We start from the raw sequence: 139979 nt of genomic DNA, 5'->3' as shown, positions 1-139979 counted from the left end.
GATATACAAATGGCCAAAAGAAAAGAAAAGAAGTTAAGCATTGTTAGTCATTAGGGAAATGTTAATCAAAACCACAATACGATGTTACCCGATACACATGAGGACAGCTAAAAAAGAGACAGAAAAAAAACCACAGAAAATAACAGGTGTTGGCAAGTATATGGACAAATTAGAATCCTTATACTTTGCTGGTGAGGATGTAAAATGGCGGCACCATTATGAAAACAGTTTTGTGGTACATGACAGAGTTAAACACAGAATTACCATATGACCTAACAGTTGTACTTCTGGGTATTAACACCAAGAGTTGCAGAGAGGTACTTAAACATGTACTTGTACATGAAGCTACATAACAACACTGTTCACAGAGGCCAAAGATGGAAAGAATGCAGCTATTGCTTGGGAGGGACAGGAGTGGCTGCTTGGGATGCATGAGATTTTCTTTTGGGTTGATGAAAGTCTCATTTATTTTGGAAATAAATGGAGTGCTTGGACAGCGTTGTGAATTTAATAAATAAATGCCACTGAATTTTACACTTTTTTTTTGTTTGTTTTTTGTTTTTCTGAGATAGGGTCTTGCTATACAGTTCAAGCTGGCCTTGAGCTCAGTTTGTAGCCCAGGATGGTCTTGAACTTGCAACAATGCTCCTGCTTCAGCTTCCTGAGAGCTGGGACTACAGGCGTGCACCACCATACCTGCCTGAATTTTATACTTTAAGATGATTAATTTTATGTTATGTGAATTTTGCCTCAATTAAATATATAGAGCTTTCCTACACATGTCTGCATATCTATGTCCTATGTATCTATCTCCTATTCCTATATAGTATATATGTTTTTACAAGGTTTTAACATAAATAAGCCTCTTTAAAGGACATTAGCTACTACAAATCATTTAGTTGAACAAATAATTTTATATATGTATAATAATGATAACTTTCTTGACTCAAAATGTCAAAACATGAAGGTTAATTAGGCTTTCTTTGATAAATAAATTCAAGTTTTGCAGAAATTAGAATATTATTTTTCACTTGTGTTTAAAAACAATATACTTGTTTTAAATTAAAATTTGCACCTTGAGACTATATCTTAGGCTTTTAAATAGATTTATACTTATTTACTATTATCTTTGCAAACAAAATATACATATTAAAAATTGCTTCACTGGGCATGGTGCCGCACACACCCAGCACTCAGCAGCACTCAGGAGGCTGAGGCAGGAGAATCATTGAGAGTTCGAGGCCAGACTGGGCTACAAAGTGAGCTCAAGTTCAGCCTGAACTGCAGAGCGAGACTCTGTCTCAAAAAGACCAAAAAAAAAAAAATTGCTTCAAAAATTTTTTACGGTATTAGGGATTGAAGCTAGTGCCTTCACCTGAGCTACATCCCCATGCCCCCCTGCCCTTTTTTAATGTTTATTTTGAGACAGGGTCTCACTAAATTGCTCAATTGCCCAGATTGGGCTCCAATCTGCAATCCTGTCTCAGCTTCCCAGAGTGCTGAGGATTTAGGCATGTGCCGTCACACCCAGCTCATATTAAAAATTCTTTAAATTGTGTTTTCAGTCCCTTCAGATCCCTGTGCTTTTTGTCCTATAACATCTAACAAGGTCATTATGTTTTCTCAGAGGCCAGTAGGTTTTAGAAGTCCTTTTTCTTGTACCGGAAATCAAACTCAGGACCTTGTACTTGCCAGGCAGGTGCTGTGCCGCTGAGCTATATCCCCAGCCCTGAAGTCTTTTTCTTAAAAATTTATCACATTAAAAGCATTAAATTTGTTTTCCACCTTCTAATTGTTTTAAAATTTAAGTCTTTAAGATTATTTTAAACTTTATATATAATCATGTCTGAGTTTTTAGGTGCCAATCAAGACACATGCTCTGCTGAATATAAGTAACTCTATAAGTTTCTGAGTTTTCTTTCTGATATCATATCCGACTGAACTAGTTATTTCTTAGAGTACACACAAAATGAAAGATCTTCAGAATCGACTATTCTCTGAAAGTTCTTTGAGAGTGGAGGAGGCAGGAAAAGAAAAAAGGGGTAGGAGAAAAAAAAGATAGGGTAGCCATAAATGTAGAATATAGTGACCACCAAGAGTGGTTAATTATCATTGTTTTGCAAGAGAAGAAAAATAATTTTTTTTTCACACACAAAGAAAATAGCAGCTTCAGTTTTATAACTTCATTAGAGCTCAGAAGTAAGCGCAGGAGGCAGGGTCTGGTAATGCACACCTGTAATCCCAGCACTAGGAAGGCTGAGGCAGGAGGACTGTTGTGAGTTTGAGGTCAGCCTGGGCTACAAACTGAACTCAAGGCCAGCCAGACACCCTGCTTAAAAAAGACAGAAAAAAAAAAAAAAGAAAAGAAGTACGTGCAGAACATAAAGCTTGCAAGTTCAACCATCTGCCTTCCTGGGAGGCCCAGGAATTTTCTTGTGGGATTTAGGTTTCCAGAAGGATGGGTCACTTTGGTGTGACTGCTGCAGCCCAGTTTCCCCAGAAAACGACAGGGAGAGGCTAAGCAGGACTCTGTCCCCAGTTAATCTTCAACTGAGGCTCGAAAATTAGCTCGTTACAAGTGGACACATCTTTGTACAAGGCCTGATGGTCTTTTAAATCTCAAATCTTGTTGCCAGACTAGAATGTTTTAAAAACATCTCCACAATGTTCCTACAAACATTTCAGCAACAGAAGGTATCAGAATCCCCCAGTCAAATAGACCAATGAAAAAGACGGATAAGCCAGATGCTCCATTATTTGCCACACAGTAGAGACTGAAATGTGGATTTCCCACCTTTCAGCCATTAATAGGGAATCAGTTATTGCCCTTGTCAAACCAAACTTAAACCATCCTTGATCCAGAAACAAATAGAAACAGCCAGAAAACCAGAATGAGGAGGAAAGTCAAAGACAAACAAAGGCGATGATAGTACAGCCGTATTGCTGCATGAAATTTATTTTGGAAATGAAAATTTAACAGCATGGGTCTTGCTTCAAACAGCAGACAAGGTAAAGCAGTTTAGTTAGTTTGGTTGAAAATGAGAGTAAAAGAAATTTGATTCTAAAAAATTAAGGTAGTAAACATGGTCCTGTTTATTATCTTGGGGGCTATAGTTAAGTAGAGTGACTTTATTTTTGGTTTACTCTATAGCACAAACGTTTCTTTTTCATGTATTATGCCAAGTGTTTGACTCAGATGGAGATAAGAGAATGCTAGTTTTGTGGAGATGCTGGTGTGCACAGTTGTATCGTGTGAGCTCCCCAAATACCTGGCAAGTTCAGAAACTGAGGCAAGTAGCCAGCACTTGGGAGGGAAAAACAGAAGGACCGCCAGGGAAGTACTACAGTACGTAGTAGCTAGCTGGATCTTTGGCACACAACTGGATCGTTTTGGACAGTACCCCCCAACCCTGGAGCGACATTAAAGTTCCCAAGGAACGTTTAGAAAATAACAGTGCCTAGGCTGCAGCTCTGGAGAGTCAGATTTGACTTGTCTGGGGTGAGGCCTGGATATTGGTGTATCTTTGTAAGCTTCCCAGGTGATTTTCTGTGCAGCCAGGTTTGAGTAACAGCGTCTAGTGCCCCAAGTTTGTGTAGAAGCGCCAGTCCATCTAGAGCTAGTTAGCCAAGCTTCTGGGTTATAGTGTACACTCTTTAAGCTGTATCAACATATTTCCCAAGTCTTTCTGGAGACACACGAAAGAAAATTACTGCTCAGTTTGTAAACTTAAACAGAGGCATCCGAAGAGAAGTGGAAAGAGTCTCGCCCTAGGAGGGGGAGAAAATTGTTTGGCTACACATATTTTTATTTTATTTATTTTATTTTGGGACAGGGTCTCACTGTGTACTTCAGGCTGGCCTTGAACTCACTGTGTAGCCCAAGGGGTCCTTGAACTTGTGGCGGTCCTTCTGTTTTTCCCTCCCAAGTGCTGGGACTACAGGTGTGGGCCACCACTGTTGGCTGGCTACACATATTTAAACTAGGAAAAATCATTTCTCAAAATCCACCAAGTATTTTTTCCTGAGCTTTGAAATGGACATCTACCCTTCTACAGGAATTTCATATTTTCTCACCGAGATCCATAAATATGTTTGGTTATCTATTCTGCACCACTTGTATTAAGGCTTACGTCTTCCCTGGAGCAGAACATGGAGAGAGATGAGCTTTGGGAAAGCTTGAGGGCAGTACTTCTCACATGTGCCATGGTGCAGCTGTCCACTAAAAAGGAAACTGCATACAGCTAAGTCTGAGAGATATTGTATGTGGCTTTTGTAGTGATTCAACATGTACCTTCATATTTTCAGGGGTCTGAAAAATCCTACATGAATGAAATCAGCAATTAGCAGGAATTCTCCTTTCCTTCCTTGCCTCCCTTCCCTCTCCTCTCCTCCCCTTCCTCTCCTTCGCCTCCCCTTCCCTTTCCCTCCTTCCTTCCTTTCTTCCCTCCTTCCAGTAATAGCCATTACCACCGTGCAGAATGAGTGCTCTAGACAGTACTGTATTACAGGATTTTATCACCAATTTTGGGGGAAGTGGGAAAATAAGTGCCATATTTATTTGGGAGATAAACGCCTCATGCTAAAGCATTTTTGACGCTCCAAAGCCAGATTTATAGAGTATGGCCTGGGCTCCCTTCACACTCTAACACCTCTATTCTGGTGCATGTTCCTGGGCACTGTGACCCAGACATATATCTGCCTGCTATGGACTGTGAGATGCTGAAGGTCACATGAGGAACTGGTATGTATTAGTAGCAGACATGCGTTGAATATTTGTTGAATGAATGAAAAAAATCATGTCTCTTTTTGTTGAAGATCTTGTAGCAGTACCATATTCCCCCTACCATCCTCAACTTTTATGCTCTGGAAATGAATGTATTGCACTCATTCTAACAGATGATTACATACCAAGAGGCCTGATGAAAAGGAGATATTTTTTACTGGCCTGCACAGACTGGCCATAACGCAGTCCTTAGCAGAGAAGCCGAGAGAGAGAGGTGAAGCCAGGCTCTGGCCTCTTCGGACCTTAGTTTACCTTCCACTGGTGCCAAGGCCAGTTGTCTCACTGCAAATTCGATACATCCTTGTACAGGCCTGATAGGATGTACAGGGTGACATACTGATGCTAGCTTAGGATATTCCTGAAACATGTCTCACCTCATTTTTCAGAATGTTTGTACATAACACAGTCAGCATATTGCTGAAATTAGTTTTATCTTCCAAATTGTTTTGGTGACAAATGGCTTGCAAGATTATAAATATCTCAAGAGAGAGTAATGTCAGGACAACAGCAATCCTCTGAAAAATTTGTAAGTGTTGTCTGGAAGAGGTTAGCCAGTGGAGACAAAGACTTGAAGAAATGCTATTATGAATATTATCATCACTGCAAATGATTATTAAGCCACTATCTTTGTACTTTTGACATTTGTCCAAAGAATTAACTGTTGGGAATTAATTAGTTTCTATGCATTAATTCATTCACTGAGTGCTTTCTGAGTGCCAAAATCTACACTAGCAGATAAAATAATAAGCAAGATCCTTCCTGTTCTTGGAGTCTCCGATCTAGTTAGCAAGAGCACATGCAAGCAGGAGCAGTAAACGTATGGAAAAGCAGCTGAGCTAAGATGTGGAAGCTAACTGAATAATACTTTGTGTTTTAGGCTTGCAGACCAGAGAAGGGGTCATAAGAAGGCGTGTCAATCAGGGAAGAGAAAAGATGAAGGCTGTGCACCCCCCCACCCCTGCACCTTCTGTGATGCTGGGGATGGAACGCAGGGCTTTGCACATACTAAGCGTATGCTCTACTTTTGAGCTATCTGGACAGCCCCCCAAAAGATGAGTTTTAAAAAATAAGTTGTGGCATTTACAGATAAGATAAATAAACATCTAAAGAACAGAGATCATAGTTTCTGTCCTGTTAGCTAAGAGGGAGGAATAAAAGCACTAGGCTCCTAAACAGCAATATGCAGCCCAAAGCCTGCATTTCTTTCCGAAATCACATGGGAGGCAAATATTTTTCTCCAGGCTCAGAATTTAATGCACCAGAACCAGGAAGCAGTTTAAAGACCATAACAAGGAAATTGAGTTGGAGCACTCTCTAACCCTTTTGAGACGTTGATAACTTCCTAAATTTAGTCTGAAGAAGGTGAAATTGTCGTAGGAGGGAGCAGGGCTCGCTCTTCCCTATGGCTCCTGAGGTGTTTATAGTGGATGTGTTCAGGAGCATATTTGATGTTCGAGTGAAAACTGATGTCTGAATGAAGGAAAACAGTGGCAAACACCACGCAGCGAGCATGGAATGGGGAGGGGAGAGGGGGAAGGAAAAACGTTTTCCTAGTTGCATCTTTATGTCCTCACAATTCTGTTCCAAAAGGAAAATTCAGGAAGGGCTTGTGAGCCCTGAATATGTTGGTTTTGCCAAGTACATTTACATGTGAGATCCTAAAAAACAGTTCTGTGCAGCTCTCAGCAAAAGATGTTGAATCAGATGAAAAGAATTATCAGCTCTTGTTGGATCATTGCTGGGAGAAGAATGGAGACAGCAGATTACTGAGAGTTCAGTTTTTCTTTCTTTGAAGATGATCCCCCAAATCACAGACAACAGGACAGAGTGATACTTAAATAATCAGCCTGTAAATCATTCCAAGACTCCTCTTATTGTCCAGGATCCTAAATCCTTCGTCAAGGCTAAGGTTAATTCAGATTTTGGGACCACCTTAATCCATTCCCTGGAGCTTTCTCTTTGAACAGCTTCAGTACTGGAAAATCTTCCTCCTTTGAAGGGTTAGTCTGAGGATTAAAGGGATAATATTTCTAAAGCATTTCATGCCATTCCTAGCCTTAAAGAAGTAGAAAGCATTGTGGTTTCTTGACAACTATTAACATTAGATTTGAGTTTTTGGAAGCATCGAAAAGCAATTTAGAGGAAATCTGATGAATAAGGAGGGAGTGAAGCCAAGACATGGCCTTTGGAGTTTGACATGCAGGCAAAAATAGGGAGGTTGCTTCATGTGGCTCATAAACTGAAAGTGAAAGGTTATATTTCACTGAATGATGCTAAATGGATAAAAGAAAGCTTTGGAAGTATCTCGAGGAAATACTTCTGTATGCTTGGGTAACAAGATTTATGTGTGTGTATACATTTTGGTGGAATTTCTATGAAGTATCACCTGGCATTTAAGTGAGAATCCAGGGACTTGGGGTGTCATTCAGTGGCAGAACTCTTGCTTCCCATGTGCAAGGCCTGAGGTTTGATCTCCAGCTCTGCCAAAAAAAATTTTTTTTTAATTTTAAAAGGGGAATCCATAAAAGACAGAGGATCTCTGCTGCTGAGTGGAGTTGGGGCAGAGGTAAGGGTCAGATTGGAGAAATCGAACAGTAAAATTCCAAGTTGAGACTGGTGCTGAGGCTATAGATGCAACAGCTGAGCTAGCTCTCTTTACTGCTGGCTGGAGGCTTTTGGGAACACAGAGCAATGCTGTCCTCTCCGGTAAAAAAGACCGGAGTTACCGTCCCCAGAGGCAGCCTCCCTTTTGACTCTGAGAGATAAGCAATATGGGGGTCAGATGGATCTGGGCGTGGGTTCTGGCTCTACCATGTCCTAGCAATTGAGCAAACTATTTAGTCATTCTTGATTCATTTTCTAAAAATTACGGTAATGAACACATTCTTCAAAGGACTTGGGATTTTGTTTTCACTTTTTATTATGAAGTTTTTAAACATTTCAGAATGAAATAGAATAGTATAGATAATGTACTCCCAATCCTGCTTTAATACCTAGATACTTTAAGATGATATTTTCAATATTCTACCCATCACCCTCCACTCCAGATTATTATATGTTAAACCTCAGACATTGTGTCATTCGACCATGAATGCTTCAGCATGAATTCTAAAATACAGGTCTCTTAAAAAAGATTACAGCAGGCCGGGGATATAGCTCAGTGACATAAGCACCTGCCTGTCAAGTGCAAGGTCCTGAGTTTGATTCCTGGTACCCACCTCCCCCAAAAAATGATTACAGCAATTCCATTATCACACTAAAAATGTGCTCGGATATCCACAGTGTCAGATATCAGCTACCCAGTGTTCACATTTCCTCAGTGGCTGCATAATACTTTTAATAGCTGGTAAAAACTTTAACATAATACTTCTAACAATTGAAATCAGGAGTAAAATAAAGTTTATATGCTGTGATTGGTTTGTATATTTCTTACAGCCTTTTTAGCCAAAGATTTCCTCTCCCTCTTGTTTCATCTTCTTGCAATTTCTTCTTTTTTATTAGGTAACTTCTCCTACAGTTTGTCATTTTTCTTGTAGAGTTTCCCAAATCAAGATGCTTTAATATACAATTTTATTTTTAAATAAATAAAATAATTTCTTAAATTATTATTTAGGTGTGGTGAAGCCAGCAGATCAAGAGACCACTGCCTGGAAAGATGGATTTTTCCTCAGAGCTCACTAGAGGAAGGCAGCAACGAGGAAGCGCAGGCTCAGGCAGGGGGCAGACAGCATGAGAAACACAAGCCGAAGACTTGGCTGTGCTCTCCGCGGGAAAGGCAGGGAAGAGTAAGCACTTTTAAGGCTGGCAGGTTTGAATAATTTTATTGGGCTCTGGGACATAGGGCTGTCTCTAATGTTGGTGCCTGGCCTTGGGATAATTAGGCCAGGGGAATACTGGCTTGGAATAAAAGCTCAGTGGGAGACATGCGTGTGCATGCTTGCGTGCGTGCATGTGTGTGTGTGTTTAGAGTAGTATGGCTCTGGATTATTGGTTTACACATGAAATGCATTCTTGAAAGAAAGATATTTACTGTATACGGATTGGAAGTTGTTTACTGTCTCTTGGACCGACTCTCTCCTATGGTTAGTAAGGATCAAAAGATCAGAATAAAAATGCGTGTTTAATAAAATACACAGACCTGACTGAATTCAAGTTCTATTTTCTGTGACTCCCCTCATGAGGAATGTAATATCCAATCAATGAGCAATGACTAGGTTCACTGTTGACTTAAGGATCGCAGAAGGAATGATATTGTATCATTTCTTATTGGCATGGCAGATTTTTCTGTAAAGAGAAATTTGTTCTCATCTAATTTTGGAAACTCAGAGAAATGGTCTGTATAATAAAGGTAGGTAAATGCTTTATTTTTTCCTTTTGTTTATATGTTTTTTAAAAAAATTTATGTTGAAATATGCCTTCTCTGAAAATGACTAGTGGGTTTGCTTCATAGCCTTCAACATATTTGGTCTATCTCAATCTATTACAGTTATTATTCCTTTTTTTTTTTTATTTTGTGTCTTTTTGAGACAGGGTCTCACTATGTGGTTCAGGCTGGCCTTGAGCTCACTTTGTAACCCAGGCTGGCCTCGAACTCCCAACGATCCTCCTGCCTCAGCCTCCTGAGTGCTGGGATTACAGGCATGCGCCACCACGCCCGGCTTATTCTTGTTAATGATGACATTATATCATTTTTGGCCACTGGGGGCTTCTTTGAGTTGGCTCTTGACTCAGTTTGCTATAATATCAGTGGTCCTTGCTAACTGTCTGTCTTTTGGGATGAGAAGGTTCCAGGGTCATAGCATACATTTTCCATGCCAGACCTAGAATCAGCCACATCTCCAAGGGGACTTGTTGCTTTTTTAAAAATTAAATTTATTTATTTATTTTTATTGGCACGTATTTATAGTGCATAATGATTGCATTCATTGTGGGAAGTGGGTTCAGTTCATGACTGCTCTTAATTATTTTTTAAAACCGCTTTTCCTTTTCTTTCTTTCCTTCCCCACCCCTTGCATCTCTCGGACCCTTTTATTCATTCATTTAAATACATATGTTTGTAGCACATGATGATCACATTCCTCATAGGGACTTGGTGCATACACAAAATACTTCTCATTTCCCCCTTCTAAAATCTAATTTCCCTTCTCTCCTTTCCCCCTCCCTCCATACATTGGTTCCATTCCCATACGCTAAAGCCCATATTACTATTTCCTATTGCTTATCTTTTATTTTGTTCTTTGTTTATATTTTGGGGTTCTCATATCAGAGAAACCATGCTATATTTAAGCTTGCGTGTTTTATTTACTTCACTTAACATTATAGTCTCAAGATGCATACATTTTCCTTCAAAGGACTCAAGTTTATCCTTCTTTATGGGAGAGTAGTAGCCCATCGCACATAAATATATTTTCTTTACCTGTTGTTATAACTTGTATCTATTTTTTTTGGCAGGGGGGTTCCGGTACCAGGAACTATAGCTTGTATCTAGAGGTCTCCAAAGTCTCATGTAGTCATAAGTGGAGCTTTGCAGAGGTGGCTGGATCTAGAGTATGTGATGTTGGGATTAAGGATATGATGCTGGGATAGAATCATGGAAGGGAAGCTAGTATTAAGGGTGCCCTATCCTGGGTGTGAGTGCTACCTACCTAAGGGCAGGTAGCCTGGAGAAGATATAAGAGACAGAAAAAGGGCTGCTACTGCTGCTGCTGCTTGTTTCTTTGCTTCTTCAGTACTTTGCTGCCTTCTGCCTGCCGTGAATTGTTTTCTCCTCTATAATGGCTCTCTATCACATGGTACCCTGCCTTGGAGCCAGCCAACTATGAACCAAAACCTCTACAGACGGTGAGCTAAATAAAGGAGGAACTTTCTTCCTTTAACTTTGGGTGTCAGATATTTTGTCTCAGCAACAAGAAAAGTAACTAAGACACATTCATCTATTTATGGACATATGGGTTGATTCCAAGATTTAGCTATTATGAATTGCATGGTTATAAACATGAGTATTCATGTATCACTGTAACATAAGGCCTGTAGCTCTTTCAAGGAGATACCTAAAGAAGGAATATCTAGGTCAAATGAAATTTCTAGTTTTATATTTAGTTTAGTTTAGTTTTGAAAAAAGGGTCTTATTATGTATGTCAGGCTGGCCTTGAATTCACATGGAGTCCAGAGTGTCCTCTAACACACAACAATTCTCCTGCCTCAGCCTCCCAAGTGCTAGGATCACAGGTGTGTACCACCATGCCCAGTTAGTTTTAGTTTTTTGAGGAAGCCCTATACTAATGTACACAGTAAAGAATGGTTCAATAAGGAGGGTTTCTTTTTCTCTGTAGCATCTCCAGCATTTGTTGTTACTTCATTCCTTGAAAATAGCCATTTTTTTTCTTGAGTGAGGTGGAATCTCAGTTGTTTTTTTGGTTTTCTTGGCTTTTTTGTTTTATTTTGTTGGTGTTTTGAGACAGCATCTCACTATGTAGTTCAGGCTGAACTTGAAATCACTATGTAGTCCTGGCTGGAGTAGAACAATCATAGCAATCCTCCTGCTTCAGCCTCTTGGGTGCTGGAATTACATGTATATGCTACCACATCTGGCCTTGGTGTTATTTTAATTTCACTTATCTAATGGCCAGAGACATTGAACATTTTTTCATGTATTTATTTGCCATTTACACTTCTTCATCTGAGAAGTGTCTATTAATTTCAGATCCCCATTTTCTGATAGAGTTTTAAATTTGGGGGTGATCTAAGTTTTTTGCGTTCTTTATATATTCTAGATATTAGTCCTTTGAGGAGTATCTAGCAAAATTTTTTTCCCATTGTGTAGGTTGTGTCTTCACTCTGTTACTACTTTTCTGTATTGTCAGAAGATTTTTAATTTGATATGTTCTTATTTGTTGATTCTTGGTATTTTTTCTTGTGCACCTAGGGTTATGTTCAGAAAGTCTCTGCCTATGCCTGTCTTCAAGAGTTTTAGCTGTTTTGTTTCTATTAGATATTGTTTTTGCTTAATATGTAGATCTTTGATCTATTTTGATCGAAGATCTTAGTTTAGTGCATGTTGAGAAATACGGGTCTAGGTTCAATCTTCAGGATGCAGATAGCCAGTTTTCCCAGCACCATTTGTTAAACAGGCTATCTTTCCTCCTCCAGTGAAAGTATTTGACCCTCTTGTCAAAGATAGGGTGTGCCTGGAGTTGTTTCTGCAACTTCTGTTCTGTTTCATTGATACAGTCTGGTTTTTTGTTTGCTTGTTTATTTTTTTTGGCCAATACCATCCTGTTTTTTGTTTGTCTGTTTGTTTTAATCACAGCTTTGTAGTGTAACTTGTGATGCCTTTTGCCTTACCTCTGTTGCCCAGAATTGCCTTTGCTGTTCTAGGTTTCTTCTGGATCCATGTGAATTTCAGGATTAATTTCTCTAGTTCTGGGAGATACGTTGTTAGTATTTTGATTGAGATTGCATTGAATCTATATAAAAATTTTGGAAGTATGGTCATTTTAACTATATTGGTTCTGTCTAGTCAGGCATATGGTTCTGTATATTCAGAAATATTGGTTTTGTTTATAGCTTTACTTTTTCTGCTATCCTCTTTGAGCTCCTTTTTTTTTTATAGTACTGTAATTTTCATTGCAGAGGTCTTTCACTTCCTTGGTTAGCTTAATTACTAAGTATTTTATTTTTCATGATGCTATTGTGAAAGGTATTACTTCCTTAATTTTTTCAGTGAGCTTATTATTGGTGTACAAGAATACTATTGATTTTTGAGTATTGATTCCTGCTATGCTATAGATTGTGGTTATTAATTCAAGGAGTCTTTTGGTTGTTTTGGGGGTCTTCTATATGAAGGATCAAGTTATCTGAAAATAGTGATAATTTACCTTCTTCCTTTCTTATCCATATCCTTTTTATATCTTTTCTTGTCTAATTATTGGGCTTTATTTCTTGACCCATTCTGACAATCTATGTCTTTTGGCTGTGGAATTGAGACCATTCTCATTGAGTGATTACTGAGAATTATTGACATATTCCTGTCATGACATTATTTTTCTGTTGTTGGTTTTCTTATTTTTTCCTTCTGCTTAGCTGCTCATCCTGCCAGCTGTGTTCATTCTATGTGATTTATTAGCATCATTGGCTTCACTGTTTCTAGGATAGCTTTGATAATTGTTTGTAACGCTGGTTTGGTGGTCATGAATTTCTTGAGGTGATACTTGTCATGGAAACACCTTACTGTTATGTCAACTTTAAAGGAAAGGTTTGCAGAGTACATAAATTGGGATTGGAAGCTGTTATCTTTCTGGGCTTGAAACACTTTACTCCAAGCCCTCCTGGCCTTTAAAGTTTGTTTTAAGAAGTCTTCTGTAAATCTAATGGGTTTACCTTTTACGTGATTCATTGCTTTTTTCTAAGAAGTTTTAAGAGTCTGCCCCCGGGATGGGTTTCTGGTACTTGGATGATAACATGATGTGGAGAGGTTCTTTCTTGGTCACTGCTATTTGGAATTTTTATGCCTCCCTTATGTGTATGTTTATTTCATTCTCATGTTTGGGATGTTTTCTGCTATTATTTCTGTAGACAGGTTTTAAGAATGCCATTTGTGCTACCTTCTGATTTTTTACTTATTCCAATTATTCTTAATCTCCTTTACATTGTCTAGTAATGTTAGATACATGTTTCATGTTGTCTAATTGCTTTTAAGGTGTCTTTGAGTAGTTAATCCACTCAAAGTTTGAAGAGCTGCCCTGTGTTCTAATGCTGAAATCTGTCTTAACAATGGTTGCTTCTACTGTCTATATTTTCAATATAATTTGTTTCTTTGGTACCAGGAATCAAACTCAGGATCTTCCATTTACCAGGCAGGTGCTTGTGCCACTGAACTACATCCCAGGCCCTTCAATATAATTTTTAATCCCTTGGATTTCTGATTGAAAGTTTCATGGATTCTAATTCTTTGCTAACCTGGTCATTCACATTTTATATAATTTTGTTTATGTCAGCCAGCTTTTCATTAATATCTTTTGAAAGCTCCTGGATTATTTTGGTTAGTACTTACAATATGTGTTTAATTATACCTTTTATGACCCCATGGAGCACCTCTTTGATCTGTTTTCTGGCCTCCCCTGTTAGCCTTTCAAGTAATCCACTTGTGTGGCTTATGCTATTCTTCCCCTTCATCCCCCTGGATTCCCTTTGTGAGCTTTTGGAAGCATTTTGTTCCTTGTCTTTTCATGTTTCTGTTTTTTTTTTTTTTCTTTGTTTTGTGCTGAGGTTTGTGCACATAAGTTCTATAAAGCAGAAAGACTTTGCTGTCAGTACAGAGATCTCTTTAGTTAGTCTGCTTTTCAGTGGTGTGCTTTAGGCCTTGTTAACTATAGGCTTTTGCCTGTGCCTCAAAATCCAACCACTTTGGTTAATTTGGGAAGGATGCAGTAGAATTGGCCCAACACTGAGTTCTCTGGGAATGGACCCCAGTAACGTTAATGTCACAAAGGTTATCTTGGTGTTGGTTTCCAGAGAAAGCCATTAATAGTAATAATTTTGTGACCCTGGCAATATCAAGCAAGTCAACTATAGTAGTATCATCCAAGAAAATTGGATATTAACATACCATGATAAATAACTATATACCATCCTCAGCTCTAAAGAAGAAATCCACAATTATAATGTAAACACCGTGACAATACAGGTATTGAGTTATAGCTAATATGTAGGTGCAACAGCTAAATGCAATAGGTATATCTCTGCTAATGGTAGAAAAGAATTCAGCCATAATTTTATAGAGTTAACTATCTAAAGATAATAAAACTTAATGGTTACACTATTAAAGATATAAGGGTTTGGGAATGGGAGAAGGCAAGAAGAAAAATATGAAACCTTAAACTACAGGATATGAGAATGAGGAGAACAAAGTGAGACAAAGGATCCTTTGGGAGTAGAAGGATATTTATAGCATTAGGTAAAGGTAATACACACAAAAAGCTAATGAGAAATAAAAGAAAAAAGGGAGAGTTGGGCATGGTGATGCATGCCTATAATCCCAGCACTTAGGAAGCTGAGGCAGGAGGATCTTTGAGTTTGAAGCCAGCCTGGGCTACATGGTGAATTCAAGGTCAGCCTGAACTGCATAGTGAAACACTGCCTCAAAACACCAAAAATCCCAAACAAACAAAAAACAAAACAAAAAAAGCAAACAAACAAAAACTGAGATTCCATCTCACTCAAGAAAAAGTGGCTATTTTCAAGAAATCAAGTAACAATAAATGATGGAGATACTACAGAGAAAAAGAAATCCTTCTTCATTGATGAAGGGAGTGTAAACTAGTATAACCACTGTGTACAACAGTATAGAGATTCCTCACAAGGGCTGGGAAGATAGCTCAGTGGCACAAGCACCTTCCTGGCAAACACAAGGTCCTGAGTTCAATTCCCAGTACCAAAAAAAAAAAAAAAAAAGGGATTCCTCACAAAACTCAAACTAGTTGGGCATGGTGGTACACATCTATAATTGAGAGGCTGAGGCAGGAGGATCGCTGTGAGTTTGAGCCCAGCCTGGGCTACATAGTGAGTTCGAGGCCAGCCTGGACTACAGAGAAAGACTCTGTCTCAAAAGAAAACAAAGCAAAACAAAATGAAAGAAAAAGAAAAAACAGAGAACCTAGTATGAGAAGCTGAAAGAGTAAATAAGATCCCTAATCTACAAAAGATATTGTAAAATGGGAAGAAACTTCAAAAGGAAAGAGAAACTCGGTTGAGGGAATGGAGAAAAGAAGGAAGGGAAAAGCAAAAGGAATATATATATATATTATAAAAGGTAGTTATGATAGTTCTACTGCTAATTTCTCTTAGTTCATTGAAAAGACAGGTTTGTGCTAATATTGTTTGGACAATTAAATGCTGATATCTTGTACTCTGATAGCTAACGGTAACTAATTTAAAGATAACAATACACAATGTAGTAACCACTGTTACTGTCTTATCATACTGTTTTGGAATTTTTTGTTTTGTTTTATTTTATTCTTTAAAATTAAAAGAAAGAGAAAAGGCAACAATTAGAAGGAAGAAGTGGAAAGAAAGAAAAAAGAGATAGCAAAAAAAGCAAGGAAAAGGACAAAGGAAAGTACCACAAACCTCAATAAATTAGTGAAAGAGAAAGAGCAAATGAAAGGTGAAAAAAAGAAGTTTCTCTGTGATTTTGAATATGTGTTTTTTCCTCCAAGATCTGCAAGGTAGAGGTCTTGCAATTCTCAGTTTTCCTTGAGTCACCTCTGCTTTTCCTACACTATGGCAGTGTTCAAGTCCAGCTGTGTGCCTGTCCTCAGTGGTAGGGACAGAAGGCATTCAGACCCTTCTACAGGAGTCAGCAGGCAGCAGGGCGAGGGCTCAGATACCCAGTGTCGAGGTTGCAAATCTAGATTAGGGCAGGCTGTGTCTGGGCCACTGTGTGTGGGGTCTGTGTCCTTTAAGGTTCTGCACAAACATTCCATGATTCTCTTCCCAGCCTGCATCCTGGCTTCCGCTGTCTCCTGACGGGCTGTCTGTCACCCAGTCACTGTGGGAGGGTAACACTGGGAACTGGGAAGTGAAATCCTGTGATGGATACGGGTTTCAGGTTTCAACACTCAGTCCTTTCCTGGAAAGGTGCTGGAGCCCATGTCCTCTGCAGGGATATAGGGGGCACCTGGACTACGACGACCCACCAGCTATTGCCCATGGAAGGCCTCCCGTGGGAGCAGCAGTCTGTGCTATCCCGACTGTTTGCAGCAACCACTGGTCTGCTCCACTGCCACAGTTCTCCTTGGGGTCCACTGGAGTCCCCAGCATTCACTTTGTTTCTGCAAGTTTAGTCTCTCCTTCCTGCAAGCCACAAGTTTGGAGCTGGGGAGAAAGTGCAGGCTGCTGTGTTCCCTTCTCTTCATAGTGTTCTGTCTCTTCAATTTCTCTGTAGCTTTTAATTTTCCTGTCAATTCTTTCCCAGTTCTTGTGGAGCTACTTCTTTACTTCTTTTTTTTTTTCTTCCCCAAGTTGTTATTTTCCAGTGTCTGAATTCTGAATCTGAGAGAGGGTGAATTGATGCCAATCACCACTCCACCATTTTCCAAGCCAAGGGGCCTTGTTCCTTTTAATCGAAGATGTATTCAGACCATAACCTCACCAGCGCATGGTGGTGCACACGTGTAATCTCAGCATGCATATAATCCTGAGAGGCTGAGGCAGGCGGGTGGCTGGGCAACATAGTGAGTTCAGGGCCAGCCTGAACTACAAAGTGACACCCTGTTTAAAAAAAAAAAAGAAAAGAAAAAGACCACAGCTTCATTGCTTTTCCAGCTGATTGCTTCTGAGTTGGTCATTGTTTCAAAGTCTTTTTACTGGACTGAGAAAGAAAATACGTCCATAAACAATTTGTTAACATCTTCATTAAGTCTCTGTTAAGCATAGGTTTCCCTTCTGACTTTTTCCTCTTCATTCAGATATATTTTCTTTTCAGTCTGGTTGTTGAATTCAGACAGATACTTCCAACTCAACTTCTCAGCTGCTTTTCTTAGCTTCTTCAGTTGTAACTCTGCATCACCTTTCTTGGGGCTGAAAATCCTGGTTCCCAGCTCAACCCACATGTTTACTCATTTGCTTTATCTCAAAATATACAATAACAGTCTTGGAATAATAATTGCGACACTACTGCCAATAAGGTGATAACTGCAAACAGTTTAATTTTTAATAGTTCTTTTTGTCCTGAGGTTATGTTTCACTAAACGCTGTTCATTTAAATTTGGGACTCACTGAAATAACCCTTCTCTGTGTGTTCATACTGCCAGCTTGATTCCTCGCTATAACTGGCTCATTCATTTGCTTCATTTTCCTTTATCTTTCAAAGATTACACACTTTTAAAATTTATGTTTGGTGTATAGTCAAGGTATATTCAGAGAAGTTTAGCGTTATTTTTATCCCAGTCTTTTTCACCCTATTCTCTCTCCTCATTGTCTTAGTTTTGGTTTATCTTTCCTCTTTCTTTTTTAGTTTAAGAAGATTTTTTTAAATATAAGCAAATAGTCATTCTCTCTCCCCTTCTAAATAAAGGTAGCATATTATGTATATGCTTCCTCTATCTTGTCTATGCCAAAGAACACTGCACTGGAATATTTAAAGTATGAAATGAAATACAGGTCCCTTGTCCATAACTCCCAAATCCTCAAAGCTTTGGAAACCCCCAAGTATAGTATAACTTGCAGCAAACTCATTTAGCAAAAAAAAAAAAAAGTCAGATATAAATGCATAAAATTATTTGTCTTAATTCTTTTTTCATCCCCTTCCCCTCTCTTCCTTCCTCTGCCCTCCAGCCCTTGGTCCCCTTCCTTTCTGTGAAAGATCTATGCCCCTATTTCCTATCACCTAACTTTAATTTTCTCTTTAATTATTTAAGCGTTGGGTTTCTCATACAAGAATTTTAAAGAAAAACCTGTATTTTTAAAAAAGAGATGTGAGAAGGATTTATTGGACATACAGGACACACTCGAAAGCAGAGACAGGACATAGTTGGGAATTGTGGGGCTCTTTCTACGTGCTTTGAGTGGTGAAATCTGTGGAATTTGATCACCTGTAATCTTAGTATTGTTTCGTAGGTGGGAGAGGATAGCTTACCCATAGTGAACTAATGGTCTATCCAGATGGAAAATCCTAAAAGGTGGCCTATGAACAAGTGAATGAGCAACTTCTGCAAGTAAAAAGAGGCTGAGCAATCCATTTGTAGGTGAAAAGGAGTTGCCCAGGTTTTCTAAAATTTGGGAGAAGAGAAAGAGAAACAAAAAGAAATAACCAAGCAAACAAACAAAAAACCAAAACTGGTCTTGTGTCCTGAAGCTCCAGTTTCTGTATTTTCACAGAAATCCCACACTTTGTCAACCTCATAGAATTTCGAGTGGAAAAATCATAGAATCAGTAGTGGAGAACATGCAGCATGTGTGGCGCAGTGGGATCGTGGTATCATTGAAAGCTTTAAAAGCTTCACCACCATTACATATATCACTGCTGGCAAATGTTTGTCAGAAAATGTGGATTGACTGTGATTTGAACAAGAATGCTGTTAACTTTGTTGCTTTTATGAGGAACCATTGCATTTATGGTGCCTAGAGCAGGAGTGTGAACTGTAATTATTACACTGCCCTTCTTTATTGCAAAGGGGTTTTCAGAACCATTACATTATAAGCTTTATTAGAGGGGTAACAGACCAAACTGAATCTTCTTCCTGTGAAGCTTGTACTCTGCTGTACACATCCGTACGTCTCCTACGTAATGATGACATGTCTGTGTTCTTTGGACAAGACGTTGGACTTGCTCTGGGTAACAGACTGTGGTAGAGATAGCACGGGCGTCTCGTGGGGACACACTTGAAAAGCATTTGTCACTTTCCATGTGCTCTTTTTTCTCTGCCAGAAGGCTGGCCAGGACCAAGACAGAAACTTCTCCCCTAGCCTGGGTAGTAGAGTGAGGATCACATGGCACACAGCCATGGCTATGCTGTGAGGGACACCGACAGAAATAAGCCACTGAGTCTTGAGGAGCTCTAGGGTACCACAGCACAACCTAATCTGGTGACTGATGACCTAGCTAGAGTCACGCGGCCAGCGAGCTCCAGTTTTTACTAGAACAATAACCCTTTCTGGTTTCCTAAACTTCACTTTTCCTACCTGTTTGAATTTTTGAAAAACTTACAATCCTTCATTAATATTCATGAAGTGCTTCCAGATCCTATGTATGTGGAAAATATTAAGTACTAAAGCACTACTATCTTCAGATACAGCAAATTTGAAGTATTATAAATATTCTCCCTGTCAGACAGGGCATGAAAACAGGTGACTGAGAGTTTAGTTCTCCAGGAGGTAGAAGAAAGATGAAAGGAGACGAGAGCCATATCATGATGGATGAATTTGTTGGGTATTTTAATTTCCCTTGCTCTGGTCTGACAGAGAGGACTTTTGAAAGAAAGATGCTGCCATCAATCTGTCCTACTTCTTCACCAGAATTAAAAAAATAGGAAAGATTCATCTCATGGGGGGAAAAAAAAAGACCATTCTCAGGATGAAAGTTTTAAAAGTTTAGTTCAAGGATGACATCTTTTTGTTCTTACATGTTCCTACGAATAAATCAAGTATGAAGGTTGAAACCGCCACCTTTTCTTTCTCCCTTGTTTTTCTCCCCTTTCTTTCATTAAAAGAAAACTTCTAGGGCCAAGCTATCATGCGAGTGCTCAAGACCACGGAAGAAGTATGATATAGAGGACTTTGTAGCTCAGGGAGTGACAACAATTTGAATTCGAAAGCCTCAGGAAGCAGGTAACTAACTGTAAGGCTCCAGCATATTTATTCTAATATTTGTGAGTCCTTGAGGAAATCTGTTAAACATAGGAGATGGTGTGATAATCCGGAAAACAGGTTAGTATCTTCTGTTATCAAAAAGATATTGAGTCATTGTGTCACATACCAGGCACATTTTACTTCTATTTTGTATTGAGAAATTGCCTCAGTTAAAATTGTATATATGTAACAGGATTCAATAAAGACATTGAGCACCTACTATACACCAGACTTTCTAGTACTTATCACCAAAATAAGCAATTTGGAATAACTTCAGGTTTGCCTCAAGATTCTTGGACCCAACAGTAATTACAGGACAATGGAAGAGATTGGAATAAGCTCTTGAAAAGCAATGGAGCCTGTGGGGGTGTATGCTGGTACTCTTAGCACTGGGAGGCTGAGGCAGTGGGACTGTAGTGAGTAAAGGCCAGCCAGGGCTACATAATGAGTTCAAGGCCAGTTTGAACTGAATTACCCAGCCAGATCCTGTCTAAAAAAAGAAAAAAAATCCAAAAACATTAATTTAGCTTGGCTTAAAAATTTGAATTAGAAATGTGAAATGGAAAGGCAAAAAGGACCTGCAGGTAAGCATCCAAATAGAAGAGGATTCAACTGTGTACTAGAGTGTGGCTTCTGGACCTTTGGAAATTTTTGGATGATTTATCAGTTTGGGGGCAGCAAAGAGACCAGGATCAGAGGTGCAAACCCACCGGCTGAGATCTCCTGAACACACCAACTCACCCCAAGAACTTTTATTACCAGGTAAAACATGCATTTCTTTTGAAGGATAATTATAGTACGGTGGCTATAATGAGTCATGCTCTAATTGATGTGGAAGCTGCAAATGATTTGGAGAAAAAAAATTTAAAGGATATAGAGCATATACATTTAAACTCACCACCGGCATTCTGTTCTATTCTCTAGTTCTGACATAGCGGAAGGAAAAAATATCCTTGATTCTTTCCTAGTGTCAGTATAAATTCAATTCCTTAGTCACCTATAATTTGAGGACAGCAAAGTATCCTTTCCCTTCCATCAGCCTTTCTCAGCTCGTAGATGTTTGAACGAGTATGAAGAAATAAGTTCTGGCAAGCAATAACTTGCAACTGCAGCTGTTTCCTTTGTTTGGGGAAAGAAAGAAAACAGCGTAAGTTCAGTCCACCACCAGGAGAAGCCTATTGGCTGTTGTTAAGAAAGCAGGATTGAAGAGCAAAGACTGGCTCTCCACCCAGCCTAACCTACTGTTTTATTGCTTCCGTAGCAGTACTGGGGCTGTTTCTGATGCTTTTGCTCACAGGCCACTGAAGACGGGAAGGCATTTTCAGGGGCTACAACCAAATGGGTAAGTTTTGCATCTTACTGTCATTACAAGGTCATTTGGGGAAGGGGCTGGGAAAAGAAAGACAAAAAGATCATTCATGAAAATATATCAGAATAAAGGCTCAACCTAATCTGCACAGCCTCAGCCTCCCGATTCGGGTAAGAGGCTGTGTAGCTCTGTAGACTTGGCCTCAGAGGGCCATTACTGATGGGGTTTCTGTCCTGAGGGTGGCTTACGCAGGCTCAGATAGCATTGAACTTGCTGAGACTTGGGGTGAGACGAGGTAGGTCAAACCATGCACAATTCAAGGAATAGTAATGGAAAGTTCTTGATACATGATTTAGAATTTCGTTAAGAACAGAGGAAAACTGTTTAGGGAGGGAAAATAAAGTCACATGAAAGAATTCTTGTGACTTTACCACTTTCAGGTAAAAAGTTGCCAATTTGTGATGATCTCACAAGACCAACTGGTCCTGTGTGCGTTAGTTACTGATTACTGAGAGGTGAATCACAGCGAAGCACCTCAGAAAACCCCAAATACTTGCTATCTGACAGCACCTGAGGGTTAGGAGCTCAGATGTAGCTTCACCGGGGGTTAGGCGCAAAGTGGTTTGGGCTCATCTGAGACTGCCATCCGGAGGCTGGACTGGGTGGGAGGACCTGCTTTTAATCTTAAGGTCCCTTGCTCACCTTGCTCTGGGCAGGAAGCCTGAGCCCTCGCCATACGGGCTGCTCCACAGGCGACTGGAGTGTCTCGTTGCATGGCTCTCCCGAAAGGGCCTGGTCCCAAGAGCAGGTGAGGCCACAAGGCCTTTATGATCCTGTTCTTGGAAGTCTCATGGGCTCACTCTGTCCAGGCACAACCTATGTACAAGGAGGGAAATTAGGTCCCATGTTCTGAAGGCAGACTACCAAACAATGCCTGAACATACCTGAAAATGACTACAGTAATGTGTCACAGGAAAGCAATTTTGTCACTTTGTGGCAAAAAGCTGTTTTGATTATTTAATAGGAATAATTGTCCATTTATTGTCTATTACTTAGCCTTAGGTCAATCTCCCTTTGCTTACAGAACAGGTTACCAAGGAAGGACCTCCTTTTAGGCAAGAAGTGACTAGGAAAGAGTGAATATATTTGGCTTTTTAAAAGAAATTGGGATTTCTTAGTGGATTTACTTAAACTGCCTTAGAGCAGCGCCACACCCACTCCACCTGCTTTCAGGCTGAACCTGATTATATTTGTGTTATCTTCTACCTTTGATCCAGGGTAGTACTTATTCTGTGTTGTGCGAATACCTTCTGGGACCAGAAATGTGGAGAGCAGGGCTGTCGTGTTCAGTGTTAAGAAAACAATGCCCACTCACTTGATAACGAGGACAGATGTGACACGCGGGGGGCGGGGGGGGGGGTTGGCTGAGCTGCGGGCAGAACTCCGGAGAACCAGGGCATTAGCAGCGGAAAACACGTCGCCCACATTCCCATGGCCCGCACCAGTGCGGTGCAGGCGGGCTGATGTCCAGCTGTCAGCCTCTGCATCTCCTTGCTTGATGCTTTCTTTAGAAGCAGTGCCCAGCCTGCCAGTGCATATTCACACTGCTCACCGAGGCCCTCAGCGTCACTGAGGGAGTGAGTGTGTAAGTCCTCAGCTCCCTCATCCCCAGGGGAGCTAACTCAGGGAGGCAAGTGTTCCATCTTGACTTCTCAGAGTTTCCCAGAAGAATTGTGCTCCAGCTGCCCGAGGGTCATGGGATTTGCAAAATACAGTTTTTTGGCTACCTCTCCTTCTCTCTCAATTCTCTTATTTTCTTACTGGTGTTTTCTAGTACAACCTCTCAAATAAACGGTTGTGTTTGAACAAATCTTTTAGAGTCAGTTCCTTAGGGAACCCAAATTAAGACATGACCACTATCAGGATAATTGCCTTGTGGAAGAATGGTAAGATTTAGCTCTCGAAGGGAAGATTTAGGAGACTGGTGTGGTGGTGCACGCCTATAATCCTAGCACTTGGGAGACTGAGGCAGGAGGATTGCTATGAGTTAGAGGCCAGCCTGGACTACATAGTGAGTTCAAGACCAACTTGGACTACATAGCGAGATCCTATCTCAAAAAAACAAAACAAGAAAAACCCAAAACAACAACAGCAAAGGGGAAACTTAGTAGTAACAAATAATAGTTAATAGGTAGTCGTAATTTAGCCTATGGAAAAATTCTATAAAAACCCAAGTTTCCAAAAAATGGAATGATCTGCCTTGAGAAACAATAAGGTCAATGTCACAGTCATACAGCGTGTTTGCTTGTGTAGACTGAGTAACCACCAGGGATGTGTGATTGATACAGAGTCTAAACTGACTGACTTCCAAGGTTTGGGCTGGACTTATTGTTGAGCTAATTTCTGGCCTGCTCTTACACAGTACCCTTCTTTTTTGGTTGCTAGCAGTGTGTTTGTAGGGCAGGACACTCCTGTAATTTGGGCATCTTTGAATCACAGTTGATTAAGACTACTGTCTGTTTCCTCTTCAACTTAATTTTATTTATCAGAAGTTTATAGTTTGTAGTTAACACCTATGCAGCAATGCTGGAATGCTGGATACGTCTGCATGAAGTTGTACGTCTTTGTGTATCCTAACATAGCAGACTGAATTTCAGCATATCTGAGACATTTTGTCCCGGCAAAGTGCAGTGATTCTAGATGAAATAGCATGCAAAAGTGCCACCAACACAGCTTAATCACTTGAAAAAATAAGTGACAATAACAAAAAAGAAGTTCTGGAAACAAAACTCATACTCAAAACTCATGGAGAGTAATCTGGTAACAAAACTCACAGAGTAATCTGATGACACAATTATATCACTACATACAATATAACAGCAATTATGAAAGTCTCCTAATTTACTTTTTATGTTTCTGAGTTTTAGATTCATTTTTAATATTTAGTGGCAACCCAAACTGTGAAAGTAAATGCTTTCCTTCTTTTGAATGCTTTCCAAATTGTAAAGGACTGTCCCATGCATGCAACACAATTGATGATCCTGCAAACATGGTATACGGAAAGCATTGAAAAGAAGGAGAGCATTTACTTTCACTTTTACTGGTAACACACTTATAGAGTCCATTTAGTTTATAAAATTCGTGGTAGAATATGTAGGTAGGCAGCCAAAATGGCTGTCCCTTTATGTTGACAAGGGAATGAAAACATAGTGAGAGACACAGGGGCTCTCCAGCTTCGACTTTGTATTTTAAAAACGACTGGGAATTTTCTCTGCACTTCTGAGATAAAGGGTCACAGTTTTCATTATTCCACTCTACAAAATACTCTGAATAAAACAACTATAGAACATGGTTGCGATGCAGCTCTTGGAGGATTCATGACTCTTAACCTCAGAATCAAAAAGAACCAGGCAGAAATAGATTCCTAGTATATATGGGTTCTGTTAAGTAAAAGAATTAGAAAGAACACATTATTAATTCAACTTATGAATGCAAAATTTAGTACAAAAATGAATATTTATTTCTAGTGAGAAGCCCAAAGAGGTTATCCATTTTTTTCTTTTTAAAATTTTTTATTAGTATGTGTTTGTGATACATAATAGTTACCTGCATATTAAAAAAATACCTGTTGAGATGTCACTCATTTATTCCAGAAATCTGTCTGTGGAGAACAGTTAATCAAACTCATTTTGTGTTTCTTGGAGTATGCTTGGGAAATGTGCACCTCTGTCTCGGTCGCTGTTTCTGAGCTGCCATTCGCCACACCTTTGGATGAATGACAAGAAATCCATTAGCTGGGCCACTGACACCTGGGCCTTCCAAACTACATTTTTTGAACTTAAGAAGAAGATCCTAAACTCACTAAAGAGATAAAAGTCTGCAACTAAAGGGAAATTATCTAGTTCTTTTAAAATTAAGAACTGAAGTCTTCTTCACCTCTTCAAAGCACAGCTTCACTGTAAACAAAAGATGGTGGTTTATTCTTTAAGTGGCCACGGAAGCCCCCAGTGGAGTGGCTGGCCTGTGAAAGGAGTGTGCTTTGAATTCATTGTGAGAAGGAATGAGTGTGTATGGAAGTGTGAATATAGAGGAATGCCTGGTAGGAAGGCGAACTATTATGTTCAGATTGCTACCTGGTGTGTTTAGTGCCATGTTAAACAACTTGCCATGATCAGCTGCTTCTCTCAGATCATTTGTGCAGTCATGGCATCTCCATCCTCCAGTGTGGGCTGCCATTTTGCACAGCTCAAGAACCCTCAGTGTACAGGTTGATCCTCCATTTCTAACTCAAGTGAGCCAGTAGTAGGGGCATGACTGTCGAGGTGCATGCTCTCAGATTTAATTCCCAGCTTCAGAATTTACTAGTTTATTGACTTTGCAAAAGTCTTTTAAATCTCTCCAATCCTTGATTTCCTCATCTTTGCAGTGAGGTGATTACATATTACTCTATGGGTTTTTTAAAAAATATTTTATGGAAACCCATTTGGGACTCCTTTTGTCTCTCAGGAGCTATTTCTATTCCCATTCCCCATTCCTATTCTCCAACAAATGTTCCCACTCTTAACAAAAAAATTAATTTTTCATTAGTACATGTTCGCAGTACATAATGATTACATTCATTGTGTGGAGCTGGTATGTGAACATGACACATCTTAATTCCTTTTTTACCCCTTCCCTTATCACTGTGTTGCTGTCAGCATTAAAAGAGCTAAGCTTAAGAAAATGACCGATCTTAGTAAGCATGCTTTTTGTGCTATGTGCCTGTGTTTAGCTGGTATTTATGTCACTGTACAGTACTTTAGAATGGACTGGGTGTAGCTGCTTTTTGGATGAATGTCACTGCGTTAGTTTCCTAGGGCTGCTGTAAAAAATGAGCACAAATTGGGTGATTTAAACAACAGGAATTATTCTTGCACTGCTCTGGAGCCCTAGAAGTCCAGAAGCAAGGTGCTGGCAGGGCCCTGCTCTCTCCATAGGCTCTAGGAGAGGATGCTTCCTTGCCTCTTCCTAGCTCCTGGAGGCTGCTCACAATCCTTGGCTTACAGCTGTATCACTCTAGTCTCTGTCTCTGTCGTCACATGGCCTTCTTTCCTGTATCTCTGTCCAAATGCTCTCAAGGACATCAGTCATTGGATTAGGGCCCAACCGATGCAGTATGACCTCATCTGAACTTGCCTGCATCTGCAAAGACCCTATTTCCCAAATCAAGTCACATTATCAGGTGCTGAGAGTTGAAAATTGAGCTTAATTTTTTAGGGAACACAGTTCAACTCACAACAGTGATCATCAGCATATTTTGGGGATGGCGATGTGCTTCTGTTCAGAAACCTACTGTAGACCTTAGACAAGTGGGTGAGCGTCTTTTACCAGTTCCCTTATCTGAACCATTTGTAAGATGAGGAGATTTGGCAAAATGCTTTCTTAGGTCCCTCAGCCTTAACTAACATTTGATGCTTTCATAAAGTACATCCAATCCCAGACTGACAGAAGCTGAATTCTTGAGGTCTTGCTCTGACTGGAAACTGACATAACAAGAGAAGTACAGCCCCTGGCCTCCAGAAGTGGGAATCACGATGGCGGGTTTGCTCTTGGAGCGCACCTGTTCTGTGTTCTAGGGAGAGCTCCCCCAAAACAGCCTTTTCATATCAATATTGGTTCCCTTTCTTTTATTTCGGAATCACTGATGTTAAATTTTATTTCTATTTCTAGAAAACCTGCCTCTATTTTAGTAGATTGCATTAGGGTCTATCTTTATTTCAATAACTATTTTTGGCAACTTTTTTTTAAAAAAACAGGGTGTTGCTATGTAGCCCAGACTGGCCTCAAACTCATAGAAATTCTGACTCAGCCTCTTAAGTACTGGAATTACATGCATGTGCCAACATGCCTGACCCTTTGACAACTTTTGAACTCTGTTAAAAGCCAGGATAAAACAAAGTTTGCTGCTTTTTTTCTTTTTTTAATAGGAAAGCCTGCACAGAGGGCTTTGGATATGTTTGCATTTATACCAAATCTCTGGATATCCAACTCTTCCACTGGGACCATCAGTATCCATTTGATTCATTGGCTAAAAATGGACCTAGAAGGTAGGCATGGTGGTGCCCATCTGCAATTCTAGCACATTGGTGGCTGAAGGATTGCCTGGAGCTCAAGGCTAGCCTGGACTGCATAATGAGTTCAAGGCCAGCTTGAAGTACATAGCAAGACCCTGTCTCAAAAAAACCCAACGAATAAATAAATAGTTTACATACATCTCATTTGAATCTGAACTGTTGGGAGGGGGGGATCCTTTACTCTAGCAAACACTTCATAAAGATAAATATTTGTTTTATATTTATAGAGCAATTGAAAATATTTTATAGCCTGAAACAAGCCTTAGGCCCTAAGGCTTAGGGTCTCCCAAGGCTTTATTGTTAAATAACTTTTAAATCCCAGTGCTCTTGGATTCTTAGAAGTTGCAATTTTTATTATGAATGATGCCATTACCTAAGAAAGAACCACAAGAAGCACATTCTTTGTGAGGGTTATATTGAATACAACACAAAAGTACAGATTTTTCTGTATACATGTATTAAATAACCTAAATTTGCCAAATTGTTTGTGCACATTTTGAAAAATAACCCAATTAAAAGAGTTTGCTATATTAATATTTCTAATATCTGTACTCTATATTATATATTCTAAGAACTGCATTCCGCCTTTTTATTTGTAAGTGTGAGTTAATATAAGACCAAGAGTCAAAATAGAAATTTAGAATTTTAACTGAGTATAATAAAGTACATTGGAACCCAATAATGAGTAAGACTCACAAATGTTATTCACTTGATTTGTTAGGAAAGGGTTTGCAAGGTAAATTCAGAGTGTTTTCTGCTAATTTAACACTGATTATTTATTAGTGGCATCAGAAATAATGAGGTTTTATTCAGAGTATAACTTTATTTCAAAAAATTTATTCCATGAATATTAAATGTTTTGCGTTTATATCTAGGATGTTTATAATAACTGAAAATGTTACTCACAGTGACCAAAGTATCCCTGTGAGGACTGTAATGTCAGAAGCAAAGTTTTCAAAAACAGGTCTGGCTTTGCTATCATTTAGGTTGTTGTCGGTTATTTTCTTCCCAAGTCATTGGTCATGCAATCACAGGTACAAAACTTAGTAGGACAGAGTCTTACATATGTTCAAAATACTGCACAATCCAACCAGAAACTATTTTCCTTATCCCAGGGCTTTCTCATTCACTGCAAATTCTTTTTTGAAGTGGGTAAAGTACATCAAATATATAAATAAACAAATAAATACACCTCATCCTTATTATCTTCTAATACCATTAGGATCAACCTACCAAGGAACTTCCCTGCCTGCAAGAATCACTGTCAACTCCTGTGGTCCTTATTTTCAATTTGCAAACGCTTTCTCACAAGCTATTTTTTTTCAGTGCTGGGTCTGTGAAGGGAAATTAATTTACAGTATTTGTATCCTTTCTGTGGCATCTGCTCAGCTCTGTAAAGTTGGATGCTGGGGGACATGTGTTAGAATGCTCCACGAAAACTAAAAATATTTTCCAGCTTGTAAATTGCTTTTTGTTTATTTAATTGTGTCTTTCATGGACTATATATTCAACATATGCTTCCAGAGTCATTTATACATTAACAATTCAAAAACCACTGACCTATAATCATATTAAAATTCCCATTTTATCTCCAGTTTACCCATAATAGGATCCTCTTACATGACTTGGGCAGAAGCCTTGTGAATAGATCGTCTTGCCTCTATGACAGTGGTGTTTATGGAGAAGCTAGGGATGGCAAAGTCAAACTGTAGTCAGTTCATTCTTGTAAATGCTGTCTTTATCACACATTTGCAAACTATTCCAAGTTTCATTAGGGCATCTATTAGCCATCAGCTGATTGCTTTTTCTTTCGGTTAGGATTGCTGACTCTTGCAACACATGAAAACAAACCCAGCTCATAGTGAAAGAAATTGCCCAGGTTCCTGGCAGGTGACGAATGAATCCTGAAGGTCTCAGTGATTCAAAATCCAGAGCCCTTTCCACAGTAACCTAACGGGGGGAAATGCATCACTTCAGCAGCTTGTCTTCCCCCAAAGCAGTTTAAGCTCAAGACATTTGAAGTGTTTGCTGAAATCTGTTTCTCCAGCTAAAGTTTGTCCTTATTAATCTTTGAGGTTAGTCTGTTGGCCAGTCTCCAAGTGGAGAACTGCAAGTGTTTGTTTAAGACAACAATGACACTCACTGTCTGCCAGGTTTTGATTACCCAAACAAGTTATAATGTCATTTTAATAACCGCGTGATCTACATTTTGTTATTCGGTTTTATTGGGAGGGTTTTTTTTAAAAGAGAAAAAAGGGAAACAAATTTAAAGCTATAGCTACATAGGGTCCTTTAGCCAATCTCTGGGTGGCTATTTAGACTTTTCAACAATAATTATAGTTGATTTTTGAACAATTATCTGGATTATCATGTGGTTAAACCAATTTAATCATTGTGATTGCTGACAGGGCAGGCTATGGGAAGTACATTTATTTTGGCCCTGTTAGGACAAATGAGGCTATGATTTAAGGATAGATAACTAGTTTTTTGTTTGTTATGTATTTTTGAGACAGGGCCTTGCACTGTAGTGCAGGCTGGCCTTGAACTCACCATGTAGCCTGGGTTGGCCTCAAACTTGGAGGCGATTCTTCTGGCTCAGCCTCCTGAGTGCTGGGATTGCAGGAATCCACCACCATGCCTGACTGTTTGTTTTTCTTTTTTTTTCAATGTGATAATTTCAGTGGATACAAACAAGACATGGAGTTTTTTTGTGTGTGTTTTGTTTTTTCCCTTCAGGGCTTTGTTGATCTTTTTCTTGGACTCATAACTGCACCTTGGGTAGGTCTCACTGTTTTCCAGGCCCTTTCCCTTATAAGACCAGTGTCGCTTAGGTCGCTGTTACTTTCAGGAGCTAAAATGTCCCTTCTAGTCCAAATCCGAGCTTGTCTCTCATTCCTTGCAGAGCTTCCTCACTCACCCCAGCCTCACCTGTGGTTTAGAGATGCAGCGGAAAGGCTGTCCTCCTTTCTTTGTCCTCCCCTGGCTTCTGAAGACACTCTTCAGCCTCCAGTTATCTTTCCCACTGGTTCTACCTTTTATTAAGAGATACATAGATTTCAGGGAATTTTCTCACATCAGTCTCCGCACTGGGCTGTCCTCAGATCACGTGCCATCAGGAAGAGTCTCATTATGCATCTTTTCACAGATGTGTGCATTCTAGCACGGGTAGATTCCAGTGTTGAGGCTTCACGTGGTCAGGGAGCTCTTCACAGACAAACATTATCTCTAGAAGTTCTTCACTAGGAAAGAATGGGAAGTGAGTAGAAAAGAATATTCAATCCTGAACTTTGAAAATTGCTATTCTTCCTCCTAAACCCCTTTTCCCCACCTTCCATCTGAGAATGGGAATTGAACCCAGGGCCTTTGCACTGAGCTACAAGTCCAGCCTTTTTTTATTTTTTGTTTTGAGACAAGGTCTCACTAAGTCTCTAAGTTGCCCAGGGTGGTCTTGAATTTACAAACTTTGTGCCTCAGCTTCCCATAGGGCTGGGCTTACAGGTGTGTGCCACCACTTCCAGCTCTGAGCCTCTTCTGAAGTTGCCTGCTTAATGCACATGGTGAGATGACACTGCGGTCCACCTTGGCCCAAGTGGGTCCGCATCACCAGAGACAGAACCGGAGCCATCTGTCTCCTCTCTGGACCTGTCCTAGGGAGAATGTGTGTTCTGAGAGATGTGAAGAGGAGTCCTGGGCTTTGTACTATCTCTTTTAATTTGTTTACATTTTCATTTAACTACTCTGATGGGAACATTTAATGCGAATGATTTTTGAAGAATGTAATCTAGAAAATTCAATTATTTAGTGCCTGGAAGGGTTTTGAAGAATAAAATGCTGCATAAAGATGTGTAAGTATTTATTATTAAAATTAAATACATGTTTTCTCTGTGCAGTTAAATTGTGCTGTCAAAAGGGTTTATATAACTCTTCAAAATACCTTTTGTATTAGTTTTGTCTCATCTTTTCTTAATTCCCCTACGTAGAATTAGATACTATTTTCATCTGCTGCTCATATGGCTGTTTCCTTACACCCTCATGTTAGACAGATATAATTTGGTTTGATTTCATTTCAAATAACATCTATAAAGTGAAACTAGGTATTTTGCTAAGCTCTGAAGAACAAAAGGTTAAATCATAGTTCTATGAAGCATCTAGCATGTGCACATACCTCTGTGTGTGTGTGTGTGTGTGTGTGTGTGTGTGTGTATGAGCATGTGAGTGTGTTCACCCATAAACTTTAATGCCATTAGCTCCATGATAAGGACAAAACTCAAAGGAGGCAGTTGTGAGGGACACCATCATGATTCCAGGTACTGAAGAATTTAAAGAAGAATGACTTTAGTTGCATGTGAATTAACTGAAAACTTTCAGCAAAGCTGTGTTTTTCCTCTTCTTTTCCTTCCCGATCTTTGAGAAAGTGTCCTCCTCCTCATTCCCAAGTAAGAAAAATAACAGAAAACTCTCTTGGCAAAATTTTCCTTTCACTAGCTCTGTCTTTAAACTTGGTGAGCACAGTTCTGCAAATTGGAAATCTTTCGGAGGTTTCTCGGCTGTTCAAGTTTCCAGCAAATGTGCCAAGTGTGCTGGAAATGTCCTCCTGTCAATCAGTTTTCTTAACTTTCTCAGAACTCGGAGTTGTTTACGGAAAAGTTGATCCCAAATATCAAACAGTTGGTATTCAGGGGAAAAAACTGGATAGTAAGGAACAGCACTTATGCTAACACAGTTGATGCAAATATAAGAACTAAAAAAATAAAAATTTTGACTTGTACTGTTAGGAGTGTTAGCAGAGATTTTAGGTGTGTGTGTGTGTGTGTGTGTGTGTGTGTGTGTATAGATATATATATCTATATATCTGTATAGGTATATATATCTGGGGTTTACACCCAAGGCCTCATGGATACTAGAGAACTGCTCTATCATTAAGCTACACCCCAACCCCTTGCAAAAAATTTAAAGAAGGATATTAAGCCAAACTTAGCCAAAAAGTGTATATTAGTATTAAAATACAAGGGGCAAGATGATAAAATCCATTGTCTTTGTTAAAAATGCAGGAAGGGGGTCACTTACATGGGGCATATTTATTATTGAAATTTTGGATTCTGCACATGATGAGGAAAATGTCTTCCTGTTTACTTATCTATAAACATTTCATGGTCTATTAAAAGTGCCTCAGAAACAGAAACACTACTTGAGCCATTTTGGTGAGGCAGCAAGTTTGCTAGAATATGGGATTAACTCAGAGTAAAAGACCGATAACATAAATACATGATGAAAGAAAGACCAAAGAAAGTGAAGAGAAGGAGTACAAAATGAATGGAATACTTGGCATCTTTAAAATATGCTCTGGCCCAGCATGGTGGCACACACCTCTATCTCAGCACTCCAGAGGCTGAGGCAGGGGGATTGTTCCAAGTTTGAGACCGGCCGGGGCTATAAAGTAAACTCAAGGCCAGCTTGAATTGGATAGTGAGACCCTGCCTCAAAAAGACAAAAAAAAAAAAAAAGCTCTTAGACAGTTATAGAGGTTATAAATTTTCATCCTTGAGAAACTGAAATCAGAAATTCTGGAGCTTTTCTTGAGAACTAGTTCTTCAATTTTTGTTTCAGCTTGTTTTATTGTTACTGTATTGCTGTAGTTATTTCTGGTGTCAATTTTGGAACTTTATATCTCTTAAAAAATTGCCAGATTTTGAAATTTATTGGCATAGGTAGCATAGGAATTATATACAGGTCTATGTTAATCTGTTTAATGTTCCTCCATAGTAGTTGTTGTATACTTTACCATTCCCAATTTGTGTAATTTCTGCTGGTTTTCTTCATTTAGTTTTACAGACACAATTTACTTTGGTTATTTTTTCCTATAATATAATGCTCTTGAATTTGTTTGGCAGTCCTCAGTCTTAACTATATGAGGGTTTTTTAAAAATCCTTATTTTTTTCTTTCTTTTTTATTATAGATATCTTAAGGATCTTTTTACAGCTTCTACAGCCAAATGATTAGTTTTGTTTTTTTATTTTTTTACTTTTTGGTTTTTTGAGACAAGATCTCACTAAGTAGTTTAGCCTGGCCTTTAACCCACTATGTAGCCCAGGCTGGATGGCCTCTAGTTTTACTTTGTTAAACTTTTCTTGAATTACCATGAAAGCTTTTAAAACTTAACTTGTTTCTATTTCAACCTAGAAAATGTTTTCAATATGGTTCAATTTTGGTCAAATTCCTTAAGTTTTAATAAGTATTATTTTAATTTTTGCTTATTTCAATGCTTACTTTACATCTTTCATGGTAGTACAATAGGATGTGTATTATACCTACATATACATATAAGTATGTGTGATATTAACCATTAGAGTTATATATATTTCCACATATACCATTTATCCATATCCATATGTTATAAGAATCCTTTTGAACTAATTAGTCAGTTATTTTTTAAAAACTCTACTTTCTTTCCAAGGTACCCTTTAGGTTTCCACTGGTATTAGATGCTCTTCTCTCCCAGCTCGCACTTCTTTGAAGCATTCCTGCCTCCTGCCTTACCCTCACAGAAGTATTTAGAAGTGACAGCTACACTCAGACGCTCCAGTAACTTGCTCTTTGCTCTCGCCTTTTCTCCTTAAAATTCAGACCTTTAAATATTCACTGACACTCACTCTGCGGTAGGCGGCAGAGGGATGATCTGGTGAGATCCAAGATTGGAAGCAACTGCACTGGGGTTCAGTTCCAAAGCTCACATCAAGGTTCTTTGACTTTGCTTGGAGAACACAGCTTTGTCCCAAGGCTATTTCTGATGCATACAGAACAAAGGCAGAGTAATGGATTTGGGAGCAGAGGCTTCATTATGCTTTATTCTTGTTATCCTCTTTGACCACAAGGATCAGAGTGGGGAAAGGGCAGCTGGACAAGCTTGAGCATCTTAGGCCTGGAGGGTGGAAAAATAGAGAGCAAGACCAATCCCCAGGAGGCCGGAAGAGGGAAGCTGCCGGAAACCTTTGTCCTTCTAGCCGGGGCTTTTTGGAACCCAGAGAAGGCTATCCAGAGGTTTGCCTGACAACGTGCAGCTGTCAGCTTTATACCCAGGGCCGGGTCCTGTTTCCTTTCCATCTCCTTGCAGGTTGCACCACCCTTTGTCTGTCCTCTTGGCGATTCAGATAGTGAATTAAGTTCAGGTGACTCCGATAGTGTCACAGATACTGTTTTTCTGTGCACAATCTTTTCCTTCATGTGATACCAAATATTTTCAGTCAAAAATGTAATCTAAAGAGTTTTCTAATTTATAACCAGCAAATACAATAGTCAGTATATGTATTTATATGTGTACATGGTAAAGTGTTTATTGTGCTCTCCTGAGGAAGAAATGGGTCATTGTAAAATGTGTCAAGGATGGAATAAGAGGGGGTTTCCTCTGTAAAAACCCTGCCCAATACGCTACCTTCCCAGTTTGGAGTTAAGGTTTGCTCTTTCCTCTGACCTGTCCATCCTGGAGCTTCTGCTCTTTTTTTTTTTTTTCTGGAGCTTCTGCTCTTGCCATGTGCCAGGCTTCTTCCAGCCTCTGCCAGTCACGGCTCTATGTATCTGCACACTTCCCTCTTTCTTTCTGACATGGCTTTGAAGCCTGTTTACATCAACAGCTCATAAACTTGAACTCAATCTGCATAGGCCTTTTAAGGATAAGATGGGCATCGCTGAGTGTGGTGGTTCATGCCTATAATCCCAGCATTCCAGAGGCTGACATGTGAAGATCACCATGAGTTGAAGACCAACCCCAGCTGCACATGAGTTTGAGGCCCACCTGAACTACATAGCGAGACCGTGTCTCAAAAAACAAACAAAAATTTTTAAATTAAATAATATAATATAGGCAGTTACAAACTCAAACTAACTTTTAGCAAATGAAAGTAACTAAATTCAGAGCAGTTGTGGCTTCAGAGAATGCTAGAACTCAGGTAAAGTCACTAGGTCAACCTTCCCCTCTACGGTTACTTCCTTCCACGGGGATTTCAGTGTCTCTGTGTCATGGGTAAGATGGGCAGCAGCAGGCTCCCTTCTGCCTGGCATGCTCATGATCTCAGGAAAGAGCAATTCTGTTTTCTTGGTTCTAGAACAAATCTCTTAGGAATGATGCATATTAGTCTAGCTTCTATCTTGTGCTCACCCTTGATCCAATTACTATAGTTAAAGAGACATGCTATCCTGCATGTGCCTGTGTTTTTGGTGACAAGAAGAACTCATCTCTACTCAAATAATAAGAGCCATGTTACCAGAAGAGAGAGAAAAAGACGTCGGGTAGTGTGTTGGTTTGGGGCTTATTTTGCAAGGGGGAACAATACAATATAGGACTCATATTTTATAAGATTATTTATAATAGTCACCCAAAGAATGATATACAAGAGAGTGCAGGAAATCTGTCCACAAACTATAGACCAAGGAATTTAGCCAAGGGCCTGGATCCCCTGACAATGTCCTACATGAGTCCAGCCAAAAACCCGTAACATTGCCCCCCATGAATCTAACTGGAGGCTCAGAGCCCATAACAGATCTCATGCAGGCCTGTTTCACAGATCTGTGCTGTGAAGGCCCAAAGGTCAGTGGTGGAATCTAGGAAGTCTACGCCAGTGGAATAAAGGATCTGTGCTAACAGGCTGAAGGACCTGCACTGGAGCCAGAAAGAGATGCTCAGAAGAACCAGAGCTCCCCCAAAAGATACCACAGCCATCCACAGCAACAGTGAGGTCCCAAGCTCCTCTGATGATCGAGATGGCTGAGTTCCCATCAGGGAAGCCAATGCGGCAAGCTTCTCCAGGAAACCAGCAGTGTACCATCTTCCCCTCTGGAGCCAGGAAGCGATGCTCAAAGTGAAGACCAGAGCTCCCCCAAAGTGAACTGAAGCCATTCTCAGTGCCTACGAAGTCCCGAGCTCCTTGCAGAATGAACACAGCCAAGTTCATCAGGAAAACCAGCACGACAAACTCCTCCAAAACAACCAACAGCTCCTTACAGCTTCCCACCAGCTCCCAACAGCCTTTCTCCACTCCCAACAGCCTTTTTAGTTCCCTAAAAGCCTATCTTCTTCTTCTCCAGGTCTGCCTCTTATGCTGCTGGCAACAGTCCCCAGCACCCAGCACCACACGTACTCAGTTGATCTGGGGGTTATAAGTTGACCACCAGTTGTCAATCCACTACAGGTAGGAAGGAGCAAAGGTGAAACATTCCACGTGAAACCTTTTCTGACTCCTTACATTATTTCTAACTCTGTTCTCCCACTGTGCTTTCTTTATTTCTTCTCCTTCTCCTTCTCCTTCTCCTTCTCCTTCTCCTTCTCCTTCTCCTTCTCCTCTTCCTCCTCTTCCTTCCTCTTCCCCTTCTCCTTCTTCTTTTCTTCTTCTCCTCCTTCTCCTCCTTCTTCTTTCTTCTTTTCTTCTCCTCTGCCTCCTTCTTTCTTCTTCTTCATTTTTCTAGCATGGTACTTAATACATTGTACAGCAACACCTGTCTATTTGTTCTTCTTTGCTATTTGTGGAATTAAGCGCAGGTTTCCTGTCTTATTTTTACTTATTGTGGTGCAATGCCTGTACTTGTTTACAGAATAACAAAATGAGTTAAAATGTAAGAATTTGAGAATAGGGAAGGTTACGGCAAGCACATGAGGTAACAAATTAAATACATTCACAAATTTGTTAGTGCTTTTTCTTATAGAGCTTAGAGGCCAGGGGTGTAGCTCAGTGATAAAGCACTTGTCTAGCACATCTGAGGCCCTGGGTTCAATCCCCACTTAACCCTCTGCCCAGTTCAGGAAAGATGGAACCTAATTCTCTCTTTTTGAATGTGGCTTAGGCTAGTGAACAGAATAAAAAGGAAGTAAGAGTATGAAACTTGGGAAATTAGATATTCAAAAGCGCATGCATGGCCTGCTGTCTGTCTCTGTCACTCAGGCAGTGTCTGGAGGGCGCATGTGACAAGGAGCTGAAGCCTTGTGCTTCAGAGCCAGTGCGAAGCAGAGCCATCTGAACAGCCCTGTGAGAGAGTCATCTCGAAAGCAGCTCCAGTCCCAGTCAAACCTTCAGACCACAGCAGCCTCAGTAGATGCTCAGCAACCTCATGAGAGGGCCTGAGCCAGACCATAGCCTAACCCTATCCTGTATTCCGAACCCCCAGAGATTATATCTGTTTGATATTTTAGGCTGAGAAATCAGAAGATGATTTGTTATGCAGCAATAGATAACTGTTATAGCAAATAGGAGCTTCACAAATGAATGCACTGAGGGTTAAAGAAAGGAGCGATGACATCCACACAGAAGGAGCACAGACAATAAGAAAGTCTCCAAATGAGAGGTATCTCTCAGAGGACTGGGCAAATACATGCATATGGAGAAGAGAAGGAGAGATTCCAGGAAAAGAACAAAGTGCCAGAACAGTGCAAGTCAAATTCAGGGGCTGAGGATGATCTCAGTTATCTGTGTCTATGTTGTGAGTAAGAAACTCCTGTGGGGCTGGGCGTGGTGGCGCACGCCTGTAATCCCAGCACTGGGGAGGCTGAGGCAGGAGGATCGTTGCAAGTTTGAGACCAGCCTGGGCTACAAAGTGAGCTCAAGGTCAGCCTGAACTGCACAGTGAGACCCTGTCTCAAAAAGACAAAAAGAGAGAGAGAAAGAAAAAAAGAAAAGTCAGTCCTGTGGGATATGAGATAGGCAAAGCGGGTGACACTGAAAAGCAGAGCACCCTAGCTTCCTCATTGTCACCCAAGTCCCGAAGGACAGCTATTTTCTACTAGGGAGTCCTTGGACCACTGCTCTTTCTTCATGGAATTACTTTGTGAGCTAATCCATATCTAACATTTTAACCAATTTCTACTGAATTCTGTAAGATCCAACCCAGACCTAACTGGCGATTTCATCTCACCTCTCCAATTGCTTACCAATCTTCTTCACCTGCACATGCTGCCAGCACCTCAAAAAATTCATCTTCTGAATTCATCTTCCCTCCATCCTCCCTTAACTGACCACCTTAAATCTCAAAGATGGCCCTGCTACCCTGGACCACTCATCTGAGTATAGCTGTGGTAACCCAAGAAGAAAACAAATATCATGGGATGTTTCCAAGTACAGAATTTCATAGCACTAAGTGGAAGTCAATCCATACTGCTACTTTTAGAGTTAGCTACCGTTCAATCCCCACCAAAGAATATACATTTGTAACATACACATGTGCAAACAGGTTCCATCTATGAAACAATTATGTTTGATCACAACTAAAAAAGCAGCAACCTTCCTTTAATTTAGATCCTGAGTGCAGCTGTTCCCAGGTGTACATGTTGTATTTATACTGGACTAGAGAGATGAGATTGTAGAGCAGCTTTGACCTTCAGGCTAAAGACTATGTCATCACTTTGCAAGCTCTCTGCTATTTATTGGTGGGTCTCCTCAATTTTGCGTCCTCATTGTCTTTTGTCTTCAGGACCTGCCTTATAACCAGGCTGTGCTACACCCAGAGGTGCTTAACCTGGCCACAAATTAGAATACCCTGATTAGCTTTGACAGACTCCTCATCTGGGCCTCACCCAAGACTAATTAAACTAGACCAGCTAGGGTGAAGCCTAGACACTTCATTGTTTAAAAGTTTATCCAGTTTTACACATGCTGATGTGTAGTCAGGGTGGAGGAGAAACAGCCTTGTTTATGCTGACCATCACACCCATCTGAGACACCATTCACACTCTCTGAGAATCAACTTGTAATTCTACAAAATGTGATACTTCCCAAGTATTGAAGTAAGTGAAACAGTGTTGTGAAAGAGCATCAAGAGTGTAAAGAGTGAGGTGCTGTCATTGTAATTATCCCACTTACACAACTATCAGTCTAATTCTAATCCTAAGCACCTTCATACAGACCTTGGAACTGGCTTTTTGAGCTGCATTCCTTGCTGCCAGTATCTCCACCCTCCAATTAATCTTCTGTACCAGGATCAGAGCAGTGTTTTTAAATCATTGTTTTGTTCAAAATCTCTTCAGCTTTTCATTTCTACCAAACAAAGCCCATGAGCTTATACCTCTTCAAGCTACTTTTCTAACCTAAGCCCATGAGCTTATACCTCTTCCAGCTACTTTTCTAACCTTACTTTCTATTTCCTAAGTATGGTCTAGGTCTTAGTCTGTTTTCTGTTGCTATAACAGAATACCTCAGAGTGGGTAAAGAAAAACGTTTATTTTGGCTCATAGTTGTGAAGACTGGAAAATCCAACGTAAGGTGACTGCCTCTGATAAGGTCCTTGTGCACCTCCACTCATGGCTGTGATAATTAACTCCAGGAGGAATTAACCCAGTCCCATAAGAGAGGCATTAATCCTTTTGCATGATCTGATCACCTTAAAGGCCCTGCTTGCCAACACTGTGAGATCAGGGACCAAATTTCAACTTGAATTTTGGAGGGGACAAACCACATCCAAATTGTAACAGTTCATAGGCATCCAACCACTAGCAGCCAGCTAGCCAGCAAACATCTGAGTTCCCACTGTATGACAGAATCATGCTCAAAGTGTGGGAAAAAAAGCAAGGATGAACCAAGAAACTGACCATCTCAAAGCTCATAGAATTGATTCGTTCTAGTTAAACATAATTGCCTAAGTCATCTGTAATTTCCCCACGTCTCTGCTCTATGCTCTCTATTGTACAGATCAGCACAATGCACATTGGTGCTTAACTAGTTCTTGAAAAAAACTTTAAAAGATGAAAGGACAAAATGCTATTACTAAATGGAAATCATCTTCCAGGTTTCTGAAAATTACAGTAGTTGGCAGGGCTGGTTTCATGGATGAGTGACTGATATGGTCATGCAGGGCTCTGCCCTCGGAGGGTCTAATGTTTGGTAAAGTGCTCCGCTGTGGAAGCAGATAACATAAAGTTTAAGAGTAGCTTTTTAATGAGCAAAGCAAATATAAAGTTGGGAAGTTAAGATGGAACTGAGTTTATGCATTAGAAAACATGTTGGGATGTCCAATTTCCCTACTAGAAACTGCTCACAAATGTGATTTTAGGTATCTAGCAGCCACAGTTAGAAGGAAGGAATGATCAGTTATAAGATGTTAACCATGATCAGTGGTTAGGAAAAAGCACAAGTATCCCTGATAGACTAGAGAGAAATTTTTCTTGTGGATCTTCACAATTGAGACATGCTAAAATGTTCTTTAGGGACATTAGGTTCCATACTGTGAACCCAGCAACAAGTGTCACAAGGCCAGTTCTCTAAATGTTTCTCAGAGCAGTGGCCACACACAATTCAGTAAAATTGCTTAGTGCAGACTTGCACATGGGGAGGGCTCTTTACATCTGTATCACATGCTTGAGTGAATGTATGAGTATGGTGGCTGGATCAGACTGGCTGGGTCAGACTAGGGAATCTGTTTAGCTCTGATGGTCTGACTTAATTTAGGGATAGAGTTTAGAGCATTTTGAACAATGGATAGATTCCATATTAAGAGAATTCTCCCAAAGAAAGGCTCTTTATAAACTGAGCATAGCAAGGCATACCAACAATCCCAGCATTTGGGAGGCTGAAGCAGGAGAGTTCAAGGTCAGCTTGGGCTACATAGTGAATGCAAATCCAGCCTCGGCTGCATAGCAAAGCATTGTCTAAAAACAAAACAAAACAAAATAACTTCTACTTGTATATCAGAGGACAGTATCAACACAATAAAAAGACACTCATAAAAATGGGAGAAAATATCTGCAAAACACATATTTGATAAGATATGTAATCCAATGTATAAAAATATTTAAGTCAAGAAGAATGAATGCCACAACAAACAACTGACTCCAAAAAAGTGCAAATGTTTTGAACAGATATTTTTCCAAAGAATATAGACTAATGGTTAATAAGCACATGAAAAGAAGTTCAAAATTGACAATCATCAGAGCAAATGAAAACCACAATGAGATACCATTTCTTATCTATTAAGATGGCTATAACTAACACACACACACACACACACACACACACACACACACGCACACACTCCAGAACAAATTACATGTATTGGTGAGGATGTGTAGAAGTTGGAATTTGTACAGTGTGGTGGGAATTTAAAATGGTATTGCTCCTGTAGAAAGCAGTATGGTAGTTCCTCAAAAATTTGAAAATCGGATTGTCATATGATCCAGCAATTCTTCGTCTGTGTGTAGAACCAAGCAAATTAAAGTATGGATTCAAATACCCATGTGCAAAGCAGCACAGTCATAAAAACCAATCATGGAAACTCAAATGTCCTTCCGTAGAAGAGTGGGCTTTTAAATGTGGCATATTAATGGGATATGATTCAGCCCTAAAATGGAAAGAAATTCTGACAGTCGCTGCAACATGGGCCCTTGAGATCATTAGTCTAAATGAAACGAGACAGATGCAAAAGGAAAAGAACTGTAGAGTTTTAGTTTATGTGAGGTAGTTAAAGAAATCAAATTCATGCATGCAGACAGTCGACTAGTGGTTTTCAGGAGCTGGGGAAAGGCGCAGGGAATTGTTTAATAGATAGAGCTCCAAGCTGGGCATGGTGGACATGCTTTAATTCCAGCACTTAAGAAGCTGAGGTAAGATGATTGCCACGAGTTTGAGGTTAGCCTGGGCTACATAATGAGCTCAAGTAGAATATATTATATATATAATATTAGATATTATAGATATTATATATACATATATAAATATATATATTATATACATACACAGAGTTTCAGTGTGAGATGACAATACAGTTCTGAGATGGATAGCAGTTGAACAATAATGTGAATATATAAGTTGGACTGTATACTTAAAATGTGACAATGATAACTTTTATGTATATTTTACCTAAATTTTATTTTTTTTTTAATTTTAAAGAATAAAAGAAGGATAACATAATAATAGGGGGGACTTAGCAAATTACAGACAAAATGGTAGGAAATTATCAATGGTTATCTACCTAAATTTTAATAAAAAGAAAAACTCAATGCTGTTTTTCTCTGTGGCTCTTTGAAACTTTTCATGCAAGTACATTTGAGGTCATGAGTTTCTAATAATCTTATATCTAAAAACATCTCTTCCTGTGGAAAATCAAAGTATATTTGTTGAAGTGGCATATCAAGATCAGTTCAACTGCAAATAGCAGAAAGCAACACAAAATGCCTTAACAAAAAGGGGATTTATTATTAACAAAGTGAGAAACAGAAGGGAAAGCAGTTTTTGAGTTGGTCCACTCCAGCAAAGTGATATCATCAGTCTTGGTTCTTTACTCCCTTCCTGTTAGTGATCTCCTTAGGAGATGCCGTCCTTGTTAGGAGATGGTCCCCACCGCTCTGACATCATATGCAGACCAGATAACAGCCGGCAACAGAAGAGCAGCTGCTACTTTGCACGTCTCTTTTTGATAGTGAAGATCTCTTTTCTAGAAAGCTTCCAGCCAACTTCCTCTCTTGTCTCATTGTCCGGAACTGGGTCACATTTTCATCCTGTACCAACCAGTGACTCAAAACACGGTGTCACCATTACTGACTGAATGACTAGTTAGGATGCTTCAAAGCACACAGGGTGGAGTGAATACCAAAACAAAAGAAGGGATTTACCACCTGGAAGAAAAACAGAATAGAATGACCAGTAGTTCATGGTTAAACCTTAAATATTCTCAGAAGTAAGACATACTAAGCAACTTACATATATATCTCTGAGTCTCAATTCCCATAGCTGTGAACTGAGAATAACAATATCCTCTCAACTGGTTGGCAGGGAAGATTAAATGAGATAAATATTTGCAACACATAGTGTACACTGACTTATACACATTATTGTATTGAACATCATCTCATTACTGACATACATAATTTATGCTTTACAAATTAGAGTTATAACTACTGTTTTTCTTCTCCAGATGTGTGAATGCCCCATTGTATGGTTATCTTCTTCAGTTACCCATTCAAATAAGCACTCAGTGAATAAACAGCACCAAGATAATAAACCACCATGGATTGTAGCATCCAATGCTTGTGAATAAGTCTTTGGATGTACGAAGTTGCTAGGGCTGTCATAACAAAGTTCCACGAGACTGAGCGACTTAAATGACCAATTTATTTTCTTTCTCTGCAGATCAGAAGTCTGAGATTAAGGTATTGGAAGGGTTGGTATCTTCTGAGGGCTATGAGGAAAGGATGTACACCAGGTATCTCTCCTTGGTTTATAGGTGGTTTGCTGTTTCCTTTGACTTTACATCATCTTCCCCTTATACTTATGTCAATCTTCCCTTCTTACATTAACATTAGTCATTTTGGATGACCCTAGTGGTCATATTTTAACTTAACTCTGTAAAGTCTCACATCTTCAACTATGGTCACATTCCACAATACTAGGTTAGAACTTTAACGTGAATTCTGGGGACACCATTCAACCTAGAACATAAAGTGTAAGGGCTTTGGATAAGAACTGATATTGGGAAGTCCATATTTCTTTAAGGCCCAGGGTAAGAAATCTTAGGTCAATCATATGTCTTTACCCTACCTACACCCACTTCCTTCCCTGACCTTTTAAGTTAAGTGGATTTGGAAATAATCCCAAATCCCACTGGCTGATCTGGAGTAACTGGGTATAGCAGATTTGTGAAGAAACAATTTAGAGATAATTTCTTAAGAGGAGCTGTAGGAAGCACGGCCCTGGAAAGGTGCATGGAAAACCCTGATTGATCACAAGTGAACAGTGACGAAGCACTTGGCTGGCATGTGCAGAGCACGAGCACTCTATTTTGCAGTGATGCGTGAGACATGGGTACATGTGGGTAGATGGAGTGAACAAAGCACAGTTCCAGGTTTTAAGATTTTACTTATGCTACAGATGTGTGGACTGCTAACTATGATGCAAAGTAGAACAGAAGTGCAAATTAAAAGAACAAATGCTGGGTCAGGAGGATGTAAAAGTGAATTTGGTTGGAGAAATCCGAGGGGTTTTTGATTGAAGAGAAAGTCAGGTGCAAGGCAGAGACGTAAATGCCTTTAGAAACTTTGAAAGTACTGGCTTTTTGGGGATTGACAATTATAAATGTAGGTTATTTAGCTGCCTAGGAAAGGTACAAAAAATTTGAGTGAGGATAAGAAAGCGTAGACTTGCTTGAAATCTTGGGGAAGAGTTTAAAATGTGACAATGATAACTTTTATGTATATTTTACCTAAATTTTAATAAAAAGAAAAACTCAATGCTATTTTTCTCTGTGGCTCTTTGAAACTTTTCATGCAAGTAAATTTGAGGTCATGAGTTTCTAATAATCTTATATCTAAAAACATTTCTTCTAAGAGTTTGTAAAATATACATAAAAGTTATCATTGTCACATTTTAAGTATACAGTCCAACTTATATATTCACATTATTGTTCAACTGTTATCCATTTCAGAACTGTTTTGTCATCTCACACTGAAACTCTTGGGGAAGATTCTTGGGGAAGATCTTGGCGAAACAATATGATGAGCCACAATGTTAGGATTAGAAATCATGTTCTGAATCTCAGCTAAAATAAGGATGGCTTGGAAGGGACTGAGAAGCATTTTAGACCAACTCAAGTGGAACTGCCTGGATGCTGTGGTCTAAGGGAGGTATCGGTGCAACAATTAAGGGGAAGTGCTTTGGGTTTAGCAGATTCAGGGCAAGGCCGCATTCAACATTAACTGGTCATAACTCAATGGGAAAGTTGCTTAAATTCTTGAGACATTAGTTTCCTCATCTATAAAGTGGAAACGCTTATACTGTTTCTAAGGTTCTTGCTAGCATGTGTGGAAATACTGCAGGTAATGGTTAGCAACACAATCTGGTAACCAGACTCAAAAAATGTTCACCAATAACACAGCAGTTATTATAGTTTATTAATTTTAGGCATGGTTGAAATCCTGAAGTTTCCACGTCCTGGAGAGGGATAATTTGTATCCTTGACAACAATCAAGTACGTGTACAGGCCAAACTTCTGCCAACATTGTTGAGGAGTTACAAAGAGTCAGAAGGAGAAAGGTTGAGAATAGTGTGGGGGTCTTTGTGTGGGGGTCTTTACTATTGCCCAGCCACTCCACCCACTGGGAAGGGAGAAAGCAATAGCAGAGGGAGGACACTAACACAAGAAAAGGGAGAGAGTATGTGGCATGTCCTCCTAGGCATTGCTCTGCTCTGGATCTCTGCAATGGTCCAATCTTTGGGCCACGTCCAGCGGTTGCCACTTTTCCTCCTGACCACTAGAGGGTGCTCTGACCAGATCCTCTACAGCAGACGGAACAGGTGAGAACAGATGGAATCCTGACTGGGTGAAGCCAGTTCTGGACCCGGATCATGCATAGGAGTTCCAGGTCTGCTTTGGTAAATTGCAGATTAGGAAGAGAGTGCAGAAGACTGAGTCCTGCAGGGACTACATTTAGCCAGCTTCTGCGGACCAGGCAAGGAAGGCAATGGGCTCACATCTGGATCCTAAAAAACGGTGGTGGGACCTCCTGATTCTTTTTTTCTTTTTACCCTGTCTCAATGCAGTACCACTCCACTCTTATGGCAGCTGGGGAGGCAGATGTAGCAGACAAATAAAGGGAGGAGCCATATGGATGTCCGTAACCTGACTGGTGATAGAAAGGATCAAGGAGAAAGGCGGAAACACCTAGGTGAATAGAAAGTAGAGTATACACAGAAGGGAGGACACTAGGACAGATGATAAATATGGGGAACAGTGGGGTGAGAGGGGAGCTATACATTGCAACCCTTCCCTGGCTGATCACATATGGTCATTCTGCTGGTCATTCCGTTAAGTATGAGAACAGTGTCTCACATTGATTGTACCAGGAAAGGAGTTCAGCTGATGATGACTTCCTTCTACCATACATTCAGCAAAGAGAGCAGAAATTATTGGTGGAAATAAGGGTTTTATTCAACCTCAAACTACCCAAACAGAAGAAAATAGCTAATACTGCTGAGAAGACTGTGCAGAAGACCTGTATATCATAGGCTAAGCTGGCATTTAGTCAAGATATATAATGTCCATATGGGTTGTGTATGGTCAGCATTCAAACTGATGTGCAGACCTTTGATTATGATCACATAATTCTGCCCAGCTGCTTTGGAATGTGTGCTGTGTATATCAAAGATGAGGTTAGAAACGCTTTGTTCAATGCATCACTATTTTTCAAAAAGCAATCCAAGGTGTAGTTTCTATCAAAACCCTTTGTGGTTGCTAAACTACTTCAGTATTTTGTTCCAGATGAGGTTTCATTGTCCTTAAAGAGCACTGGCTTCTAAATACTGTGGGCGCATAACAGGCAATACACCAAAAGTAGTACCTCTCTCACTCAGGACACCATACCAAAACAATAAGTCTGGGGCTGGGGATTTAGCTCAGCGGCAAAGCGCCTGCCTGGCAAGCGCAAAGTCGTGAGTTCGGTTCCCGGTACCAGAGAAAAAAACAAAAACAAAACAAAACAAAACAATAAGTCTGTTGGGACTGCCTTATGCAAAGCCCCAAAATAAAAATCAGTTTTGACACGTGTACTATGTTTAGCAGTCATTATTAGTAAATCCTCTTGGCTCATGTATGCTTTGAGACCTTTTAAATTTTTTTTCAGAATATATATAGTTTAAAATGGTTAACATTACCAACAGGAAAAGTAAATTTGTAGCTCAATTTGGTTTAAATATCTATTAGGAGGAATGACAATGTGGTTAAAGACCTTTCTTTGTCTTTTCACTTGCAGCCTGCAAAAGCTCTCTAAACATGGGGTCCCATTTTAATGTGTTTAAACAATTTTATTGAGGTATCATTTACATACCATAAAACCCACTTGTTTTAAGTGTAGAATTTCTCAACTTTTAGTAGATTTACTGGGTTGTACAATTATCACTATAAATCAGTTTCACGACGCACTTTGAGCATGTAAAATCAAATACATTGAGCAGAAAGCTCACCCTCACCCTCAGCACTGAATGGGTTTGCTCGTTTCTCTCACTTCCTCGCCCTGTTTCCCTTCTTGCCTCCCACCCTTCTCTCCACTCTTTCTTGCTGAGCGCTGAAGACACAGGTTGAAAGATGATCCTTGCCCTTAAAGAGCAGGAAGACAGTCACAAAAGCTACAGAAGAGATCACCACATTCTTTTGTGAAAATGTCATCCCTGATAGAAGGACTGCCCTGGATATTATGGGGTCACACTTATCTCAGCCCCACCCCAGGTTCTGAGATTTAAGAGCTCAGCGCAATAAACATTTATTGGGTATCTGCACTCCACGTTGTGCATACAAAGATGAACTCATCTCTGCCCAGATGTAAGCAGCTTTGTAGCAGCCTCAGGTGATTCAGCATCCATCAATGTTATGGGTCTGACTGACCTTGTGACCCAGTTCCAGTGTCTCAATCTTTACCTGTAGCCACGGGCAAACCTCCGCTGGTATGGTCTCTGATAACAGGAATGGTCTTTTCTTATTTCCTGGCAGTTTGTGGCACCTCCTTTGCTTCGGGTCTGACCCCCCCAAAACATCTCATCAGGGCCCTTGCTGGCCACTCACCTAAAATACCCCCATAGACTTCATTACCTTCCCCTCTACTTTATTTTCTCTTTTAAGTACTTCACTGTCCAACACACAATTTATTTTATGCACTCACTACCTCCTGTGCTATCTGTGCATTCCATTAGAAGGTAAGTTCTGTGAGTGCGGGAATTTGGGTGGTTTCTTCTCTGTCCTATCCCAGTCAGAACACATTCTAAACTCCATTGATACTGGTTGTAGGAATTCATGAATATTTGGAGCTTTATCTTGGTCTCCAGTGCTGGGGACCCCTGCTCATAACTAGTTCTTCCAGATCTAGGAGGCTGCCTTGATTCTCTCTCCCATACAGCGGTGGTGCCTCAGTCTTGAGGGTGATGGCCGCTTTTCTGACCACATTTGCCAGCTTACAGCTCTGAAGATAGCCTGGTCCCAGCTGCCTTGTTCTGGAACTTTCTCCCTGAAGAATCTGTTGCAACATGTTCTAGCCTGTTCTTCCCCTGACTCAAACTGTTGCTGCCTGTCTGGCCTCCAAAGAATCTTAAGAACTGGCCCATCCTGGTCTGCCCCAGTTAATTAACCTTCTCTGTGTGACAGCTTTACAAGACAGGACAGAAGGCAGAACACCCATGATGCTCTGTGAATTAAAATACCAGTCAGTGGAAATGAATAAGAATGGAAGCCTTTACCCTACACATGCTGAATGCTTGCATTCCACCTCCCAACCCACTAAGAATTGCCTTAAAAACTGTTGAAAAAAAGAGTTGAAATATTTTGTAATCATTATTGAACCCTGAAATTAGCTTCTTAAAAGCAATCTTGAAAATCACTCATATAATCGTAGTATTTCTAGGCTGAACTTTTTGGTTAAATTTTGGTATGTTATGACTCTCCTTCCTCGTTCCATGCTCCTGGTCAACATCTGAGTTGTCCAATGCCCTCATTAACTTCCCATTCAATTTTTTTTTCTGCCCTAAACATGAGGCCTAAAAATGAGTCCTTACAAACTTACCTTAGGCTTCTAAGACGTGCATACAGCCTTCACGGCTCTCTCATTCGCAGTAGAGGTTATCTCTTGGTGGGAGGAGGACAAGCATCTGTCAGGTGCCTGTAAAAGGTAATGCTTTAACAGGGATCCCACAGAGCACTAAACCCTTCAAGTCTGATCTGTCTCCGTGTGGTGATTTTGTGCATTTGCTTAATAAAAACCCATTGGGAAACATCATCAACAGGTGGAAAGGGCCAGCTGAGAGCACTGGGAATTTTAGAAGCTGGCAGGGAACTAGAAACCCAAAGCAAAGAGCTTCCTTGGCTAGAGGAGGGGAAGCACGGGACCCACGACCTCAGCACAGCCCTCTTCCCTCTGCTGGGATGCGGCTGCCTGCTTAGGGGTAAGGAGGGATCGTTCGGCAGAACCCTGCGGCTGGGTGTGAGACGAGAACCCAGGAAAACTGGCAGGTTTAACTTAGCCAGAGTCAGAGTTTTAGGGTTTTGTTTTGTTTTTGTAAGGAAATCGTTTTAAAAGACACCAGAAAGCACGGAAACCATCCTCCAGTAGACACTTTCCTCCTCCATCCCCTATTATAGTAACCAAAGAAGCAGACCTCATTTTTAAATTTTCTTAAGTGGGGAAGCCTTCTAGGCGTGCCCCTAAGGCGGGGGTTAGGTTTTGTTTTGTTTTTGCTAGAATCGAATCCAAGGCCTTTAAGCGCTTTACCACTGAGTACACTTCCAGCTCGTAAGTCAGGTTATCAGGTGAATCACAGGGTGGGTCCCGAGGTCTCAGCGGTTCTTGAAATCCCCAGGACCGGCAAGTTTCCGCTCCCTCCCTTGGGGGGTGCAGGCATGCAGTCGCCCAATCGGGCCTCTTTGGATGCCTCTTCCCTTTCGGAGAAGCAGATCCCGTCCCGACCCGACCACGAAAACTTTTAGGGATAGCCAAAAAGTCTGTGCAGCGTCACGGACCTGGTCTCTCCCCCATCTCTAGCCCACCTCCTCCGCCTCTTTTCGCACCTGGTTCCGGCTCGGGTCCCGCTCGCGACTGGTGCTTAAAGAGAACAGCGAGGTGCTGGTGTGGGGTTGGCCCTTGGGGGCGAGGCCGAAGGGGCGCGCGAGGCAGGGGTCAGCCTCTCACCCCGGGAGGGCGGACGGACAGAGACCCGCGCGACCAGTGGAGAGGCTGGGCTGGGGAACCGAGGGGAGGAGAGGAGTGGGCGCAGAGGGGGTGGAGCCGCCGGAGAGGGGCGGTGTCGCGCGAGCCGAGCCCGGCCTCCCACCCCCACCCGCTCGGTGCCTTAGTCTCGGCGGTGACACAAAAAGCTCCCGCGCGGTGCCGAGCGCCTGGCGGCGGTGTCCGACCGGGGACGCGGAGGGCAGCGGCAGGTGGGGCGGCCGCCCAGAGGGCCGGGCGGGAGCTGGGCTGCAGGCGCCGCCCCGCAGCCGGGCGGGAGGAGCGGGCGGCCGCCGGCCCGCGGTGCGCGTGGGGCTGAAAGGGGCGGGCGCCCGGGACCCCCGGCGATGCTGCCGCCGCCGCGCGCTTAGCGAGCGCCCGAGCCGGCTGCGGAGGAAGGTCAGTGACTTTCGGTTTGTTGCCTTGCTCTGCACCCTCCCGGGTCGCGCGCGGAGGGAAGGGTGCAAACGGATGCGTGCGCCCTCGCGACGCCTGCATCCAGGGAAGTGGGGAAGGGCACTGCCGCCCGCTGTATTTGGAGGGGCACCCTGTGGACAGTGGGTGGGGTGACGGGGCCGCGGGAGCCCGGGGAAGGCAGCGCGGGCCCGGCGGGCCGCCGGGGAGGTGGTCCCGGGAGTTGCGTTCTCCCGAGCTCTGGCAGAGTTGGGCGCGCGGCTGGGGCGGGGGAGCGACGCTGCCGGAGGCTCCGCCGAGTCCTCGGATGCCCCCTGGAGCTCCGGCCGGAGGGAGCCGCCTCGTGCCCGCGCCGCGCGCGCCCCAGCTGCGCCCAGAGTCCGCACACGCCCCCCGGGGTCCCGTCTTAGTCCCCTAGTCGGGCACCTTCCCAAAGTTGCCCTGGATCCCTCCTGGGAAAAGAGGGCGCAGTGGCCTTGGGGTCTTTGTGCGCACTCGCGCGCCTGGGCGTTTGCTGCTGGAAGGACAGCTGCAGGACAAAGCAGGCTGGACTCTAGGGCGCTGCTTGGTCAGCGGCGGTCCCCGATACAGCCTGTGGTGGGGGTGTGGTGGGGGGAGCGTTGAGCGGTTTTAGAAGTAGGGAAATAGCCAAAACACAGTGACAGCGACTTGATGAGGTGGCGGACAGGAGCAAAAGATGCTCCTGAATGCTGCGCTACTGTGTCTGTCTGGGCGGGTGGCCAGGCGCCCCGCTTTCCCCTTTAACCGGGTTTACCTAGTGTATTTTGCTAGCGCTATCTTTGCCCCGGGGTAGTATCCTCCACCCTCTCCGATTCCTTTCTGAGGGATTACTGTTGCTACCGTAGTAGAGGCTTTGGCTTTGCCAGTGGAGAATTTAGGGGCGGGGGAGACTGCGGAGGAGGCGGGATGTGGTTATTTAACCTAGAGAAACAATTAGTCGCTTCGCCCTTTCCTTGCCCCGCCAGCCCATCACACCTCCGCCCTTTCCTCCCAGTGCGCCCACCCCGGCCCGCTGGTCTGGGAGGGTGCTTGGATTTCTTTTTGTGCTGTGCGCAACTAACCCTTTCTGCATGTATCCACTGCAGGCTGAACAAGCTCAGTCTCAAATGTGCTTCCTGCTTGTCAGCCTCTTGCTTCGCAAACGCTTGCCATTTCCACTTGATGTCATCATGCAGAAGGGGGTGAAAGGGACTCGATGACAGATTCAGGTAACCCCCGATGATCTGGGTAGCCGCCTGGGTGTCTCTGGGTCATCTGGGCCCACAGTGCTGGGGCTGCTTGCGTGGTTTTGCATCAGCGTTACTGCCATCTGTGTGAATGAGTGGGGGCTACTGAAACCCCTGCTTCGAGAAGAAATTGCAAATGACTTCAAACCTTCCTTTTGAAGAATTCATTTGGGCCAGGGTGTGGGTATCGGGGTTAGTATAAATTACCCGTGATTGATGGGAGTAATGAACCGATCAGTACATGGGCAGTTGTACGTGAATGTGGGGATTGGATATAAGACAGCATTCTTACCTATGCTAATGTGTGTGGACTTCAGTCGATAGCTAGGGTATCATTTGTTGAAAAGCTATCATGGTAAGGCTGCTATTGCAAGGCTGACTATAACTATGACCCGCGCTCAATTAAGACATTGGTCAAATACATTGACCTTCTTATGAAATAATATTTCCTCCCATTCCTTCGCTGTAATAGCGTTTACACTATCAAGAAAGCCGGGTTTGCAGTAAGTTACTGGGAGTTGGCAGGGAGCTCTGTTAGGAGAGCAGAAAGAAAACAGGAAAAGAAGCTTTAGTTAAGTTTCCATTTAGATAGCCATGAACCACTAGACTCATTCTGCGTTTTATCTTTCGGTTGTTTGTTCTTTAAAAAACAAAACAAAACAACCTCTTGCCTGTTCTTTCCTTCCCAAGGATAGTTTTGACGTTGACCTAAACAGATCTTGGGTTATCTTGAGAGCGTGCAATGAAAATGTAACCTTCAGACCTCCCAGGACACCTTGGCATTGGCACTGTCTCCTAGAGGGCAGAGCCCTGCGCATCCTACACAAGTAGCAGGGAATGAGAATGGTTATGGAAATGGACTCTGGTTTTTCTTACAGGAAGACAGATTGCTGAGGGCCAAAGGTGACTGGAGCTCTCCTTTGCACTGCAGCAGCAGCAGGAGCAGCAGCAGCAGCACAGTACAGCAAATGGCAAATTCCCTGTGCCATTTCCCCCACCAAGTGTCTTGAAAAACAAAGTTTAAAACTTAAGCGATTTGTTATTCACTTCTGGGGTAGTTTTATTTTGAAAGGTGACTTTAAAAACGGAAGTGACTCTAGCATTGATCCTTCCACTGAAAGCACTCAGGAACCACTGGGAGAAGCAGGTGAGTGCTCAGGTCCCCGCTGAGACAAAGGCCGGTGCTTTGGAAAGATGAGATTAGTGACATGGTGCTAGGATAGAGGTATTTTGACAACTGATTTTTATGTCAGCAATAATGCTGGGTGTGTACTGTTTTGCTGCAAGAAGAAAGCCCACGTGATGGGATCATAGGGACTGCAATAATGCAATAGAAACAAGGGTGTGGTTTTTTTCAAACAGAAAAAATAAATACCTCACACACAAAATTCCACATGGGAAAACAGCTGCCCGCACATGTAAATGCACGTCCAAGAACAAAGATAGCCACAGTGCAGTGTTAGCTTTCATTGTGGTTTCAAACTGTGTACCGTGGTAAGTCATAATAGAAGTGTTGTATTGAGGCCTAATTTATTTTATTTGGGAAGGAGGCTTCCCACTGCCAGATGTCTGCAGCAGTATGTTTAGGTTTAGGTTGGATGAGCACTGGAGGTATTAGACCGACCTTTGGATCCAGTGCTTTTCCGCACTGTGCATTCACTCATTCATTCAGCAGATGTTTATCGGGCACCTGAGAGCTAATGGGCCCTGTGAGAGGTGCCAGGAGATGAGGGTACGGGTGGAGATACAAAACTGTATCACCTTCAGAGATTTATAGACACGGAGAAAGGGAGAGCTGCTCAGAATGCAGTTCAGCGAAAGCTTCAGAGAGATGAATGGGGCTGGACTTCTGAGGGTGGAGAATGCTCATCCGACGTCTCCTGGAATGCCTCTTCCGGTGGGGAGCTCTTTACTCCCTCAGTGGCTGGGCCTGTAATCAGGTGTCCTTTTCTTTACTGCCTTTGAACTCTTCAGCTGAATTCCATGAGAACGGTCAGTTCCACCCTTGTTGGGAGGTCATTCTCTTTCTCTTTTTGTCTATGGCGTCAGCACCTCCTGCTTTTCAAAGTGTGCGTGGTTCAGTCCCTGTTGTACTCAAGTTTTCAAACAAACTGTGTTTCTCTGTATTATCTGATTTAGAAAATAGATTGGGGTAGGGGCTTTTACATATTTCTCTCATCTTCTTTAGATAGAGGTGTATTATCAGGAGAGGTCCGGTTATGCTGCAGTAACAACTATGTCCACCTCTCAGTGCTAAATGTAGTTTCTTTCCCAGGTTGTGTGTCCAGTGTGGAATAGGTGGGCCCTGCTCATTGTAGTCACTCAAGGACCTGAATTGATGGAGGCATGATTGCACCTGGGCATCAGCCATTTCTGCAGCACTAGAAAGGAAATGCTGTGGGGTGTCACTCTAGTAATTGTGGGATTCCATCCAAAAGTAAGTTACGTGGCTCCATCCCAAAACCGGTCATATGACCACAGTTAGCCACAATTCAATATTTCTTGTATACATACAGGTAAGCAGCACTAGGGAGTTCCACAGTGATCTGGCCCTGAAAAGGTTCTAAAGTGTGTCTGACAGGTCCTGGCTTGGTGATTGGAAGTTTTGGGTGTTCTACAAGTATTGATTAAATGAATGAATGACAAAGACATTAAAAATTTGGTCCTATACCAACCTGTAATTTACCAATATGTTAATATGATATTTACTAGCATGATTGTGTATTGGTCATCAAATAAAGACAGCTACAACTTTTTGCCTGTTTTGTCTGTTTTGAGTACTGGTTTCTCTGAAGCAATGGACAGGTAGGTATTTCCAGGACCAGTGCTAGGAGTTGCATGGCCAGCATTATGTACCAGAGAGACGTAGCTTACAGACTTTTTCTCCTTTACCGTGTGCTTCTTGTCTTAGACTTCCTGTGTTTGTTTCTAACAACTCATTGTAGAAGAAGAGTGGCAGATGGGGCTAGAGCTAAGCTGGGGATGACGGTGCAACAGCCAAAACTAGACAGAGCGGAAATAGGTTTAGGGTAATGGTAGGTCACCTTCTTGTTACCTAAAAGAAGCAATTTGGACAAGAAGCTTCTTCTGCATAGGACTAATAGCACACCAGAGAGGTCTAAGACATTCATTCTGCCATCAGCTACCAGGTTGGCTGTGAAGGTGGTAAGTTTTAAATGCTTCTTTGCCAACTGCCTGAGGACTGGAGGCCGTGGAATAGGTGTTGCTAGCAGGTGTGGGCCAAGCAGTGGGCAACTTCTAGAGAGATATCACTTTGAAGAGAACTTTATTTGCATTAAGATAACTGCATGCATAGATTAGAATTTTAAAGTTTTGATAAATACTGTAAGCATAAACGTGGAATTTAACAAAATTGCTTCTGGCTCAGTAACTGCCTTGGCAAAAATAATTTTTATAACTACCTCTCTATATATAGAAATGACACATAAAGTAAGTTAGTCTCCAAGTCACAGTGATTGCAGGGACAGTGATTGTTAGCCTAACTAAAAGGCATTTTCTGGTCCAGGTTTATTTGAGGGGTAAGATATTGCACCCAGTGGGTTTCTGATTTTAGACATAAGCAGCTTGGGGAAGCAGACAGACAGCATCCAAACCAGTTCAAGGCCCAGAGTTGGGCCGAGAGTGAGCACAGACTGAGCCAGAAAGAAAAGGAAATCCTGAAGGGCCAGGCTTAAAGTATATTTGGGAAGCTTCAAAATACGTTTATGTATTTTGTGTAGCTTCTGAGTCTTCATCTCAGGAATGTCAGGCTAACGCTGGCTGTTCAGGTAGAGGACATTTGTGGCCTAAATGTGCTCTCCCTGGCACTGCCTGTCACACTGTCACAGAAGCTAGAAACAAGGAAGGCAGTGGTTTTCCCGCTCCTTATTGTAGCTTCTCCAGTTATACTGGAAATCACAGGTCGGATAAAGTAAATCCTTGTTTTATGTTTCCGAGTTTTTCTATTTTTAATTGATCCACTGTCATTGTAGGATTTAAAGAGAGGCCTCTGGCAGGGTGTACATGACCTGCATTTCCCTTGGATGATCTTTGTGGTCCCTGGTTTCCTGGCCTAGACCACAATGGAAGCAGAGGTGTAGGTAGCATGTTCTTTCTTGGCTGTGGAGGCCACTTGTGATCTACTGGGAGTGGGAGGAACAATTTGGAAAACATGCCTTATTTACCACTTGACATATTGATTCCTACATAAATAAAAGCACAAATAAGTTTATGCTTTATCTGCATGATAAAATTTACTGTTTTTAAAAAATTATTTTTTTCACTATCTCTGCAGCATATAACATATCTTAATTCCCATTGTATCCCCTTCCCTTTCTCAGCCTCCATCTCTTTCTCATCTTCTCATCTGCAGAAGGTCTATTACCCAGTTACCTATTAGCTGTCTTTTATTTCTCTCTTCAATTTATTTATACTTTGGGTTTCTCTTTTTATACTAGTGTAGCAGAATGAACACAGGGCCTTACTCCTGCTAGTCAAACACTGTTCCACTGAGCTACATCTCTAGCCCTGAAAACTCACTCTAACATCACACAGGCTTCCTGGGGTATCAGACCTTCAAGCAGAGAAGGGTTGATCAAATGAAGATGCGCCACTGTAGGGGCAAAGTAGTGGCAAAGCATAATCTACAGATAGTGTGTTTGTATTTATGTTTTCTCTTTCGATGTCTCTCCCATCTCATTCCTACCTACCAAGAAAATACAACTTTTCTGGCTCATCGATAAAACCACACTCACTGATAATCACACTTCCCGTTGTGGTTAGAGAAGAATTGATGAGAGTTCCGTAACAGCTTTGATAGATTGTGGAAATAGGGAGCTTTATTGTTATCAGTTCTTAATAATAATCCACACATTCACTTTAATTTCCATTCCCACTGTTATATCCTAGCTAAGAACCTTATTTATCCCTGGGCTGTTACCCTGGGCACCTTCACTTCCTGACTCTTGGCACCTCCACTATCTCCTGTTCTTTTAGGCTACAGGCTGTTTTAACTGACGTCCTCTCCCTAGTTAACCTTTGGTGGATCAACCCTGGTTTTTGTTTGTTTGTTTTTGTGTTTTGTGGGAGGAGACTTATATCCCTTAGTCTTTTTTTTAGAGTTTTCCCCAGTGTGACCCCAAACTTCTTTCCCAATCTTGACTTTTATCCTGCTTGACTTTTAGTCTCCATATTACTTAGGAAAGTTAATCTGCTGTCCATTCAAAATGCTTTGCATGGCCTCATTCTTAGTTCGAGCACATTCTGTGACCTAAAATCCTGCCTTCTCTTCTATCGTTACAGGCTCTTAAGTCTTCTAAACCACTTAGGATCATGCTGGCCCTTAGCAATCCCTTACTACTTCACTATTCTCTGCTAAAATTGCCTTCATCTCTTCTCATGATCACAGTTTCTCCCCAGCCAGGTAAGTATCCCATCTCGTTTCATTCAACATTCTTTCATTTATTCATATTCATTCATTCATTTTACAAAGAGCATGTATATTATCACCTAAGATTGAAAGGTCTTTTTTTATGATTAACTGCAAAGAACAGAAACTCAAGCTAGTTTCCAGAAGAGGAGCTGTATTGAAAAGACATCCTAGGACATCTTCTGTTGTCAAGCCACAGAGTCTGTTATCAGCCTAGAGTCTGAATGTACGGGACTCCTCAACCGTTGCTCATCCTGGACATGAGCACTGGGGTAGGGGGTTGCAGTTCGACCCCACAGGTCCTGTGGCCACAGATGTAGCAACTGAAGTGCAGGATCTCATTTTCCTTGAAAGCTCCTTCTAGATGAGGACAGGGTGAGGTTTGACCCCATTTTGTACTGCTATCATGTTGATGTATATAGGAAAGATACAGTAATCACTGATGAATCTTTGACAACAGAAAATGTTCTTGAGCTACTGTGCTAGAAGAATTAAGACACTGTTGGCCTATAACCTTAAAAAAAGTTAACACAGAAACTTTAAGAGCCTCCTCTGCATTAATAATGACTCGATGTTGGCTCAAAGTTGGATTAGCCGAATATACTGTGCCTACCAGTTCAACGGTTGGGAGGTAAGTCTTCTAACCGAATGTCATTCTAACAAAATGGGTTGTTATTAGTAGGCTGTTTTTCAGCTTCTTTTTGCTGCTAGTTTAAAAACAAGCAAAGTGAAAAAGAAAAGCCTTGTTTGTTGACGTAGAGCAACGAGCATTAGGACTTCCCATAACACTAAACACCAAACCACCTCACAGTTCTAATGGAGCGAGCTGTGATAAATGTTTGACATGGCTGGGTGACAGTTGGTGCAACTGACTGTCACATCCCACCCACAGTTACCTTGTGGGCATAAATACCTTTGTGAGTCACATCTGTGCCGTCTTGATTTTGGAATACTCATTCACATGGTAGAGACTCTTTGACACTCGGAAAGCTTGATCATTGTGGAGAGTGTCATTCTGAAAGAGGGGAATGGATTCAGCTGCGTGGAAACATGGCCAGGGATGTATTAATGCCTAAAATATCCTCAGTTTGAATCATAGCGAATGGAGCTGAGATAAACATCTCAAAAACAGTCTTTGGCGTGATATCCTTCTGCAGTTGTTGCCTTGGGGTAGGTTTGCAGATTGCTTCCTTAATAACACGAGATCAAAGTGTTTGAAGAGCACCACACAGAAATGGTTGCCCCTTTGTTGCATGGGGCATAAGGATTGCTGCTGTTTTAAGTGAGTAGTAGGTAATTCACCCATACAGGAGAGAGTTAGTCTACACTGGGGTGAGAGCCCCTCCTTCCACTCCTGCTGTGTGACACCGACACTGCAGAAACCTGAGGTAAGGATCCATCCAGTCACCCACTGTAGTGGGGAAAAGTGCTTTAGAAACAGTGTCAATGAAGAAAGCACTTGTGTTTATGACACTGATTCAAATATTGAGTGCCTGTTCTTTGCCAGGCACAACTGTAGCAGAAGTCTCTATCATGCTCTAGCTGAATGAGCGTGCCTAACTCATCACTGAGTTTTATTTTTTTGTACTGGCCAATCTAAAGTGGGAAAGAATAAAAGAAATGTGTCTAAAACTTTTCTCTCAATTCTTGATTCCTTAATATATGTCTTACTGGGTCCTAATTCAATCGAGTGGTGAAAAAGGTTGCACTTTAACAGTGAGGTGGTGTTGGGTTTCTTCCTCTGCTCTGCCATTGACTGAGTAAATAATCACTGAGCGTTGGTTTCTTCGGCTGTAAAATGAGGGAGAATCAGCTTCCCTGAGTGGTCATGAGAATAAGAGCAATAATTTATACACCGTGCTTTGCGTGTCACCCACATATCATAAGCACTAAATAAAGGTCAGCTGGGTATTAATGCTTGTATTTGGCATTGTCTGTCCACAGTCACTGTGCTCTGTTGTGGAAATAACAGTTTGAATAGGCCTGGTCTAACCTGAAGCAGCCCTTAAGCTAGCTAAAAAGATAACTGCCTCTAAATAATGATAGCCCTTGGGGTTTATTTTTTTTTCTGGTACCAGGAATCGAACTTATGTCGCCCTTGCCAGGCAGGCACTGTGCCACTGAGTTAAATCCCCAGCCCTGATAGCCCTTGTTTATAGGAGGATTTCTTTTGTACTTCATGGTTGCTGAAGCCTTCTCATTGGAAATCTTCCTGAAACTTTGCTTAAACAGTTTGGAGTTTAAAATGATAAGCCTTCTAGGAGGAAGCTGGAGATAGCAGTGTGAGAAAACTCTGAAAAAGCCAGCAGGTAATCTGCACCTGATTTTATTTTTTTAACTTTTTGTCCCTTTAAGATAGGGTTTCACTATGCAGTTCAAGCTAGCCTTCAATTCACGGTGATCCTCCTGCCTCAGCCTCCTGAGTGCTGGGATTACAGGTGTGTGCTAACCCATCCTGGCTTTTGAACCTAACTTGAAAGATCCCAAATGCCTTATTCCTATGGCTCACCCTTCCCAGGCCAAGTGTAGGATGTGCGGTAGTGGACCCCCCTTTCCTGGGGTCTGGTTTCTTGGGGGTAGGGTGATCGATCCCCAGATCATCCCATGATCAAAGAAATACCAAGGTCATGGAATTTTCTATTTTAAAGTTGCATCAGTTCCAGGAACACTGGCCACCCTACTTAAGGGTCCTGTCTTGTCTTGTGATCATCGTTCAGTATCCTGAGGTGGCCTTGTTCACGTCTGACATCATGTCCAAAGCTCCAGGCATCAAAGACGAGCCAGGAGGGATGGGATAAGGATAAGAAAAAGAGGACAGGCTAGCACAGCCTGATTTGGTCAGTCCTTTGCTTTATGATCTGTAGGTTAGAGTGGACTTTTTTTTTAACCATTACTATGTTTTAAGAAAATTTTAAATACAGGCAAAGAAAGTGGGCTACGTAATAAACATATAAGTGCACAATGTACTGTGAAATTAATGAGATGTTTTAGAAGTTCCACTTATATATTCATAATTGCTGTGCTTGTCAGGGTTCTTGGCACACAGTAGGCATTCAGTGAAGACTTGTTGGTATTTATTCTTCAGAAGTAATTTTTTTTGTTTTTGTTTTTTGAGACAGGGTCTCACTATGCAGTTCAGGCTGGCCTTGAGCTCACTTTGTAGTCCAGGCTGGTCTCGAAATTGCAACGATCCTCCTGCCTCTGCCTCCCGAGTGCTGGGATTACAGGCGTGTGCCACCACGCCTGGCTAGGAGTATTTTTTTTTTCCCAGTACTTGGGATTGAACCCAGGGCTTTCATTCTGGCCCACATTTCCAACACTTTTTTTGAGACCGTCTCACTGAGTCTTGCGCTTAGGCAGAACTTGCTATCCTCCTGCCTCAGTTTCCCAGAGTGCTAGGATTAAAGACATGCACCAGTACAGTGGCTCAAAAGTAATGCTGAAGGCTGCTGCCCAGGGAAGCTGGAGGGGCCTCTGGGACCTGTGTGCCAGTTTTGCTTGGGGTGCAGATTTTTTTTTTTTTTTTGAGGCAGGGTCTTTCTCTGTAGTTCAGGCTAGACTTGGACTTACTATGTAGCTCAGGTTGGACTTAAACTTCAGCAATTCTCCTGCCTCAGCCTCCTAAGTACAAGATTACAAGCATGCACTACCATGCCCAGGTAGTGATTTTTATTTTTGAAGCGTTGTTGATTACTCTCTGGTAGGAACCAGTCTGTGCTTTCTCTCTATAGGCTCTTCCGTAGTTAATTTGAGGGGCTGGGGATTTAGTGCAGTGGCACAGCGCCTGACCGGCAAGCACAAAGTCATGAGTTCAATCCTCAGTACTGGGAAAAAAAAAAAAAAAAGAATGTCCATAGTTAATTTGAAGATGCATACATCCAAATACACTTTGGGTTTCTTGTTGCACTGATATCTGGAGTGCATTCATGTATGAACTTGTGTTTTTTTTTTTTTTCTTCTTGGCACCATGTGAGGCTTGCAGATGAGCTGCCTTGTCTTTCGTTTGCAGCCAGGATGCTTCTGGAGCCCACTGATGTTATGAGCATGGCAGGAGTGTGGCCTAGCCTGAAGGTACTGTGGACATAGCATGTTGGGCTTTCTTCCCAACCTTCCAGAGGGATTTTGTGATGCATCTAATACCAACTGGAGATAGGAAGGGAGTCAGGCTTGGCTCTATACTGTAGCAGAGGTGTTGGACTGATGAAAGCTGATAAGGCCTTCGACAAGCCATAGATTCTCCTAGTATTGTGCGAATGCCTCAAATGTTCTCCTTTGTGTTCCTTTTCTCTTGGGGAAGTTTAACTGGTTAGCTCTAAGATTGGCAGGTTCTTGCCAGCAGAACCTGCAGCAAATTGCCAGCAACAATAATTAGTTTGGTGGTTGCCAGCTCTGTAACTCATGCTCATAGCATGTGAAGGCAACTGTGAGACGCTTATGTCATCCTTTCCTGTGTAATCATCGTGCACACTGAGACACCATGTTCACTATTTTGCTGATGAGCTGGATGTCTTCAGTCTATTACTTCACCTCAAAGAGAGGTAAATAGCTGCCCTGTAGAAGAGGCAAACAGAATGCATTGAATAAATTGCTTTTATTTCTATACACAGAATACTGTATTAGTTTGAAGAGTTAGCATTTCTGTGCAGTCAGTGGTTTCCTTTTTCTACCAACGATAGATCTATTAAAATTGTTCACATACCCTTGGGCTTATAACAAAATAATAAATAAGGTATTTGAGAATCGCATCTCAACCCTGTCACCCTGCTCTACAGCTTATTTGTTAATTTCTGAGGAAAAATGTCTTCACTAAAACGGGAGAAAGAGTATCGGGTTTCAGAACCCGTTTTCACCTTATTTGTGGAGCCTGTCAACAGAGATGCTAATCCCTCTCTTTACTGTGCTTCTTAGAATGACATTCCTTTGAGGCTGAGTCTCGTCAGCAGTGGAAATTGAAAAAGAGATGCTGTCCAGACGACTTAGAATTCCTTGTAAATTAGGAAGGCAGTGATAATCCATTTCAGAGTGTAAACTGGACTCAACCTAACTCCCCTTGCTTCACCTTTGATTTGACTCCCTGTCTTTGTTGCAAAGGGCAAAGCTGTTAGAGTCTGTTACCACTTTTAGTAGAGGTGGATGTAGTTTCTCTGAGCCCCAGATCCTAAAGATGAGTTGTCTGCTTGCCTTCGGGGATTCCTCCTTCTGCATCCCAGAAAGCAGGTGTGAACAGGCCCATTGTTCTGCAGGTTCTGCAGTCAGGCTTCCCTCATTTTATTTCTTTCGAGATTCTGATTTGTAAAGCAACAAAGTTCTTCTTTTATGAGGCTTTTTAGTGCAAGTTGATTGTGTCGTCTAGAGTACTTAATAACTGAATACACTTTGCTTCCCCCGCGCTGATCAAAGTGAAAATAAGGGTAGAGAGACAGTGGTTTGAGGGAGTGAGAGTGAAGAGGTGATTGAGGGGGTAAGTGAGGGTATAGTACTTTTAAATTTTAGCTTCAAAATCAAGGACAACTGCTGTTTACTTGGTGATGTTAGCTTCGTAAGTAAAAGCATCTTGCTCAGAGCAAATTGCAGTTGTTCACTCGTGATGACATGGAAGGTTACCAGGTATTTTCTTCCCAGTATTGGATTCTATAATATGTTTCATAAGAACAGAGACAATGTTGGAGGGTGAGGAGATAACCATAGCACAAATATAACAGTGTTTATTGTATGCTGTAGGCCTTTTAAGCTAGAAGTGCTTTAGGCTCGTGGTCTGGGTGGTGTGGAATTGGGAAAGGCAGGGTGAACTGGCCCAGTTTCCTGGAGGGGTGGTTATGCTGGAGTGCGGTGTGGCCCCGGGCAGTGTGGTTTAGCCTGTCTTCTCACCTACTGTCTGTGAGCTACACTTGTCCAGGATAAAGGACTGAATGAAATGGAAACTCTTTTTAAAAAGTTCAGCAAAATTTGAGGTATGGTTAAAAAAAAAAAAAAAGCTACAGTAAATGTTTAAATCTTGAAAAAATTATTATAGTAAAAGACACATTAATCACCTCAAAGCACTCTAGAGCTCTTCGAACACATCCTACCATTCTGATCACTTTTTAAAGCAGTTCCGGATGCCCTCTTTCCCGTCTTTTGTGATGGCTGCCTCAGTGTCTTGAATTGCTTCAAAATATTTGCGTTTAGTGGTTGTTTTGACTTTGGGGATGAGTCAGAAGTGGAAGAATACCAGATCCAGTGAATAAAGTGGATGAAGGAAGGTACATCACAATGTTTTTACTTGACAGAAATTGCCATAAATGTTTGATCAGCATGAGGTGATAAAAATCTGTAGGAATATTTAAATTAAAAAACAATTATTGCAGTAAAAGACACATTGCCTTTAATCCTCCTCAGAATACTCCAAATATTCCCCCTCACTTCAAACACACTTATCCCATCGTTCTTGGCAATGTGTCTTACACTGTAATATTTAAAAAAAAAAAAAAAGCATTCACTGTATTCTCCACCTTGTAGTTTATGACAGGACCTGACTTTGGGAACAGAGGTGGATGGTTTTGGTCACCCATCTACCTGGATCAGTTTGATGTTGTCTAGATGTAGTGTTTGAAAGAACTGGTGTTGAGTCCTTCAGGGAGATTCGCGGTGAATTCCGCTGTTCCTGAGCCTTGTCCTGCGCTGATGGTGCTGTTTCTGTGAGGTCTGGGGTGTGAGTTGTTTCTGGAAGGGCCCTGGACTGAGAGCCCGTGTACGTTGTGGAGGGAGAGATCCTGGGGGCTAGGAGCTGTGACTCTCATGAATACACTATTAAGAAACTATATTAAAAGAGTTTTAATCCTCTTTTAGTGACTATTTTTCTGCATACCAGAAAGTAGAATAAATCCTGTCCTGCATCCCCATTCCTTTGTTCACAGGGTTCCCCTTTTCTGGAACATGGCTTCTCCCTGCCCGGCCTCGGTTCCCTCCCTAAAGCACATGTGGATGGGAAGCTGCAGGTATATGCTCCAGCAATTACTTTGCTTCCATTTGTTCTTTTAAATCCCATTTCCGCTGTGTAACAGTTATCCATATGGCTATTTCCCTTGCTGCACTGTGAATTCACTGACTGTTGAGACCTTAACTTTTTAAGGAGTTGCAATAAATGAGTGCAGAAAAGGAATTAACAGATGAATGAAGGGTACCTGGGTTTGCTGGGATTGATTAGTGTGTGCATTAGTGGAAAATGATGATAGAGCTAAGAATGAACATGTTATATGATTGTGGCAGAGACTGGTGAGATTCTTAACAAAATCTCAGCATGTTAACATTTGGGGCTGGATAATTCTTTGTTGTGGGGAGACTGTCCTGTGCACTGTGGGATGGTTAGTAGCATCCTTGGGCTCTGCCCGCTAGATGCCATTTGCTCTGGCTGTGGCAATCAGACATGTTCCCACACATTACCAAATGTCATTTGGGAGGGGTACTTCCCCCAGTTGATAAGCACTATCCCAGACCACTTCCCACATCCAGGTGGGGTCACAGGATTGGTTCTCGCCTATGGGATGTCTGTGGACATGGTGAGCAGTTCAGAGCGGATGGCTTCCATGCTCGCTCCCCTCTGGACATGCCTGCCTCTTGCAAGGGCCCCCGGGGAGCTCTCCGAAGTCTTAGGGTACAATGGAACCACAGAGAGAAGGAGCCTAAACCGTCTTCACCCAGGTGCATGGGATGCAGTGTGAAGAAGAGATAAACCATTCTTCCATTAAGCTAGAGACTTTGAGGTGTTTATTTGGCGAGTCGTCCACCCTAGCCTTTCCTGACATTTGGGATGAAAGAATGCAGCTGAAGTGCTTTGCCATTTTAGTCCATGTGTAAGGAAAAGTGCAGATTTCGGCCATCCCTGGGAGGAAGGACAGAGGTTTTGTTTGTTTTTTTATACTTGTAGCATCAGCCTTATTGCTATGATTCTTGTAACTTCTACATTTTATCTAAAAGTCAGATAATGATAAATATGAGGCTGTTACTCCGACTACTCTAGTAATTTCAATATGTGAATAAAAAGCAGCTTTAAGCTATAAATGCTTTTAGTAAAAAGTAATAAAACATCAAGTGTACTAGCAGTTTTTATTTTACTGTGCATGTATATGTGTCTGTAGCTTAAGATGAAGTTGAGGTATTTGTGACAGTGTAGGTTTAATGCATTTTAACCAGTTTTTGGGAAAAATGACAGTTGTTGATACCCTGTAGTCACAGCTGTTCCCCACACCATTAAGAATAAATTACTGTATGATACGACAGTCTTTGAAATGGACACTTACATGCTTAGCCCAGCTGAGCGCTGTGGATTAGTGTCCTTTAAAAACCCCAAGGCCATCAGACTAAATTCAGGGTACAGTTCTAGATTTCTTTTGCAGCAGTTATATTTGTGGCTGTGTTTCCTCCACAGAACCACTGACCAAAATGCACAAGTCAAATGGTTTTCTTTGGTACCCATCTGGATGACAACAGCAGAGTTGTTTGTGGGAGACAATGGCTATTTGTGGATGAGCTTTTCTGGTGCCTGAAAGGTTTGTGTTTGGCTCAGCGGTCTTATGTGCCTGTTCTGTTTGCACAGGATTGTGCAAAAGAGCCACCGCCTCAAGGAATTTCACTCTACCTGTCAGTCAGAATTCCTGCCAGGAAATAGAGTATTTCTGGCTAGATAATAAGATGGTAAAGTCTCTCTTTCTAGTAAAAATCCTGCGAGGCATCTGAACTGCCAAGTGTCTGGTTCTAGTAGGCTTTTTTTTCCTCCCACATAAAACATTTTCACAATAGTAGAAATAAGAATAGCTAACACTTATGGCACCAATGTGTGTGAACCTCTAAGTGTTTTGCATACAGTATGTGCATAATCCTCATACCAATCCTACAGAGAAAGGCAGAGGCACTATTAATATCTGTGTCATACGGATGAAAAAAAGAGGCATAGAAAGGCACAATGACTCTGTCAGAGTCCCAGATGAGGCACAGAGGGGCGTAATGATTTTTCTAAGGTCACAAAACAAGAAAAGCCAGGGCTGGAATTAGAACCCAGCAATGGTAGCTCCAGAGTCAGTGACAGAGGCCTTTGCAGAATATCGCTGCAAATTTTTACTCTGTTAAACAGACTCACTTTCTTGAGATTTCCTGTATATTTTTATCACTTCAAGTAACATCTGTGTGTGATGATTAAAAGGTGTTGGTTTATTGCTTTATTTTTATATGGGTTCCACGTGATGTCCCCACTTAGGTCTCAGCTGGGGCTCTTGTATCATCTATAACTCTTGGCATAGCATTTAACATCAGAACATGCAGGTTAGCATGTTGATTTATTTTTCATACCAAGAGGTTACCTTGCAGGGGTAAGAACTTGCACACAAAGGATGTAAATACCAGGCATAAAGGATGAAATGCTATTCGAATTTAGAGGGGCAGAGACTACTTTTGGCTAGAGGATTGAGAATGACTTCATGAAAAAGTAGCACCCGACAACATCTGTGAAGAATAGATAGTAAGTTGCTGGGAGATATGGCCAGGTGGGAATAGAGTTTTCAGTGTGGTCAGCAACAGTGTGGTAGTAAGAGAGGATGGCTCTTATCTTCCAGCAACAAATAATGCTGTATGCTTGGAGCACGCAGTATGAGAGTGGGAAAGGATGATACAGATTGATGGAAGGGGGGCCTTGGGTTTGCTTGGCGGGAAGCCATTGATGATTTGGGGCTTGAAGGAAAATGACTGAGTGAAGCTGTTTTTGGAAGCTTAATCCAGCAGTGATCAATACGGATTGGAGTGGGAAGGGATAACGATGGGAGGACCGCAGGACTCCACAGAAGGTGCAGCAAAGGCCTGAGCCAGGGCACTGTGGCAAGAATGAGAAGGGCAAATGAAAGCAGGAGACACTCAGAGGCAAAACTGGTGGAATTTTGGAGAGGTGAAGGTAAAGAGATTTTTAAGTCTGAGGCACTGAGTGAATAGCATGAAATACAAAACCGCAGGGACAGGATCAATTTGGGAGAAGTCAAGAGTTCGCTTTGGAAAGAGCGTTGAGTGGAGCGATCAGAGCTGCACTGCAGAGTGCCTGGCTGTTACGAGACTGAGCCTGATCTCAGTTGCCGACTGGGAGAGAGACCTTCAAGAGAGCTGGCTGTGGAAGGACACAGGCTGAAAGGCTGGTAGAAGAAAATAAACTGTTTTTAGAACCGAGGATACTTGGATGCACTGAAAATTAACAGCGGTGTGTTACTTAAGAGTTATGGTATAGCGGAACTTATGTTATTCCCAAATTGCTGATGATTTCTCCTGGAATTAAATATCTTACAGACTATGCACAGGGACCTCTCTCTATGATGCCCTGTCTGGAACTGAGAGCGTCTGATTGCCAGACTGTCTTGCCATCCAGACTGTTATCTCACCAGACTTTAGATGATGTCCAAGCTATTGACTCATTTTGAATGCCCACCTCCCCTTCTTCTTCTGTCCCATTCAAACCCTAACTCTTTTTTCAGTACTCGCTCTGAATCCTTGGTGATTTCCAGCTGGAAATGACCGCTGTTGCTCTCAACATGTTGCAGGTCTTAGCCTGCTCCCTGGGCACAGCTAGCTGCTGACCCGGGATAGGTGTGGGCTCCTTGAAGGATGGATCTACCTGATTCATATTTGCATTCCAGGCATCTAGCTTACTCTTGTCACTGGTAAATATTGGCATGAGAGATGATCTGTCTCCAGTTAGTTCTTAATCACGTTAAGGATTGCAGTGATGTTATTCTTTTTTAAATTCCCTATACTATTTTGGAGATGTTTTCTTCAGTGGTACTGATTGAGAGCTGCACCATCAAGAAACTTTCTTAGTGGGGTGTGGTGGTACACGCCTGTAATTCTAGTACTTGGAGGAGGCTGAGACAGGAGGATGAGGTCAGTCTGGACAGTGAGCCCCTTTCACAAACAAAAAAATAAACACGACATACAAATGTTCTTTCCTCTTTGTGTACAGTAATATCTATGTCTTGGTAGTTGAATCCTGTATCTGTAATCAGAAGTCTAATGTGTTGGCTTAGTTTATGTGGGTCATAGTTTGATTTCATTTATTTATTTATTTTAAATGTTTTTGTTTTTTGAGACAGGATGTCACTATGTAGTTCAGGCTTACCTTGAACTTGCTTATGTGCTCCAGGCTGGCCTCAAACTCATGGTGATCCTCGGCCACCTGAGTGCTGGGACTGTAGAACTGCGCCATCATCCCGGGCCTACTATTTGAGATACACTGATTTTATGTTTTTGGTCTTTTTTTCTTTTCTTTTCCTTTTTTTTTTTTTTTTTTGAGACAGAGTCTCACTATGCAGTTCAGGCTGACCTTGAGCTCACTTTGTAGCCCAGGCTGAACTCAAACTTGTAAGAATCCTCCTGCCTCAGTCTCCTTAGTGCTGGGATTACAGGTGTATGCCACCACACCTGGATTTTCTTTCTTTCTTTTTTTTCCGTCTTTTTGAGTGATTTTTTTTTTTTAGTGCTGGGGATCAAACTTGGGGCCTTGATTATGCTAAGCAGTTACTGTACTACTGAGTTTTACCCTAGCACAATTATCTTGGTTAATACTTCTCTTTGGTCAAAAGTGCTGCTAAAATATGGCAGCTATGAAGCAGCAGCATTGGGGCAAATATCGAGGTAGTTTTGCCTTTTTAAAGCTGTTAGGGGAAGTTTCTGCAATTGAAATAATGCTCAGCCTCAGATGTAACAGTACTAAGTCTGATATTAGTTTTTTTATTTCTGAAATTAAGTTAATTAGACAAAATTCACTTAGTGTGGTAAGAGGAATGATAATGAATGAACAGAATGAAGCAACATTTATTAAGATAGATCAGGAAAATACTCTGGGGAATGCAGAGGCTTTAATTTTCTTTTTGTGAGATTTGTTTACTAATAAATTCTCAGCTCCATCAGCCGCATCAAACTCTGCAGAGAGTATCAGTTAGGATTTGCTCTCTGCGGTTCAGCCTATTTTGTTAGAAAACAAGCACACTTTTCTTGGCTTACAGAGAAATACATTTTATTCCCTCAGAGACTGTGTTAGGCAGACTGCTGTTCAAAATTGACTTTTGAATAATCAGAGTTTACCGTGTGGTCAGAATAAGAAGCAAGTGGAAGCAGTAAATTGCAAAGTTTTTTTTTTTTTTTTTTTTAATTGAGGCAGGGTCTTGCTTTCTATATTGTATATGCTGGCCTTGAACTCACTTCTGTAGCCCAAGCTGGCCTCACACTCATGGTGATCCTCCTGCCTTGACTTCCTGCGTGCTGGGATTACAGGCATGCACTACCATGCCCGGCGATTGCAAAGTTTTGAGTAAAATTTTAAAGGTTAGATATCTCCGGGATTTTTGCTTTTATAAGTTAAAAAAAAATTGCTAATAGGTACTTGGGAACAAAATCCCAAGCACTTTATAAAGCCCTACTATGTAAGTTACCAAATTTAATTCTCACAAATAATTGAAGAATAGATTCTGCATTTATCCTTGTTTTCTGATTGAGCAGATAGAAGGTACAGTGAACTGGCATAGCTTGGTTAGGATTGTTCTAGTAAGTGGCAAAGCCAGGACAGAAACTGCAAATGAGATCGATAGGAGCATTGATATGTAGCTCATTATAATACAGTGGTCTTTCAAAACTTTGCCGAGGGGCTGGGGATTTAGCTCAGCTGCACAGCGCTTGGCCGGCAAGCGCAAGGTCGTGAGGTCAATTCCCGATACCGGAAAACGAAAAAAAAAACAAAACAAAAAACAAACTTTGCCTAAGTGCCCGGATATAGCTCAGCAGCACAAGTGCCTGCCTGGCAAGCGCAAGTTCCCTAGTTTCTTTGTTTGTTTGTTTGTTTTTGTTTTGTTTTGTTTTCTCCGGTACCAGGAACCGAACTCACGACCTTGTGCTTGCCAGGCAGGCGCTTTGCCGCTGAGCTAAATCCCCAGCCCCAAGTTCCCTAGTTTGATTCCCAGTACCACACACACACACAAAAAAAAAAAAGAAAGAAAAAGAAAAAACTTTGCCATAGTGGTTATTAAAAAGTCTTTGCCATAGTGGTTATTAAAAAGTATCAATTTAAAAAAAAGCTGTTATGGAAACAAAATAAGCTAACAATAACCTTTAGTAATTATTCACTTCAAGGTAATTATTGCTACAAAGATGAACATGGTATTAAAAATGAAGAACTAGAAATTTTGACTTTTTAGTTCTAACCACTCATTACTCTAATAATAATAGAGTTGCAATTAATTATCTTATTGCCTATTTTGTTTCTACACTAGAAATTCATCTGGAAATTATAGTGCAACAAAGAGCTGCTAAAATCATGATGGTGTTAATTATATCAATGATATAATTAGTTGGGGAAGTAGAGAATAATGAGGTTATTTTGAGGGAAGTCTGCTTCGGTGGAATAGCAAGTACGTTTTAAATGTAGGGCAAACCAGAAAGGAAAGAGGCCTAATGTGTGAGATATTATGGATTTTGGGAATATTTTGAAGGTTAAAAATTGTGCTGCTCAGTGTTAATTCAGAGTTTTTAACATTGTCAAGGTCATTAGCAATGTTCTGCGCTCTGATAATGAGTTTTCCACAATGTCAGTCTCTCCACAGAATAAGGAGGGACTTCAACCCTCCGCTTTGCTGCCAGGCCTTACTTCATGCCTCCTTCTTGAGCTCTCCTGCACAAGAAGGTTAACTTTTGCCTTGATCATATCTAGATGTGAGGCTCTTACCACTTACTTCCCAAGTACCTTGTTCCCATTTTGTAGTTGGGAAACCCTGAGACTAATAAAAGTCCCTCTGTAGACCAACATATGACTCCAAGGTGGGTCTTCAGTGGTTTCTGATAGAAGCCATCCTGTTCATGTTTTGGGAATCCACCCTGGGCTTCTAATGGCTTAGGGCCACAAGCCATAAACCTGCAGTGCGAATCCACCAGCCTGTTTACCATTAGAGATTCATGTCCTTCGGTGTGATAAAAATAACATGAATTTTGTTTTCTTCTGGGCTGAGGGTGATGTGCCTTCTCTGCTTCTTATCAGCCCTGTGATCTTCAGCAAATTACTCAGCCTTGCTGAGCCTCTGTGTCTTCATTGAAGACCTATCCAGAGAGGTCCTGGGAAGGGTCCCTACTGATAAAGGATGTGCCCCCTCCCCCACTTGCGAGGTCCCTGGGTGCTGTGTGAGTGGAGCCAGGAGATAAGGGAATTTAGGCAGATAGGGCACAAGTCCTGACTAGTAAACTTAAAGTGAACTAAAAGTCAAGACCTAAGTAAATTAGCATACCAAAACAGGCTACCGGGGCCTAGTGAAATGCATGACAGAAGAACAGGTCCTTAACCTAATGGGAGACCTTGGGGGAAGTAAAAATGCAAATGTAGCAGCTTGCTTTCCAGATATCGAAGACCTGCCCACAACCAGGAAGGTCCTTGCGTTCTGTCACACACACCAGTCCCCAAAACTGTATACTGTAAAAACCCAACAGGCCTACGGGTATCCTCCTTATAGAACACCCTTCTCCAACTAGCGGAAAGCTTCTCTGTTCTTCTTTCTAATAAACACACATTTGGCCATTCCTCACCACTTGCCATTGGCTGCTTTGTTGTTGCCCCAAAACAAGGATCCAAGATCTGGTTCCACAAGTTGTGTACCCATTATCTTCCTGCATTCTCGGAACAATAGGTGTAGGTGGGAACCAGAGCAGTCCCAGAGAAATGAAGTGATGGCCGGAGGTCAGAAGCTGGTTTGTGGACAATTCGGTGGAAATCATCAGCTTCTTTTGGGCTTTCTGTCCACGAGCCCTGTGCTGAAACGGCAGTGCTTCGAAGGGGTAACACGCTCACTTCCATAAGGTTGTAGGAGCTGTGTGAATCCAGTGTTGAACAGCCCCTTTGAAAAGCAGGTCCAGGGCCCTGGCATACTGAAACTAAGGCTGAGGGCTGGAGCTGTCTGCGAGCGTAGGAACATTATCTCCCCAGGTGGGCTGTACTGAGAGTTGGGGTGGTGGGAAGGGTCAAGTGAGCCACAGAAGAAGGTGGGCACTGAAGGACGTGTGGCACTCAATTCCACCCAGACCACTTCACTGTGGACTGGAGCTGGTCCCTTCCTTGGACTTCACTTTTGGTAGAGAATGTGACCTTGATCCTTTTTCTTTCTTGGTTATCTTTAAAAGAACTGTTCTCTGCACTCCACATCTAAAAACAGGAGGAAAAAAATCTCAAAGCAAAACCTAAAAAAGTGGTAGAACATGGGTCAAGATGCAAACACTGCGGCTGATTTTGGAGTCCCTGAATTGTAGTTTTAAGGGACAGCCAGCCAGGGACTGAAGTGACAGATGTGGTCCCTGTCTTCCTGGGGGTGCAAGAAAACTAGAGCCAGCATGGCCCAGAGTTTTGAAGAAGCCACGTGGGAGATAAAAGCAGGAAATGTATCAGACGTGAAGATTTACACAAATGCTGCGCTTTGTATATTTACAGTAATAAATCCCACGCGCAGATGCAGGGGCCAGCAAAGCCGGTTCTTCTTTCGAGCACACAGGCCACGTCACAGCTGCAGTGGAATTTGACCTCCGAAGGCTTCCGCACCGCAGCCTCTTTATTATAATCCTGAAAGCGGGGGATTAGTGATAAATGTGGGTTCAGGGAAATACTATTTCTCAAAATTATTCTTTCGATTATTAAAAAGTGATATTTCTATATTTTCAATTTATTTCTGTCCAAGAAAGGGTGAGGTTTGGAAGAAATGGGAACACCTTCCTAGGTCTAACAAGGTACCCAGTGAGCTGCTGGACTGGTCCATGTTTTCCTCCATGGACTGAACTCAGGGTGAACAGGTCTAATGAATAAACCTTGGTGCAAATGTTTCTAGTAAATTCCGCTCACACGGTCTCTCTCATGGTTTCCTATCTTTTTGTTTGTTTGTTTGTTTTTGGTTTTTGGTTTTTTTCCTGTACCAGGCATGGGAATCAAACTCATGACCTTGCACTTGCCAGGCAGGGGCTGTTCTGCTGAGCTAAATCCCCAGCCCCCATGTTTTCCTATCTAAAGGACATCTGCTTCTGAGCTTCCTCATTTTGTCTTTATGACATTGTGCCAAGGGCATGGATGTGTGGGGAGGTAGGTGGTGGGAGTGGCTTGTCTGAGGTCGTAGAAGTGATAAGTGTCAGGTATGAACCTGTGTAAAGTAAACCTGAACAAATAAGAATAAGACAGAGTAGCTTGTGAAGTGGGTTTCTGAATGCTCACTTCTATGCTGTATGTTGTGAAGGTGCCTGGGACATTCCACACTTAATTTCTTGCAGTGACAGAGTACGGTAAAGGCGGGGACAAACTGTCCTCTTTGCAAGCCACGATTATCCAAGTAGGAGTTTGTTTTTGTTTCTGTTTTGTATCCCAGAAAATAGATCTTTACTAAAGACCAGAAACATTTGAGTTACTTGGAAGTATGAAGAGAAGGTCCTTGACACTTTTTGACCGTAACCTAGTAACTTTATGTAGAGTTAGCATCATTAAATAGGGTTTTGTGGTCATTGGAATTGTTAAGACTGGATATGAAACCAGACATGGCGGCACATCCCTATAATCTCAGCTCCCTGGGAGAATGAGGCAGGGGAATTGCAAGTTTGAGCCCAGCCTGGGCAACTCAGTGATTTAGCAAGACCCTGTTTTCATAAAAAAAAAAAACAAAGGCTGGGGACGCAGCCCAGTATAGAGGCCCCGGCTTTGATTCCCAGTACCACATATACACATGTACACACATACACATACATACACGTGTGCAAAAGGACTGGGTGTTACTTTAGCTTGTCCTACTTAAAAGGAAATGGCAAAAATTAGGAAATTCAGAGAACATAAGATGACCTGCAAGATGTTTGAATATTCTAAGTATCTTTTTTGAGACTCTCAAATGCTTATGAAAAACCTGAACGACAACTTTATTTTAGTTATTAGATTTCATTATTAAAGTGAGATCCTGAAAACTTTAAGTGCAAGCAAATTGTTGTCAATTCAATTTCCTACACTTGTGAAGTTTATAGATGTTGTCAATCTTCTCCTGATGTTGACTTCGTCACACCTGGCCTCACTTCCCGCATAGTCCTCTGCTCTGTGTCTTTGCTGTGTGTACCTATAAGGCAAAGTACTGATTTGTGCTTTGCATTTGTTTGTGGATGACTTCGAAGCTTCCTCTGAAGCACATACTTAGTCTGGTGACTTGTGGTGGCCTTCCTGGATGTCCAGTGCAGCGAGTGCCCGGTAGGATTAGCTGAAGAAGGATGACTGGGCTGGGTTCACTTCTGTCTTCTGCTCTCTGAGCTGATCCTGAGCAGTTGGAGCTACTCTCAAGACTTCGAATAAACAGAAGGAAAGAGAAATATTCAGTAACATTTCAAACATGCTTTTTCCTGGGAGCAAAGACCCTGGCGTCAACCCAGGTGTGTGTTGGAAACAACACTTGCAGCAGACCTGGGTCTGGGCAGTCTGTGACTTATTCTATATGTGTGTGCTAGCTTTTAGGAGTGACAAGAGTGACAGAAAACCTTGCTCTGTGAGGGACCAAGGTATCTCAGATGGTGGTGCAAACAGGGAGCCAGTGTCTACGTTGCCCCTAGGAGGCTGATGACATTCTAAGAAGATCAGAAAAACTGATTTAATATGGTGTTTGTTTTAGGTAGCATATGAGTGTAAGGTTCAATTGATATAATAGTAATTGTATTTTTATGTATGTTTTGTGTATATTTACAGTAGAGTGGCATGCCTTGTAGAATTAATAGTATGCTGGATGTTCAGGGCTATTTTGTAAGGTTTAGGCATAGTATTTTGCATTTGTTTGTAATATGTAATATGACATTTGTTCTGAGGAATTTATATATGTATATACATATATATTTCATATCTTGATCATTTTTTATCTTTCCCCTCCACCCTCTACTTTCCCCCTTCCCCATTTTCAGAAAGTCTACCTCCTTGTTTCCTATCATCTGTCTTTTATTTTGATCTTTAAATTATTTATATTTTGAGTTTAGCATATAAAAAACCATGAAACATTTAACCTCTTGTGTATAGTACAACCACTATGGAAAATCAATATGGAAATGCCTCAACAAATTAAAAATAGAAATTTCATTTGACCCAGCTATACCTCTCCTGGGACTCTTCCTGAAAAAGTTTAATTTATCACATTACAGGGATACGTGTATACCCATGTTTGTAGCAGGGCAATTCACAATAGATAAGTTATGGAAACAGCCTAGATACCCATCAGCACAAGAACAGATTAAAAAAATGTGGTCTATTTACACAATGGAGTATTATTCAGTATGTTACATTTTCATTGGTTGCCATGAGTTATTGGCATTATTTTTCCTGCTGCATTGCTGGTGATGTCTTATCTGAAGCCAAGTTCATGGTCAAAAATGTGTCCTGGCATTATGTATCCAGCCTGGATCATCCTTATAGCTAATAGCTGCATGGATAGCAGGCACACTGTCTTCTTAAAATGAAAAAGAAAATCCAGAACTTCTTCCAAATGTCTCTTTGCTCCCTCTCCTCCTTTTCCCCTCAGGGGAGGACCTGAGTGGTAGAGACAGAGGGTGTTCAGTTTGGGAAGGTTGCAGACAGGGCAGATAGAGGGTGTTATGTCTTGTACCTACATGTTGACCCAAAGCCTATTGCAGTCAGAAGTGGGGAGTTGTGAAGGTGGCTAGATTAAGGTGTGTGAGTGTGGATTAAGGGTATGATACTGGGGTGAAGAGTGTGGACAATAAGAAGTCCTACCCTGGGCATGGGTGGCAATATCCAAAATAGTTGTAGCCTGGATGGGATAAAAGGGAAATGGAGGCTTGCGGCTACTGCTGCTACTTGCTTTCTTCTGCCTGCCACACCATGAACTGTTTCTTATCTGTGATGCCCCTCTGCTATGCCACCCTGCCTTGGAGCCAGTACTGTGGACTGAAACCTCTGCTGTGAGCTGAAATAAACCCTTCCTCCTTTAACTTTGGGTCTTGGGGTATTTTGTCCCAGTAACTAAGACAGAGATGTGGAAGTATGAAAAACTCAAAAGGACCCATGGACCCTGCGGGAGTGTGTGGGCCTCACTTCACTGGAATAAAAAAACAGTGATCCATTTGAAGCTGTGAGGTGGCATTATCAGACGGTGCAAAGTCCGGAGAAGTGGGCAGAGGGTGTGGTGTGAATCTTGGCTTTGCAGTTATTTGCTGTCCCTTTGCTGCCAGCTCCTGGTTTGCAATATGGAGATGATAAGGATGCTCCCTTGAGTTGTCCTGAAGCTAAAGAAGTCATGATGTGTAAAACTCCTGGCATGGAGTAGTGCTCCCTGAGGGCCCCCCACTCGGACTTGTCATTTGGGGGCAGTAGACAGGATGATTAGAGTCTGGGAGAGCTCGGACACAGGGGGCCTGGTTGTAGGATTTTTATGAGACTCCGAGCAGCGGTTCCCAAGGCAGTGGCCTCTGTGTCACATCAACTTTAGAGCTCCTTGGGAGGAGGGGCTGTGATCAGGAGTGTCCTTGTTGCTCCTCCAGCCCAGAGGCTGTGAACCCAGGTGGTAGAAACAGTGCACCCAAGAAGCTTTAGTATAACCTGGGGTTGATGACATTTAGGGATCATTGTACTGTTTGCTTGTTTTAAACATGGTTACTCTAGTGTGTATTAATCAAACAGAAATACATAATTGAACCCAGCTAGGTAGACTTCCTTGAAAATCAAGAGAAAAGTTGCCATCTTCCTAGAGTTTTATGAAGGTTTTAGTTAGGTAGATTTCTTAGGTATTGGAACAGATATTATGGCTATTTGCCTTCGCTTTAAACTCCTTTGGGCTGTATGTCTAAACTGTAATGTTGGGAAAACTCTTTTTTGAGGTACAAAAGTATTCATTCATTATGAATCTCTTTGTGGGCCATAGACACTAAGTACTAAATTCCCCAACAGAATGGAGGCTGCTAGCCAGGGATTATCTAGGACTTACATTTAGGCAGTTTGCAAAACAATTCAGCAAAGTCTATAAAGGCAGTGGGGGGAAATAGTACAGCTTTTTTGTACTGCCAACCAGGTTTGTCACAAGGATTAGTAATTTAGATAGGAACAGCCATGAATCACTGCTTAGAGTTTTGCATTTAATTTTATCCTGGAAGCAATTTCCTTTCAAATTCTTGCGCTGTAGTTATCATTAATGAATTAAACATTATGAAGCCCGGAGAACTACTAATTCATTCTGAAATAAGTAGACATTTAAATCTGAGAAAGAAACCCTAAATTTTTTCAGTGGTGTTTAATATTTTCAGGCTGACAAAAACTGAGATGGTATTTTGTAGATGTAGTTTTCCAGAATGGCTAATGGTAGTCTAGATATGGGGTATATGTGCCCACAACTTAGCTGCAAGTTTTAGGTTATGATACTGTCACAAAGTAAGACACATATATTTTGTCTTCATCCCCAGTTCCTGGCACGCAGCCCCTAAACCCCTTGTGATTCCTTGAGTGATAGGAGTAGCAGGAGCATTTTAAATTTTTAGTCTTTGTTCTTGACACAGAGCTCCTAAAACCTTTGGGACTTCCCTAATTATAGAGCCGAGAGGAGCATCTCTTGTTATTCATCATAAGCTCCTTTCAGATATTGAAAGTTCAGAGTGTATGCTAGTGCGGTGACTGTTGGTGGGCTCTTAGGTAGCTTCAGGATGGATTGGTCACCAGAGGAAGCATCCAACCAAGTTATTAGAACTTGAGACTTTCAGCTCCAACACTGGGGCTGCTGGGAGGAAGGAAGGGCTGAAAATTGAGTTGATCACCAGTCGCCAATTGTTTAATCAGCCATCCTACAAAGTGGAACCCCCGTAAAATTCTACATGGTAAGGTTTGCAGGCTTCCAGCTGGTGTAGATGCTGGGAGGGTGACACCTTGAGAGAGGGTGGTGGGAACTCCGTGTGCCCCTTTCTGCCACACCTTACCTTTTGAATCTTTTCCATTTCACTGTTCTGAATTGTATCCTGTGTAATAGATCAGTGATAATAAACAAACTTCCTGAGCTCTTTGAGGCATTGTGGTTTATCAAATCATTGAGCCCTGTGGAAGTTCAGGGCAGCCCCAATTTATAGGCTGTCAGTCAGAAATATAGGAGGCCTGGTGATCTGTATCTGAAGTTGGGACAGTCTTATGGGACTGACCCCTTACCCTGTGGGTGTGCAGAAACTCTGGGTACTGAGTGTCATAATTGAGTTGAATCCTTTAGATACCCAGTTGATGGCCAGGGGGTTGGTTGTGACAAAGTCTGCACAGCGAGTATCTGAGTGTTCTGGGGTAGAAACAAATCACAGTAGCAAGAGGCATGAAACATGACTGGGTGTTTTTCAGATGGAGAGAGATTAAAATATATGGAAAAGGCAGCTGATTAGAGCCAGAGCTCTCCACCCAGGTTGCTTATCTCTGGTGCTTTTCAGTGTAACCCTTTTGGTCCAGCCTGTTCCTGGGACATTGCCAGTGTGCTTTGGTTCTGCCGCCTTGTAAACACTTACTAAAGGTTACTTGGGGGAAAGGATTCATCTCATCTTCAAATTCACTGGGAACTTGCCAGTCAACGCTCCACCTTGTCAGACACTCTCTAAGTCCAGCTTCAGGAAAACCTGCAGCATGTTGATTGCACTGGGCTGTGAACTTCCTTAAGATGGTTCAAAGATGGAAGCACAAACAGAGAACACAAAGGCTAGAGCCCACATCTCGTGTCTGGGAGATGTGCTTGGCTTTTCCCCCAAACACGTTTCCATGTACAGAGTCGTTAGGAGAATTGGGGGATGGTGTCTATGATAAGGTTACCTGAACAACTGAAAAAGATTAAGGCTTCTAGAATTTAAAAAAAAATATATAATATTGAGGGCTGTTTTGTAGCCATCTTTGCCCTACCCCACCTTTTTCAAAAACATCTTACTTTGTCAACTCACCTCTTTGGGCAGGCTGTGCTCCATCTGAGCCTGAAACCTTGTGTAAGTTGGGGATGATACTTCCTGCTCTTTCTTTGCCACACACATTGTTGTAGATGGAGATGATGGACATCCCCAGTGTGTCTCCTGCTTCCTATAAGCATGGAGGTGAGGGGAAGGAGGAGGGCCTGAAGGGAGGAGGCATGCACTGGGTGTAAATAGGGAGAAGAAAGCCTCAGTTCCCACCCTTTCTACCCTGCTCTCCCCTTGGTCATTGTGTAGAACCTCCAGCTTCCTTTGGAAGGTTCTGAGGGACTCCTTCTTCCCATTGTACCCAACAGGTGACTCCGGCTGTGAAAAGGTTCCTGAGCTTAACAGGTATTTTTCTTTTCCTGTTGTTTACTGCTTTCAAATCCGGAGGTTTTTGTGATTCCTATGTTGCTTGTTTCTTCCCTTATGTTAGTTTCTGAGAGGTAAGTTAACCAGGTACCACAAACTAGGTGGCTTTGATCTTTTTCTGGAGGCTGGGAGGCCTCACTTAAAGGGACATGGGACTGTGGTCCTCAGCCCTGGTAAGAGAGCCTCCTTTTTGCCTCTCTTGCTTTGTTGGGAGTCCTTGGTGACCCCTGATTAGGAGGTGTACCACTGTGCCATCTGCCTCTATCATCCCATGACCATCCCTCCCTGCATGTTTCTCTTCTGTTTTTAAGAAAGCCCATCATGTTTGGCCTAAGGGCCCATCCTAGTCCCATATGACCTCATTTTCACTAATTTCATCTGCAGCTCCCCCATTTCTAAGGGAGGCCACATTCTCATGTACTGGGGGTTAGGACTTCAACATAACTGTTTTGGATACACAACCCAACCCACTACCAACCCTCAAGATGGTCTGATATCGATCCATACTACAGTTCATTTTCTAGGCGGCACATGCCACCCTGGGCAGGGTACAACCCCAACTTTTCCCAGACCTCTGAGCTGTGCTGCTATCGATAATGAACATGCCTTGGTGCCTCTGGAAGCAAGTGTGTGGATGCTTGCAGCACTTCTAAAGCAGCTTGGAGTGTGAATTTGCGTACCCGCCTTCTCATGCTCTGTTGCCTGTTTCACTTAAGCCAGCTAAGCCTGAACCGAGGAGCTCAGATGGTACCAGTGGGAAGTGCAGGAATTCTTCCTGTTTTATTTGAAACAACTGGGTTTAGCAGAAGTACTGAGGTGGGAATTTGATCACCCTGTGTCCTTCTGCTAGGTGAATGAGTACATAGCGTCTTCTGAATAGTGGTGATGACTGGTAGGTACCGGAGGGAGCCACCAACACTTGTCTGTAATAAGGATCATGGCTTCGGGACACCAAATGGGAGCCCTGTGGGTTAGAAAGTGCTTCTTCCGCCCTCCTGGAGTAACTGACATCACCTGGTGCATTCCCCAAATATGAATCATGAAGTAGGAAGAAAGCCAGGAGAACCTGGGGATCATGGTTTTGCTCCTTCTTTGTCAACTGAAGTTAACATACCTTTTTTTTTTTTATTTTTTTTTATGAAATTGGGATCACAGCTTCTCATCTCTATGTAAATAGGGAAATTTACTGTATCATGATGTCTTCAAGGCAATTATTAGCTTGCTGCACGGCAGACTGCAAATAAATAGGGAGGGTGACCACAAGGATGGCCACGCTCCAGCTTTATTGCCACAGGATCAAATGCTTTCAACTGAGATGGAGGGACTTAGTAAGGATAAAGTGTGTGAAGCAAGGGTCCACTGAGGGGCTGCTGCTCTTGTTCTCAGGGCCTACGAAGGAGTGTGAAAGGCTTGTGGGCAGGAGGCCAAGGGGCAAAGTGGTCTGTCGGTGAAACAGGAGAGTTGGAGTGCGGACATTCTTCCAGGTAACAAGTTGCTAAAGAAAGTCTAGGGAGATGGCAGAGGGGAACATTTTAAAAGATGACTGGATCTTAGGGACAGGCTCCTCTTCCTAGGGTGCTGGAGAGACAGGTCCAGGTGGCTTGAGGACAGGAGGGGCTGGCAGGAGTCTAATGAGCTCCATACCTCCTAGAGAGGTGATCCAAGAACACACTCAAGTGCTGAGGAGCCTCGGGCAAAAGGCCACAGCTGAGCAATAGTCAGTAGGACCCAGGTGCAATTCAGGAGGGCTATATCAGAACTATCTAGATGCCTCTGTCAGAGTTAGTTCTGGAACCTGGACTGCGTGGGTGCCTAAGTGGCTTCCAATTGTGTTTCAGCCTGGGCCAGGCGCTCGTCTTTCCCAGCTCCCGGCAAAGGGTGGCTGACTTCATTCATTTCAACAGATTTAATGGCATAGAAGACTCAAAAATCAAGCTACACTCATTCCCCACTATTTTACCATTGAGCAGGAGTGTTGTGTTGCTGTTCTTGTTTTTGGCCGATTATTTAAAATACATTATTTTGGAAGCAGTCTTGAATGTAGAATGTAGATGTCCATGACAAATTTAGTTTAAATGACTATTGATTAACAAGGCACAGGCTGAAAGGTGCTGGGTGGCAGGCTGTCACCCGAAACAATGAACAAAGGTACGCACTCCCACTTTTCATGGCTGCTGGACCCAGAAGACACGGAGCTGCAGTGTGGGGATATTTGTTCCTCCTGAGTCCTGAGTGATCAGAGCATGGTCTTGAAACAGAGGGGTTGGTCGTGTAGAAGAAGTGCCAGTGAGTAAGGTGCAGCATCACACCAGTAATAATAGACTGGGGAAGATTCTTTCGGCTGTTGCTGCTTGTAGCAAAAAATGCCACTTTTGTAACTATTGAACATTTGCTTCATTTTCCAGGATTGACACTAGAGTGTTCTGAAGCTACAAGGGTTCAAAAGCAAGTCCCAGGCAAAATATCTGACAGCTTTTAATAGAAAAATGAATTTTAGTTTTACCATGAAAATAAAATCATGTGGTTCCAGTGTGTCATTGTCCTGGAGCAGGCATTGAAATAAGCAATTTGTTGATCTGGAGTTTTGTGAAGACTTGACTTTGTGTTTTTGTTATTGTTGTTTGTTTCTTTTTCTTCTTTTTTTTGAGACAAAGTCTTGCTATGTAGTTCAGACTGGCCTTGAATTTACTTGTGTAGCTCAGGCTGGCCTTGAACTCACAACAATCCTCCTTCTTCAAGCTCCCAAGTGCTGTGATTACAGGCGTGTGCCACCACACCTGCCTAAAATTTTATTTTGAGATAGGGTCTTGTTAAGTTGTACTGGTTGGCCTTGAACTTGCAGCATTTGAATAGTTGAGTTACAAATGTGTACCACCATGACCGGCATGCCTCAGTTCTGTCAGCTGCGCTCCGTCTTACAGTGCTGATGGCAATCCTGACAATAAAGATTGCCTTATTATATAATTGATAGGGTGGAATTGTTAGCACAAAGGTAAAAGGTCAGATTCTGTTTTATGCCAGTTCCTTTGCACCTATATTAATTATATTCACTCCAGAGTTTTGACTAAAAAGTGCTTTTTTCTCCTTGTTTTACTGCTTAATTAATTTAAAATGTTGTTCTGAGTAATGGCACTGTATGTAGCTGAGGACTGCTAGGAGAGGAAGGATTGTGCATAAAGGGGTTTGTAAATAATGCGTAAGGGACGCTCTTGTGATAATTATGGCTACTTGAAGATGGGTTTTATAGCAAGTCCTCAATTTTCCTGTCACTTTTTCCCGGGCTCTTCCACTTAAGCAAGAACATTTGTCCCATGGAGTGAGCCGTTCAGGGAACTAAATCCCTAGAGAAGGCAGCAGCTCTGGGAATCCACTTTGTGTTTTGTGTTTCTTTTCCTAACTTCTAAGATCCTCGAAGGTATAAAGATCGCGGAACATCCTTAGTGAGGACATGGAGCCCGTGAGGATGACGGGAGGAAGATGTAGCAAATCTCCCGCACACGCCACTTTCCTCTGCTTGACCCTCAGAGGCCAGAAGGGTCCCAGCCGTGACTGTGTTGAATTTGCGTCCCAATACTGTGTGCCACCCACACATCCCTGCTGAGTCCGTTCCCGGAAGGCTCTGAGTGCTGAAGGCAGCGTATGTGAACAAGCCTCTTCTGCAGACAAATTTCCCCATGGGGGACTTCTTGCAAGTAAGCTCTTGGGATCCCCCGGCTTTGCAGCTTTCCCAGGAGAGAACCCCATTGTGTATCTCACCATGCTGTTTCCATCTTAGGTGTGTTCTCCAGCATTTAGTTTTTAAAAGTATTGAATATTGGCTTCATTATTATCACTTTACTCAGTGACTCAATTAGAATCTAATTTCAGGTAGAAATCAGCCAGTGAATTTGGTTAATGGATCTTTTGGAAGCTTTTAGAGTCACAATTGGAAAAGACTTTGGAAGGTCATTGTGTCCAGCATTCTCACTTTATGAATATTAACCCTGACACCCAGAGAAGTTGAGTGACCGGTCTAGGGTTGCACAGCAAGTTCATGGCAGAGCTGAGACTAGACCGAGGTCTCTTCCAGTGCTAGCATGCGGGGAAGCATCAAGTGGTCATGAAGTATGTGTAGTAATGAACTTTGGCCGGTGTTCAGTGTTTCACTTTAGCCAGTTTAGTTTTGAGGCTATCGTGATGCAAAACTGATGGATTAAAAGAGCTAGGACAAGTTGATTTTATTACATTTTTATGGTTGATTCTGGTAAACCAGAATTCTTGATGCTGCTGGCCTTATGGAAAAGCTTGAAGAAATACATTGGATTATTTTCCGAGTTAGTAACAGCACCTCTGTCTTCCTTAGATGTCAGGGAATCTTCCTGCCCCTTAAAATCACTTCACACCCTGGTTATAATTATTTATGATGGTGGCTTCAGACCATGGATTTGGTAGAAACACAAGCCACACAGTAAATTCCAGGACCTCTTCCTTCCCACCACCATTAACTTATTTATAATATTGTGGTGGTTCGGATTTTTCCAGATAACCTTTATAAGTCCTATCTGTTGTTATTGTACAGTTTTTGAGACGGAGTACATGAGTTATCTGCAGTCCAGGAAAATCATGTAACTTGCTGCTGTTATGCCTGATGCTGCATTGATTTCCCCCCCACTATTTTCACATCAGATTGAACACAGACATAGGCAAAGCATAAGCTTGGCACTGAGACTTGCTTGGCTTGTTTACTTTCTCCCATTGCTAGGTGGCTATGATTCAGCACTGGGTTCTTTTCCCCCTTATGAGCCAGTGAAAGGAGAGGGATGAAATCCCAAGTTATCGATAGAAGTGGAGCCATTATAGTAGGATATACTGTATGTAGAAAATAGGACTGTCTCCTAATTACTCCACCTAAAATACTACCCCATTTGGGAGGACACTAGCTGGTTCTCTGCATGCCCACCTCTTTAGTTCCCTTGTTGGTGAGGAGAGAGAAACAGTTGCGGGAAATCACGGAGGGGTCGGTTTCCTCTGCCATTCTCAGTAGGTTGTGTTAAATGTAGAAGAGAGCAATGTGAACTATTTGTCCTCGAGACTTTTGCTGTGGATGTCGGTGTCAGAGCAGGTTCAGACTGTTATGCTTTCCCAAAGCTGAGGGCTTGCTGTTTTCTTCCTAAACCTTCTTGCATGACTGCTCTCAGATGGACCTGGGAGTCTGGATAATGACTTGCTGGCCTCACTGGGCTTGCCGGCTCTGTTGGATCACGCAGAACAGCTTGCTGGAGGGGGGTTTACCAGTGTGGGGCATGGAACTGCTGGTTTCTATTTGGCATAATTTGCTGAGAAGCAGAGGAATAACCGAGTCTGAGTGAAAATGCTTCTCATTAACAGCATGGTAAGAGGTCGGAAAAGAAGAAATTTATCACAAAAAACAATGCCTTATCATGGGGGTGGCAACAAAGTGCAACAGAAAGAAAGTGCGGCTTCCGTTGGGCATAGTGGTGCACACCTGTAATCTTTGCATTCTGGGAGGCTGAAGCAGGAGGATTGAAAATCCAGGCCCAGCCTGAAAAACTCAGTGACTTAGCAAGGCTCTCCCTCAAAAATTAAAAAAAAAAAAAAAAAAAAAGGGCTGGGGATTCAGCTCAGTATGAGACTCTGACTGCAATCTTTAGTACTGCCACAAAATAAAAAAGGAGACAAAAATGAGACTTGGAGTTGAGAGATTAGGTTTGTTTGTCCCTGACCTAGAGAGCTGTAGGACCCGGACAAGTCCTACAACCCCGAGCCTGAGTTTGTTCAACTGAAGAATGGTCCTCTTGGGCAAGGGGATGGGCACAGCCACAGGGTGGTGATGCTGGTTTGCCTTCCTTTCTGACAGGCTGAATGACATCCTCTGAAGATGTTCTCGGCCTAATCCCTAGGCCCTGTGGCTATGTCAAAATAGAGGGCAAAGAAGTTTCATGAAAGTGATCAGATTAAGTGTCTTTGGGTGGCAAGTTTTCCGGGTTATCAGGGTTTTCTGGGTTATGTGGGTTATTGGGGTTATCGGGGCTGCCCAGGATAATCACAAGCGTCTTCACAAAAGGGAGGCGGGCAAGTCAAAGTGGGTCTAGGAGAGGGGACGGAGCAAGGGGTTGAAGTACATGCAGAAGGGCCCGAAGGCCAAGCGTGCTGGCAGCCCCTGGAAGCTAAAAAAGGTGAAGGAACAGATGCTCCCCTCAGAGCCTCTAGGAGGAACCCTGCTGATTTAGCCTGGGGAGACTAATTTTAGCGCCTTCAGATCTATAAGATAATAAACTCACGTTGTTTTAAGGCACTAAATTTGTTGCAATTTGTTGCAGCAGCAATAGGAACTAAAACATTGACCTATCCCACAGTTCTTATAATGGTTTTAAATGTGACACTGCATCCTCTATGTTTATAAATTACAAAGTGCTATGCTGATGTTATCACTTGGAAAATCAATATCTTATATTCTTCTAGATTTCCAGGTTAAAATGGTTAAGTCAGGAAGAGCAGAGAACAATAATACAGACTTCTCAATTATGTAATGCATAGATTGTGTCTGCAAGTATTAAGCCCATGGCATCAAATAATTCTTAATTGTGAAACTATTCCTGGTCGTTAGCACCTGTGACAGAGTTTTTGAGAGGAGCGGGCAGGTGTGTGTCTTGCTTTCTGTACCTGTGGATGTCAGCGTGGATGGTCTGGAGGATCACCTGGTGAGATCTTAAAAGCCCTGATGTCCAGGTCGTAGTTTCCTCCCAGACGATTAAATCAGAGGCTCTGGACGTAGAAGAACATGAAAATCGTTAAGCCTCTCCTGGTGATAGCAGCGTGCAGCTGAGATTGAGACCCGCCACAGAGGTGTCGCTGTGCAGGGAGGTTATAAATCAACTCTCACTGGAGACTGGCAATCTGCGTGCTCTTTTGAGTTTTGGGGGAAACGCTCTGTCAAGGACTCTGTCTCCTCTTTCAGTGATATACACAGATCGGTTTGTGAGCTGTAGTGTAACTCAGGCAAAGAATGTGAAAGTATTAGTTACTCGCCACTTCTGAGCATGTTTAACAAACAAATCCCTGTCCCCTGATGGCAAGCACAGTTTTAATCAGCAAACACTTTTTATTGCACAGAGGTTTATGAAAAGCACGAGTGAAGGAGAAAAAAGGAAAACAGGAGATTTTCTTCTCAAAGGGGTGAGTCTCTCGTAAAGTATTACATACTCCTTTTAGTTATTTCCTACGTCCTTATGCTTCCCGTTTGGAGGAGAAGATAATCATTTTTAAAACTCTTTCTTGGAACCACTGTTTCCAAGGGCTGTGGTCTTTGAAAACTGCCATCGCTGCCCTCCCTGGATGTTTGGAGCTGTGATGTGCTGCTGAGGCCAGCCCTGGGCTGCCTGTCACTGAGAGAACAGCCTGACCTTTGACAGCAGGTGACATTGTCTGCCTTCTGCATGTCACAGGGAGAATATTATAGACAGAATTATTTTTATAAGTGACAAGGTACTGGACAGATGTTGCTGTTACATTTTCAAAGGGACTTCTGGGTTGTAGCTGGAAAGGTGATACCCTGTAGATGAGCTTAATGTTCGTGTATAAGAACAGACGAGGGTCCTTATTGCTCAGGATTCTAAGAGAGTGAACAAGTAGATACTGGCTCTGGCACTGCGTAGCTTCTTACTAGTCATCTAATCTGCTGGGTTTCATTTTCTCACCTGTAAATAGAAATATTAATGCTTTTAAAAATGGTTCTAATGTAATTAAATCCTCCCCCTCCTCCTGCTTTTTGTGCTTGGTATAACATCAGTCTTTGCACTGAGCTACATCTCCAGCCCTTTTCTTATTTTGAGATAGGGTCTTGCTAAGTTGCTGATTTGCCAGGCTGAGCTCAAACTTACAATCCTCGTGCCTCAGTCCCCCAGAATGAATGTTTTGAGTTTTAAAAGGTTTACTGGGTGAATCTGAATGTATAGATAGTCCAGATTATATTATCTCCATTTAGATCTTGGCTCTGAAATTTACTGAGGAACACTGAGGTAATTTCCTCATCTGTAAAATGGGTGAATAAGATACCCTCCCAGAGGCCTACTGTGAAGAATAGGGAAGGCACCCTATCCCTGCTCTTCTTCCCTCTCACTGTTGAAGCTGGGGCAGTTCAGGAGCTTGGATAAGCGCCCCTTTGCCTCCTCCCTAGTGCTTTCAACAAACATTTGTTGGACTGCTCCTCCTGGTAATAAGCACACTACAGATGCACTGTGAAAATGTAGATATACAGTTTGTGCAAAGTAGACTTTCTTATCAAGGACTGTACTTGTTGGACGTTTGATCTAAAGTCATGACACACAGAGGTGAGTGGGAAGGAGGGATGAGGTAAGGCTGTCCTTGCTAGATAGGAAGTGTAAGTACTTAGATGGTCATTTGTACTAACTAGAGTCAGATCATGAGAAGTTTCTTAGAATTGTGGCTCTCAGTAGATGGCCTGGGGAATGAAGCAGAGAAAGATTTTTGGCATGTTGCTGGTGCCTCAGGTGATCCTCTGGGGAGAAACCATGGCTTTCTGACCTGATCCGCAGCACCATCAATCACGTCCCAATGTGACTGGGGTGACGGGGCTTTTCCATATGCCCGGCACTGTGCTAGCTGTTGCAGCTGTGTGCGTGGTCCTTGCCCAGATGGGGCTTCCTAGGTATCTGGAGACTTCACAATCTAAGGCTTGATGCACTTCCAGTGCTTGGAGGAGCCCGAGTAAACCTTCACCAGATTGCTGAACTTCAAAAAGAGATTGAGTAAACCATAAAGTTGTGTCTTTTAACCTCGTTTCTAGGTTCCATTCACAAACAGGGTTACTGTGGTGTCATAAATATATACCTTTTTCATAGAAAAGGGTGGAAACTCGAAAGTTTTTTCAAGATTCCCTTAGTACAGATTTCTTGCGCTCTAATTAAGTATATGTAGCTTGAGCCTGCCTTCGGTTTTATTAGTCATTAGAGCTGTTCACTAAATTTCATGGTGATCATGATAGCCATGTGGTTTATTTTTAACTCCGCTTTTTAAGACTGAATAAGAATTATTTAAAGATGCAGAATAATTCTACAAGATGCTCCAAGGAATTTTGTTCTTGCACGAGTTTCACTTAAAAGCGTTTATGAGAAATGATGAGGGGGATAGTGATAACGACAGCATTTTTCTTTAAGTGCTTTTTCTGTGCCAGACGCTATGCCGTGAGCTTTGTGCACGTTTTCTCATTTCATCCCCCAGCAGCTGTAGGAGGTGATATTTTTCTTACTTCTCATGTTTTACAGAGGAGGGGCATGAAGCCACAACAAGGTTAGACAACTTGCCCAAGTTCAAAAGGCTTGCCAGGGAAAGGTCTGCCATTTAATTCCAGAGGGCGCTGACTCTTGTGTGCTTTCAACACTATTTTATTACTGCTTCAGGCAAAACCCACAGTGAAGAGGTTAGGAGGGAAGGAGGAAGGATGTATTAGCCAATACAGTCAGGTCTGATGGAGAGGCATCCTATTTAGATATGTTAGTGATAGGGGTACTGAGCACTGAGCTCACTCAATCCCCAAGAGTACCTGTTAGGACTTATCCCAGAAGCTAGGTGCTCCTCAGACTCACTTGGGGAGGATCTCAATCACCCAGTCGGGCACTTCCAAATTACCCGATGATGGAGAGATCCGTTTTGTGTTGGGTAATCTGAACTCATAGGTTAAAAATTTGGGTTACATTCTAAAGCTTATTTGTACGTATTTCAGAAACCTTCCCAGGCTGTGGTGTTAGTTTGGCAGTCACTTGGGGAGATGACTGCAATTTAATAATTAATTCCTCCTTTGTGTGTGTCCGTTGGGAGGAATGGGTGTTAATAGTACCTAAAACTTTGTAGGTATTCCTTGTAGTTGCTCGCTTATGACACATTTGACATAATTTTAGAAAAAGGAGCCAAGTTCTCAGAACTATAATCATGGGTCCAAGGAAGTCCCTCAAGGTCAACTTCAACATAGGGAAATTGGAGGTTTTTAATATAAGGAAACTCATATGAGACAGAATTGGGACCTAGTTTTTCTGTGTTGCAGAAAAAAATATCTTGCAAAAATATTAAGCAGCGCGGAAAACTTTGAGTGATGTGGTGGGAGAGAGAAAGGGAAAGGTAGGACAGAGTCCGTAAGTGCCTGCCCTTCCTGCCGCCTCACGGGCTGAGGTAGCTGGTGGAGAGAAGCCCAGAGACACTCGTGATTTGAGCCCTTGCTGTGTGCCACGTACAGTTCTTGATTCTGGGGACAAAGCAGTGACAAGACATGTGAAGCTGACATTCCAAGGGGGCAGGGTGACTCCACACAAAGTGAAATAGGGAGATGACATTAGGTGTGAGAAAATTATACGTGTGGAGAAAAATAATCAAAGAGATGGGGAGAGGGCATGCTGGAAGACATTGCCATGTGTAAAAAGGCCACAGGGAAGGCCTGGAGAAAATGCCATGTGAGCACAGACTTGGAGATGAAGAGGAAAGACATCAGCAGAGAGAAAAATGAGTAGGCAGGCCAGGGCTTGGTGGCCAGTAAGGCTGGAGTGGAGGAAGCTGGGCAGGGCAAGTGGGGCGGCCTTGGGGCAGGATGGCCGGATGGTGTGAGAGCGGTGGAGTGCACTTCCTGTAGATGAGCGGCTGCTGTAGGGCAGAGGAGGACAGTGAGCTCGGACACGGGTTGGGCCTTCTCCCTCTGGTGCCTGCTACCAGGAGACTGGGGCACAGAAGGAGATAAACTGGAGCCAGGCCAGGCTGTTGCCAAAATTCCCAGTGACAGGAATGGTGCTTGAACTAGAGAGGAGTGATTGGATTATTTAAGGTGGAGTCTATAGGGTAAGCTGGATGTGAGAGGGGAGTCTTAGACAGGATTTTAAGGTTTCGACCTGAATAGCTGGGAGGGGAGTTGCTAATAACTGAACAGGACTATGGAAAGAACAGCTCTAAGGGGGGTTGGGAGGACACCAAGAACTCTTTTGGACGCATTAACTTTGAGAAAACCCTGGTAGTAACTTCAAAGGTGTGACCACTATTGGTGTTTGAATGGCACTTTTACATTAAAAATAATATCACTCATGGTAGCTTCTTTTCTCTGAGGTGTGTTTTATGAAAAATATTTGTTTATCCCATGGATATGGCAGTGACTTTGATTTTTGCCTCAGAGCAGAATATGCAATGGCTGTGTTTCCCACGGATTCAAAACCAGTTCAGCATAATTAAGATTCCAGGACACTTAGGGGGATTTTTTTTTTTTTTTTTACTGAGCCAGGAGAGACTTTTGCCACTTTTACTAGCTCTGACTGTAAGCACACTCAACCTTTTGAAGACCGCAGCTGAAGGTTCTGGCATTGTGCAGTGAAGGGTCCAAGTTGGCCCCAAACGCAGACCCCATGCAAATGGAATAGCACATTTAGCACCGCCCACTGTCTCTCTGTGTTAAGGCTTTGATGCCTGTTCATTTGCTGTGCTTGACTGATTAATTGAACACAGGGCTTTGCATGTGCTAGGCAGGCACATTACCACTCAGCTATACCCGCAACCCTATTTTTGCTTTTAAATATTATTCTGCTGTCTGTTTCAGTTCTTTTTCCTCTACTTCTTTCTTTTGGCTTATTGAAAATTCTGTTTTCTTGATGGCTGTACTGTAGTTAGTCCCAATAATGAAGTTATATTTTAAGTAGAGGGAAAGGACTCCAGTATTTCTTAAGCAGCTAGTGTATGTGCTACTGGGATGAACATTTTACTAGTTGCCCCTATTTTATCCTCAGGACAGTATTTTGAAGTAGGTAAGGTTATCTCTGAATTACAGATAAGGAAACTCATAATGTGGTTGTATGACTGCACAAAGCTATGTAGCTAATTTGTAACAGAGTTGAGATTCAAATCCAGACTGGGACCTTGACTGGTCAAGCAAAGTTCTCTCTTTAGGCAGTTGAGTAACTCTAGATGTCAATCGGTTGCATTGTCTAGCTTTCTTCTTGTTGAAGGAGAGAGAGGTATTATTATTTCTGTGCCTGGTGCTCCCTTCACAAATTTTTAAAAGTTTTCTAGAATATGTGCCAGGTGTCTGGGCAGTGTTGGGGTAGGTAGCAGCAGTATGTATGGGGCTCTTCACTCTAGCTGGCATCCCTTAAGGACCTGCTGGACAGACAAGCAGGAAGGAAGGTATAGGTGCCTGGTGAGGCTATATCTGTGTGTCCGAGATGCCCTTCCCCACTCACCTCTAAGTTAAAGGATTGTCCAGACCAAGCAGGTGGAGAAAGAAGCTCTGAGCTGCAGGAGTAGAGGCCTGAAGAGAGAGTCATGGATGGGCCAGAAGTAATGAAGTGACTGAATCAGAGGAGGCTGCACAGGCAATGGTGGTGAGAGGGAGGTGAGGAGGAAGCCGATTCCTCGGCAGTAAAGGACTGATGTACTTTGACTTATTTCATGATGCCATAGCAGACTCCCAAGATAGTTTAAAAGGCAAAAGTGGGAGAGTTCCTCATTGGACTTAGAAAGTGTGTGTCATATTCTGTTTGAGCTGCTGTAACAGTCGGGTAGATTGGGTGGCTTACAAATAGAGATTTATAGGGGCTAGGGATCTAGCTCAGGGGCACAGCACCTTCCTGTCAAGTGCAAAGTCATGAGTTTGATTCCCGGTACCGGAAGAAAAACAAAACAAATAGAGATTTATTTCTCAGAGTTCCATACGCGGGAAGCCCAAGATCAGGCAAATTTGACTGTTGAGGTCCCACTGCCTACTTCACATGTGACGCATCCTAGCTGTGTCCAGACATGGCAGGAGTGGTGAATAAGCTCCTTTGGGTTTGTTGCATAAAACAACTAGTCCCACCCACAAGGGCTTCACTCTCATCATCCAATCACCTCCCAGAAGCCATTTCCTGGCACCTTAATGTGGGTGAGTTAGTTGCAAAATATGCATATTAAGTGCATATTGAGCCTGTAGCAGTGTACATTGGCCAAGGTTTTCAACCCCCCCCAACTTTGTTGGTAAAAATGAACAGAACTTTGCGCATCCTAGGCCAGTGGTGGTGAACTGGCAGTACATGTGCCTCACAGGGCTATTTTTGTCATTGAAAACACTAAAAGATTCATCACCAGTGTCGTAGGCAAATGCTCTACCATTGAGCTACATCCTAGTCTCCTGGCTAAAGTTTTGAATGGCTTATGGTGCAGCTCATCACATGGAAGTGGTTACTGACAGGAGGTGTTTTTCTTATTAGTACATGTTTATAAAACACAATACTTACATTCCTTGTGAGGAATTAGTACATATGCATAATACATCTTAACTCCCCCCTCCCATCCATCTCTTGAGCACCTTCCTTTTTGGGGTGCATATTTGCAGTATATAATGTCTGCATTCCATGTGTGGCATTGGTACACATCTGAATTCCTTTTTTCATCTCCTTTCCTTCCCCTTCCCCTTCCCCCTCCATCTCTTGATCCCCTTCCCCTTTGAGAAAGGTCTATCTCCCTACTTCCTATTGTCTGTCTTTTAGTTTGCTCATTATTTACACTTTGGCTTTTTCATGTAAGAGAAACCATGTGATATTTAAGCTTGTGTGTCTGATTTATTTCACATAAAGTTATGGCCTCAAAGTGCATCCAATTCTCTATAAATGACTCAAGTTTTTCTTTACTTTAACTGGAAGTCTTGTCATTCTGGCAGTGCCTTGAAGAGGGGGACTGTGAGTACAGAGTACTCTATAGTCCTGTTTTTTTCTTTTTCTTTTTTTTTTTTTTTTTTTTTGGTATAGTCTTGTTTTGATAGAAGGTTGATTTCACATAAACCCAGCAGTGTCTTACATTATGAATATATCTACTCATATAAAATGAACTGAAATTAGAACTTTCAGAAGCTACTTTAAGGGAAGCAACCTTTTGGACTATAAATTTCAAGCTTCAGCATCTATCTAGAAGAGCTGTTTTCCAGCACAAACGTCGTGTGAGTGTGAGTGGCGGCCTGCGAGGCCTGTACTGGATGCGCAGGTGGCATGGGCTGGCATGTACGGCTGGCAAGAGATCTAGCATTCTGAGCACACTTCATTGTTTAATGAGGTTTTATCAGAGATCCTTAGCATTTCCCTTCTTAAATAGCACAGTCCGAAATGTCACCTCTACAAGTGAATAAGAAAATCATCTTAACCCAGCCTCCCTATTAATGTGAAAATCCTACAGGGTTGCCATTTTCAGTCTGCGGGTCTGCTGATGGCCCTTGGGAGGAGCAGGTGGAATAAAATGAATGAAATAGATTCTTTGTTACTTGGTCTACATGCATTGCTAATCACTAGGGTGAGCAGGTAAATAAATGCCTGTTTTGTAAGGCCACTGTGGATATCTAAAGACCATCAGAGCCTTTAGAAACCAGGTTAAAATGCATTTTACATACAGTTTCTTGAGAATTCAAGTTCATTGCTCACACTGGAGTTAGAGGTGTTAAGCTCTTACGACCTACAGATCTATGTTATTGTTACTTTTACTCTCTCATAATCTTTAGAGTTATTAGGTAGCCACAAGACAAATAATTCCTTGGTCTGTTTGAAGTCAACTTTTTAGATAAAAAATGCTGCTGTGAATATTCTGCAGTCCCAAACAATTATAAATAATACACAAACAACAATAACAATAAGCTTGCAAAAAAACTCCACGGTAGCTGGTGTGGCTTTGTCTGCCAGATCAAAATACTGAATGGTTTCCTTTTGCCATGGTGAAAGTTACTGTATTTATGATTCCTCAATACTTGATTACTCATATCTCCTCTCGGGTTAGTTGTGCAACATTCTGTGGGAGTTTGCTCCTGAATTTGACTTTGGCTTTCATGTAAAATGGTGAGTACCACTGGGCTTGCCAAAGTTTTAAACCCGTGCCTTTAGACACCTCTATGCTGTAGGAGCCCACTTTATTATTTATTTACTTGTTTTAACTTGTTTGTTTATTATGGCGGAATACACATAACATAAAATTATCAATTTAACTATTTTTACATGTATGGGTGAGTGGTATTAAAGACCCACATTTCACATTCCCTGCAACCACCATTCTATTTTCGGTCTCTGATTTGTTCGGTGCTGGGATCAAACCCAAGACCTCACATGTAATAAGCAAGAACTCAACTACAGAGGTATGTCACTAACCCTATGACTTTTGACTGTTATAATTACTTCTTATTAGTGAAATCATACAGTATTTGTCCTTTTGTGATTGGCTTATTTCATTCACTCTCATGTCCTCAAGATTCATCCCTGCTTTCATGTGTCAGAATTTCCTTCTTTTAAAGGCTGAATAATACTCCATTGTATGGATATGCCACATTTCTCTGTTCATCTGTCTATGACAACTGGATTTTTCATGTTTTGATTATTATAACTAATACTACTATGAACACAGGTGTTTAACTATCTCTTTACGACTCTGCTTTTGATTCTTCTGGGTATATACCCAGGATTGGAATTGTTTCATATGATTACTCTGTTTTTAAATTTTTGAGGAACAGCCATACTGTTTTCTGTAGTGCCTGGAAACAATAGCTCAGAATCCCAAAGAATGTTAACATCTAATTTGGTGATGTTTGAAGCACCCCATTGGCTTAAGTCATTTCTGGTGAGAACTGGCTTATCTGTACAGTGTGAATGCGTTGAAAAGACAATAGCTTTCAGAATTGCTCAACAACCTTGCATGGGGCATTTTAAAATCTTGCCATGAGGCCGGGCCTGAACTTGAAAGTGCAGGACAGTTGGGGGAAGCTCATCTAAGCCATTTCCACTCTGCAGGCTGTGGTGCAGGGGTTGCATCCAGTCGTGGACCGGAAGAGACACAGTGAAGCGCCAGGAAAGTGCTTCATAGGGAAGCACTGACCTTCTGTCATGCAGGGAAGGGCCAGAGAGCCTTGCTGGTCCCAAGTTTTGTGAAAACAATTCTTTAGGGAAATGAAGCCCTTATAATGATTGCCTGGAGTGTGACAGCTGCCAGGCTTGTTCAAGCAGTGACAGCAGGCTCCAAAAGAGAAACAGGCCCCGGGAACACGAGAGAATGTGTTCTGTTTTTCTTTTGGTTTGCGGTCAGCTGTCAATTAATAGAACTGTGCTAGAAAACGAGGCCACAAAGGGTCTTTCAGGAAATGTTCATAATGTGGAATTATTCTGACCCTCATTGTGTTGGTTAGAAAATGGAACAATAGCTTGTTCATAACAAATTCTTTAGTAGGAAAAATGTAATAAGTGGAATTGCAGCTTACCAAAGCAACTGTGAATATGATAAATGGGTTGAAAATAAATGAACCTCTAAAAACTAACTTAGGACAGAGTTTAACTTTGTGATTTGCTCTCGTGTTCTTTGTGCTAGCTGTATTTTATTTTGTGTTGCTGGGAATCAAACTCAGGGCTCATATATGTTAAGCAAGTTCTTTCACCCCTAGCTCCTGTGCTAGCTTTAAGGTGACGCCTTTTAGTATAGCGTGGAGGTCTTCCCAGTGCTCCTCCTATTTTAGTAAATCAAGTTTTATTAGAACATGTACATTTGCTTTTGTGTTGTGCCTGCTTCCTACTACAATCGTAGAGTAGTTGTAACTCAGTGGCCCAACAAGCCTAAAATATTACCATTTGTCCCTGTATGAAAAAGAGTATTGACTCCTGTTCTAGAATCTTGCTGCTCAAAGCAGCACCGAATTGGTAGCCCATTCAAGTGTGCGGAGCACCAGCTGGGTCTGTTCTTTACTTGAGGCTTCCTGGATAGGCTTCAGTGACCGGACTCTAGGATTATACACACACTTGTGTGCAAATGAATATATCTTTGTGCACTGCCACCCTCTCAGAAGAAGTGGGGACTGTACCCCACATCATTTTCTTAGTGTGGTTTGCAACCCCCAAATGTAAGAATGTTTAGGCTAGAAAAGGGAGGCCTTGTCTCAGAGCTAATCCCTATTTGAAAGGACAGTCACAAAGATCTCATTATTCCATGATAGGAACAGTCAGAACTGACCTGTGCTTATTTATTTATTTATTTATTTATTTATTTATTTATTTATTTATTATCTTTAAATAAAGCATATAGACTTGCAGCACAGGGTAGCAATGGAATCTGCCATTTTGTACCTGTCATTAATAGATTAGGGCCCATTTCATGGATATTGGTTCCTTGAGTCTTGGTGTCATATCCCATTACAGATCTGGAGATAGTTACTATGTGGTTCTCCTCTCTTGGAAAAATGAAAGGTCTAATGTCCAAAATTTCAGGCCTTACTACTGGCTCTTTATGCATACCCACTAGAAATCCCTGCTAGTTAGACTGATGGCATTATTAAACATCCATCATGCATGGATCTCTGTAGGAATTTCTAAAGCAAGAAGATGGAATCTATAATGGGCTGTGCCTGACTTCTGATCACCCACAAGTTCCTGTCCCATGCACCCCATGCTTGGTTCTCTCTCTGTACCCATATCTTGCACTAGATAGTGAGATCCCATGTGTATATGGCTCTTTTGCTACCAGGGTGGTCAGATGCTTCGGGAGATGCAAGCTGGGCAGAACAGTTAAGGGAAGAATAGTGGTGCTTTTAGAAAACTCTGCTTTCAGGGATGCAGAAGGAAAGAAGCTCAGAAATGCAGCACTAGCTGAGGAGGGTAGATATTGGGATAAAAATTTCACCCCATCTCCAAGCCTACAGATGAATATCACTTTGCTGCTATATCTAAATATCTATTACAGAGCTACTTAGATATGGAGCATAGAACTATCAGCATTAAAAATGTAATTACTTTTTGGTGCTACTTTTCGATGGGATGGTTCTCCTCTGGAACAAAAAGTTCCCTAGGGTGCTAAGCCTGCACCTTGCTGGATCCTGGATCCTGGGGCCTAGGGTGGAACTTTGCAGGGGGCAGGACTGGCCCTCAGGCTTCCTGGAATGCAGGGACTCTGAAAGTCTACCTATAAAGCCACAAATTAGAAGCAAACACAAAGAGTAAGAAAGCAAGAATGACACAATTAGATAGACCTAGGTGCTTCCAGCTGAGAGAGTGTATGTTTGGAAGAGGAAGAAGACCTCTTTGAGAGACAGAACACCATCCTCCACAACTCCTACTCTATAGTGATAACCCTTGAGGTCATGGGTTATAAGAAAGGAAAGGTCAGGATCCTAGCAGATTTCCCGGATGTGGAGGCTTGCATGCTGCATGAGAGGAAGTCTTAGTCTGCTTGGGCACCATAGAATGGGCAGCTTATAAACAAAAATACATTTCTTATAGTTCTGAAGGCTGGAAGGCCTGGACCAAGGAGTGTGCAGGCTCAGTGTCTGGTGAGGGCCTACTGTCTGCTTCATAGCCCCTTCTAGTTGATTTGCTTTCTCACATGGAGGAAGTGATTAACAGTCTTCCTTCAGCCTTTTTTTTTATAACGGCCCTGATCCCATTCATGAGGCTGAGCCCTTATAACCTAATCACGTCCTAACACTATCCTTTTCTGGGTTGGGTTTTCAACGTATGAATTTTGAGGGAATACAAGCATTCAGACCACAGTGGACATCCCCAGAGGAGCCATGGGTCACAAGTCCTTCTAAACTGTGTCCACCAACATGCCTGACCCAATAGCAGGAAGCACTCCTATTACCCAGGTCTTGGTATCTAAATGACATTTTTTTATCAAAAAGAACCAGAAGTCTTTGGGGAAATGGCTGATTCTGGGCCTGGGACAGGGAAGTACAAGATGAGCATGAAATACCTTTTTGTGCTACAAAGTAAGGAAATGCTCAAAGAATGATGAGACCCCATCAGAAAGGCACAGGAGCAGCCCATGATGGCTGTGCTGGCCAAACCTGGCACTGTTTCAGCACCAAAACAGTGGAGTAGTAATGAAGAGAACTCATTGGATAATGTGAAAACGTGAGTCCATACCACTGTAAATGAATGGGAAAAAAAGACTTCTACCCATAGTGGAATGTCAGCTAAGAAATGTGACAGAAAGGATGGGATTTAAAAATCATCCTTGTAGTTAATAACTCAGGCGAGAAACTTCAAGGAATGCTAAAATTAGTGGACAGAAATTCTTTTTTTTCTCCGGTACCGGGAACCGAACTCACGACCTTGTGCTTGCCAGGCAGGCGCTTTTGCTGATGAGCTAAATCCCCAGTCCCTGGACAGAAATTCTGTGAGGACTAGGATGTTTACATAGCTCAGTTATTCTACCAAAGACGCATTAAATACAAAGGGAGGGGGAGAAATCAGGGAGCGATACATGATCCAAGCTGATATAATACAGCCACCTGTGGGCCGTATCACATTAATTATATCTCCTGCCTCTGCCCCCAAAAAACAAAAAATAACCTGAATATATTCACAAACAAAACCAAATTGAAGGAGATTCTATAAAATGATTTCTGGTAATTTTCAAAGCTGTCAAGATTATAAAAGTCAAGGAAAGGCCAAGGAATTGTTCCAGCCTGAAGATGACTAAAGAAATGTGACAGATTAATGATCTTAGACTATTATTATCTCTTGCCTTATTTGAAAGACAGTAAAATTTGAATGGGTAGTATAGCAAGGTTGTATAGCAAGGTTGGTCTCTAAGGTAGTATAGCAAGGTTGATTTCTTGAGATTATATTATCCTAGCAGTGCCATGGCTATACAGCAATTATGTAGACATACTTTGAGCATACAGGGGTAATGGGACCTAGGATCCGCAGTTTACTGTCAGATGGTTCCACAAGGGCAGCAGGAGTTTATTTTTCACACTAAAGTGAGATCCGGTGGACAATCCTGTGTTTATGGAAGTGGAAGGTGATGGAGGAGTTCAGCTGGGATTACAGAAGTGTGCAAAAGATGAGAGTGAATTGGCAGTTTCTGATATTTTCAGCAGAGAAGCAGCTTCTAGTAGGGACAAGGAAAATGAGAGGGTGGATGGGAAGTAGTCAGCTTAGGATCAAGGTGCGTCGATATGTGGGACATAAGTGGAAATCAGGGAGCTGGGTCACGAGATGCTGGGTTAAGGTTCAGATAGGTCTGAATGTGGAGGTGAGCGCGGTGCCTGGAGTAGCTATTGAAGGCAGCTGTGTATCAATCCATGTGATGGGCCCTTTGGTGGACACTCAATGCCATCTTGGCATCCTGCCATGAAGACCCTTCCAGCCATAGGCATTAGTGTCCTGTGGGAACAGTTGGTGGCTATCTGTGGATGCTTTGAGACCAAGTTGTAGGGGAGAGAGTTAGAAGGGTTACAACAGTGCATTGTAGAAAAGGAGATTGGTTTAAGGTCCATTTCATTTCATCTTGGTTCACTTCTGCTAATGCTTATGAACAACTGGCTGATTCAAAGTATAGGTCCAAAATGTGAGGATCCGAGTATTACTCCTGTGTCTTTTGTTACAGAGCTGATCTTTGGAGTGTTTTCTATATGCTGCTCTGGTCCCTTTAACATGCCAAAGCAAATGAAACTCCACAGAAGGAGACTGAGGTGGAATTATAGAATCGTTTATGTTTCTCTTAACTTAATTCACTCTAGGTATGAATGCCTACCATGTGCATAGATGCTGAGCTTTACAAAGATGAGAACATGTGTTTCTTGCTCTAGACGAAGCAGTCTGGGTGGTAGGGAGACTTGAGAATGAACAAACTATTATAGCATAGCATGGGAATCATTTTAATAGCAGCTGATAAAGGGCTGAGGAAGTGGGGAAGAAAGCTTTTGAATCAGAGGAATGGTATGTTTGTTTCTTTAAAGAAAGGCACAGAAGTCGGAAGCCAGGAATTGGAGCGTTCAGAAGAGCCCCAGTCAGGGGCAGGTGTGGGCTGGTAGATGAGAACTGACACCTATCTCCAAGGACCTTGTGGCCACCCTGGAAAGTCTAAAGGGGACAGAGTGTGTTTGGGCATCATGACTCAGGAGCTCTGCTAGATGTTTTGCCTGTGCAAAATAGAAGATGAGTCAAGAAAACCACCAAGTGATGAACCTTTGTGTTTGGGGGTCTTCCCACAGGTTGTTCAAAGAACTGCTAGAACTTTCTGGATGTGTGATAGGCTTGCTAACCCCATGTTAGCACTTCTGCCTAGAATCTTAGAGAATAACTGAGCAGGTGGAATGGATGCATTTGTAAATATCATGACCCTTCCCCCAAGAATCCTTCAGCCTGTATCCTGAGAATGAGGACATTGTCCTACCTAATCACACCACCATTATCACACCCGAGAAATTCACCATTAATACAATAATATCACCTAATATACAGTTTATATTCAGAAAATGCCTTATTGTTATTTTTCCCCTTCTCAGCCTGGGACCGCATGTTGGTTGATGAGTTATAATTGGTGTTCTTGTCTCCCTAATCTTTTAAAATCTAGAATAGTCTTCTTTTTGTTTTCCTTCTGTGCCATTGACAGTTCTGAGGAGCTGGTGCCAGTCCTGCATATCCTATTCCCTCAGGGTGAGGTGCAAGACGCACATTTTAGCATGATCCCTACTAGGATAAAGATGACTGTTTCGGCATGACACTTCTTAAGTGACATTGTGTCCTTCCATGGCATCACCTCAGGAAGCCCGCTGTCAGTCTCTTCTATTACTGGCATGTTAACTTTGATTTTTTTTTTAATCTTTTTTTTTTTTTCTTTGAGACAAGGTCTCACTATTTAGCCCAGGCTGGCTTTGCACTTGCCTTGATTCTCATACCTCAGCCTCTGGAGGGTTCTGATTATGGGCATGCACCACCACGCCCAGCTAACTTTGATCTTTGATTAAGATGATATTTTCTAGAACCTCCATTGTAAAGATATCTTTGCTCTTTATGATCTAGTAAGCAATTTGTGACTTGATACTTTGAGATATGTAAACATAATGTCTTTCAACAACCTCTCACCCAATGATTTTAGAATCTATTGCTGATCTTTGCTTAAATTAGTCACTACTTTAGAGATGGCAGCATGGCAGTGTCCAAAATGTAATCAGTCATTTTTCATGTATAGGTTAGCATTTTTCAACTTAAAAAAAATCCTTTACATTGCTCCTTTTCTTTCCTCTTTTTTCAGTATTTTTCTTTTTTCCAGAGTGATGTTATTAAGTTCTGGACTTTTTTTCTTTTTTTGGTTAGTTCAATGTCTTATAAAAAGTAAGATCTATCTTAGCCAGTTTGGGCTGCCATAACAGAACATTATACACTGGATGGCTTTGACAAACATTTATTTCTCATAGTTCTGCACACTGGAAAGTCCAAGATTAAGGTGATGGAATGGTCATTTTCCAATAAGATCCCTCTTCCTGTTTTGTAGATGGCAGCTTCTTATTATATGCCCCTTACTTGGTGGGAAAGAGGGCTCTGATCCTTTCTTCTTCCTATAAGGGCACTAATACATCAGGAAAACTTCTTCCACAGACAAAGGACTACTATCTAGAATATATAAAGAACACACACAAAAATCAGACCCCTGCCCAAATTTAAAGACGCAAACCAAAAATGAGCCTCTGAAATGAATAGATAATTCTCAAATGAAGAAGTACATATGGTCAATAAATATATGAAAAAATGTTCAATATCATTGGTCATTTGAAAGATGCAGTCAAAACACACTGAGTTTCCATTTCACTCTCGAAAAAATGCTATTATCGAGAAATCAATGAATAACAAATGCTGGTAGAGCTATGGGGAAAAAGGAACCCTTTTCCACTGTTAGTGGGAGTGTAGACTGGTGCAACCACTGTGGAAATCATTGTGAAGATTCTTCAAAAAACTAAAAGTAGAGGTTCCATTTGACCCAGCTATTCCTCTTCTTGGTATCTTTTTGAAAGAATTAAAAGCATCATGCCACAGCGATGTATGCATATCCATGTTAATAGCAACATGATTTGTATAGCTAAATCTTGGAAGCAGTCCAAATGCCCATGAATGGGTGAATGGATAAAGAAAATGTAACTTTTATATGCAATGGAGTACTATACTACTCTGCCATAAAAAAGGATAAACTTAAGACATTTTCAAGTAAATGGATGCACTGTGAGCACATACTCAGAATTGAAATAAATCGGGCACACATATTTAGATACCACATTGTTTCTGTGGTGTGAGAAACCAAAAGTGTAAATAAACCAAAATGTATGATAGACATTGGGAAGTGGGAAGAAAATGGTCAAGGAAGGAGAACAAAGGAGGAGGGGGGGAAAGGAAGGAAGAGACAAGAAAAAAAGAATAGATGGGAAAAGTGGAAACAAAGTCTCTTCAAATGGGAAAGGGAAGAAAGGTTGAAGGGAAGGGAGGAGAATGAAGAAAAAAAGAAAAATCAAAGTATATTATGCACAGGTATAAATCAATGGATGTGCGCATTGTATGTATCAAAAGTATACCAATAAAATAAAAAGGAAAAAATAATTATAATAATGAAAGGAAAAATAAAAGATATGTTATATGCATGTACCAATTTCCCACAACAAATCTCATCAGTCTGTATCACTAATATGCACTAACAAAAAAAAGTTAACAAAGAAACAAAGGAAAGCTCCTTCTCGCAATCTCATCTAATCCTAATCACCTCTCACAGACCTGTACCTCCAAATGCTATCACATGGAGGAGTAACATTTAAATGTACAAGTATGTAGGGGACACAGACATTTATTCTGTAGTTATCACTAGTTTTTTTTTTTTTTTTTTGGATGTTCGCATTGCCAGACTTGGTCAGTGCAGCGCAAACCCCTTCTCCTGGCTCTGGCTTTTCGGCATATCTTACCATCCTCCATTCATGGCACAGTGGAGCAGTCCAGGCTCTCACTGCATCACCCCCGCCCCACAAATCAGCCATTTTTCGGCATTTCAGGCACTTTTTGGTGAGAGATAGTATTTAGAAGTGAAATTGAAGAACTAGGTGTGGTCACTGTTACCGGACGGCCTTTTAGTGAAAGCTTTGAAATACATATTATTTTAAATCATGAGTGCTGGTGTTTCTACCTTAAACTGAACACAGCTGTGTTCTGTCTCACCTCTCATCCCAATATTTTTATCCCATTATCATGGTGAGAAAATCTTGTCTCCTGACAATTTTAAAATAAAGCTTTTGGGTTTTTTTTTTTTAGTATATAACATACATGAAATTGTTTCAGAATTACTATACCAACAGTAGTATCAACACCAACAACAAGCTAAGTTCAAGTTGTGTTTCTGGTGTTAATAAAGAGTATAGCCCAGTGGGGCTCTGTGGAGTACTCATGTTCAGAAGTTACTTGGATGTGGTCCTGTTAAGTATAGTTTACTTGTTTGTATTTCTGTTTCATTTGAAGGTTTGATTTTGTTCTTTTTGGGTTTATTATTTTGATACGTAAGACACTGAAGTATGGCTCCAAAGTCACAACTCCCCAAAAGGCTCAGCAGAGAGAGGTCTCCATGTCCTTCCTTCCCATTCCCACCTCCTCCCATATTGGAAACCATTTACATTGTGTGATTTGTCCTTTGTGTGTTTATTTTTGTAAAAATAAGCAAATATAGCTGGACATAATGGCACACACCTGTAACCCCAGCACTCCTGAGGCTGAGGCGGAAGGATCATTGCAAATTTGAGGCCAGCCTGGGCTACCTAAGGAGTTCAAGGCCAGTTTGAACTAAATAGCAAGGCCCTGTCTCAGAAAAAGAAAAAACAAAAACAAATATCTGTGCTTATTTCTCTACTTTGCTTTCTTCCCCTTTCACTCAGCAAGAGAACCTGGGTGTCAGTGCAGTGCCCCTCGCGGGCATCCTCCTTTTCCATGAACATGTACTACTCCACCAGGTAGATAGCTATATGTGGGTCAGTTTTCTGTAGAGAGGAATTCAGATTGTTTTCTCCAGAGTATTGCTATTGCAAGTACTGATAACATGAATTACTTTATGACTATGTCACTTTGTACTTATTTTCAGAGTGACCACTTACAAGTAGAATGGCTGAGACAGAAGGTAAAATCACATAGTTTTGCTAGTGCCACATTCCCCGCCTACCATTTTGTCTTTCCAAGGGCAGTGTCTGAGGCTGCCTACAGTGGGGTCACTTGCTAGAGCTCTTTTTAGTGAGATTAGGGAATTAACAGTGGCTCTTAACCTTCAGTTGACATTAGAATCACCCAGGGAACCTTTTGTTTTTGCCGAGCTTTACAATGGAGCTTTATTTCAGATGCTGATTTATTGGGTTTTCACTGGGCATCATGAACATGGATTCAGATTACTTTGTGAAAGTTCTGGTTTAGCATCTAATAGGTTAGTAAACTGCCCTGTAACTCCTTCCTTTAATCATTCTTTGAGGAGATAAATAAAGTGTACTGAGAATGCATGCATCCTATACTTAAGATTTTTAAGTTGCCTACAGATACTGGTGACTATATTGACAAAAATATTTTAAATTTTTCAATAGTGGCCTTATTTCAATTAGCGTTTATTCATTCCATAAGTATTTATTGAGCACTTATTTAGGAGCACTAGATGGACACTGAGGTTATATTGTTAAGTGAAAGGGAGAAAAACAAAGTGAAGGAATATGAATAGATATCTGGGGTTTTTTGAGACAGGGTCTTGCAATTCAGTTCAAGCTGGTCTTGAACTCCAGGATGGTGCTGAATGCGTAGGTCCTGAGAAAGGAATACAGACAGACCAGGTCCTTGTCTAGGATCTTGTTTTTAGCTGATGGAGACGAAGATAAATCAGAGTTTATTGAGCACATCAGCTGGCCAAATGCTGGATGCCAGCATAAGTTTCTGTGTTTATGGAATTCACTTCCCTCTGGGAGACACAAGTAAGCAGAATCCAATCATTATAGGAAGGGGTCCTAGAAGGAAAGGATTAAGGGGAGATTTCTTGGGGGAGATTATGAGCATCTAGGTGAAGCTTTTCGATACCCTAAAAGGGAAAGACAGCGTTCCAACTATGGGAGTGAAAGGCTTGGAGATGAGAAAAGAACTTTGCTTTTAGAGAAGGACAAGTGATTCAGAGTGGCGGGAATGTGGGATTCAAAACCAAAGTCAGATGAGATGACTAGCCAGGGGCACCTTTTGCTTCACTGTCTGGTGCATAGCAGCAGATCAATAAATTATTGGATGCTTGGTTGAATGAATGATGACTTGCTGATTTGTAGAATAGAACAGTTTTGTATTAGCTTTTTGCTAATCACACATAATTATGGGAGTTGGTGTTTCTAGTGTATTTGATATTTTATCTCATGAATAAAACTGATTGTTTTTACACAAATGGCAGATTATGGAAGTAGCCATAAGAGAGTGAGGTCACTTGGAGTGATGTACTGTCCTGCTCCATTCCAGACTTCTGGACAGAAAGAACAAGATAACACTCTATAAATTGTTACAATGTCTTCTATCTCTCTCTTTTTTTTTTTTTTTCTGCTTATTATAATCCAGCTTCAGGGATAGATGACATTTTAAAAGTCTCTTTGGCTCTGAGAGTGCTTGAAATGTTTCCCATCAGCTAAAGAAAAACAGATAAGGGTAACAGACAGCCCTTGGGTTCAATGATGTTAGTGCTAGAATCACTTCCTCAGGAAATTATGTGTGTGTGTGTGTGTGTGTGTGTGTGTGTGTGTGTGTGGTCCTCTGGTCTCAGTGATACTCTATTAGCTGGAAAAACAGAGGCAGTATGACAATTAAAATGATCATGTGAAGGATGGGAGTTCTCAGTGGACTTGGGGATTGGATTTGTAACCTTTATGGGGTGGGGGCACCTTAGATTTGAATTTCTTTGAGGCTTTATTCTTTTCTCCCTCTTCCTCATGTAGGAGAAATTTGACCTTGCTTTACATTGCTCAATACCTTGAGAGCATTACAGAATTATTTTCTAAAATACACTAGCTGTCTCAATAAACCAATTTAATCTGATTTTTGTGACCTATATCAGTTAATGGCTTATGAGTAATCTGTTTTCATTTAAATCTGTATTTATTGTTTTACTGTTATTATCGCTGCCTCTCTGTGAAACATATCAGAATATGCACAATGTAGGGAAATAATTCTTCCTCTGTTGGCAAACAGTAGTGAGTTTTAGTAGAAAGAATAGAACTGGAATAAAAGGAAGCAGGCTGCTGCTGCCTGGCTGGTACAGTGGCTTAATATATTCCTTGCTGTCTTCTGCTGTGATAGGAATTTCGAAAGAAGCAGGGGAATGAGACATAACCTGGAGCAGTGAAGGGTGAGGAACCCAATCAGATACTGAGAATCATGAGGAATTGAGTGTGGGGGATTCTTTCTAAAATGACTTAGTGGTGTTCTTTGCTAAAAGTGGATTTTACAAGGAAGTATACAGATGGGCCCAGGAGAAAATTAAGAAACCTGGCTAAAGTTTGGCCAAGCAAAAAAACTTTGTCTTTCACTTTTCTCCTTTACTTTCCAGTCTTTCTCTACTTCCACCTAATCTTTAAGCCCTTTTTATTTGCTTTTCATTGTTCCCTCTGTCCCCATGCCTTCATTCTAGTCTTGCATGTCTCTCCCTTCAATCAATCTTCTGCCAGTTCAGGGGAGCCTTAAAAACATAATGCACCATTGAATATTACTAAGCCATAACAAAGGAAGGAAATTTTGATACATGCTATAACAGAGGTGGTTGTAATGACGTGCTTACTGTAATAAACTAGACAAATATTACTGTAGGACAGTGTGAAAAGACAAATAGCAAGCTGGGCATGGTGCTGCATGTTTGTAATCCTAGCATTTAGGAGGCTGAAGCAGGAGAGTGCTGAGAGTTTGAGGCCAGCCAGAACTACATAGAATCCAGGGCCAGGCTGAACTACAATGTGAGACCCTGACTCAAAAAAAAAAAAAAACCAAAAAAAACAAAAACTAAAAAAACCAGATAGTCTATGATTGTTATATGAAGTATCTGAAATACACAGATTCATAGGGAGAAAGTCAAATAGAGATTAGCATAGGCTGGGAAGTAAAAAAGGGGAGCCAATATCAAATAGCTACAGATACCTCTCTTTGGGAAGACAAAATCTAGAAACAGTGATGAGGGTTACACATTGAAGTTAATTAATGCCACTGGTACATTTTGAGATGGTTAAATATGGTGATGATGAGGATGATGATACAGTTGCAACCCTTACACTTCTCCCCTCCTAAGTCTTCACAAGCCCTATCGCCTACTGGATGAAATCCAGACTTTACATGATCGGTCAGGGAGGACTGGTCTCTTCCATGTGTGGGACCCCTACTTCTCACAAAATAAGAACCTCCCTTCTGGCCCCATCTTCTGCCTTCCTCCGCACTCCTTGGGCAGGACTGAGAAGGAGAGGACGAGGGGCTGCTGGGTTGCTTTTGTCTCCGTCCCTTCCTCCTCCTCTTTCCTCCTTCCCCTTCTCTCTCAAGCCCGTCACCCTCCTTCAGCCTGGCTGGGATCCAGGTGTCCCCTGGTGGCCTTGCCCATCCCAGCCTGCAGGGAAAGGAAGCTGCTTTGTCTTCCAGACCAGAGTGGGAAGGAGGATGTGCACTCTGGCCCAGGGGTCACCCTGTCACCCAGTTCAGACCTAGGGCAGTGTGGCCAGGGTCAGAGGGGAGCCCGGCTCGTGTCCATCTCTCCTCAGGGCTGGGCCAAGTTGGTTGGTTAGGACTGCACACACCGGCTTGGAAGGACCCTCCTGCACCTGCTGGTGATGTTTCTGTCAGCCGACTACTCACCATGTGCCATTCAGCTGCTCCCTGTGTGTTAATGTGGGTCCATCACACAGCCATGGGGCGGAGTCTCTTATATCACCTCAGCAGTCCTGAATAAAATTGAATGTTGGTTTTGTTGAGAAGTGACGGTGTGGCAGGTCTTGGAGCAGAGCCAGGAACACTTGCATGTAAGTTCCTTGTGGTGGTCCCAGACTCTGGTCCCTGTTCCTTATCACCTTGCTGTACTGCAGCAAGGTCTTTTCTTTTGTTGAGGACTGTGCTTAAAGTTCAAGTGGTATCTTCTCATGAAAAAGCTTCCCTGGCTTCGCTGGACGAGCCAGATTCACCCTCTTTCAGTTCTGTCTGTGGCTCCTACAGAAGCCCAGAACACCAATCACTGTACTCTCCCTGGGCCTGGCATGGTTGTTGTATTTCCCACCAGCCATTTCTCTTCAGATCCCCAAACCTAGAAGAGTACCTTATAGTTAATACATATTGAATGCGTACTATTTATTAAGAGTATTACAGTGGGTTGAAGGTATAGCCCAGTTGCAGAGTGCTCGACTAGCACACATGAGGCCCTGTGGGCAATCCCCAGTACTGCAAATAATTAATAAATAAATAAGTAATAGATAACGGCATTATAGTATAGGGCATGATAACACTGTGTGTTACTTGAGGGTTTTCTTGGGGAAATATGAATGTGAAACTGACTGAAGATTATTTTCAAAAGCATGGTGCTGGGTCATTTACAACTGCATTTAGTATACTGCCACTGTCCCCTAGGCCAGTACCCATGGGTAAGGTTGTAAATGCACAGGTGCAGAAGTGGAGGGCACAGCAGTGGGTGAGGGGGACGGGCGAGGGCAGGAGGGACAGATGAACTGAGAGAGGCACAGGGTGCCCCTTGGGGTGGTAGAAATAGAGCGGCTGGCGTAGACATTACATGATGAAGAATATTTGTCAAAATTCACCGAACTGTACTGTATTGTTGATAAATTTTGTTTTAAAGCTGACTTAAAAATACATTTAAGAAAGTGAGAGGGGAAATCTTTAGAATTTATTGTTCAGCTAGGAAAGACAGATTAATGATGGATGATGTGTGTTTGTACCACTGCTCAATATCTAGTTTCAGGGTTTGTACTTTTTTCTTTGCTTCTTACTTTGCCTAAAAGGAAAATCAACCCTTATTGAGTTACTGCAGCTGGAAGTAAGGAAAAGCAGAAGTAATGAGCGAACTGACAGCTGACTCCCCGAGGTGCTTAATTTTAGTGCTCATGCCTTTAAGATTCTTTGCAACTTCACTGTGATTCTTAGGTCGAGCGATGAATCATCAATATTGAGAGTAGGTGGGGAGGCTGCAGCAATAAACACATTCTGCTCAAAGAAAATAATCTTATGAATGACTTTGAGATAGACTTATTTAAAGTGGTACCTGTAAAAACCCAACAGGTTTTTAATTTGCCATTCTTTTCACCTCTTTAAATATTCTTCGAGTGATTTAAAGGAATTCTAAGAAATATATATGTTTTAAGAAAGATGTACACATATATATTTAATGTGTGAAAGTGAGTCTTAACAATTAGGTGGGTTTTATCCTTATTTGTTTTTTAATTGAAACAAGACTTTCCCTCTCTGCATCTCCTACCAGTCTTAGGGTGTCTCAAATTAGGGAAGTTCTAGTTTTTATAAATCATATATGTTCTTCAGCACTTTGAAGGAATGCTCCATGTGTTTGGGAATTTTATATAGTGTCTCATTGCATTAGAGTCCTCCAGAGAGACAGAACCAATAGTGTGTGTGTGTTTGTGTGTATGCATTTATGATTTATGAGAAGGAGGTTATGAAGAAATTGGGTTATGGTGGCTGAGATGATAAAGGTAAATCACTGTAAGATACTACTTTTAGAGCTGAGATTGATATGGCCAAATATAAATTTGTTCATCTATATTTATGTTTTGTTTTGAGACAAGGTCTTGCTGTGTAGTTCAGGCTGGTCTTGAACTCACTTTCTAGCCCAGGCTGGCTTCAAACTTGCAGTGATCCTGAGCCTCAGCCTCCTGAGTGCTGGGATTACAGAAATGCACCACCACAACTGGCTTTGTTGGGCTATTTTATAGCCTGCCTTTACTATGCAAATAGACACAAGAATTGTGTCCACATCAAGAGGAACTTATCACCATGTCTTTGTAAAGTTCCATCAGATGAGGAGTTGTCTTTAATCTGGAGCTATCATAATGACTCTTGATGGTGTGATGATTGATTTCAGGTGTTAGCTTGACTGGATCAACTAATATGTAAAAATTGAATAAAGCATTATTGTATGTGTGTATATGTGCATGTGTGTGTGTCGGGAGGGTGGGGGTGTTTACAGAGAAAGACAGCCTGAGTCAGAATGAACTAGATGAGCCAGCATCATCCAATCAGCCTATAGTCCAGAGAGAACAAATGCAAAAGGTGAATTAGTCAGCCATCCCCCCCACCCCAACATATACCCTCCCCAGCTCTGAGACGTGCTGGTTCGGTGAGGACATCAAAAGTTCAGGCCTCTGGCCTTTGGACTCCAAGACTTAAACATCAGCAGCCCACTGTGTTCTAGGGCCTCGTGACTTGAACTGAGCCATGCTATGAAGATCCCAGGGTCTCTAACCTCCAGGTGGCCTGTCATGAGACTTCTTCGTTTCCATAGTCACATGAGCCAATTCCCTAATAACATCTCTCATATGTCCACGTACTTGGCCTGCTGGTGCAGTGTCTTTGGAGAACTCTGACTAAATGGGACAGGTGAGTGAAGATCATTGTCATTGCTCTGTGTTCTCTTTTCTGTTGTCTAGAAATGGTCATTTAAAGAAATGTTTCATCCGTAAAGCTGTAATGTTGTCTCTGTCTGTGAGCCTTTTTATCTCCACTGAGCCCACAATAACTATGAAAATACTTTGATTCTCTAATTTGCTCCCAAATGTAGTAAGGTAACTTGTTAGAACAATAAGCTGATAGAGCTGGGCATGGTGGTGCACACCTGTAATCCTAGCACTTGGGAGGCTGAGGCAGGAGGATCATTGCAAGTTTGAGAGCAGCCTAGGCTACAAAAAGAGCTCAAGGCCAGCCTGAACTGCATAGTGAGACTCTGTCTGAGAAGACAAAGAAAGAAAGAAAAAAAAAAAAGCTGATTGGGGTAGATATCTCCAGAGTAATATACTGAACTTTAAAAGTAAGGAAAGAACTAGTGGGGAATGATGTAGATCTGAGGTCAGTAAACAGTGGCCTGTTTTGTAAGTGTACTTTCATTGGAACTGTTGCAGGGAGGAAAAATCTTCAATACCATCTTAGATCCAGTGTCTAGAACCTGTGAATTAAACTGACGAAAGACAAATTATAGGAGAAACTGTTTACTTAGGCATGCTGCAAACACTAGGTCATGAGTAACTCAAAGGATTGGCTGGAATTGGGAGATTATGTCCTTAGCTTAGCAGCTGAAGGAAAGAGGGGAGGAAAGGCTGATAGGAGGAGAAAAATTCAAAATTTTTAAGAAAGACAATTGGCTTTGTAGGAGTACAACTGGGAGATAAGTGTGCTGATGGTGTGTGGTTATGCGGACTCACATGGGTCACAGGACTCCCCCAGAGTGATGTATGCAGGCTCTACTCCTTGTCTTTCTTCTGGGAAAAGACCTCTCCAAAGTAGGAATTCATGGCAGTCTCATTTCTCAGCAGTTTCTGCTTTTAGTCAGATAAGGAACACTTCAACAAGGCCTCTTTCCACAGCTGGTGACTCACACATACCTTCGGCGTGAGGAACTCTTTATCATGGCTCTGAGGTCCTGAGTGGGTCCCCACAGAATGTAGCTTTCTGGTTCCTTGATACTGTGTGTCTGCCTCCACGCTTTGGCAAGCTGAGTACAGATGATCTTCCTCTTACAACAAACCCATCTTAGGTTGAAAATGCACTGTCGTATGCCTCTTCTCCTGCACACTGTAGCGAAGTAACTACACTGTTGAGTAGCGATTGTTTCTCCCATGTGCTGAGAAAACATTGAAAGAACAAATTTACTTAACATTTCAGTTCTTTCTGGAATGTGTGGTTGGGTAAACAACTAGAAGTGAGGAGATAGGCCTGGGGACATATAATCCCAGCTCCTTGGGAGGCTGAGGTGGAGTATTGGAAATTCAACACACGCACGCACACACACGTGCACACACACACACACACGAGTCAAGGGATGCACATCGGCACTTCATTTTATAGTAGAATACATTTACATGTAGAAGATGTGTCTTGGGGATCCCCATATCCTGCATGTGAAGAGTAGGGGCAGAGGAAGCACACAGTACACAGATGCCCTTGCTTTCCAAGACCTTGCTCACAGCTGTCTACAGGGCCCTTTCCATCCTTCATGCACAACAACTCCTGGTCCTCAAACCCTTAGTCTCCAGCAGTGACTTCCTGTTCATCCCTGGCCTTGCGCTCTCTTCAGATTGTACACTGTGATACCACTTCAGACTAATTCTGTTGTGAGGCCTGTGGGTTCAGAGCTCACCTTGCTGCCTGGGAGGGAAGATTTACAAGGTCGCTGAGATGCCTAATGACCTAAGGGAAGTATCAGCATCCTTCCCTCCAGCACGTCCACCCAGCTCTGCACTGTGCCTGAGAAGAAGGCAGAGAGGGCCAACTTGTTCTGAAGTCTGGTATCTTTTCTATCTCTGACAGCCAATGATAGCTCTTTGTGTAATCGTTCTGGCCAATCATTCCCTTTGTGTGATCAGTTGCTTGTCTGTGATCAGTGAGGGAGGATTCTGATTCTGATGCTCTGCCTATCTTTCCTGCTTTCCTGTGGTTATCTTGATAAGGTGCTTCCCTTTCTCCTTGAGAACGTCTCGTTTGCCGTGGTATCTTGGCTAATGCTTGGCGCATGGTGAGTTCCCTACCACTACATGATTTGTTCTAATGAGTGCCCAGCTAGAGACTTAGAATTACTGTTTCTTTTATGTCCCTTTGGATTTACCAGTGTGCATGATTTGTGAGTTACTTCAACTCTGTTCAGAATTCTAGTAGACAGCTTAGTTGACTTCGTTTGTTCTGCCTGTCTACCTAAGGGTATCTCCCTCCCCCATCTCTCCAAGGAGCCCAGGATCCCCTAAAAGTCTCTTATAGTGCTTCTCTACTTTCTGGCCATCAGCAACTTTCCTTGACCAGCACTGGGTGACAGAGCATGTGAGGATAAAGCGCTATGATTGGTGAAGGCAGCATGGTCTCCAGAATGAGGCACACAGCCGGGGAGCAACTTTGCAAGGGAGAGAGGGGGACTGTCTGTGTCCAGGAACAAGTCTGGGTGATGGGGCTGACTCACAGGATGCTGGAAGGCTATTGATTCGATGTGAAATCATTTTTATTATTTTAGAAAATTGAAATTGTGGCTGTTTTGGTAAGTGGTAGCTTGATGTAGTTGCATTCATTAAACCAAAGGTATAAAAGAGGACATTTCTAATGTAAGGCTGGGTCCAATTTAAATAATTTAGGTGCCCTCTCCTCATTTCATGTAAATACTTAATACTTGTGAGATAATATTTGTAAATTATCTGTCAAGTATAAGAAGCATAGAATGAGCAGCCCAGTAGTATATCATGTTGAAAACCCAGCAGTGTGTCATCAGTATTTTTATTAGAGACCATCTAGTCCAGACTCAATTTCTTAAAGGTAACCTATCTATTTAAAAGTAGTGTTAGATCTAAAATACTTATGTCTTGTTTCCAGTAACATTGGTTGATGGGCGGATATTCAGACACCAGTGATTATCACCATTTATTGCAATGCTGAAATATGGCTTTAGCTCCAAAGGTCTTGATTTCAATGTACTTTGGTTTTTGGTATGCAGCACTAAACTCCAGCTGGGTCAAATGCATTCATGTTTTAGTAACTTGCCTTGAATGAAATATACCTAAGGCTTAAGTAAGTAATGTCTCTGGCAACTGTGGCTTCTTGGTTAGTTCGGTTTCTCAGTGACACAATGGCCACAGCAGCGCCCTTTGGCACAGCATACCCTTGGCTCCATGGCACAGACAGACAGGTATGGCAGTGAGGCTGTGGCCAGGCCTTTGATTATGTGCTGAGTCCCTGGAGTGATGTTGGCACTGTAGCTGATCTGTTTTCTTCCCATTCAACCACTCATATTCTCTGCCTCACCCTGCCTTCCTCTGTTGCCAGGGCTAGTTGATCTCCAGCACTATCAAGATCCCCTACCCCATTTTCTTCCATCATCCGAGACATTTGTTTAAACACATTTTTCACTTTCCAGAGTGTGGCTTCATCAAATATAGCAAACCAGAATTTTCCTGGGAGAAAATGGGGCGGGGATTAGAGCTTGGGCCAGTGAAGTCCTCAATTTAAATTTGTCAGTGTCCAAGTGCCCACTGCCCTGCTCCATTAAGCAATGCCTGTTGTTGTACCACGTGGACTATACATGTACCTGGCAGTTGTGTCCTGGAAGAATTGCTCCTTGCTACCACAGAGCCAAAAGTCAGTGACATACCTGTTACCAGGCCGCTTCTATCCATGTCACTGATTGGAATGTTTGCTAAAATCCAGCATAATTCAGTAGTTGTGCCAGCTGAAGTACCAGATGAAATGGAATTATAATTGTATTGTTTAATCTCATCTCAAATATTTATATTTTTTCAAGAATGAAGTAGCTGGCTTGTATAAGAAAGTCATGCTTTTTCAATAGAAAAAAGAAAAATAATACTGTGCCAAGTTTAATGTCTGACTTCTAAGAGTTTTTTCAACACAACTATTAAACTTTAAGATTCTCATGTAGAACATCAATGGGACAGTTCAAAGTCAGACAGATGTAATTAATATCAGACCATGACATGGTTCCTTCAAGAGGCTTTGTAATTAATCCCATCATCAAGAAATATATGAAACCTTTTGAGCGTAAGCAGAGTAAATCCATCTGGGTTATTTATTACCTTTTTTTAACCTCAGGTTCATATACCTGGCAACTGGGATTATAAAAATTCATTGTTGGAAATTTTATCACCCACTAAATTAATGGAAGGGCTTCACCACACCCACACTTTATAAAGACACATAAAATTATATAGTTTGAAAAGAAATCTTATTTTGTAAAATTATGTTGATATTATATAGCATCAAATACCATGGTTCTCAAACAACACACACACACACACACACACACACACTCTCTCTCTCTCTCTCTCTCTTTGATTTAACTACATATTGTACAATTAATATTGTTTGTGTAACAAACATAGTTTATGAAACCATGTTTGAAAATGCTCTCTTATAAGCCATAATTTTTGAAAATTCTTTTACTGAGCCACTATTTCTCATTTTTTGGTTGTTTTTCTCTTTAATCTTTACTTTAGGTTGCAGAAAAAACAAATTGTAGTGACATTTAAAAAATGGTTCCAATATATTTCAGCATATACTTGTTCTAGTGCATTCTATCAAAGTATTCTTTATTTTTAAAATTTAAAGAGTTTTTTGAGTATCATATTGTTTTCTTAAAAAAAAAGGCGACAACAGACAGAAGTTCCTAAAGCAGTTATCAGTATGTACTTGTATATAGTACACTTAACAGGAAACTCAATTTCTTTCCTGTCCTACGTGGGCCTTGTCTGCATTCCTTTCTTCTCTAGTGGATTTGCATCATTCAGCTTTATGATGAAAGGAGCAAAGAATGTTTCATCGTTAGCTTTGGGCAACAGCCTCATGCATTTTCTTCTCCTTACCGAACTAATCATCATCATTACTAATTATGCTCCAGAAAATAAACCAGAACATGGTACAGCCTGGCTTACTATTGAACAATCCGTGTATAAGTCAGAAAGGCTGCTGTCAAGATGGCTCCAAGTGGCTGAAGATTGAAAATAGATACTCTTTCTCCATTCTGCTTTTTGTTTAGCCTGTACTGTAAGGCCTAGAACTTACTTGGATAGAGTTGGAAATTGAGCATTATAGTCTAATGTTAAGGCAGCTTAACATGAGTTAAGCGAACATAACTCTGAGCAGTCCTGAATAAAATTGAATGTTGGTTTTGTTGAGAAGTGACGGTGTGGCAGGTCTTGGAGCAGAGCCAGGAACACTTGCATCCCCTCCCAAGTGGTTCAAGACCGCAGCTCCTCAACAATCAGGAAGTGCCTCTGGGCAAATCACACACTGCGCTGTGCCAAGTAGAAAGGTGAATGTACTTGACCTTCATCCACAGCTCCCTCATCCATGCTTGGCCCATGAGGAAGCAGGCTCAGCGAAGTTCAGTAACTTGCTTTCCTATCACAGCTGGTTAGTGACAGAGCTAGTGTTTGATCCCCATGATTTTGAAGACAAAGCCTCTGTTTTTCTCATGCTGCTAAAGTGTTTCCTATACTGTGGTCTCATTTAGAAAATAAGGTAAACAGTATGGAGAGAAGGAGAGTTAATAATTTGGTGCTCACTGTTTTGATATTGATATCACGAAAGGACTTTGTCCCCAACAGCATTGAGAAGTGTTTGTCCGGCGTGCCATTGTTAAGGAAAAGTCTCTCCAAGTTCGTGAAATTGTAGGAATCTTCAATTTTTCCACACTCCCCTCTAATCTTCTTGTTTGCGCCATGATAGCTCACAGTGAACCATCCTGCTCATCCGTGTCTCATCTATGATGTTATGGCTTGGTCTCTTCAGTGGGCCTTTAACATTATGGGTAGACAAAAGCAAGATTCACTGACAAACCTTGTACTTTATTTTGTTTTTAAGAAAAAGTAAATTCATTATTATGGGTATAAAGTTGAAAAACTGTTACCAGACCCAGTTTGGCTACTCACCACCTGAAAGCCAATACTTGAGAGACGAGAGTTAGTGGGGAAATTGGTGGGTGGCGGGAAGTTTTGTTCAAGGGCTGGCACCCTGAGAAGGTGGTGGGGCTGTTTTTCCCGAAGCTCCATTTTCAGGAACTTAGGTATGTGACCCGTTTTTTAGAGAGAGGGAAAGGAGGCACAGTAAGATAATGGAGAGGCTGGGTTATTGTCATCCAACATGTGTGTCTCCTTTTTTGTAGTTCTTCTCTGCCCAGAACATTTCAGGGGGCCTCAACTCTCTGGGGCTAGTCACTGTGGTTCTTTAGACATCGCACTTTCATAGCAATTTACACGTTTGTTGTTAGTTGACACACAGAACTAAAGAATAAGGAGCAGCATGACATAATTCTAATTAAACCTGGGTTCTGTAAATATAAAGAAAGATTATTTAACGGTTAGTGTCTTACTCATTTAGGTGTGGCTTCTGCTTAGAATTTAGAATGCTAGGCAGGAGAGGAAGTAACCTTGCAAAGGACAACTGCAGAGGAGTGGCCAGTTACATAATTCTACACTCCACATTCATGAGTTTTGCTGACATTCCAGTTCCCACACTCACTGCACCTTGCACCTGTAGCTAGTGGTCACTATACCGAACGGCACAGACTAGATCATGCAGCTTTGAGCTCCTTAACTTGCCTCCCTTCCTTTGCCCCTCTTTGCCTAGTTCTCTTTTCTAAAAAATAAAAATAAAGTGTTCCTTGATTCTTTTCTCTATAAGCTGCCATTTTGCCGCCTTTATTTCCTAGGACATCACTGGGCGGGGGGCTGATACACGTTAGCATCCTGAGACTCCATCAGACCCCGATGTCCTGCTTAAACTGGGCTAAAAACCCAGTAATCTTACACTTATCAAGCCCTGAGGTCCTCCCTCAGTGTTCAGTTTCCACTCCTGTGCTGGTCAGAACTCCTGCCCAGTGCTGGGGTGTATCAGTGGGTCTCCTCCTACTTCTGACTCAGAGGCCCTTTCTTCTCCTGTCAGTTTCCTTGGTCTCTGGCTGCTAATCTGTTCCTTGTGGGTGCCACGTGATCTTTTGTGCCCTTGTTGACTTTTCTTGGCATCACCCCCACATTTTCAGCTTCTTTTTTCAATCTATCTTCCTAGTACCTCAAATAGAATATTTCTAGGTAGGATGCATTACATTTCTCTTCATGAGCTCAATTTCTGTCAGTGACACCGTATACCTGTCACGTCTTCACTTTGACTCCTTCCCCTTGTGACCTTATTGTGGTCCACTGCTTGATCTTGCTCCACTAAGACCTCTTACCACTTTCCATCTCCTCATCCTATTTATGTCTTGCTTAATGTTAAAAATGATTATATATAATGTGATATATATTATATCAGTCTCTATCTCTGTCTATCTACCTGACTTCTTGTCTCTTCATCCTGTTTACCTGTGGTCTGATTTGTCTTTTATAATATTGTAATGTTTTACCTCTAGTCTAACAAGTCTTTCTGATCTGCCCTGAAGAGATGGTTCTGCTGCTTTTTGCCTTTTTGATGTTTTCCAATTGCCAATTCCTCGGCCTAGCGCTTGAGGCTGATCATGGTTCCCAATCTGTTAGTTGTACCGGACTAAGCTCATTTCTCTTTTCCCTGTGAGATCTGCCATCCTGACTGAGTCGAAGGGTGCTTATAGTGACCTACAGAACCTATTGTGTATATAGGCTGAGAATTGCATTTCTTTAAAAGTTATCTGTATCAAAGACAGAAAATAAGAACTAAAGCTATTAAAAGCTTAAAGAAGACATCTGTAAGTTACTCTAGTACTTGAAAAAAATCTTCGGGCCAACGTCACCACTAAAATAGAGAAGTAATTCTATAATTGCTGACATCTTTTCCTTCATTCATGCTGATTTCTTAACATGAAAATAGTCTGTCCTCTGATTTTATATATCTGATTCTTATCTTAATTCAGATTTTCACTAAGACCTCCTTGATTCCTCTATCTCTATAACACTGTGAAGTCACATAAAAATTGTTTTAAGTATTTAGAACTCCCACCTCTTGTCTGGGATAGTGTATGGGCAGAGACAAAGTTTTAAGTAACAAGGGGGGAATATAAATACCAAATACTTTATATAAGGTGCATGGTGGATACTCAAATATCTTTTCTTTTCTTTTCTTCTCTTTTCTTTTCTGTCTTTTTGAGACAGGGTCTTGCTATGCAGTTCAGACTAGCCTCAATCACTTTGTAACCCAGGCTGGTCTCAAACTCAGAATGATCCTCCTGCCTCAGCCTCTTGAGTGCTAGGATTACAGGCACATACTACTATGTGTGGCTCAAATGTTTCTTGAATTAGTGGGTAGATAAGCATCTCTATAGACTTTCTGAATGTTCTCTTACTATATTTTGCTTTTAATAGTTTAGGTGCTTGTAATATAGCTGAAAATATTTAAAAATATATTGCTCTTTTGTCACTTTTTATCAGTGACTTTTTTTGGCCTATAAATTGGTTTGTTTTTTCTATATTGTTTTAAATTTTGATTTTCACTAATTGTGTATCATGGGAGGGGCTTTTTTAATTTCACAAAGGACATTAGAACTATAAAAGAAGGCTTCTGACCATGGATATAGGCACGGTTCTGGAGTAAAGTTGATTTTTTCTCAATAGTGGTAGAACAGTTCTTTGCAGAATTATTATGGCTCCATCCAGAGACATATACTTTAGGTAGCTTCAATAGGGACAGAGCTGAACAGCCTTTGTTTTGCCTTTCCTGGAAACCTTGAGTGGGGAAAATCTCATTTAAGATCTCTCTTTTTTTACCCTCGATATGGGAGAACCTAACTTATTCATATATTTGTGTTTTTTATTTTTCTTCATAGTTTTATATTTTTCTTCAAACCTGCCAGTCATCTGTATTTTCATTATATAGTATTTCATTATGATCAGGGAGTTAATAGTATTTTGCTTTTAGGAGTTAAGAATGCAGTTCAGTGGTAGAGCACTTCCTTATAATATGTGAGAGCATAGGCTGGCTCCCCAGCGCTGACAACAACAACAATAAATATTTAAGCAGCCATGTTTCTTGGCGCAAGCCTAAGTAGTAATGAGATTAAAGGGACCCACTAGAAAACATCAGTGGCAGCTTTGTGATTAGTGTGCCTTTGTCGTGCCTACCCCCTTTAGATCATTGCTGTGTTGTTTTTGTTGGTGGTGGTTTTTTGTTTTGTTCTGTTTTTGTCTCTTTCAAAACAATTGATAAGAATTATTGGTTTTAGTGATTTAGTGGAAAAGATAAAAAGATGACTTTGTGTACTGCTTATGGTGTCATTTTAATTGCTTATTTGTGAGAAACAAATAAGCCTAAGCTTTACACAGTGAATAAGCCAGTTAAGCAGCAAACATCTAGGTTTGTGAAGGCACCTGAATTTGGGAAATAAAATCGGGGAGTAAGGAGAGGCAGAAAAGAGTCAGATGATCCATGGAAAGAAATGTACTTCTAGGGAATGCTGCAAATACAATGGAAGTGAGAGTGTTTCTCCAGTGTGTTTTAGGACGTCCAGGGTCCACTGAAATGTACGTAATGAAACAAGACTCTCTCTTTATGAAATAAGGGGGCATTATTTACAGCTGTTGGTGGTACCCATTTCTTTAGAAAGGAGTGTTTTGACATGTGGTCTGAAAACTTTTCTTTACCTTCCACTGGCCATTACAGGAATCTGTGTCTCATCAGTGGGAGACTTTTATGCTTGTGACGCAGGCTGGACTTTGGAGCTGTGATACAAATCTAAGTATACTGGCATTGCAACTTCTTTGAATTAATTACTTTTTTGCATTATTTATCTCCCTCAGACATGAACACACCTGCCAGCGCTAAATACCTGTGAACTCCATGGTCCCCTCCTGACATCAGAAAGACGACATCAGAAAGACACGGAGTGGTGGCCTCTGAGAACCAGCTCCTGTCCTTTGGTCTTGGCCTTGCCCTTCCTGCTCAAGGTCCACGATGGAGACGCTCTCCCAGGACTCTTTGCTGGAATGTCAGATCTGTTTCAATTACTACAGCCCGCGGCGAAGGCCCAAGTTGCTGGACTGCAAACACACCTGCTGCTCAGTGTGCCTCCAGCAGATGAGGACGAGCCAGAAGGACGTGAGGTGCCCCTGGTGTCGAGGCATCACCAAGCTGCCCCCAGGCTTCTCCGTGTCCCAGCTCCCAGATGACCCCGAGGTCCTGGCCGTGATCGCCATTCCGCACACTTCTGAGCACACCCCTGTTTTCATAAAACTTCCCAGCAATGGGTGCTATATGCTGCCCCTGCCCATCTCTAAGGAGCGCACACTGCTGCCTGGAGACGTGGGCTGCCGCCTGCTGCCCGGGAGCCAGCAGAAGTCTGTCACTGTGGTGACCATCCCTGCTGAACAGCAGCCCCTGCAAGGTGGGGCTCCCCAGGAGGTGGTGGAGGAGGAGCCAGATAGGCGGGGCGTGGTGAAAAGCTCCACCTGGTCTGGTGTGTGCACTGTCATCCTGGTGGCCTGCGTCTTGGTCTTCCTCCTCGGCATCGTGCTCCACAACATGTCTTGCATTTCTAAGCGCTTCACTGTGATATCCTGTGGCTGATGTGGGGTGCAGGGGAGGCTCTGTGGGTACCAACTTAGGGGTTGAGCAGGTGTTGGTGATGGGATCCCGGCTGAGAAGGTGGGGGATGACACTGACCATTTGGTGCCAAGCACTGGCCTCTGGGTTGCCACTTGATTCGCCCGAAGACAGACGCCAAGGGCAGAAGGTGAGGTCTCAACAAGATACCGGGAGAATTGTCCTGAGAATTGATGGCAACAGCTTTGAAGATGATTGCATGCGTCCTCATAATCATGTATTAAATGGGCTGTAATTTATGATTTTTCAAGATCATGTACGAGATAGACATATTCTACTTAGACCTTCAGCAGTACACGTGCGTACCAATGTGATCTCTTAAAGCAGTAGATTAAAACAGAGATGCTGTTTATACAAGTAGAGTTAAACCTCGAATCCTTGTGAAAATTCAGTGAAGACATACAGTCCTGGCTTCTTTGCTTTTTGTTTTTTAAACGAAACCCAGTCTTCATTTAGTTGCTAAGGCTTTATATACATTTTGAATGGCATCCAAATCAAAATAAGTGAAACAGACTGTCGTGTTCTCGGAGAAAATATTTGAACAAGTGTCTCTAGTGTGTTGTATTTTGTCATGTACCTTCCTTTTCCTTCACTTGTGATTAGAGCTCGCTACATGTTTATTAAATGGAAAGCCCAACAGGGGAGCAATAAACTGAGAAATAATGAGAAATGCCTGAATCCCACAGGAAACCTGTATGCCAATTTTTCTCAAGCCATCTCCCAAAATAAGAATTTAAAATGTAAATATTATGTATTTGTGGATATGTGTGTTTGTGTGTGTAATTTGATTTACCTCAGGGTTTGGGTCTGTTTGTAAGAGTCCCTGGAGTAAGACCTCATGGGTGTGAATGAGTCACGGTGGGCACCTCGTGGGCACCTGTTCTCCCAGTGAGGCGTTTCTTCCATGTCACCTCCAACATTCACTCCTCTGCTTTATGTAAAGTTCTGTATGTTGTTAGGGACCAATGAAAAGTAAGAGAAGAACTTGTCTTTTCTCTCAGTGTTGGGTATTGTCAAATCCATGAGGGCTGTTAACCAATAGCAAACCCGGACGGGCGTTTTCATAGACAGTCTGCGGTTATTTTTCAAGGATGTTCCAAGACAGTTAAATGTTTTTGAATTCTCGTTTCCTCTTGTTGCTATAAAGTGACATCTTTTGTATTTCAAAATATGTTTTTATTAAGAAAAGTGACAAAGTATACTAACAACGCACATTCCAATGTAAGTGGACCCGTTCTTCATGAATGCTCAGCTGTTCTTAAATGGTTGGTGGTATATTGATGCTCATGGAGAAAGACCTGCTAGTGGTAAATGGTAAATTCCCATCCCTGGGTGTGTATGCATTCAGAAATAGCTGTGACCTTTCTAGGTTACTCTGATTCCTTTTGTGAAATTTAGGAAGCAAGTGTTGTGTGTCAAAGACTCCACTCACATGAATATATGTTAGATTTCACTGAACCCCTGAAAATGGTGGCAAAGGTGGTGATGGTTGGGGGAATAAGGGAAATATAAGTGGTGACTAGTTCCAAAGAGCAGTGTTAGAAAATAGCCCTGTAAGACTGAGACAACCTAATTTATTTATATGCTATTATCTTTACACAGCACAAACTATGCATACTAAACTGATGGAATTAGTGTGAAAACAAACAAACAAACAAAAAACCAAGGATACAAAGCTAAAACGTAATTGGCATGAAAATTCAATTTAAATTATGGACTCTGGTATTTCAAATCTTTCAAATGTCATAAGACCTTTAGAAAATGTATTTGAAAGCTGAAACTAGAAATTAGGTTAAAGTGCAATTTTATTGTGTAATCTATTGGGCATTATACAACAAATGATCTAGGATTTATTTGGTATTAATAATTTAGGTATATTAGCTGAATTCTATCCTCTATTACATAACATAATATACCATTGGGTTAGTGTCAATTTATCAACTCCCAGGCTGCTGCAATGCATGTCTGACCTAATTTCTATGTCTCTTGGAGGAAAAAAACATACAGAGAAATGTTGCATTAAGAATGCCACATTTCAGACAGACTTTGCAATTTTAATCAATATCATATTCAAGTTAATTTTGTGAATGATAGCTGCATACATTTATGTACAGTATGAAATGATCAATCCTGTAGCATAGTATGTGATAAGAGTTCTACTTGTTTAGTAGGTTATATATAGACACTAATGTGTGTGATGAAACAACGTCCTGTGTTTCTTAGTGCAAAGCTGTAGAGTAAATATGTCCACTGAATTTTTAGTTAAAACAACCCCATGCTAGAGCTGCCCATTAAGCAGTGCAAAATTAATGGCTCTCTGGTAGATTCCTGACCTTACAATAACTTAACAATAACAACCTAAACCAGAATTTTCTGTGCAAGTCTTACTGATGTGAGAAACATTATTTAAATTGTTTAAGTGGATTCTGCTTGCAGTTTGCTCTTCAAGATGTGCATTTGTGTGTGTGTGTGTGTGTGTGTGTTTGTGTGTATGTGTGTGGTGGTGGTGGTGGTGGAGGAGGAGGAGGAGGAGGGAGGGAGAGAGGGAGGGAAGAGAGGGAGGGAGAGAGAGAGGGAGAGAGGGAGGGAGCTGTTTCAGCCTTCCAGATAGAATGCTTTTACATGCTTAATGATGTTTTGATGTTATTTGGCATCCCGTTGCTCTGGCCTCATCTGGCATGTATCCACAAGACTAACAACCTATCTATCCCATGTGACAAAAGTCCAGAGACACAAATGGCCAGAATTCATAGTTGCATATGAGTGAAAAGTCACAACTGAAAAGCACAAGATGTTAGAGCTGCGGATAGCCTCTGCTGGCTTCATTTTTGTAGATGAGTCCACAGAGGCCAGTGAGGAGTGTGGAAGTTTGTAATAATTCTGTTGTAAGATGGGATAAGAACCATGCATTGATGTGCCCTCCTGCTCCTTCCTAGATCCACTGGCATCTCTGTCTCACTATAATTTTTTTCAGGGCTGATGACTGTCTTTTGTTATTTCAACTGTTGCTCTAAGGGTTGTTTTGTAGGTGTATTTCTTTATTTTAGTTAGCTATCTCTCTGGGTAGTGAATGGAGGTTGAGTTAGGGATCAGTTAGACAATGAAAGAAAACTATCAAACTATGTGATTGGAATTTTTAAGATTGAAAAATATTGGTCCACCTTCTTCCCCATAATTTAGAGACAATGAGTGTTATGTAAATAGTAAACTATATGAAGCATGAATTTTCATCCTTGTTAATGATCTTGACATAAGCAAGAGAATGCTTAACATGTTAAGTAGAGCCACATGTGCCCTCCAAAAGTATTGTCTTTGGAAAAATTTTGTATAATAACCTGGGGCTATAAGTTGTGATGAAAATCAAATTGGCTCTGAGTTCCAATTATACTTCAAGATCAGAAAGCTGTAAGGTATTTTCTTTAAAAATAAAATCAAGTTTATTCTTGTGCATGACTTACAGAGTGGGTTCCTTAGAAATTCAACTGTTTACTGGTGCAGCCCTTGGGATTATTAGATCAGTGTTGTTCAATAGAACTTTCTGGAATGCTATAAATATTCTATAACCTGTGCTGTCCAATATCATAGTCACACGTCACATTGGCTCTTAGGGAATTAAAGTGGGGGCAATATGGCTAATAAGCTGGTGTCTACATTTTATTTAAGTAATTTAAATAGTCCCTCATGGCTAATGGCTACCACATTGGCTACTGGATAAGGTGTTTGTAATGTAACAGTGAGGCTAAGGAGAGAGTTTGTGGGCTAATAACATGCAGTTGGCAAAAAGAAAGCTTTCTTTCTGGGCTTGAAAGGTATGTGATCAAGCACTACAGTAAACATTCATATATTGCGCTTTGGAGTTATTGATACTTTGGACCAAGGAATAATTGGTGAAACTTAAACACTGCTTTATTAAGCTCCTTTTCTGGGAACATTAGCTGCATGTGAATCTATTGTCCAAAAAGAATAATTAGACAGTAGCTGTAAAATGTTTGACTTGCAAGCTGTGCATGATCTGTCCTGTGAAATTGTGCTTAGGGTCTTCTGGCCAAAAGTACTTGTTACTGGAAAAAAAAAAAAAGTCCAGTGAAAACCCTCTTCACTTCCAAACTTCATTTTACTTAAACTTCATCACCGCAATAGTAAGATGTGAAATCTAAGAGCAAGCATGTTTTGCTGTATTCAGAGTGTTTTTGTCTACACTTGAAGTCTGCTAGCTTGTCACTGTATTTGGTGTGGGCATATTGGGTGTCATTTTTCAGATGCCAGACTGAAATGTAGGTACTATTTTTAGAGTAGGATTTGACATTGTTTTAGCATCTCCCTTTAATTTTAGTTACCACTAAAATATTTGAAGCACAAAGCACTTTAAAATGTTCTTTTACAGTAAAAAAAAAATTGCCCAATGGAGTTTAAAAATAGAAGGTTATTAAAGCTACTGGAACTACTTTTTAAATGAGTAAAGGGAGAAGAAAATTCAATTTGAGATGTATTTTCATATCAGACTGTTACTGTCATCTGGTATTTATTTCCATCTAAATTTTGATTTAGAGATTTCTCATTTCTTGATTTAAAAATCTGTACTGTGTCAAAATTGGTTTTCATTATTTCCCAAATGTAGTGTAAACCAAATGCATTTGCTATATCACAGCAGAATTGGAGTTTTCATCCTACAACTTGTTAGTAGGCATAGTTTCTTTTTATCCTCTTTAAGATTTTATTTAAAAACTTTTCAAAATGGTAGTTCTTCTGTAGACTTAATTAGAAATCCAAAGGTTATTTGTATGAGAGGAATAATAGGCAAACGACTGCAGTTCCTGCCTTCCCATAGAAAAATGATGTGCCAGCCAGGCAGCGTTTTGCTTCCACACCAAGATGTTGGTCAGTCAAGTCATCCTTGACCTCAATGGAGAAGTTGTTCCTTGACATTTCCATCATTCTCAGTAAAACATCACCCACAAGGTTAACCCTTACCCATACAGAAACTAGAGCAGAATGAGGTTGCTAAAATAATTCAGTGACTGTTTTGGAAGTAAAAGTCTATTTCAAAGGCAATGAGGATCAGCTGCTGGATTTTGTTCGACATGACATACTTCTCAAAAATAAGTGGAGATTCAATTAATTGATTTTTCTGGCACATTTGATTTACTACACACACACATGCACACATGATTTTGTTATAATTGAAGTTTAAAGTAAAAAATGTTATTTATGTCTCCCAATTTGTAGATTATGTCATGTTGAATTTCGGGTTAGTTTCTTAAGAATTGCTATGAGTTGCATACATTATGTCCAAACAACTACCTTTGGGAATGTCTATTGAACTAAACTCTTCAGACTTCTCAAATATAGGAAGAGGTGGGTTCTACTGTATACAGTTTGTGGGAAAACCCTTGATTGTTGAGAAACATAAGCAAGTGAAGCATTTAATTTCTGTCTTCCAAATAGCTTACTTTTGGGCTCTGCTCGAGGAGTTGGGGTATTCTTGAATTCCCACAGTGTAGTTTCCATTTTTCTACACAGGTTTCCTTGCTCAGTCTGGTTTTGATTTTTCTGGATTCACTGTCTAGGGTACCCCACTGTGCATATCTCACTTATCATGTAGTGGTGCTTGAGAACCCTCATCTTGTTGACTAAATTTTATTCTAATCTGATGTTTTTGATACTATTCATGAGATGTTTAAAGGACAATCAGTAATTAAAGCAAGATATTGAGAAGCCTCCTGAGATCTGCAACACAGTGTAGTTTCTTTGTTTTTGTAGAGATGTGCCCTTCTGACTGTCCATGTTCTTGTAGAACACTGTTTAAACTCATCACCAAAGGATATAGGGCGAGTAGCTCATGGGGAAATCTTGCTTAATCTTCTTGAGGTGTGAGTTATTGGGTTGTTCTAATAAGAGTTTTCCAAAGGGATGGTTAGTTTTTATGCTGACATTTGCTTTGAGAATCCAGAACTAGGTGGTTGGACATGACGGTGGTAAAGGAGCATGAGAGAAGAGGAGAAAGACGTGAGAAAGACATGGCAAATACCTCTTACAGGAGGAACAAGTTGATGTATCTCTAAACAGTGAAAGCACACATTAGCTGTTATCTTACACTGCTTTTGGCTGGATTGACTGTGAGACAACCTAACTACTAAGTAGACCTCTGTGGGAGAGGTAATTACAAAGCCAGTGATCTATATTGATGGATAGCAGAGAAAATACTTAAAGAAGGAAAATCTATAACGCAGTTATAGTTGCAAAACAAGCCATATGCAGTGAGGTGAGTCATGGCAGAGGCCAGCTGAACAAGTAGCACAAGGGGAGCTGGGATAACAGTCAAGCACAACTTGCCTTTTGAACATGGCTACCAAATTCAGTTCAAGATTCTTAAGCTGAAAGCATTCAGGGAATGTGCTCAGCTAATCAGGGGATTTCAGGAGGCCCACTTTCCTTGTTATCCTCAACTGTACTCTTGAGTTGGGTTGTCAGTACTCTAGACAGTTCCAGAACCTGCTCTAGGTGGAGATGGTGGTTGATGCAGTACAGACTCTGGCACCTAAACTGTGGAATGCACTGCCTAGTTCTATGGATCTATCTCGAGTATCTTACTACTGTCTGGAAAATTAGTTGAATATTTTGGTTTACGTACTGGTTGTTGTCATGTATTATGTTTATTTATTCCACTGTTTGTTTGTGTTTGTCTCACTAGGCAGTTACAGGTATGGAGGCTGGTTTCAGCTTGGGGTGGTCACAGACTCCTAACATAAGCCACGTCGCTGTTGTCCTAGTTCTTTCCATCCCTAACAGCTCCACTGGTGGGTTCCCTAGGCCCCTGGACAACAAATACTCCAGACAAATGGCCGGATTAATGCTGCTCAGAGGCTGTTCGCTCAAGTCCTTGACATGTTTCATTTACAGTTATGTGGATTATTTATTTTAGGAGATTTTCTTTTAAAGGGCCAGATCTCCCTACAGATAAATGAGCTGCTAGGCTGTGTAGAAAATAATGTCCAAATGTTGCCAAATATTGACTTCATAAAGGGGATATCAAGCTGCTGTTTATAAATCTGAATGTCTTAAAAGCATTCTTGCTTGCTCTCTCTGTTATAGATGGTGTCTTAGCCAGTCCTGAGTTTTTCCAATGAACCCAATTTTAATATATGGTATTTTTGTATGCCAAACTGGTGTCTTGTCCTTTGTATATGTGGTAATGTTGATTTTATGACTACTGTTAAAATACATTTGCTATGATTAAAATTCAATATGGTTTCAAATAGACTCGTGCATTGTTTTTTCCATCCCCTACCCCACCAATGTAAAAAAAAAAAAAAAAAAGATTGGCTGAGATTTTCATCACCTGTTTTGTTGAAGAATTTTAATTGACTTGGGTAATAAAGCAGTAAGGAGCTCCTCTGCTAAGGGTTTTAAGTAGAGGTGACTTTCAAGTTACTCCTGAGAAGCCAAAGAATGAATTTGGAATGGGTAAACCCAGGCTTGTTTGTACAGCTTGGGTTCTCATGGCTTCTGATGGTTTCACTGTATAGAGATGATACAGCATGCTTCAGGCCTGAGGAGGGCCATTGCATTGTATTTTTATACAACAATTTCATGCAGCCTCTGACCTTCCCTCTTGACTCCAAGTCTGCAAAGAGGTCCTTTAATGCATGTTTTCTCGGTAGGACAGAAGGTGTTCTGGAGAGCCCTTTTTGATGAAAAGCATCCCCTTTTGATCACTGAATCACCTTAATTTCAATTCAGTTTAACAGGTGGCCTTATCCTAATTAAGGTTCCCAGTGATCTGATATACCTGGGTGCTGATTGTAAGCATGCTCTGGTTCCAGCTAGAAATTTTTACAATAATCCCTTAGAGTTTTAAAGGGGAGATGTTACTTTGAACCAATACTCATTTTTTGTTCCCAAACAAAATAAAAAGAAAGCAAAATGAAAAAGCAATCTTGATATTAGGCAGTCTAGGTTTTTGAAAGGGTGAAATTTATTTTACATATTTTTTTATTTTCCACAATCTCAAGTAGTGTAGGGGCAGAGAGAGGGGTGGGGAGGAACACTTGTTTGAGCTGCCTGCTAAGGTTTGAACTTTTCTGTCAGCTATAGAAATTGACCAGAAGATCATAGGGCATTTAGGCCAAGTGAATGCCTTGGCTTCTTTGGAGCTTGGCTCCTATGCCAGAGAGGTGGCTATCTTTAGTTTTACCTAGAGACTTAACTATAAGTTTGCTAGGAACAGGGCACAGGAAAAGAGATTATAGGGAACCATATAGGTGCTTTGTACTTAGGGGTATATATGCACATTGGTAACCTCTTCAAATGACACTGTTGGATGGAAGAACATGTCTGCATCTGCATGTAGGGCTGGAAGGAGGGGAAGGCTAGCTCAGCTCCAGGACCCTTACCAATCTGACCTCTCTGCAGATGAGAAATTCACTTGAGTAGCTGAAGGTATGGGAGACATCAAAGTGTAGAGTGTCACCAGGTCTGGCATTCACTGTATGCCGCCTTCACCTTCAATCCTTACATACACGCTCCAAATTCTAGGCTCATTTGCCAAAACAAATCCTGTCTTTCTGCCAGTGCATTGTTTTTCTTAATGTGGTTTCCAGTGATAATTTTTGAAAGAGGAATCTCTCTTCAGTGTATAAAACAAAGTGCTAAACTGAAAATGGGAAATGGAGTGGGGGAGGAACCAGTTCTAGAGTTAGGGCTGAGCCTTGGCTTTTCTTTTTATAGGTTTGAAAACTTTTGTACAGTTCTGCTTGACCCAGAAAACGATACAGCTGTAACTGGTTCAGCCTTTCTCCCCAAACCTCCTGCTCCCTGTATTCTCATCTCTCTTTAAGATTGTGCCTGGTACCTGATTATTTGTTTTTATCATTTTTATTTTAGAGAGTAAGTGAATGTATAGATGTATGAGTGTGTGCATGCAGGCACGTGTGTGCATAAACATTTATATGCACACCAAGATCTCATGGGTTCTTGGCACAGATTTTTTTTTAAGATTATAAGTATGAAGACCTGTAGAAATAGGAGAGAAAAGCACTCTTGATTTGGCTACAAAGAGTATAATTTATATGGAATCATGAGAAAAAATTAGAAGGAAAAGCCCTTCAATCCTTTATTCTTTCACTCAGAATTCCTGTTGGCACTAGGGCTGCAGAGTTCATCTTGATCAAGATAGAATTAGCTTTTCCCCAAGTGGGTGAGAAAAATTTCTCTTCACCTACCACAAGGTTCAAGATAAGATACATGTAATAAAAGATGGATTAGCAAGAGAACAGCATAACAGATCTGTGTAAAATAAATTTTAAGACATTGGAGGCCTCAGTAATGAAGACATGCCTAGCAGGAGCAAAGCTCTGGGCTTGGTTTCCTGAACTTAAAAAGAGAAAAAAGGAGGTGAAGACCAAAGACCTACAGAAGGTTTTTTTTCTGAACAGTTGTGAGACATGGAGATGATCTGATGGTTATAAACCAAGAGGAACTTGGCAGGTTCTGTTTGTGCAGATTCCTCTTGGAGTCCCTGTGTGACATGTCTTTCATTCCAGAATAAGGCAAGACACCTATCAAAAGACATTCTCCAAATTAATAGACATGTGGAGAGTGTCTATTAATGTCTGGTAGAACTAGTTGGGGGAATACTGAAAGAGGGGAGAAGGTCAGAGAATCATCTTCCTTGGTTTTATGGCTTACTTCCCAGAAGAAAAGTGTTGGGGGGGAATTCTGGTTCTTTGGCCACTTAAGCAGAGGGAGTGGGAGTAGGTCAGAGAAACCATCTTGCTTTTGAAGTTTTCTTCTTCAGCTTTGAACATTCAGCAAAAGGAACCATTTTGGTTTACTGTGTTCTGAGCCCCAACATTCAGAGACCTTTCAGTCTTGTAGGAAATTCAAGCATTAGTCAAAATAAATAATGCTTACATCCAATGCAGAGGGACAGGGTGTTTGTATGCATGTTACTGGGGAAATGGAAGGCTTGCTGGGTTTGAGTAGGGGATACAGTCAGAAAAATATCTGGGCTTAGCAAGGACCATCTATTGAAACATAGTCAAGGAAAGTTAGAGGGAATGAGCCATGGGGTGTCTGATCTTTTAAGGCTGTCTGCTTTTCATACAATGCTTGTGCCAATGACACTGCAATTGGTGATCAGCATTTCTCCCTGGTCACCAAGGATTGCCATTTGTATAGGCTGCACGTTTGTGTGTGACTACCCAAAATTCATGTGCAGAAATCCTTTAGGAAATGATTAGAACACAAGGGCAGAGCTCTTATGTATGCCCTTATAAAACAGGCCCAAAGGAGCCACATTGTCTTCTCCTGCCATAGGAGGAGGACCCAGCTGGAAGGCTCCCTCTGTGAACTGGGAAATGGACTTTCACCCTACATGCAGTTCACACACATCTTGGTCTTCTCAGCTGCCATAAAGGAGACAGATAAATGTATGTTTAAAGCCAACCAGTTTATGGAATTTGTTATAGGAACCTGAACTGACCAAGTGATCCATAAGAAATCATTTTAGAAAAAGCACAGCCATGGGGTTTATTTCACAGTAGATATTTTTCCTAAGACATAACTACACGTGAAACTGGCTCCAGAATGGACATTTTTGCATCATCGCACTATGTAACTTGTAGTTATTTTCTTCTGCCTGTGCCATGTACAATGAAAAAGAATGTGGAGAATATTTTGTTCTAATACTTGTGCTACTAGCTTCTGAATAAAACACATTCAGAGGCCAATATTGCTGACATAGGCTACAGATAAATCTTTGTCTAAGGTATAGTTGTAGAAAAGTATTTTCCAAGCTCTTTTGAGATAATAGATATTATATAAAAAAGTGTTTTGTGGTTAGCCTTGGAGAATACTTGGCTAAATAGGGTAGATTTCAGTTGCAGAATTTTCATGGCCTTTAATATGTATATTAGTTGGGTTTCTCCAGAGGAATAACGGGAGGTGGGGTTGATAGTGTGGAAAAAGAGAGACAGAGGATTGGTTAACAAATTATTCATAACATTGTGGAGTATGGCAAGTCCAAAATCTTTAGGCTGGGTTTAAACCTTCAGTCATGGGGTTTATTTGGGATTGAGGAGAATTGTAGAGGCTGACAAGTCCAGAATCTTCAGTACAGGTCGGCAAGCTGAAGACCCAAAGAAAAGATTATATTGTAGTTCAGGTCCAAAGACAGTCTGCTGCCGGAGTTCTCTATCTGTAGGTCAGGTCTGTCTTTTTTACCTTAAGGCCTTCAACTGATTACATGAGGGCTACCCACGCTCTAAAAAGTAATGTGCTTCACTCAAAGTCTGCTGATTTAAATGTTACTTGCATCTAAAAATACCTCCCAGCAACCTTTTGGATTAGCATTTGACCAAATTTTTGAGCATCTTGGCCTAGCTATATTGCCCTATAAAATTAACCACCACAGGAAGCTGGAGATGCAGCTCAGTGGTACAGTGCTTGCCTGGCATGCACAAGGCCCCAGCACTGCAAAACAAATGAACAAACATTAGAATGTACTAAAGGCCTAGCAAATCTATAAAAGGGAAACATAATAATAGACATCACTTTCTACCAATTTATTTGAATAAAGACTCCATTATTTTTAGAATATCAGTTAATGTCTGGTGGAACTCATTGGGGGAATATTGACTTTGAATTCACAATTTCAACTTGTCCCATTCATTTTTGTGTTGAAAAAAATCATCAGAGGGGCTGGGGATTTAGCTCAGTGGTACAGCGCCTGCCTGGCAAACGCGAGGTTGTGAGTTCAATTCCCGGTACCAGAAAAAAAACAAAAAACAAAAAACAAAAAACAAAAAAAATCATCAGAACTTTTCCCCAAACAAAACAAATCAAAACAATATATTAAGTGCTTATTTTTTATGTAATGGGAACATTGTTAGCTCATGTTTATCTTTATATTTTAAAACATCATGTAAACATATAATAATAATCATATTGGATTTATCTTGATGGTATATTATAATTTGTATGCTAAAGTCATGTACTGTACACATTACCAATGAAATGTTCTCACAGAAGCAAATTATGGGGGAAATATGGACATCTGTTTTAGCAGTAAGAATATGGATGATTCATACTTGAATGCATTGCACACATATCAGTCTAGTTTTGGAAAATTATAGCCTAAAAATTCATAAATATTCATTACTACATGTTGTGGGGTTAAAAACAACCCATAACAAACTAAATTGATAATGATGAGCAAAGCTGACAATAATTTGCTATTAAGAAGCAAGAAGAGCAGCAATTAGAAAACATGATCAGTTCAAAGCAGTACTAGTAAGAAGTTTCTCACACATTGTAGGAATTTCAACGATTTGCATATGTATTTGTGCAGAGGAAGTCTAATGTTAGGAAAATAATAAATTAGTGAAATACTGAACTGGAGCCATCTCTAGATTCTATAAACTCTGAAAAGCACTAATTTTAGTTTTGAAGTGCCAAATTTAACAAAACGTGGAGGCGGTTATCAGTTGACCTCACTCAAGTATTTTGAGACAAAATTTGGTGATTGGTTGGCAATCCATTAGGAAGAAGTTCTAACCCTTTCTGTGGGCAGAGAGCCAATGTTTTGAGGACCACTTCCTGATGGATTAGGTAAACAAAGAATTTCTGAACATGGACAAGGCATATAAAAAGGAAACAATTTTTCATTCCATTTTAGTAGAAATGGTATATCATTTTAATAGAAATACAAATTTCATGGAATAAAAATCAATAGTTCTAACATTTACTTTCAAATATGTTCAATATATGAGTAATATATAGACTGTGCTTCTGTAAATTTCTTTTTTTTTGAGTCTATAATCCGTAAACTTAATTTATTTTTTTTATTTTAAAAATAAAAAGAGGAAAACATTAACAGACAGACAACCTTTTACAAAATAGCAAAAGAACAGTACAAACAATGCAGTTACAAACAGAGTGGTAGGAAATTAACAATGCTTGTTGTATTACATACTGATATCTTCAAAGTGCTTTCTCATGAAAACAGATAGAGACATGTAATATTGAACAATCAAGGTCTCATTGACAGTTTCTTTCAGCAAAGAAATAGAAGACAGTAGAACAACTATGTTAACTATCGTGTATATACATACAAACAAAATTTCTCCTTCTTTCCCTTCTCTTTTCCCACACGCTTCTGTAAATTTCCATCAGCTTTTATATACCTTAAAGCACAGGATTCATGCATCAATTAAGTTCCTTTTAAAATTATGCTCCCTGCTCACTCCATTTAGGAAAGTCACACCTCCTTCCTAGCATTATGTCAGACAACCAAGAATGTTCCAGAGTTTATTTCATATTAGTCTGACTCATCCTGCACCCTTTGGAAAGGTAAAGTTCATCCCAAAGTAAAATGTTTGGACCTCCTCAGATGTCAGCCTATCTCCCCTAGCCTTTTCTGGAGAAGGTATGTAGTGGTTTTCATTTGTATGGAGATGGCTATTAACTTCAGAATGACTTCCCTTTATAGACTGAAGATATAAATTTTGAAGAGCAGCAGAATTAGTCAATATGGGGTTGGTCGGAGAAGTCTTCCTAGAAGAGATTTTGAACCAAATGCCCCTGCCTCAGAGGCAGCCTGTGGCTCCTGCCTGGGACTGTTCCCTGACAGACTGCACTTGGCGCTCACCACTGCATCCTCCAGCATCCTGCTCAGTGAATACCTGCAGAGCGGATGAGGTGTATGTGTTATCTTGCCTGCCCAGCTAATACAGGACCTTCAGGCTGGGAATACGTGCAGTGGCTGGGCCTCTCTGCTTTGCAGATCTCATCATTTTTCTGCACTTAGATCCTTGCTTTTGCTGTGGGGAATAGCTCACTTTCTCCTTCCCACCCATCAAACCTATTTTAATGAGCTGTTCCTGTTCAGCTGTCTTCCTGCAATAAAGTCACATCCTCTTCCTCAAAATGTTCCTGCTCAAGGCTGACTGACTGGGCAACTTTGCTTGTTAATCAGAATTAACTGATGTGACGATCCACTAAATCTCTGCTTTGAGAGCCTACACATACTGAGCATTTTCTTATGGTCCATTGAGTTGCATCCACCACCACAGTCCGTTCTGTTGTGTTCAGTTAGGCAATATGGGGGATTGGTCTAGGAGGGAGGAAGCAGGGCATAGATTAGGTTTTAGGTGCTGACCCTCTGAAAGACCCCTTATTCTAACCCTGGTCTGCATGAGGGGCTAGAAGGATATGAGTGAATGAAAGTGTGCATGCTGGTCCTCACTGTAATGAGACAGAGTTAGATCAGATCCATCCCATTGGTTTCCCCAATTGCCAACACAGTCTTATGTACACAGGAGATGTAAATACTGCATATGCTAAAGTTCCCAGGGAGATCTAAAAAAGAAAAAAATATGGTTTAGACTAACTAAAGTTTAAGTCAGACCAAAAGTAAATATATACACTTTTGTAGATACAGATGTCAAATGGCTATTTTACAATTCACCTTGATTGCACAACAAAGTTTAAAAATCTGTGATTGTTTTCTCCACTTCTTTAAAAACCAGTTCTATCAGATGACATCTTAGAATGTAAAATTCAGTTTCTTCATATTTTAGTGGTAACTGATTTACAGGATTGTTGTGCAGGTTAAAGCACAGATGTTTGTGTGGCTTGGGTGTGGAGCACATGCTTAGCATGCGTGAGGTCTTATGTTCAATCTCCAGCACCAGAATAAAGACTTAGGAAGTGCCTGAAACAAAGCGTGGCTGCAGGACACTGGAGTATGCGTGCGTGTTTCTAGGCTTTGTGCCTAACCAAAGTAGAAGTTTGTTTGTTCAAAGCATATGAACCTCATAATGGGAAATTAGCCCCCCACCTCCCGCCCTTCCTCAGCCCCTCCTTCCCTTCCTGCCTCCCTTCCTTCCTCTGTGCTGGGGACTGAACCCAGGGCCCCAAGGGCTCTACCACTGATCTACACCCTCAGCTCCAGAGATGTAATATTTTCAGAGGGAAATAATCTTAGCTTCTCTTTGAACGTATATGTAATACTTAACAAGTTACAAACTGCCACTGACTCTACCTGAAAAGACCTGTGTTCAAGTCTCAGTGGAAGGTTCTAAAGACAAAAGCTGCATTCAGACTATGGAAAAGCCAGACGAGAGACAAAGCGGCAAAAATAACACAATCAATTCTCTGTGTGCACATGACTCTCTTCCTTGAATTTTTCATGCCTTTTTGCGTGAGTTTTTTCTCCTCTTCTTGCTTTTCCACAAATAAAAAGCCCATTTCTTATTTCATTACCATCTCCACTATACTCTTCAAGACTGAATGAATTTAGGAACATCTAATTCAACTGCATTTATTTCACAGAGGCAGAAACTAATTTATTTATTCCATTTATTTTTTACAACATGTCCATTACCCAGGGATTCTGGGCGTGTATAAATGATCTTCTTGGGACTGGCAAATGGGAGTTGGTGATAGAAAGTAAAGCAAACAGCCTAAAATATCAGTCAAAAGATTCTTCTCTTTCAGAAATGCCTAGTTGAGCATGTTGGTCTTGCAATTTTCACAAGTCATGGCATTTCAGGGGCACACTGATAGCTCTGTGTGTGTGTGTGTGTGTGTGTGTGTGTGTGTGTGTGTGTGTGTGTGTGTTTTACCGGGACCCAGGAGTGCTTTAATATCAGCCTTTTTAATTTTTGTTTTGAGACAAGGTCTCACTAAGTTACCTGGCTGGCCTTGAACTTCAGTCTACAACCTCAGCTTCCCAAGTAGCTGTGATTACAATCATGAACTGTTATATGGAGCCACTGCTAGTGATTTTTTTTTTTTTTTTTTTGAGACAGGGTCTTGATATGTAGCTCAGGCTGGCCTGGAACTCATGGTGATCCTCCTGCCTCAGCCTCCCAAGTGCTGAGATTAGAGGTGTGAGCCACCATGCTAGGCTAGCCTTTTTATTGATATATATAACAAGAGAATCAGAGGAGCTTTGCTAACCCAGGGCCAGAGTGGAACAATCAGAAAGGAACTCAGCACACCTGTGCAGGACAAGGGCCACAGAAGATGAGGACTGCCTGGCCCCTAGCTCAGCAAGGGGAGGGACTTCTTCTTTAATGGGATGTTGATTTTGTGATTTACCAAGGGAAACTACTGGGATTAATGATTCAAAGTCCATGAATGGTCTCCAGTAGTTTCGACCTGAATTCAAAGAGGAAAAAAGAAAAACTGCTGAAGCTGGCTGTGGTGGCACACTCCTGAAGCCCAGCTGCTTGGGAGGCTGAGGCAGGAGGATCACAATTTAGAAGGCTGCCTGTACAACTTAGGGAAACCCTGGCTCACAAAAAAAAAGTGCTTATCCCCATTCAGGGGAGGTCAAGAAGGAGCAAATCAAAGGGGAGGAGTTGAAGGTCTTCTGCAGAATCCCACAAAAAGAAAATCACTAGCAATGCAAGAATCAAAAGAACCTGGATACTGTTGCTGTTCCCAAGTTCCACCTCAGTAAATTTGAGGTTTGGGCACCCCGTTTCTGAGCAGGTCAAGCAGCAAAATTGCCGTCTTTAAGCTTGTCCCCTGTAGCAGGTGGGTGCGGATGCTGTCCTTTGGCCTCACAGTCTGAGTTTTAGGGGATAAAATGGCTGGTTTTTAAAAGGAGGCATGAAAACAATCTGGCTTTGAATAGGCCTCTCAGCACAAAGTACTCTCCAAATGGAAAATATTATTACAGCAGGACTAATCTCTTTTTATGGCAGTAAAATGCAGACTCAGTCTTGTAAGTACATGGGCAGAATCAGCCAGATTTAACTCTGAATGGAAAATGCTTTTTGGACACGTAGGTCTGGGAGCAACAAATAAATGATGTACTTAGAAAGAGGTGGAAGATGCAACCTTGGGTTTTTAGAAGGCACTCAAGTTTGGGATGCAGGAGAATGGAGGCCCCAAACAAAATTAGTGGATATGAATGCGCTGAGCAACAGTGCACTTCTCAGCTCCCACAGCTAGCAGAGGAGCCTAAAAGCAAATTAAGCCTAAATAGGTCACCAAATGCTTTTCGGTTTTCTTAGTGATGGAGGCAGAGCGTCACAGCACTGTTAGCCTTTCCATCTTATGCACACATTTTAGCCAGCAGCAGGGAAGAGCAAAGGCATCTTGTCAGCCGCCCCATAAATCCTACTTACTCACTGTACCAGAGCTGTGTGTGTACACAAGTGGATTCATTGCTTATTTAAAAACAAGCCAGAAACCTTCCTGCATTCCTTCCTGTTTGCCAGGCCATTGTGTCCAGATCTGTAACTCTGAGCATTCTACAGACTGCTGGAAGTTTTGGCTTTCTTTGAAAATTTTCATTCGATGACCAATAGACTGACGTCAAGCCAACTTGCATTTCCTGAGGCTGTATAAACAGGGAAACTGTTTTGAGCTAATGATATCCTGGGATGGAGTAAGAATATTGGGGTCTAACCCAGGCTTTGCAGCTTGTTATCTGCTTCATCATGGGAAAAATGAGTTCATTTCTTGGAACCTCAGTTTCTTTATCTGTAAAACCTCCCCTTACTCCTTGCATACCACAGTGCCAATCAAAGAGATAATGAAGCCTGTAAAAATACTTCAGAAAACTTAAAAGTATAACACATGCTAATGGAATGATTCAGTTACCAGTGGACTGCTTATAAACCACGTATTAAATGGATGACTATGAAGACTAATAAAAGAATTGCTGTATTTATTTTTCTCCTAAGTCCTCTGGTGGTGATGTTCATCAGAAATTTCCAGTTGCCTCCTGGCTAATGTCCCTGCCTCGTGCTTTCTGCCTACCACCTACTTTTCACTGAGGCTGGTGTGACCCTTCAAAGCCTACAGATCTCTGAGCATGCCCTGTCCTGATTAGACTCTGTTCTGGCTCCTGCTAGCAGTATCTCAGCAGCTTAGCTAATGCCTAGACTTCCTCATGAAACTCCTTCTTCATGCTTCTACAGTCTTTTTTTTTCCTCCAATGCTAAAGGTCAAATCCAAGGCCCCACATATGCTAGGCAAGTACTTTACCACTAAGCCATATCTCCAACCATTTTATTTTGAGACAAGGTCTTACTAAGTCGCCCATCCTGGCTTTATACTTGCGGTCCTCCTGCCTCAGCCTCTTCAGTAACTAGGGCTGTAAGTGCACATCACTACGTCTAACATCAAGCTATTTTTAAACAGTGTCAAGATATTTTAAATGTGGCCAGGTGCTCAGGACCATAAACCCAGCACACTGGGAGGCTAAGACACGAGGATGGCAGGCTCAAGTCCTGCCTAGGCAAGTTAGTGAGAACCTGCCTCAAAAAATAAAAAAGGGCTGGG

General features: G+C 41.5%; 1 protein-coding gene and 1 long non-coding RNA gene across 6 annotated transcripts; one reads left to right on the top strand and one right to left on the bottom strand.

Moving 5' to 3' along the window:
* Positions 1 to 42694: 42694 nt before the first annotated feature.
* LOC102018350 lies at positions 42695 to 50434 on the bottom strand. Its single transcript, XR_259093.2, has 3 exons — positions 50064 to 50434; positions 49063 to 49158; positions 42695 to 43137 (listed from the first exon to the last, which is right to left on the bottom strand). It is a non-coding gene; the product is annotated as an uncharacterized LOC102018350 (long non-coding RNA).
* Positions 50356 to 122440, top strand: Rnf152 (ring finger protein 152). Of its 5 annotated transcripts, XM_005373012.2 has the most exons (3): positions 50487 to 50619; positions 57183 to 57303; positions 120875 to 122440. In XM_005373012.2, exon 3 carries the CDS (start codon positions 121029 to 121031, stop codon positions 121638 to 121640), a length of 612 nt encoding a protein of 203 aa, XP_005373069.1. In that variant the 5' UTR covers positions 50487 to 50619; positions 57183 to 57303; positions 120875 to 121028; the 3' UTR covers positions 121641 to 122440. The 5 variants fall into 5 exon arrangements, with proteins under 5 accessions (XP_005373070.1, XP_005373069.1, XP_005373068.1 ...); XM_005373013.2 differs by lacking the exons at positions 50487 to 50619; positions 57183 to 57303 and adding an exon at positions 50356 to 50432; XM_005373011.2 differs by lacking the exon at positions 57183 to 57303.
* Positions 122441 to 139979: the final 17539 nt, after the last annotated feature.

Source organism: Chinchilla lanigera, unplaced genomic scaffold (assembly GCF_000276665.1).
Source record: "Chinchilla lanigera isolate Chin_1 unplaced genomic scaffold, ChiLan1.0 scaffold00001, whole genome shotgun sequence".
NCBI classification, from domain to species: Eukaryota; Metazoa; Chordata; class Mammalia; order Rodentia; family Chinchillidae; genus Chinchilla; species Chinchilla lanigera.
Note: the sequence above shows the minus strand (reverse complement) of the source record. Positions and strands in the feature narration are given on the sequence as shown.

What these genes read in the sequence shown, in the direction of transcription:
- Rnf152 (XM_005373013.2), top strand. Translation starts at nt 121,029, where the DNA reads ATGGAGACGCTCTCCCAGGACTCTTTGCTGGAATGTCAGATCTGTTTC.